Source organism: Vanellus vanellus (genome assembly GCF_965231255.1).
Source record: "Vanellus vanellus genome assembly, chromosome: 16".
Lineage (NCBI taxonomy): Eukaryota > Metazoa > Chordata > Aves > Charadriiformes > Charadriidae > Vanellus > Vanellus vanellus.
The window spans coordinates 7210791-7321940 of record NC_138921.1 but is presented as its reverse complement, the minus strand read 5'-3'; the positions used below and the strand labels follow the sequence as shown (position 1 = coordinate 7321940).

Below are 111150 nucleotides of genomic sequence, written 5' to 3'. Positions count from 1 at the left end.
TGTAAATAGAGCCCTACTGCTGTCCCACTACAGCTTAACCTTACAGCTATGGTGTTTCATGCGTGGGGGAGAACCCTCAGCTGAGACCACTGTCCAGTTATTTAAACAGGGGCAAAAAGACATCAAATGGAAGATTCCCAATGTTTAGATGAGGCACCTGCCTATCTCTGTCTCCTGGAAGTCAGAGATCCTCCAGGTATTTTCTAGCTGGTAAGACAGAACACCGGAGTCCACATTTCCGGAGTCCACATTTCCAAAATTATTCTGTTAATCCAAGTGCTGACAGTTGGTGTTTTTACAGTCCTTTCGCTACATCAAAATTTAATGGGATCTTACTATGAATATCTTGAATATGAAGATACTTCTGCATTATTTGAATCGTTATTCCTTCGATTATATCCTTGTCAAAAAATTGGTTTTTACTGAACGAATACTATACATCTCTCACAAAATGCCATTTTTATCCTTAATTATTTTTTTTTCAGGTCTGGAAAGATCCTTTTTTCATACCCTAAGAGAGTAAAGCCAAGAAAAGGTTAAAAAAAAAAAAAGAGTCTATCTGAGATGACAGCTTCTAAGCGCATGAATAAAAGAAAGGGTAGCAGGCTATCTTCCATTTTTCTCAAGATGGAAATACTATGTTTGATCTCATATGTAGAGCACCCCCATCCCTTTGTGAGATGAAATGATGGATTATTGAAGAGACACTGAATAAACCTACACTGAATGACTTCATTCTCAGCCTCAGGCAACCCAAAGGGGTGATACTTGATGCACTGTTGCCAATGTCCAGTAATTGAACATCCAACTACACCAAGTGAAAACCAACCCCTGCCCCAAAATCCTACGAGTCCTTGCTCCCCATTTCTTACTTCACTCAAAGTGTTCAAATGCAAACAACTGCTGTTTTGTATCTGAATTCTATGTACCCTACTGGTTTATCATGCTAAAAATAATCAAATCATCAATGACATAATTTAGCCTACCCTGAAGTTAGGAGAATTTCCAGAAAAATTTCATTAACACTTTAATATTACCTAGCAAGCACCTACATCTTGTAATAGCAAGCAAGTCTGATGTGAAGCATATCCTTGAAAATTATTTATTTCACATGGTTTAATGTGATTAAGGATAATCCTACACCTGTTATTATATAGAAGAGTAAACTAAATCACTGCAATAGTCACTTGCTACAACTTCAAGAGCTCTAAAAGGATATTTTTGCTACCAGTAAACAGCTTTTTTGGGGATTTGTTCAAACTGAGGTATCGGTTGAAGTCTTTCAAATTAACAATACGAAGCCTTTCCTAACAAAGTCCTAGTTTACCTTTGCTCTTGTAATCATAACCATTAAGATCAATAAGACCATCTTCAGATTAATCTTCAGGAGAAAACACCGCTTTGCTTGGCCTAACAATTTACTAAACCATCAACGAGTGCCATAGGCTGGATTTTCAAACCAGAATGGACCTGGGGGTTACGAGGATCCAGGCAGAACGTGAGCCAAGTGTCCTCTCACTGTAAATGAGCAAACCACATACTGGGGCTACAGAAGGGAAGTAGCCAGCTTAATCCTCTCCCTCCTAAACAATCATCCCTTCTTATCCAAACTTGCTGTTTTGCACAGAGATTTTCCACTGGAGAATCCGAGAGCCACTGTCACGCCTGCTGCTACAGACAGCTGGTGAGGTCCTGACATGATCTTTAGGGAAAAGTTCCTATTCGAATGTTGGTGGGAGCCCTTCCGTTACACACACAGCACACTGTGCCTCCTGCAAATAGACAGGTAGAATAAATCTGAGTCAATACGAAGCCCACTATGACCTGGGCTCTTGAATGGAGAAGACCAATCTTCACACCCTTGTTACTGACTCACAGTGGGGACTTTAACTCCACTAACACATGAGAAGACCATTAATCTGATTAGAGGAACTAGAGAAAAGTTTCTCCCGACCAAAGCAGAAGTAACAGTTCAAGTGCCGGTGCTCACAGTGCTCCTCTGGTCTAGGGATGACCAAGATAACGCAACAGAAAGCACACCCACACTTCCTACACTTTCTCTGGAAGTTAGTTTTGGGGTATGCACAGATTGACTCTCCTTTTGAAAGCATTTCGCTGGGTTTCTATGATTGGCTCAAATTGAGCAAAAGCTCTAAAAGCAGTAACACAACCTTCTGTATTTTGGAAAGATTAGTGAAAGGAAAAAAAAATGTTTAGTGACATTCTTAAAACCATGTAAAAATCAGATTCAACCCACATTTAAAAGTTTAAGAGCAACCAAGAGCACTGGCTTTTCTCTCTGGCCTTACCAGAGAATAAAGCATGAGAATCTAAATTAGCAAAAAAAGACAGCACAAAAATAACAAGTAACTCAACAAAACAATTGAAAGCTTTTATTGTGATACCTCAAGTAGATACAATATAGTGAAACAACAAATGATGTACAGTATTGCTAGGACAAAACAGCAACACAGCCATGTCACCTGTAAAAGAAAGCATTGTAAAGAGTTTAAGAAACAGTGAGGCACAACTCAACTGCCATTTAGGACTCATGCTTTAGGCCTTAAACCATTTGTAACAGTCCTTTTAAAAGAAACCTCTGAAGTGTCTGTTCCTTTTGCAGTGTTTATACTGCTGGTTGGCTTAACGTGACTCTCAATGAAGTACAATAATTTGACAGGTTCTTCCACTCATCGCCATTATCAAAGAATGGAGATGTTTGAAATTTGGTCTGTGAGACTGCAGGTCACCACTGTTGCAATCTGACTGATGAGATGAGCGTGCAGGAAAACCTCTACAAGCCTTACTCAGAGGGAAGCTTAAGTCTACCAAAAATGGCACACAGCATTTATGAACTCTTGCACTAACTTGATACACCAATACGAAATACGGACGACCATTTGGTTACGGGTGCAGTGATGACTACTTGTCCGAACCTCTGAGGCAAGATTTTAAGTCAAAGAAGTGTCATAAACTGTATTTCCCCTCCTCTCCCATGGACTGCGAAAGACTGCAAGCGTGCAAGGCATACCGCTCACATTGGCCATTATACTAGCCCTTGCTAGTGGGAAATTAAGATGGGAATTGTAACAAACTTCCTTAATGCAGTTTGTCATTGTACAGATTACAGAGAACGAGGGAAACTCATATGCTGGCCCTTTTTACTGGCAGATAAAATTGAGATTACCAGGCCACGAAAAGCATACAGCAAGAGTGGTAAGGCTGATGTGTCAGCAATCCCTCACCAAATTCTGCAGCTTATTTCACAGCAAGTTTGCAACTTAACAGAATTCTTATAGATGGCAGCATTGCCTTTTATTAATCAAAAACGTACTTGGAGTGACCAGCCAAAGAATAACTCTAGTGTTTGGAGGCAGACTCAGTCCTGCAACACCATTGTTACAGCCATTATTTTGGACCTAGACAGAGAACGTGTGGTCAGATACTAAAGTCACATCAAATTATGATCAATTACTTTAGGACAGGCGTGGCTTTAGAGGTTCAGAGGAAAAAAAATAACTTTCAATACATGTACATTTTTGCTAGCAAATTCCTATGCATCCCAATGAACATTTCTTCTAAGCCAGCTCATAGTCAGTTCATTTGGTCCAAGAAAGAGCCAGCAAGAAACAAAGGTTCACAAAAGCTTTTTGTTACAGTTTATAAAAAACAAAATACAAAATAAATGTTAAGACCAACAATAAAAATAACCAGTACAAGTAACAAAAGTGCTCAAGTTGGAGGGGAAGTAAACTTGCCCAGAGCAAACACATACAAACTTTAAATATAATCTTTAATATATTACAAAAATTGGTTAGAGGGAAAATGCTTTAGTAAAATTTTTTTTTCAAGTAAGTTTAATTTTCTTTCAAATGACTGCTGGACGGTTCAGTGACCAGACTGACCTCTTCACATCAGCCAGCAGCCATTGCTCTCTGGATTCTACTTTCACCAAAACCAATAACAAGAACTCTCTACATCTTTAAAAGGGGAGAAAATCATTGACGCTGCCAAGCAACACAGGAAAAAAATTCACATATTCCCTCAATAGAATGAGCCTCAAGAATTGTTACACGGCAGCATGAAATAGTAACTCTATACTAGTTCTACTCTTTACTCCTTCTAAGCATCCACTCTTAAAAGACCAAAAAGAATATTGCTTTGTTTGGTTCTCTTAAAAGCCATAAACATCACATATAAATCATTAACTCTCTATGCCAGTAGTCTGAAGCTCTATGTGCTAAGCACTTGATGAAGTCCCAACCTTTGGCATCAAAGTTAATTAAGGTTTTGGTGAAAATGTCCAGTTTGAAATATAAATAATGCACTGAAGAAAGAGGTTGAATTTCTAAGTAAGAATCAGACTGTTACAGACAGCATTGACTTACTAACAAGAGATAGCCAAACCCCCAATTTTAGAGAGAAAAAATCTTTAATACTTCACATATTTTCTTTAATTTCCACTCTCTACTGAAAAGCAGCCATTACTTTTGTCTTCAGTCCAGTGTACTGCTTCCAAAAGTCTGTAGCCAGGAAATACGAAAAGCCCAAAGATACACAAACTTCACATAAGCGTGTTCACAAGTATCAACATTGCAACTGGACTTTGAAGCCAACACAAACATTTTGCTGACAGAAGTTTTAGTGCCTTCCTTGTTGGCAACGTACATTACAATGGAGGAAAACAAAATCCCAAGAATTCCAGGTCAAAAAGATCAAGAGACAGGCAACATCAAAGCCCATCTTGCATCAATGACATTGTTAAAAAGGAGACTTTGAAGCCTGATGATGTGAATATGAATTAGTAACGTGTAAGCCACAAAATCCAGATTGAATGTGACTGTACCACCTCAGGTCTCTGGACTGAAACCCAACAGTTTTAACTACTTCTCTAATTCTTACATTTTAAATTCATAGGTATAGATCACTACAACATCTTGAATGCAGTTTAGCCAGCCTGCATCATAGAGAATGCATACACATAGGCGAACTCTCTTCTCTCTCTTCCTCTCCACAAAGACACCGGAAAGCTGGTTTTAAAGATCTGTATTGCCCCTACCCATTGGCATAATTTTTCATGTATGACAAAATTTCTAAAGTGCAGCAGAGTTGAGAAAGCCTATCAGAGATTCCCAAAAACGTAACAGCAGCAACAGCACTTATGACTAATTTTGCAGGTGCCATATTAGAATCGTTATTGAGAGAAAATGATTTTGTACTGCAAGGCTTCCATATTGTTCATAGTACTAATGTAGTGTTAAAGGGTTTTTTCCAAAAATTTTGTCCTCAAGCATTAAAAGAATTAAAAAGTCTTCAGAGACTGTTTAATTTGAAAATAAAGTTAGCAAATTTATGTAGAGTGTTTCTTTCATAGTTGCTCAGAATTTGCATGCACAGATACCAGCAGCTAATATTGTACATGCACTTTCCAGAAGTTTCTCTCATTAACTCATTCCATTTAATAAGCAGCGTGAGAACAAAAGAGAAGGTTGAGTTTCATATAAATTTTTATTATAAAAAGGTACTTGGGGATGATTTAGCCAGTAAACCAAGAAACCCTTTCCCCACCCCCAAGTTTTAAAAACTATCTTGTTATTTTATGAAAAACTGAGTCAAACTTCCCTTCCTTCTTATTACCCCTCCTTTTCCTACAGGTACTATATTAATTTTCATGTCATAGGCTCTGGCCATTTCTCACAAAAATAAATATTTTTGTTTAAATGTAGCAGAAGCAGAATACTTCAACAAGTTTCCTTGATATCAACCTCTTTGTCCAGTGCATTAGGACTATACAGTTACATGGAACCAGCCATAAAACTCTACTGATGCACAAGTCCCTGTTACTGGCAAAGGTACAGTACCAAAACTTTTTTTTTTTAATACACCGACTAATTTTTTTTTTTTCCCAAAATAGAAGATGCATATATTTTTCTGCCTTTTCAATCTTGCAAGCTATAGTTCTATAGATTTATTTTCCAGCAAACTCCTTCAGGAACACGTTGGTCTTAAATGAACATATCCTATAGCATTATTGATTTAAAATCCTTCTAAGGTATTTCATTGAGATACCAAACCCTTCCTAACAACTTGAGACCTGCTAACTTCAGTCAGTGCAATTGAAATATTTTTTAAAGTGAGCACTGTACCTTTAACCAATTCACCCACAAGATGTACATAGGTTGTGGTACACTCAAATTTAAAAAAGAAATTAATAACTACAATACTGCATCCTCTTCACTGCCAAACACATCAGAAATTGCTACATATAAAAAAGCACCCCATCCCATACATTCTTTCAGACTGCTCAGATACAGAACTTCTACAGGACTGGAGTGTAGGTGTTTAGGCAAGAAGCATGCACAGCAGAAGGTAGCATTAAAGGCATAGGTCAGAGATAGATACTAACCAGTAAAATCCGTTTTCAATTAGTGAACTGTTTCTCTAGTTTGAGAGAGTTTAGAAAAAGGTAATCCAAAATGTTCCAAAACAACGGTTCACACAATAATACACACATACAAAAAGGGAACTTACACAAGGAGAAAAGGCAAACATGGCCTGAAATAGCCACTTACACTACACTACTCATTTGTGAGGTTTCAGAGTTCAGTGATATTCTCAGGGCCACTCTAGCCAAGCTCTTCCTTTACTTTGCGTTAGTCTTTGTAAAGCATGTTCCACAGAATATTGTCCAAACAGAAGGAAAAAGGTTATGATTCACTCCCAGCCATTGTCTTTTATCATGTGGGCAAGTTCAATGATAAATTTTCCTTCTTTGTATTTCTGACTGCTCTCAAAAGCATGTTCCTGGAAAAAAGAAAAATCAAGGTGCTGCATTAAGCTTGGGAAATTTTAAGTATTTTAAGCATCAAACTTGCATTAAAAACAAAACCAGGAGACATTCCAGTTAACATCTCATATCAGTTACACCAGATCAAGGGCAGGAGGGAGGAAAGAGAGGACAAAGGGGGTTGAGAAGGAAATGGGAGTAAACTTCTTATAAGCAGAATCAGCAGAGGCACTACACAACAGATCTTGCTTTAGAACTTTCCATGTTCTCTCACTGCTTAGGGAACTTCAATGCTTTTAAGTGAAGGTTAGGAAATGGCATGTTATGCGTGTTCAGTTTCCTTATTCCCAGAAGCAATGAAAAGAGGGAACAGGAACCTTTTCAAAAGCTCTCCTATGTATTCATCATCAGAGGGAGTGCATTAGGACAACTTCTTTCTATAATATCTGAAGCTATACTGAATCAATTAAAATCCTACATGCAACAACCAGAATCTAACATTTTCAAACCATGAAACTTGCAAAGCAGCTGTGCAAGTGCAGAGGTAACTTTTCAAACAACAGAATCAAGTTCACATTCACACACAGTGTAAACATGCTCAGTACCATTTATCGTAATTCATATCTTTCCTATATGAACCAACTTTTGCAACCCAAGAAATTAAAGACCCACTTTGACAATTTCTTCCATCTGGTTTAGTGTATGAGGTTGGTACTCTTGCAAAAAGATATTACAGAAGTATTAGATAGCTGTAAAAGCTCCCTTGGCTCATGCTTGTTTTACAGTCCAGAATAAAGTTATTATCTACTACAGCATTCCAGCAGATGTCAGGAAGCAAAACTATATTACAGTCTGATAGATAGAAAAGCGCTAGAGCTAACTCACCTAAACTATCAGTTTAGGTGCTACTCAATGGTCTACTCAAATACCTGTGCTTCAACATATAAACATTTATTGAAGACTTAAGTATATTGCTTACGTATTTCCATCCAAGAGTGGTTTTACAGTTTTCACAATAGATGTCTGCTACAGCATGTAAACCTGTCAGAAGAACTCTCTCCTCTGCTGGACCACAGCCCACATTTACCCTGGGGAAAAAAAAAAAAAAAAAAAAGGAGAAATTAGAGAAATTACATTAATTGCACAAGCGTCTCTTCTCTTAACCTGTTAGCCACCTATTCTCCAGAGGACAAAAAAAAAAGTACCTAACTTATTCAGTGCTGTAAAAGTAACTTCCTCTGCTACACTGAGCTGAAGGACAGGATGAAAAAAAAGTTTTATGTTTTTTCAAGTGGCTAGTCTAAACAGCAAACTGTTGGCAATGCCCACTTACTTCCATCAACAAAGACAAGCGAAATAGTTAAGCTTTCAGAGAACAGAACACTAAGCAGTAACTAGACACCTCTACAGTTTCAGGCTTTTCCTCAAAAACAATTTGAGATCTCTATAATGGAAGTCTGTACCAGTAAAGCAGCACCAACAGCTGAATTTAGAACCAACTCCAAATTAGCAGCAAAGAAAAAGCCTCATAAATATTTCTTTGCTACAGATCAGCAGACTAAGCCATGATGAATAAACAGCACTATCAAAACAAAACATCCCATGAAGTACTGCATCAAGCTAGTTTTCTCATGAAAAAGAGTCTATGCAGAAAACACGAAGCAAGACTAAACCAAGTTTTTAGACAGTGTTCAGAATCACAGAATGGTCAGGGTTGGAAGGGACCTCAGGAGATCATCTAAGTCCAACCCCCTGCCCGAGCAGGTGTTATACAAGAGCAAACTTTTGCCATCTTTGCTGTTGTATTACCAGATTCTTACTACTACAATTATACTAGAAGTCCCAAGTCACCACTGAATGACTACATATAAGAAGAACTTTAAGGATCTGCAATCAAATCCTTTGCAGTTTTAGTTCCATTATCCTGGTCTAAAATAGACCAAGACACTTGACTCCATTTCTTTTCCCAAAATGCTGCAACACAACAAACTGCTGAAAAATGAAGACAGAAATGCAATCCTGCATATTAGAAACTTAAATACATCCATTAGCAAATTCTAGAACCCTAGTACCATGGTTAGGACGTGCCTAAAATTGCAAATATTAGGCTTGATAAGATCACAGAGACCTTTTGCCTCTAGCACATTTGCAATATTCAAGGTCATTTAAGATGTACCAAGTTTACTGAAGCATTAACCTGCAAATGTATCTAACTATTGCACTGGAAAATTCTTCTTTAGACTACATCAGAGTTGTCTAAACCAAATTTACAGTCACACAATATTTTTTGACTTCTGGAATATCTCAGAATGGCAACTCTTATCAAGACAGTAACCACTGCACACACAATAGGATTTTCACATTAACACCCTCCCCTAAACTTTCAGCTTTTAGATTATCTTATATTTTAGGTAATTCTGCTAATACCTGCAAAGGGATACTTATGAATCAGCTCAGTAGGCTCCTTTAGTAACTATTGCTGGTGAGTAAAGCAAACGTTAAAAATAACAGGGCAAAGTGCAACTACATTAATTCCTACTATTTTCCACTTACGAAGCATACCAAAAAAAGAATACACTCTAAGTAGTGTGCATAACCATAACAACATACTTACACAGAATTAAAGAGGTAGGCTCGTCCCTGGCTTCCCTGGAAGGACTGCATAAAAAAAAAAAATTGCACTTGTTAACACAAGTGAATGCTTGTTAACACAAAAACCCCCACCAAACAAAAAACAGTTCCAGAAGGGTGCATTAGTAAGCATATAAGCATAATATAGATTTCAGATTAATTACTTTATACCAATTTACAGGAAATCCTGGTCAGCGAAGTTTTCACCCACACTAGATTTTTAGCAACAATTTAAAGTTGTTAAGTATTATTGTTCAAAATAAGACATCCATAATGCAAAAAAACCCCATACTTTTTTCCTACCCCTCTGCAAGAGATCAATTCTCATTTTCCTAGACATTCTTCATGCTAATTAAAAAAATCTGCTTTTAACTCAAAGGGAATTATTTCCATCTCTTCTGTTCTCTCTCTCTACACCCAAAAGATGATTTCTTCTCATTTCATCGCATCATTTGATGCAAGACCAGTGAAATTCTGGACCAAGCATCAAACCAGCATACTGTATTCAGAAAATGCATCTGATCTGTTTATAAGCTCGGCTTCATTTTAATAAAACAACTGTTATCATCAAATGCCCAAGCACAGCCATATGCTTTCAAATCTATCAAACTCCTGATACATTATGGACAAAAGATGGCCCTTAGACTTTGTTGGATGGATCTAAATTAATGTTTCAGTTCAGAGCAGTAGTGCAGTTTTGAAGCAAAACCCCTAATCAACCACGCTTACTGAGGGTTGGCTTGGTTTGCAGAGCAGTTTCAGTGCCTGTGAACTACATCTCTGTTCCGTCTGTACCAAACTGAACCAGCAGCTCCTCTGCTGTGCGCTCTACAACTGCTAATGAAGACATAAAGGCCTGAACCTGCGATCAGACAGCCTTGAGCTACAACATCCTGGCAAAACTTGCAAGCAGACTAGATCCAGCCACAGCTAAAGCATTCAAAACGTATGTAAGACATCACTGCTTTCATCTGTTGATTTGTTCCTTCTGTATTGAATTACTTGATAATTTGAGTAGGAAAGAATGGCTATGTCTAAACAGGATCCTGCTGAAATGGAGTTTATCTTTTTTCCCCTCTTCCATACTGAATTCCATTTTAAAAAAATCCCCTGAACTGTCTTAGGTTTGTTTTTTTTTCCCAAGAATTTCCCTTCCCTAACTGTCCTGGTTTCACCTAGAAAAGAGTTAATTTTCTTTCTAGTGATTGCTGTGAAAGGAATGTCAATAATACCTGTTGTTTTGAATTGTTGCTAAGTGATGTTTACACTATGCAAGGACATATTTTTTCAGCTTCCCATAGAAGCACAGACAGGAGGACAGAATGGCCAATTAAATATTCCATACCATAGACTTTATGCTCAGTATATAAATGGGGGTTAGCTCTGGATGGTGCCAACTCACCAGGTGGTGTGACTGCAATCATTATTATTCCTTCTTCTGTTATTGTTTCTATTAAATTGTCTTTATCTCAACCCAGAAGGATTTTTTTTTCCTCCTTTTCACCTCCCTCTTCTCACCACCCTTCTTGGGAGGGGAAGGTGGGGGGTGTGTAAGTGAGCTTGGTTCTAGTTGCCAGTTCTAGTTGCCGGCTGGGGTTAAACCATGACACTAACCTACTTTCAAAGAAAATTAACAATTTTATCCATGCTGAAGAGAAAGTACAATAGTTTTTAAGAATCCTTGAAGTTCTAGTATTGAAGATCAAAGACCAGCTTTTCTGAAACCCGCATTAGATCCACATGGAAAGTTTTTGGAAGAAAAATCTCACTTTGAATATTTTTGAATGGTTTTAGTAACATTAGTCATGGAACCATAGGCAGAATGACCTTTCTGCAATGGATTCTTCTTCTGATGTGTATTTAGGTACATAACCAGAAGTCACTTGAGACCAAAATATGTATTTTACCAGTCTAATGATCAGCAACGCAACACCAATCACTGTTGTGTCAGAACAGCTTGCAAGAAAAGATGTAAAAGGGAAATGTATATAAATGAACACATTTTGATCAACATTAGCAAGATTATATACTGCAACAAAGAATGTTAAAAGAAATCCATGACTCTGGACTACTGTTAGTAGCAAAGCTGGCAGTGTAGCTACATACAGCCCTTAGCTACTCCATAAAGTCTCACTTCAAGATGAGAAGTTCTACTTAACAGTTTATAGTGTTAATATTTTAGTATTATTTTAGCAATCATTTAAAAGAATTACTAGATGGAGATTTTTATTGACAGAAGAACATATTTCTTCATCTACAGCAAAGACAAAAGAAAAGGTACTCTCTCCATTTGCCAGAACTGCAAGTCTTGTTTTTCACAAGGCAAGGAGAAAAAGATAGGCTATGCGGTACAGTGAAAGCTAAAACTTCAGGTAGGACTGACCCTGAAAGGAGAGACTCAGTTGAGTAGAGTCTGAAGAGCCCTGCCAGAAAGTAATCCTTACACTTACCTTTGAAACAAACAAATAAAAAAAAAAAAAAACCCAACACCATTAGTTCAGTTCTCCTGAGATACTTAAACACGCATCACAAAACTGGTAGAGTGGTACAGAACCTACAGTCTGCATTTTCTATAGAATAAGCAGTGCCCTCTAAATTAGAGCCAGTGTCTCATCATCAATAACAAAGCACAGAATGCTTACTGCAGATGAAAACAAAAATTCTTCATGTATATACTCTCAAAAACTGCCCATTAACAAATGGGTAACTAGCCTGAGTCAACTACACATGAATTTAGACAAGTGCAGTTGTGCAACCCCAAAATTTAAGAAAAAGCAAAGGCAACACTTTAAAGGTCCTCTTATTCATTAAGAATCAACTTAAACTAGAACTTCCCTGTTCCATGTACCTGAAATTAAGAAAAAAGAACTTTCAAAGCCACGATGACCATTATTTTTGCTTAAGCTCCTGTAAGAATTCTTGCACTAAAAAAGTTGCAGCCATTTCTCCTTGCTTTAAAAACTTTGCGAATTAGAAGTCACAAATCCTTTTTCAAGCTGCACCATGAAATACTCTCTCCTATTAAATTAATCACGTGCTAGTTTATTTACATGTAATTACACATGCCAATCACATACAAACGAATATGTTTTCTCTTCTGGTCCTACACAATCACTTTTTAAACTACTTATATGCCACACCTGAAGTTCCCCAGCTAGCTGGGAGAGAAAAAGACTCCAGAACAAATCAACAGCCAGGAGACCTTTTGAACTACTTATGCAATTATTTCTGCCAAGTTTATGTTTAGTCTTGACTTAATATCACCTAATAAAAGCTCTCCTCTGACCCTGCATTTCTCAAAATTAAGCAGAGGGCAGTAACAGGATGCCAGGAATAGCAGAAAAAGCAGCTCTTCCCCTTCTTGTTTCATAAGCTGAAAAAAAAACCGCTAGCCAAATGAAATACAAACCGCAGGTTTGAAAGTACTGCTTTAGTTGTTCTTTTTTTCTGATGTATTTTTGAAGATGGCTTTTCTTTTCTTGCATTCTTTGCCATATTTCCCTAAACACACTGTACTCTCCTAGGTTTTTTTCCCCTCAGAAATGGCCATCTTCGTTACTTGCTAATTTTCAGGATTATCAGGGTGGAGTGGAGAGAGAAGCAACACAAACCAGAATCTTTTCTTGGGACAGTGGTTTTAGAAAGAAAAATCTGTTCACAAACATCACACTGTGAAGAGCGCCTCCATTCCCACCTTCTCCAGCTGCCTGTTAGCACAGCTTGGCTGGTTCTTTCTTACCTACATACAAGTTTAGAAGCTAAATACTTTATTTACATGCCATAGAACAATTGTGGGAAGAGCAAGTTCCTCCATGTTTACATCCCTCACAGAGAACTTGACAGCAAGGAGTGGCAACTTGCGTTACCGCATTCTGGAATACAGAACTTGGGTCTGGGCAACTCAGATTTTCCTTTAAAACCAGTGTCCGACAACATCAATGTGTCACTGAGATCTGTAATCCATCCACATGGAACTCTTAATACAGACTGAAGTAAAAGCACTGTAAAGATATCAATTTTTAAATTCCCATGCCTTCTAATTTTTCATATTTATTTATTGACAGAGCTTGGCAGTCAGTTTCTTATTCACATGAATAGACAAGATTTTTTTCCCCCAAAAAAAACCTGTATTCGAACAACACAAAGACATATGCGTCTGTCACATGCATTCTCTTGACCACAGAATACTGATTAGGTGTAAGAAATATTTATTATCAGACCTCTAGTTCCTGATGCATCCTACTACTAGAAGTCAAAAGAGGACAGCTCATTTTGGCACTTGAACTGCTTGCTAAGCTTGTAACTTGGCTATAAGCAGAGTATTTAGCATAACCAGAAAAAAATGAATCCTGAACAAATATTTGTTTTTACCAGCACTAAGTTTCTCACACTCTGCACTGTAAGATTCAGTTATCCTGATAAGAATTTTAAGAGACTGACAGGTTAAACGCCTTGTGTGTCAGCTCCTCAAAGGAAATGAAAGAGAATATTTTAAATGGCAGCGTCAAGGACTAACAGGCATAACTGTTCAAACCAGTCTCCAGACAAACTGCTCTTCTACAGAATAAACATCATCTATGCAAACACAAACTTTTACTTTGCAAGATTTGTTCAACACTTCCAATACTGCTAGCACTACATATAAATCATAACTAAACCAGAACATTCTATTAAAACTGTCATAATTCTGAGTCTGAAATACGTCTCTTGCCCAGCAAAGAGGCATTAGAAGATAGTGGCAACTGTCATCAACGACTCACATCAACCAGGATTTTTACTTAGAAGCTGAGCAATTTATCAGTTCAACTAATATTTGCAGTTAAAACAAACTTGCTTAAAGTCTGCTTTTTCATGGTCCTCAATTAATAATATTACATTGATTTAGGAGTTAGCTTTGTCCCTAGAAAATGCACATCTTTCACTAGCTGTCCATTCCTACATGAAGATCTTTTTCTTGTTTCAGCACGGTGGAAAGTATCTAGAATGTCTGATAGTGTAAGCAAAATCATTTAACTGTGCTTAGGAACAACACTAAGGTCGACTGCAACAACAGTTTGGTATTATGATCTTTTCACGTCATCTGACAGACCACTGTCATCAATACATTTTGTAGTAAAGAAACTTTATAAATGTTTTGCTTACACACTAGTAGATGCCTACAGAATTAGATATGATCTATGCATCTAAGTCATACCTGTCATTACCTGTAATGCCAGGATTAGCTGTTTTGCCCAGAAGAAAAGGAAGCATCAGTTTAAGCAGAACGTATTTACCGCCCTGAGGCATACCGAAAGGCATAGGTGGGGGAAGGGAAGCTACTGAAAAGCTTATGTAATTAATTATTCCCCACAGATGGGATTAGATTGTGTGGCTAGAGATCATGCTCCACAGAAAACATCCAGAGAAACTGCCATCTTAGCATGTATTAAGGGTATAGCAGGTATTATTATAAGCAAGTCAGGATGGCATTAACAGTATCTTCCTTAAGCACCCTCATAGGGACAGTTCTCACAAGGCAAACCAGAAACACATACAAGTGCTCTGATGTCTGAAATTATCTTCAGTAAGATGTATCAGAGGCTGTAAGGACATCCTGTCACTTCAAGATTTGCAAAATAAACTTAGAAAACTGAATTCAACATCTATTCTTCAAATCTATTCTTGTTTTCCAAAGATTGCTACACTTCCAAAAACTAGATTCTTCCCCCAAGAGGAAAAAAAAAAACAAAAACCAAAAAACAGAACCCACAAAACTAGCAGCCTCTTAGAGGAAAAAATTATCACCAGAATATTTACAATATTAGTCCCATTCTCAATGTTTTCAGCAGGGAATAAAAATGGCCTTCAAGCACACAACAGGCCCAACTATCTTTCCAAGTACTCCTCATATCATAAGCAAAGGGGGATTACCAAATTGAATCAAACTAAAAACAGTGCATTTACTGAAAGACAATAAACCTTAAAAAAAATCATCTTGAACTCATCAGTTAAACAGAGGAGGGCAAAATCACAGATTGCTAAGCAAGACTAAAAATATTTTGGCATCTATTTAAGCTGAAGACTTTTCCTTCTCATCAATAATATAACAGCAGACATACTGAATGCCTTGGAGAACTAAATTTAACCAGCAAGATTGTTCTTTTACTCATAGAACGTGAGGATTTCCCAGTGAATTCTATGACAGTTATGTATATATACCTTTATGCAGAACTTGTTCTTGAAAAGTATTAACACATCTAGTCTCATCTGTGACTTGATATGACTTTTCCCCCCTCTGGTCAGATATGCTTCATAATGAATGAAACAGAAGAAAGTGGCAGTATTTATACAGGCATCTATACAAAGTAATCCAGATTTTCTTCCATCCCCAGCATTAAGGTACCTTGTAAGATGATTCAACAGTCTTTCAAGCAGGTCAGCCTTGAGTAACAAAGCATTACGCTTGGCAATATAGCCACTAGGTTCCAAAATTTCTGTTAGGTGTTTGTAAGTCTTTGCAATTTGCTGGACCTTGACTGAATTTCTAAACAATTACTGGAACTTAGTGAGTACAAGCCATTCTCTAGTGCTTTGGAACTTAAGCTCTTCAAGCAACATTTGCCTCCTACAAAATTAACTACAGCTAATAATCACTGCACATTCTCTACCATTTACAAAAAAATCAGAAGAAAGTTCTTTCAATTAAGCCTTTCACAAAACTTATTTTAGAATCCCTTCCAGAGCAGCATAGATATAACATTTTGTACAGGCCACATAAGCGGCAACCTCCCCTGGACTTTAGAGTCTCATAGAAGTTTTCCCTCAAAATTTAATTTTGTCAAGTTTTTTTAATTGTTAGGATTTTTAAAGTTATTAACATACACTGTTTGGCTAATTTTTGTGCTATTTGAACATTTTAAGTCCAAAGAGTGCCTCCTACAGCATTCATTTTTTGCCTTGCTCTTATATTAAGGCCTACGGTTGCTTGCTGCTCAAGGCTACTTCTCTTCTACGCCTGTAGTCATAGTAGGGTACGAGTTTAAAAATATCAGAATTGTTTTGGTTGGAAGAGATTATCAACTGTTAACCTGGCACTGCCAAGTTACCATTAAACCATGTCCCTCGGCACTACATCTATGCATCTTTTAACCATTTGCTCTTTAAAGAAATAAAAAAGCTGCACGTTCTTCCCCCGTTCTCTGAATGTCCCCCAGTGTAGTGAAGACTGGTATACTCCTTTCCATAGTATTTTTTTAAAAAATGTTCAACATTCACTTTGAAATCTTCACCAAAGAAACAGAAAATCCAGCACTTGCAGACTTGTTAACAATGCAAATCACTAGTGTCTAAGAGGTACCTAACACCACTTACCACTTTGTAATTACACTTATTTCAATTAAAACTCATCTACAGTTTGTTTATTCTTTTATTATCTATCCTTCAAATTAGTGTTTTCCCCCAAGGTGACTGGGGTTATAAATTATGGCAGCTGTTCATATATGTGTGCATGTGTTCAGCTGCACAGACTAACATTTGTCAAAATCTCCACTTCTGATGACCTCCTAGTTTGGGACATCTGTTCTCAACCAGTCTTCTTCCCATTCCTCCCCTTTCTCCAAGTTCCTCTCTAGACTCAGAAAACACAAGGTTATAGACTAAAAATATCTAGAAATGTATGTTCTAATCACGAACATCCAAGTGGATTTCAACATGAAGCAACATGTTGAGTCCTTTCACAGTTGCAAAGAAAACTAAAACTACAGATGACAATGAATTCACTTGTGCAGGTAGCACATTTTTATACTGTCTTATTAGACTGCATTCTTGTTTCTAAGGCATTGCAAAGACTCTTGGTTGCCATTTTATCACCAGCAAGGGCACAAGAGAAAAAAAAAAAAAAGCTTGATGATTAATTCTAAGGCAAGAAAGAGATCCTGCTGCTTGAACAGAAATAAAATGAAAAGGTGATTCGTGTATGCTGCCATCCTTGTCAGACAATTGGCATCAACAGTTCTCAAAAGCAGAACAACTTCGAATCTCTATTGATGTCTGGTATTCTGAGGACCAGAATCAAAAGGATGACTGACAAAAATATGCTGTGCACTGTGCTTTTCCATGACAGACCAACATTTAAGAGAAACACCACTCATTGCATAGCATAGCTTATCTTTTCATCTTGAAGTTAGAAACATTAGTGTCAAGTGTAACAAATGCTTATACCTCAAAGCACGTTAGAAAGCTAGTTGTAGCTGCTTTAAATTGAGTGCACCATGTATTTTTGGCTCTTTTTCCCTTTCCATACAGAAGAAAGCAATCACCATGCATGCAGGAAATACAGGGCAGGGGGAAAACACCCAAATGAAGCAGTTACAGCTAGGTACCAAGTACTGTTTGCCTTTATCTGCTGAAGAGCGTTTGTGGCACTAAGGTTCTGGAGTGGCACTGTATAGTAAGCATTTGGGAAAAAAAAAAAAAAAAACCACACCACAACCCAGTGAGACAACCTGTAACCAAAAATTGTATTTACCAGGTGTTACCCAGAGCTTAGCTTTTAACTGGGCCCTCAAAGTAAGGCCGGGGGCAGAAATCACATTGAGCAGTCCACTTATCTGCTCCATCAATAAATGCAAAACAGCACAGGAACTGTGCTGTTCTTAGTTAACTTTAGATTGTATACAATTAACTTGCTACACTTCAGGTTATTTTAAGTATTTTTGCTGCAGCTGGGTAGTTATAGTAATTAGGATTCTAGATAGTTTGTATAAATTAAAGTATCTCTAACAATTTCACTGCACATAACATGCATCAATGAAAGCACTTTAAAAGAACTTCAGAAAAATCACTCATATAAAGAAACTGTTCTGAGGTACACTCATCTGTTAGCCCTTTCCCAGGTCTAAGTTATGTTAGGATACTTGTTTAGTCTTTATTTTCCAGGTTAACCTGTGTTTTCATTTAAACAAAATTAAATATAATTTCTTCACACCACTCCCCCTACCACCACCCCCCAGGACAACACTACTAATTTTTAATGATTCCAAGTGTATTGAACTATTGCTTTGCAGTTGTTTCCATCAGAAGAACTTCTCCAGTGTTAGAACATACAAAAGTTAAGCTTAAAGGAGGACAGGTTTTTTAAAGCTGTGTTCCAAATATAAGTACCATAGATGAGAAATGTTCTTTATTTCACAAACAAACAAAACATACACTCACATTTAAATGTATTTCTTATTATCACACAGATTGAGACAATAAAATATGGTCAAGAAATCTTAAGCTGACAGAATATGGATCAGCTGTCAAATAAGCCAGAAATATAACAGAATCCATATCTAACACCCTTCCCAACACCATAGGAAACAACTTGGAAGTATTTTTATTTACTAGATAGATTTTTTTTTTTTAAAGAGTTCTCCATGTTCTCTGAATTGAAAATTATTTTTTTTAATGTTTGAAATTATTTATGAAGCTGTAATATGAACAGATGATTTGCTTAACAACATATTCAAAATATTCTGCTGACCAAAACTCCCAAGATCTTGGAGAACAACTGGCTCATGTGTTAAGTGTGGCAGTTGAGTCGACATGCAAAAGTGTAAGTCCACTAAAAGAAGAGCTTCCTATTAAGTATGTGTGCTTGGATTGCACTTTCAATGAATTTACACATCTCTAAAGACTTCGCTAGTTTCATTCTTCCTGTAGGCATCTACAACCTGAAGTTCAGGAAAGATGAACCCCTCCCACTATTTTTATTTCCCAGAACATATAATGAGTAATGAAGCTATTATTGCTTGTCATTTAGAATCCAGTGTTGCCAAAAAGACCACTTATACTCAAATTCTGAAATCAACATGGAAACAAATGAAATTCAAATGCATTCACATTACTAATTGAATATTTCTCTTGGTTTTTATGTACTAAGTTGAGGGAAAGCATTGTTTACGAGAAGAGACTAAAGGTAGAGAAGTAAGCAAGCGATAAGCAATGCTGCCAAGGACTGTCACCTATTTTACTACTTGAATCAAAAAGTTGTCTTGAGATCTAAACTAAGATCAAAAAGATTAGTAACACAAGAAAAGATGTATGGGGAAAACCTATTATTTCCTGATAACCCTCTAAGGGATAAACAAGCAGGTATACTTTCTCGTCACCGAAAGAAAACCTCAATTCAGAAGTAGCAGCATCCTCACCCCCTCATCTCAGCACTCAAGAGGAGCATCACCTTAGTGCTGCTGAACACACAAACAGGCAGGAGTAACAGATAAAGTTAGTTATAGAGGGTTTGCCTCTAAAAATTTTATTTCACAAAAAAAGTTATGTAGAAAGCAATTTGTATTAAGAGGCTTGAAAAACCAACTGAAGTGTTTTGTCCAGGATGCCATTAAGAGAAAAATACATCAGAAGCTTATTTAAAGCAAAGAATGAATCAGTCTGTCAAGTATTTATCCCAAACTTCAAGTTTTCTTATGTATTTCATACATCACAAGTCTTGGTTTCTTCCAGCAACAGGTAAGGACAGGACTAGCCTGTTTCAAGGATCCACACATCCTCTAAGCTTAAGTTTAGACAGACTATTTTGAACTATTTTGTCTTATCTATTTAGACAACTATTTTGAACATCCCTGGCTAATCATATTCCTCAGGAACTGGTATACAGTAAAAGTAAATGGGTTTACAGATTCCATAACAGCAATAGAACACTCTGGAAACAGCCAGGTTTGTGACCTTCAGTCAAATAGAGTCAATAATAATCTTTATCTGGAATAACCATGCCAGAATCATTTCCCTACCCAGAGAACCATGTTTTCCTCTGACAGTTTTCCTTACCAGACCTTTCAGATATGACAGCTCACAAATAGTACCTACCCAAGAGTACAGAGTGGTTGTTAATGCAGGGAATATGTTAGATCAGTCTTTATGTCACATTCAAAAGTTTCCAGAATATACCCAGTCCTCAGTACACAATATGTCTGACCCAAGAATGAACCCAGGGAAGATACTTTGAAGGATGCATCAATTTGCATCCTTTATCTACTGGGAGCAGTGATACAGTGATAAGCATTTTGGTTAAGAAATAATTCATAAGGTCTCTAAACAAGCCACTTGCCTTGGAGATCAATTCATCGTGATTGGCTAGATGGGCTCTGCAGTGGATACAGCTGTAGGTTCGATGACAGTTTGGCAGGTAAGCCTGGAACGTTTTTGATTTTGTCATTTTTACCATCTCTGCTGGTGGCTCCTCACTCAGCTCAGGGCTGGCACTTGAAGAATTACAACTTTGCTGAACTCGCTGACAAAAGAAACACTGGAATATGCAAGCAAAAGCCGTTGTTGTTCTGGAGTGTGTGTGGCACTTTCCACACCAATGACAGATGAGAAACAGTCACAACCTGTAGGTGAAAAGAGCAGAACAATTAGCAGCTTACAACAAGGCCAGAATAAACTCGTTATTCAACAAGTCTAGAGACAAAGCGAAGTGTTATTTAGAGCAAATGCCTGGCTACACTGCAGGCCCCTTTTTTCTATGAAGCTGCTCAATTCAACTTCCATTCAACATAGCAACGAGCAGTTCTGTTCCACTAGTGGCATCTGCTCCATCACATTTCTAATGAACGGGGAGATTCAAACAGTTCTCCATGAAACACAAGCACTTTCTACATGATACCAGGTATACTCTTTAAGACATCCATGCAAAAATATACAGCAATAAGGCAGGGGATTAGAAAAAATTAATTTTCTTTGAAGCTCCAGCGGTTAATTCCAATATAGCAAGTGACAAGGCATCTTGGAAAATACTTGCTATGTCCAACAATAAACATACAATAGACATTTGCACTTCAGCTTTCAGCAAAAAATCTTGCTGTATTGTACCTGGCTTTAAGTCAAATACCAAGTAAGATGCTGCCACCCTATTCAGGGATCAGTGTCTCCTCCTCTTTCAAGCTCAGCAGAATTATGCCTTTAGGCAAAGGCCTATTTGACTAGTGTCCTGATCACAGCTAATTAGATACTTCCTCACTCTACCAGAATAGATGCTTAATGGATGCTACCAAAATCAGTCAGATAATAAAAGCTATATTCTAGACAGAGAATACCCAACTGCATTCTTAATCCTCAGAATGCCTTTAAGAGAAATTACATGCATAAACAGAAAAGGACAGACCTTCCCGCTATGTTGGAAAGCAAGCCTGAAAATTACAGATTCTAAATATTCACAACAACATCTACTGATCCGTCAAAGGCCACCAGTTACCACACTATATGCGTCAGGCTAATGAGCAATCCAAACATGAACGCTGCAGTCACTTATGTCATCAGCTATCAGGTGACTGACAGAGTAGGTCAATAGCACAAACACAGAAGGAGAGCCAATATAAAGAATTTACAGTATCTTGATCCAGCTACTAAAACGAGCATGCCAAACACTTATCACAGTTGTAAACTGTGTGCAGGGCAGCAGTTAACCACTCTTTTAGCAGTAGGATACTAGTAATATAAATAGAGCAGATAATGAAAGCCACATAAATTAAAGATTGTTTATAGGAAGCAGTCACTGTGCTTCAAAAGAAGCCTTGCATAAGTGATCTGTACAGCAGGCGTAGCACAAGAGACAACCACAGCAAGATTTAAAGGGTTTTGGTTTGGATTTTGGTTTTGTTTTATCTTAAACTTATGATAGCAGCAGGACAAAATACTCAAAAATAATACTGAAGGACTTACTACAAAAAAGTCTCTTACACAAACAATTGCAAAGGCAGATATAAGCCACAAACAGACACATAACAGAACATACACAATCCAAAAAATAAAGAAAGCAACGATGGGAACAAGTTGCAATCCAAAGCACATATCTACACAACAGAATGATCAGACTTTTGGTAGTCACTGAAAACACAGATTTGATAATGAATAAATTAATATGTTTGAAATATTAACCCAGCAGTTTGCATGAAGAGCAAAACTTAATTATTAATACAGTTATTTAAACAGACACTATATACCTATTGTCCCAGGATAATTTCATTATAGCTGCAAAGGGAAGAGTGAGTAGTGTTTGGACAAAACAGCTTGTTTTTGTAGAACAGCTGTCACATTCATGCAAGGTAACAGATTACAGGAGAAAGACTGAAGACACAAGAAATACAGTCCTGAAAGTTAAACATGATGCTTCCTTTCAGCTCTCTGCTTCAGCTCAACGTTAGAAAGACACAGACACTGTTTAGTTTCACAGAAATAGAAAAAAAAAAAATACACATTGGTTTCAGAATGAAAGGCACCACAAGCAAATATGTTTTGACATTGGATTAGACCCTTTAGATCAGTAATTGAAACAGAGTTCAATGCCTGCAAAAGTTCAGGAAGTTGAACATACAAGAAAAATATTTTTCTTCAAGGTATTCCTAAAAGCTTTTTTAATTCACATTTTTAAAGGCAATCTGGACTCTTTCAGACTCAGTATATTGAGTCCTTCAACTACAGAAATTAAAAGCTTCCAAAGCTCTTTTGATAAAACTGTATTTGCTATTGCTCTCTTCAAAAAGAAGACAATCCTAAGTGTTTGATATGCATCATAAGATCACAGAATTTGTTGCTTTGTGATATTAAAAGCAAGACTCAAAACATCACAACCATTTCTTAGCTTGCTCTAGCAATGGTGAATAAATACCACCTCACTTCACTCTGATAGATATGAGCAGCCACAGGTTCTGTGAAAGCAGTGTAAAATCCCGAGGCAACTGTTTCTTTCTTAGACAACAGCACAGTCTGTGCTTTGGTCACGCACGCGACAGCCAGGTTTCCTGAAGATCCGAGGAATCTGAAAGAATTAGGTGCAAAAGCCAGGGCAGAGGGTGCTGTCTGTCCCTTTCTCAGTGGCTGTCCCGATCCCGTGTCTGTGACTTGCACCGTCCCCACTAGCCCACAGCAACCCCTGGAAGCACCGACCATCCGCCGCGGACCCGTACGGCGGCAGCACGAGCCTCAACAAGCCGCCCCGCCGCCCTCGCTAGTTCTGTCGCGACAGGGCCCGCCGCAGGCAGGCAAAGGACTGTCCCTGCCGCGCTTAAGCCCGCCCGCGGGGACCCCCGCGACCCCGTCCCGCCGGGGACGGCGCGGGCCCTCCGTCCCGCCCCGTGACGTCACCGGGGAGGGGCGGGGGCGGCCAATGGGGCAGGGGGGAGGCCCCGCCCCGCGCGGCTCCCGGATGTGTAAACAAACACCCCGATGAGCGTGGCGGGGGGGGCCAGGGCGGCGGGCTGGCTACCGGGCAGGGAAGGAGGCAGCCGGTCCCCCGTCCGCGGGGGAAGCTCGGATCGCTGCCTGAGCCACGGGCAGCGCACGGAGAAACGGAATGAGTGAGAAATGACTCCGTCATTCTTTCTGGGTTCAAAAAAAAAAAAAGTGACACAAAATAAGCTGTAGAGGCTGTGACCATCTGCACAAAGCCCCTGCACGCGCTCTTGCTAAGCTGCGATTTGATGACTCCAGCAGGGAGAAACCTCAAAAAGTTAAGGATTGAGACGCAGGAACCTCATTTTTCACTTTAGATACCGAGAAATATCAGGGAAAAGGCGCGAGGAGAAAGTTGCCGGCAGAGGCAGCGCTAGGTTTCCCCGCCGGGAGGGAGCAGCCGCTCCGTTCGCGGTCGAGCCTTACCCTCCTCACGCCCGAGCACGAAGCCGCCGCGGCGGGTGACGCCGTCGCCTTCTCTCTCCCCCCTCGCAGCGATCCCCGCAGGACAACGACTCGTTTCCCCCGGCACACAGCCGGCCGACAGCCCACCCGAACGCGGACCAGCGCTCTCTCAGCCTGGCGGGCCCCTGGCACGGCTCCCGGGGGCCCCAACCGAGCGGAGGGAACGAGGGGGAGCCCCCGGACCCCTGCGCGCCGCGCCCCCCCCCCAATTATGTAAACCATCGGTAAAGAGGAGGCTGCAGGCAGCGCTGCCGTCATTTCCAGGCGCTATAAATAGCGCCCGAGCCCTCCTCCCGCCAGCAAAGTTGCCTCGGCGCCCCCACCGCCCGCAGGAAGCCGTGACCCCCCCGCCCGGGGCTGCACTACGGGGCTCACTTCGCCCCTTCCTTCCCCCCTCCCCCCCCCCCAAAACACCAGCCCCGACAACAGGGAAAGGCGCCGGCGTCCCGCACTCACCGCTGCGCCGCGCCGGCTCCGCTCCCCAGCCCGGACTCCGAGCAGCGCCGGACCCCTTCCCTCAGGGGCCGAGGACAGGCGGGAGCCCCGCTCCTCTGGCGGCGGCCGACGAGGGCTCTGCACCGGGCCCTCACCGAAAAACAAAAAGGGGGGGATGGGGGGGGGGGGAGCGCGGTGAGGGGGGCGGGTTCCCTCGCCTGGAAGGGACCGTCTCGGCGGCGGCCTGGGGTCATAGGCGGGGGCCGGGCGCGCGTCTCCCGCCCTGAGGGCCGAGGGGCGGCCGAGGCATCCTGCCGCCGCGCTCGCTCCCGCCCGCCGCCGCCTTTGTTTTGCTTTCCACGGGCCCGGGGGCGCTGCAGCCGTTAAACCCGCTCCCACCGCCGCCGGCAGCCAATCACGGCGCGCGCGCGCGCGCCCTCGCGCCCGCCCCGCCCCCTGGGGGCGGGAGGAGGAGCGGCGGCGGGGGGCGCGCGCGAGCTGGGGGCGCGCGGCGCTGCTCCCCCCCCCGCTCTGGCTTTGTGAAGAAGAGGAAGAGGGGGCGGGGCGAGCGCGAGGGCTTGGCTCCACCCCCCTTTTCGCTCCGCCCCCGCGGGCCGTTGTGCGCGCCGCGAGGCGGTCCTGGGCCCCTCTCTTCCCCCCCCCCCTCCTTCTTGGGCGCGCGGCGTTGCGAGGCGGGAAGCGGCGGCCGCCGGCGCTGAGGGGCGCTGAGGCGGTGGGGCCGAGGGAGCTGCTTGGGCCGGGGGACTCACACGAACCCCGGGTACGTTCTCAGCCCAAGCGGCCCGCCCGGACCTGGTTCCAGCCCGGCGAATTTTCGGAGGGGTTTTCGCGTGAAGGCGCTGCAATAAGCCAGCGTAAGATTGCTCAGGCTTTCGTCCGCCGCGGTTCTTCTGAAAGTAGGTAAAACCCTGGAAGGTGACACGGGTCTGTTAAAAGATCAGTGCTGTCGAAAACCCCTGAAGAAAAAATGGGCAGTTGGAGAGTGAAAGATAATCAGAATGGGTCAGAGCACTTGTTTCCAGAAAGGGAGTTTTGTGAAGAGCTCGTTACTTGTAAAGAAAAGAATACACAGGTTTTAAGGCATAAAAGAACAATTCTGAAGATTAAGGAAACCAAAATACAACTCACATACAAGTAGTTTCAGAAGCATCCGAGTTCTGTTATCAATGATCTTGTTTTCCTTAAAAAAGTAAATAAAAGCTAGCTCCTAATTTATTTTGGCTGTGCTCGTCTATTTCCACTGGCGAAGAGCGCAGAGATACAAACTGACTAAGCCCGTGACGAAGCTGTCATTTATACTTTGTACCCCGAGGCAGGGCTCTTGTCATGCTACATAAACGCAGCATCAATAACATTTTCTTCACCTCCTTTCCTTCTTGTCAGTACTGATATCTTTTTTTTTTTTTCTTCAAATCTTTATCAAGTGTTTTTCTTACCCAAGGGGCCTCAGTACTTTGCAGAGTATTAGAGAAATAGAATCCCTTAGATAGTGACTATAATCAATAAACCATGCGTTAGTTGATTTTACTCTGCCTATCAATTTGTTAATAGAATTCACGTTTATACATTTTTGTCACATGCTTCTTCCTTCTTAATGGCAAATTAATAGCCATTCTTGAAGAACAGAACAAAAAAGTCATGCTTGCACAATAAAGAAGAAATATGTTTTGGCAAAACTGCAGGAAACAAACATCTGTGAGAGTATTTCCAGTAGGGTTTTTATTGCAATTTTCCCATCATCTCTGTAGCTCCAGTGCTGGTAGCTCTAGTCTTGTGGAAAGGAGAAAGGTGATAATCCTTTTGACTGACTTAGCCTCACTTCAGCGTGCACCAAATCAATCTTCCTCATCCAGTTGCCACAGATGAGTTAGATGAGGCGTATGATACAGACATACAACAAGATAATAATTGGAACAGAGAAAGAGGCAGGGATGTAGTATAATTTAGCACAGAAATTACATTAAATCTGATAGAGTGCAGAGAGTACATTAAATCTTGAGATGTTTCTAGAAAAACAGCTTCAGCCTGTTAAAAGTTAAACATATCCTATAAGGGGTTTTTACAAATTTTACAAAAGCTGCTGCTTTTACTTCATTTTGAGGGGCCTGTTGCTACTCTCCCTGTTAAGGGAGACAGACTTCTTAGTTTGTTCTTTATGTAGTCTAAGGATACCTGACTAGATGGAGGGCTGTTGTTATCTGGTATGGCTGAGCCTATATCCTGTTTAGGCAGCTGCCATGCAGTTGCCTATAAAAATACTCTTGTATGTATGCTTTAGAAGTAATTGCTTTGGCCTTTTAATAACAGTTAATACTTATATTGTATTTTACAGGTTCTAAGAACTATACCACAATATGTTTACCATAGTTCCAGCTTTTATCCTCTTTTTGAGGATTAGGAACAAGGAATATTAAGCACTAGGGAGAAAGTCACAATAAAAACAACACTGATCACTGCAGGTAGTCCTCCCAACCCACGTAGTGAGGTATCAGTCCACGGAAGCCTTAACTGACACCTCACTGGTTCACCTCACTGGTGGCAAAGCTCCCACCACAACACACAACCCCTGAACCTCAAAGGCAATGTTATCATATGTGCACAGTCCTCTTCAGGGATCATAGCTGCACAGGGTCCCCCGAAGCTGACACGTCGCAAATGCTGCAGTACCTCTCACACTCTCTAATGTCTTGCTGACACTTTGGTTCAGTACTGACTCAAAGAAGTGCAAACCTGGAATTACTGGTGATGCTGTACATGCTTTGTTAGAGATGTGAATGCAATATCTGGTTTCGCTCTTGTTTATCTTGAGAGATATGCTGTGATCTTGGTTTATGTGTTAGGAACTGACCAGGTTACACAGAAACAGGAATTAAACTCTACATGAGGAATAACAAAATACCAGCAGTCCAATCCTGAATATAGAAGTGACCCTTCTTTTCAGAGATGACAAGATGGACAAGGGGGAGAAAGAAGTGTCTGTCATTCAGTGAGGACAGTAAAGGATCCTGACAGCAAAACAATGTTTCCATTGTTTTAACACAAGCTCTATTTCTCCACTGAAAGATCCAAATGACAAGGACACTGAGGGTTTCTTTCTCTTTGCTGTTTGTTTCCCTAGTAACAAATACACAAGCTGCACTGTTAGAATACCATCCTTTTCTCTTTTTTTTTTTTTTTTCTTAAGATAAAGGCATGTCAAGGATGTATTCAGTGCTTTTAGTAGCAGGTTAAGGTTGCTTGTACGAATGAACCTCTGATATAGCATGATGTACTTGAAAGTACTGCCTGTTGTCCACTGAGGAAGTGCAATAACTTAAAACAAAAAGCATGGAAGAAATTAAATGCTTGCATCTCAATTTCTATACTGTTTAGATTGTAAACTCTTAGGGCAAAGTCTGCTTTTCACAGTGGGACTCTGATCTTGATTAGCAAAGCAGATGTCATGCTACTACTACTACTAAATCCTCCGTAGTGTCCTAATTAGTCATACTATCACCAATAATCTAATGTGCACCATTTTAATGGGACTGATTTTAAAATATTTTTAAAAATTGATTGGTCTTAGAATTGTCAAATTCCATGTTGTCTGTTTTAGCTGAAAGAAGACTACTGAAAGAAGGAATTATTTTTTTAAAACAAAAATAACTTCTTTCCTATATGTTTGCCATAAATGTGAGCTTAGTAATGAAAAAAAAAGTTTGCTCTTCTCTTCCCAGTTTCTCAGGTTTATAACATTGTGTTCTCCAAAATTCTCCAAGGAAAAGAAATATGCGTCTATTTCTTGGGACATGACAGCAGCTGGCATAAAGAGTATAATATAGAAATAATTGACAAGATTAATATCAAACTTCTGATTATATAATATGAAAATATAGAACTATGCATTAATTGCAAACTTGCTTGTTGATAGGTTGTAAATTATACTAGTATTTGTCACAGCAGATTTTAGTTATCTGGAACTTTCTGTGTAGGGAGGTATTTCAGGTGAACAAATAAATTAGTATCTTTTCATTTGGGATGATTTTTGAAGCCAGTAGGAGTAAGTATTAAACTGTACTACATGTGCCAGTGTAAAACCTGCGAACCCAGAGAAGATGCAGTGAAGCTATCGCTGCAGTGGATCAGGGAATATCAAGTGATATGATCAGCTGTCCTGAAATACTTTGACATGTCAAACTATCCTCAAGCATAGAATAGGCAAGAGGAAATTGTTTAGGGGCTATGAATCAAACAAATTTGTATCATGACTTTTATATGATGTAGACATCTGCTCATATACATATAAACGGATGTGAGGTGGGAAAAAATCTGTATCACCCAACTCTAGATACCTGTTTCAGGAGTATATATATTCTCTCTAATCAGAGGGCTGCAATATATACCACTGGAGGGTGATTTGTCATCTGCAAAATCTGAATTGCTCTTTTTATTCCCACCATCACTGTGGAAGTGCTACTTTTATCTTTTGTGTGACTTTTGAAATAGCAAAACCAGATGTTAACTAAGCTGTTCTAATATTCAGATTGACAGATATACAAGTGTCCTACCTAAAGCAGAGATGTTCACCAGGGAATTAGCCAGCATACAAAGCCCTTCAGGCTTCAGCATGCCTTAGTAGCTAGGTTAAATTTATACTTTTTTTTCCCCAGAATTTGGTTTTATAATACTTAAATATCTAGTGTCACTAGAAAAATCTAGACCTTTTGCTGCAGAGTAATAATAGTAGGAGCTTATAAGAGTTCAGGTTTTGTTGTATACTTCTTTTGGTCTTTAAACCAAAATTTAAGGCCCACAGCAAGAGTCATCTTGATATGAGCACAGTAATGAAAATGATGATTGCAAGAACAAGAGTCAGCCATACTTATTCGTGAAAACTGTTTCTTTTATTAGCCGTGCTGTGGAGTGAAAGAGATATAGGATCCATGAAGCTCTGACTGTCCTCAGAAGCAGCTGCAGGGACTGCGAGCAGCTACTTGCCTAGCTGGGTAAGTGGGGAAGCCCTCTAACTGGTTGTTTCTGCTTTTCCTGCTAGCTGTTTTTGGATCTGCAGAAAGTCTCTCAAGAGACTCAAGAGCAGAACAGACAATTGCAGTGTGTGAATACGTGTGCGTATCTCTCTATATAAAACTAACAATGGTATTTTTCTAATGGGAGAATTTATAACAATGTTGCATTTGTGTATGTATCTGGTACAGTCAATCAATAACAACCTCTGGAACTGTAGGATCCCCAAATCAGGACCTAAAGGTGAGATACAGTAGAAACGAAGTCCTAAAATTTGGGACACAAGTGTTTTGACTCATTGTGATATGCTTTAGACTGCTACAAAAGACAATTCAGGACCAAAAAGCAGTACCAAAAGTATACATTAGAAGGTCTTTCTATTTTAATTAAAACTGTAGATTTAGACAGTACCTTGTATCTCTCAGTCCTAACTCCTGACTTCCAAATCTTACCATCTATGGGCAATCTACCTCAGGTTTCTCTTTATGGGAAATAAGCATAAAGATTTTATCTATCAAATACATACTCTTTTTGATAGTTACTGTTGCGGACGCATACTAGAGATGGAAAATGGGATGAAAATGGTAGTCTTAATATTTGTCTGTGACCTGTTTCAGAATTCAGTATCTGGATTTAATTTCTGATTATGAAAGTGCATTGGTACACACGACTAGACTGTCTGTCCATGACTGACATGTCTGTCAGTGAACTAGAGCCTAACACAGTAGTTCTGTAGTAGGGAAGTAGTAACTTCCCCTTCGTCTCTGAAAGAGTAGTAGATATTTTAAACTATCCCAAGCTCATTTGCAGGGTGTGGGAGGTAAGAGAGGGTGGGAAGAGTGTCTAGATTGTATCCAAAGACAGAAAAGACAGAAGTATTCTGAACCCCTATAGTGGTTGGGCAATTCTGAATGCAGAGAGGGCTATGTTGTGCCTCCAGCAAGATACATTGAGACAGTAGACAAGAATCAGGCTGCACTTTACCATGAGACTGGAAATGGTATTATCAGTTTTGCAGCTATTCACTCCTGGTAAGTAAATTACACAGTACAGTGCGACATTTGAATTTCAATTTAGCATGCAAACAGGATTGCCAACACAATAAACCAGCACAACAACATATACAAACTAATTGCACTTTATGAGGACCATAGCATTTTAAAGCGCAAAAGCAGATGCTAGCATGTGTTGTCTATATTCAGCAGTAAAAAAAGCAGGACACATTTCTCTGAGGCAAACGAAAAAGGCAGTAGAATAAAAATAACTACATAACCTCTTCAATGTACACATACATACTATAAAATCTGCCTTTATATATGATTGTTACCTGTTTCATGCAGCTATAGACTCCTTGGTTAATTATTGGCGAGCTATTACTTATCTGAGAAGTTAAACCTGTGTTTTGTGAGCTGTACAAAAGCAGAGGTTAATTTTCTGTTGATACCTGTTTTGTATAAATACATTCTGCATATGCTTGCCTATATATGCAAACCATTTGGCTAAAGGCAGGGATTCGAACTTTCTGGTTTAGTTTTGCTTGGTTTCTTTTTTTTTTTAATTATTTTTCCTTCCTTCAAGAGGTGTGTTTCTCATCTTAAAACCTAGACTTATATCTCCATCCTTATTTTATGTCCTGTCCAGATTGGGGCATCCAGCACAAGCATATTCTACCATTTCACAGATAAATAGGGCCAAGGGGATTACTGTAATCACGTGGTACAACTCGCTGTAAGATAGAAGCCACGTGACTGGTGATATTACTTGTCATTTAAATCAGATCATCCCTTAGGAAAACATCCTAGAACATCCTGTCTCTACAAATTGTTAATTCCTTGTTTCAGTCATTAATCACTCTCATTGACAAATACATACATCTTATTTCTCCCTTGAATGTGTTTAGTTGTAACTTTCAGCTGTTTTTTCCTTCATCCGTAAGACTGAGGAGACAATAGGACTTACCGTAGATATAAGAGCACTTTACTATTTGCTAAGAGCACTTTACTAAATGCTATTACTTTTGAGTAATAGCATTTTCTAAAGCAAATGTTTCAAATTCTAAGTTGTTTCTGTATCTCTTCTCAGATTCTTCTCTGAGTTATCAAATGATTTCTTGAACTATGGATTCCAGGAGCGATTTTGGTTCCTGTCAAACACAGGTCTGGTTTTTGTCCTATTTAGACAGTCTGATGATCATAACTGGTTAATTGCCAGGCGTTCAACTGATTCTTCATTAGGATCCCCAAATACATTTCAAAATTACTGTTCCCACTTGAAGAACGTGAGCACTTGCCTATTCCCACCTTTCTTTCTAAGCAAGCAGGTTTGCAAAGTTTAAAGCCCAGAGATGCCTTACAGAGAGGGAAACAAAATCTTCATCAGTCTATTACCTTCCCTGAATTACAAATAGCATTTCGGCTACATTGGAGACACTGAGTTGAATTTATTTTTTTTTAAGTTGTAACACCACTTTCAATAACTTACTAGGAACATATAGTAAAGCTTCTCTAATAGCTTAAATGCAATTTAGATTTGAAAATCTCTGATGTTTAGGAGAATATAGGCAAAATGGACTTCTGAGAACAGATAACGGTAATTGGCCTAATAAAAATGTTATAGATGTTTTTAGGTAATGATAGCCTATACAATGCTAGGAAAATATATTTACCATTAATCCACTATTAATCCATCAGCCTCACAGCAACGATTTTAAGATAGTTAGCTGTTTGAATAAACAATATATGAAAGATAAAATGAGTGCTACAGATGTTTAACTTCTGGTTTTTTCTACAAGCAGTACCATTGTGCTGAACATGTGTTATACAAACATAACCATTCTTCATTTGAAAGAAGCGGGGATGTGACTGACCTGTTCATAAATGCCATGACACTTTAATGAATACTTCTGCTACTGAGAATCTTATAAGGGGAAAGCAAAAAAGAAGTTAGCTAATAGATTGTAAAAACATTTTCAGCTTGTTAGTGTTTTCTCCTGAATTGATCCAGACATACTGTATCAAGTTAAAAGCTTGGCTACATTCAGGTGGCATCTCTTGTTAAGAATGAGCAGCAGGTCACCTGTTTTTTTTCAGAGGTGAATCAGAACATAAATTGCCTTAGTAAAGCTGTACTCTAGGAAAATAAAAATAGATACCTATTTTCATTAGGAGGATTGACTCCCTGTGGTAGCCAGGCCATTGTTTACAGGGCAAAATGCAAAAGAGCAGGCTAAAACTTCAAGACATCACATTATTCTCTAGAATTATATGAAGACATATTATTAAAGAGCTTTTTCTTTTTTTCAATGTTGAAATGACTATACAAAGTGCTGACTATAGAAAGTATACATTCAACATACAATGTTGAAATGACTATACTAAGTGCTGACTATACAAAGTATACATGCTGGCCATGGACATTTTCTATTAGAGAAGAACAAAAATAAAAGTTTTTATTGTAATCAGAATGAGTCTAGTGTAACTTTGAAACTGAACAAGAAGGAGATGGAAGAGGAAATCAGTAAAAACAAGGAGAAAATGTAGATGTTCTGTACCTATCAGAACACAGGATTGTACACTGTAACTTGACACTGCAGGCAGGCCTAACTGATGAATGTCTTTTTAATAACTTATTGAATAATTGTTTAAACGCACACTGGAAGGAGAATGTACAGAGCAACTCCTGTCTTCCTGTCCCGCTTGCTGGGATTTTTACTGTATTAAATTCGCTGTGGTAGCTGCTGGACCTGCCTCTGCGGTTTTATTACTTATATTGATACACCTGATTCTGTAAGATTAATCCAAAGGCCTTATTTGCCACCCAATAATTTCCTCTCCTGTTAATCTTTCCTTCTTACTTTTCCTGAAGTTACTTAATTTCATAAAGCCTCAGAGAATGCAACTAAGTCTAAAGACTAGTTTTGTGTCAGGAAAGAAGCATCACTGATTTTTATTTTTCTTGATCAGATTAGCTGTAAGAGTTTCATTCGTGGGTTGGAATTTATATATGAACTTTATACCCTATCTGTACCAGACATTTCTGGATTTTGTTTTCTCCAATGCTATCTCAGTAACTAAGTGAGAAGCGAACAATCCTCTTAAAGCTGCTGAAGGATTTACAAACAAAATATCTAACATTTTCTTCATCTGGGAAGATGTGGCTGGTACTGTACTGGCTCCATCTTGTGGCTAAAACTGTACCGATTTTTTTATAACAGGTTGAATCTTCTTACCATCATCCTTATATAAATATTGATAAATAAATGTGTGAACTTCCTTTATAACTTTTAGAACAAATGGGTCGAATGTTTCTGGTAATAGAAAAATAGGGAGAAAGACAAGATTAGCTCAAGCAAAGATTGCCTGTTTCCCTGGGTAAGACAATTAATCATAGCATTTGATTACACCCTCCTTGTTACTGTTAGAGAAGCCTCAGCCAAGCACAGTGAGAAGAAGCATCTATCAGCACTTTTTAACTCCAACCTGCAGTAATGTTGCTGTTCAGTATTCCCTTGGTGTGGCCAGTGAAGTAACCTGCCACTTCAAGAATTGCCTAGAATTTCTACCAAAATATAAGCACAGATGAGTGTTGTTTATTTTGGCAGCATTTTTTTTTTCTTTCCTAAACCAAATATTTTTCAGGTGATTGTCATTAAATAACATGTTAGAATTTGAATGAAATAAAATGCAGATACCTCTCAATCAACCTTTTGCCTGTAGAGCTCTTCTGGCCACCCCTGAACTAGAAGTGTATTCGGTAACTGCCCTGGTTTGACTGCTTGACCACCCAAACAATGAACTCAGCATAGGAAAGGACAAAACACACAGCAGAAGTTACAGAAGGCCACCAACACCTGGACTCACTGGCCACGTAGCCCAGAAAGTCCCTTGTTCATATCCCAGTAAGTTCATATTTTAGTGTAGAGCACAACTATGTATTTTCTTCAGACTGCAAAAAAAGTTAAGTAGTTCACATTTAGCACCTTCAGTGTTGGCAGCAGGAAGGCCATGAACTGACAGGGTGTGCTGGATTTTCTGTTCTGCTTCAGCTTCAGCTGCTGTTCAGCTTGTATATTACTGGGTAGAGCTTCTAACGGTCATGTTAGAAATTGCATTCATCTCTCTAAAATATTGTCAGAGATGCAAGATTGCAGAGATCAAGAGAATACAAATTATGTTTCCAGAAACTGGTACAGGAGTTGGTTACTGGGTACATGACAGGATGAGGCTAGCTGCACATATATTTTGGCAGTCTTGATATGGAAGATATATCCCCTGATCCACATGACATGGAAACAAAGAAAGCGCCCGAGCTGGAGGCCCCTGCAAAATATGCAAGAGCAGTCTCATTTGCTCTGTCATATAGAGCATCTATGATATCCAAAGGTGAGTGACAAAGCAGCCTTACCTTGTAATCTAAATGCCAAGCTGGAGCACATATTCCATAGCTAGAATTCCATTTTATATCCCCTGCAGATGTGCTCAGAAATCTAAAAATAAGTGCAGGTTTGCAAGATTGACACATAGTGAATTAATAGTATCAAAGTCTCATTTTTTCTGGCATATGTCATATGCATTTCATGAATCAAATTTGCGCATAGCCGCACTACAATTTCATATGAAGAATTCCTTGATAGATTTTGTACCAAGCAAAAATATTTGCATTAAACAGTTGTGTTGCTTGGTCAGAAGGCACATACACACTATGCTATGTACTATGCCATACAGCTATGGAATATTTAGTCTGTTCTGCTCTGGTACCTACATGTTTGTCAAAATGTTTTTTGACCCTGGCACAGTCACCAGCATAGCTTGCAGCCCAGTGAGGCAGCACAGGGAAGACGACAGGAGAGGAATGGGATGGCCGGGCCATTGCAACAGGGACTGGGACCTTCTTTTCAACCACAGCATGGTTAGCATTTTAAATGACTGGAACAAGGGTGGGAGGAAGCTATAAAAGGCTATCTTACATCTGCTCGAGACAGCAGCATCCAGCCCTAAGCATGAAAGTTACCAGGCTTATGTCATAGTATGCGATAACAGTTACTTAAAATAAAGACAGAGGTAATGCTGCTGCTTCATGTTCTGCAGTGCACCGGGATAGAGCGTTGGCTGGAAATACAGGGATGAAATGCAACTATTGCAATGCGATCTCAATCGGTATCTAAGTTTTGGAGAGGCTGGCACTCAGGTATATCTTACCCACACTGCCTGTGGGTCAGATTCTTCAGCATCTTTTTCTGCATCAGTGTATTCAAAAAAAGTTGCATCAATGCTGGCAGACCATGCAAAATAACTGGCAAAGGTGCACTTGCCCTTTGCTTTTTTGAAACCCATTTTTCATCCTGGGTTTTGCTTTTATACTCCCTCATATCCCTGTCAAGATCCTGTTCAGCCATCCTTTCTTGCAAGAGCTTCAAAAATATCCACATTCCAGTGCCTTATTTCTGGGGTATCTCAAACCTTTAGGCTCTACAAAAAAGTCCCCCGAGACCTCTGCATGGCTCAGTGAGGCACAGGACAGGAGAGGACCAAACTAGCTGCTCTGGCAGGAGCACACAAGCACAAGTCAACTCACATTTAATCAGAAAAGTGATATCTGCTCTTTTGTCAGCTCAAAGAATTATAGAACAGATAGTAGTACCTATCTGAGCAGGGTGCAAAGCAGTGCATGGAAACAACTGCAAAGCCTTCAGAATAACTATCGAAGCCAGCAAGATGCCCTGAACGTTAGTATCCAGAAACTTCCTGCAAGACACTTTGCTGCTGCTACAAACAAGATTTTGCAATCCCTTGGGTATTATTACAAGAAAGAAATCAAGTCATATATAAGCAAGGATTTTAAAACACAGCAACAGCTTAGTAAATTAATTTTTTATGTTATCAAGCTACAATACTGTTTTCTCTCAGTCCTTTATCTTTAATTGCTCTTTTGATACTTATGTCAGTGTATATGAAGAGGGGTGGACAGGTACAGAGACATGAAGAACAGATTGTACAAAGTTTGACAATCATAACTAGCATAATAATCATCATTAATATTTATATTAAGAAAGTACCTGATGCTTCACTTTGATTCTGTGCTTCATTCCCTAACATGGTAGTGTGTTTTATTTGTAGGTGGTTGGAATTGCTTGGACCCACACCAGAAACTGGGGTAAAAAAGGGAATAATGATCAACTCAATCCCCACGCAACAAAATTTTCTTTTAATCCTCTTTTCTACTAGCTTGACCAGTCATACTGCACACCCACTGTAAGACTCAGACTGCTTTAAAAGAATAAAAAAACAAAAAAACACAAAAACCCCACCAAAGCCTACCACATAAAAACATAAATCATTCACGAACAGTTTCAGAGGTATGTTCCTGCTCTAAACTGTTGCTAGGTTAGCCTTTGATAAATATTGGAGCTATAATTCCAGAAGATTTATATGATATTTTTCAGAACACTGTAGGTATTATTATAGATTTTGCTCTTTAATCACAATGTTTAACTGTCATTCAGCAAGGTTTTTATTTATATAAATGATATTCGTGGCAACTTTCCACCAGCAGATGGCACGACTACAGACCATAATCATTCCAACAGTTCCACAATTACTGGAATAGGCAGGAGAGCTTTGAAGCACACAGGTCTAAGCTACAGTTATACTTTTCCTTTAACAGCTTTTATTTGGATTTTCATGGAGGAAAGATTTCTAGAGGGAGGCTGAATAAAAAGTATTATTACATCTTTTCTAGGGCTAAGTTTATCTTGGTTCTTTTTTCTCTCTGGAGACTATATAGCCCTGTTGCTGAAAAATTTGACCTGTAGACAAATTTAATAGCAAATGTTACACAAAATGGCTTTCTATTTCTAGAAGATAGATTGTCTGTATGTGTAAAATCCAGTGCTTGAAATGTGCAAATAGGTAGTGCAAGAAGAATGAGAGCTTAGCCCAGGAGCAGCAACAGCACAAACTGTGGTGGTGCCAGGAACGGCGGAAGGGTTCATTGTTTGCACCTCTGCGGTAGCTAAAGGCCCTGAACCAATGTGAATGACATTCTTTGCTCCCAATATTTTCCAATCAAAACAGAAAAAAGGATGTTGTGAGGGGTAGCGCCCTGTATAGCCTACAGGCAACGTGACTAAAGTACTGGTGAAAACAAAAGTGAAAGGGTATACTCCGTGGCTAAATTTCTGACTTTGTCAGTTACTGTATTTCTTAAGACCTGAAAATATTAGCAGTGTAAGGCATAAGCAAGTAAGAACTAAAGATCTACATTCTCCTTCTCTTCCTTGAGTATTTCTTCTTCAGCCCCATGCAGTCCAGAGGTAGTTCAGTCACCACATCTTCATTGCTGTCAGCAGGGGTTGGACCAGGTGACCTTCAGAGGTTCCTTCCAACCTGAATTTTTCTACGGTTACCTTTATTAGCTGGGAGTACATTTGACAAAAGCTAGCATAATATTGCAAAGAATTACAGAAAGTTTATGACGGACTGCCTGTTCTCCAGCTAAGGCCAGGCATTAATCTGACCCTAAGGACTACCTTTATGTCTGAAAGGACTAAAGAAAAAAATAAAACAACAAGAAAATAACCGATTACAGGAGAAAACAAATGGAAAAAAAGGAAAAACACTGCAAGAGCATACCAAGAAGAGCACCTCTGACTGTACCCTTTACTTCCTGAAGGAGACAGGGCACTGGGTTAATCCAACTTTTGGGCTGGTGTAATAAAACTAACATGGCACCAGAGAAAACACCCAGTAGCATTGTAACTTCTGCTAACTACCAAGCCCTGGAAGTTGACAACCCATGGTTTAGTCACCAGCAGGATATAGGAACTGTGTTTATAGGAGAGCGTGAGCTAGGTTTACATTACCTAGTTTCTTCAAGCTTTTTAGATATTAGCTAGCTCTTCACTTCCTAAGTAGGTGCAAAGGGCATACAGATATTTTTATTATCCCAGAACAGGCCATAGAGAGAGATTGTAATTTTTACTAGTTTACCTGAAGATTATTTTATTCTAAATACATTCCAGGGCATGGAAGGGTGTGCTCCAAAAGAAAAGCAAATAATGTTTCCCCCTCCTCCAAATTCAAGTACAGTTAGCAGGCAATAGCAAGGCAGGATCACTGAAATGCAGTCACACTTCTTTTCACAGTGAAAATTACTAGGTGATCAAGCGATTAATACATTCAAGTAAAATCAAAACATACACATGTCAAATTTCAATAATTTAACACAAAAAATGTCTTCATTAATTCATTCTCAGTGCAAGTGAATGCCAAGACAATAATTGAATATTCTGAATAAGCACCTTAGGAGCCGAAATGGACTCTCCTGGTTAATTAATTGCTATCCTTGTTTGAGGAGGTGTGTGGCAATTTGCGGATAGAAATGTTTATACAAGAAATGCCACAGGCTCCATTGTTGCTGCCCACCTCTCTACCCACAAAAACCGCCTGGGTTATAACCACCACCTTCAGACAATCTCTGTTGCACGCATGAATTTCATTCATTCAAGAACATTGCTTCTAGACATTTTTGTTTTCTAGTACCTGTTTGTTTGGGGGTTTTTTGTCAGAGGTTCCATTAAGTAGCTATCATGGACATGGCATTTTATTTTGAAAAGGGTTGTATTTATTTTCAGTACGTTTATTCTTTGAACTAAGTGTTTAGTTTAATATGCTTGCTGTAAATAAACTCAATTACCCCTTACGGTAAAAGGCCACAAGCTACTGTGTCACAGCTCCTGCTTTGAGAAACAGTTTGATCTGTGTTAAGTGGAACTGTTTCCAGATAAATGTTTCCATGTGGTATTTGCCTCTTAACACACTTAAATACCTTGAAAAGAATCAGGCTCCCAAAGACTGTATATAGCAGTTGCAGGGAAGGAGATTTAAAGGGAAGAATAAGGTGAAGAATTATGGGAGCATTTGAAAGCTGAGAAGAAGAAATATTACCATATCCAGGCACTGAAAGTCATGAGCAACAGGGGAAGGTCATTTCTTTCTCCCCCAAGTTTAAAGGATTGATTTGAAGAGAAAGCAATTTTCTTAATTACTTAACAGAAGTACAAAGGGAAGTTGTAGTAAAAAATACATGGCTTAATACAGGCGCTTTCAACAGACTGACTATGACTGGCAGTATCTGTAGTACAGTGATGAAGGTGTCTGGCCCAGCTGTTGGCTGTCTGCATCTTGAAAGCGGAGGGCAAATTATTCTTTGCTCCTTTATTTGGTGCTGTTTAAACTCTGAAAACAGCCAACATCATTAGACAGCATCACGTAGCATTTTTTTGGCTCACCAGTTAAAAGAGCTACAACTCTTCCTGTTGGCTTTTCTCCTCCTGGACAGTTTCAGAACTCGAAACTATATGTTGTGCAAGTGCTGCATGACTGCCACTGGGCCTCTTTAGCCTGTTCCCTTCAAATAACTGTACTCGCACTGCAGATCAATAGGACAATTCTTTTTAAAAAACAGTGCACAAAATGTTTGCTAAACCTGAGCAGTTTTGTAAAAACAGTTTCTTCCAGATTAGCATGCTCTTGATGATGGTCACCACAACACACAAGGAAAACAAAAAAATCTGTTCTGATTTCTCTGTCAATTCCATTGTACAAAACAAAGCAAGCATAGGCAAAGGTGTTTGCCAAGGTTTTTATTACTGTCTCACAAGGAAGCGTCATTTGCCTAGCAAAAAACTCAACTCTGTAATAACTACCAACGGTTCTCACAAAAAAAAAAAAAAAAAATAACAGAACTGATTTCAGAATTCAAGTTGGAGTGAACTCTGCTTCCTGATGAACTTGAAGAGTAGAAGAGGGAGGAAAATCTAACCAGTCACAGACAAGGCATCGACAATCAACATCATTTAGTTTGCAATGACAGGAAAAACCATGGGATGACGCCAGAGGAAGAGGGAAGAGAGAACTGCAGAGGATGATTCCATAGAGGTGCCCCTCTAGGGGAAGCAACATTAAGGACCGCGTATGTCGCGCATCCCATTCCACCCACCCTGGCTCAGGCCTGCTTTTCAAAAAGAGCCCAGTGCCACGGTACGGAGTTGAAGGTGGTGTTTACCTGCATTCACAGATGAATGGAGCCTCAGGGAGTTGGGAACAAGTTGCTTATCTCTCCAGCACTGCAGGAAATTTGGCCATTTGAATATTTTCTGAAAGTATTCCATAGGACTGATTTAAACATTCGTCCCCCAAAGAAAAGGCATGAAAACCCTGAAACATTGAATTTTATCTACTGCTACACTGACCAATGACAGGCCCTCCACAACACATGCATACAGGAAAGCAAATTGCTCTGAAGAACTTAATATCTGACCACTAATTAGCTCTCCTCAGGACTGTTTTCCAGAAGAGAAAGGGAGTGCTGTTCATGAACAGGTCCCCACCAGCTCCTGGCAGCGCCTGCTGCACCTTTTCTCCTGCCTGCACACCCCTGGAGCCAGCCACACGGCACTCGTCACTCCATCTCTGACAGCGTGCCAACCATGAAAGGAACGCACAGAGCAGCATATCTGTTTTTTTAACTAAAACATAGCACTTTGTGTTCTCTACACAGGTCAGACCTCTTCTACTTTTTTCCACCACCCTCTCAATTGGATAGGAAACAGACAGCTGAGAGGCTCCAAGGACAAAACCCTATCACAGCAACAGTTTCCTAATCAGCTTCCAGTCATAAATAATCTTGCATTCTCTACTTGCTATACAAATTGTTAAAAGAGGTTTACATAAAAATGTATTATTGCTCCGCTGACAATCAGTTTGACATGTGTTGATTTGCTGTCATCTAGCAAATTATGTTGCAAAGTTACTGACTAGAAATAATTGCTGTCAATGCTGTAGTTGCCTGGAACTTGTTACTAGGACCAGATTGCCATGGAGGCTACTCACCAAAAGGTTTCTTGTGAAAGGCACAGACGCCAGCTCTATAATCACTAAGTGCAACATATAGGTCCTTGAGGAAAGCACAGTTAAGATTTATGGCTAAGGTAATGTCACACATTTACAGAGCAGCACCACAAATAACTTGACCATGTGTTTACAGTAATTTTATTTACAAGTTACCACATGACACCTGTAGTACTACAGTTTTTATAACACCATTAGCAGTAAAATAAGTCACATCTAAGAAGAGTAGGAGGCAGCAGGGAAAAATGTGCACAGAGAATGCAGAAAACCTATTCAGTTATAATTGAAAGTAGGTATTTTTCTATGGACTTTGAAAGCAAGGAAGAATATACACATTGAGAAGAGCAAGTTCTTCAGCCCTGTTATTTCTACAGCATTAAAGTGTTTGTGCAGTGATGCTTTGGACTGATGAATACTACACACTAGCAGTCAAATGCAAGCAGTGGGGAGATAACTGTCTTACTATCTTGCCCTTTTGAGCACCCAGAAAGGAAAAACAAAGCTTCCTTCTTTTAAGGGAAAGTTATCCAGGGCTGGTTTATTTGCAGAGCCAATAGTGCAGAATTGCTACTGGGGGGCCAGGAGGGACAGGACACAAGAGTAGAGAGTTCCCATGCATTGCATATTGCCTGCGCGGTCTTTTCTGATCTCGAGTTAAGTAGTTAGTGAGCAAAACCAGTTGCAGCATTCCACAAGTCTTTTTACAGCGCCATGATCTAATAAGGCTGAGCATAGTTTAGCAGAATCCCAAAACCAAGCAGAGAAAAAAAGCCCTTCCGCTGTCTTATAATCCTTGGCTCTAACGATGCTGGTGTTGAGCCTGGGCCTTTCTCAAGAGGAAAAATGTGGAGGAGCAATTCCGGAGACACACTCTAGATCTAGATGTATTCTCATGATAAGACTCAGAAGAAAATAAGCTTAATGCAGCATCAAATGCAACCCTTCTCTGCTTCAAAGTACAGCAGCAGCTTCCAGAAAGCACACAATTTTTATACAACACCTTTTTTCCCCACCCCCAGACATCTTTAATAGCCTGGAGCAACTGTCAATGCACACGATCCATGCTAGTGGCAAGCGCTGCAAAGACAATGAAAATAAAAGCTGCACAGTAATAATTATTTCCACTACTAACTACACACAGGATATGTTGCTTTTGGTACAATGCCATTTATTGTCACAAGAAGAAAACCAGTGATTAAGTTGAGCACACATGAATTATGCAGACCTTTGCCATGCTGGAACAACAGCATATTTTACTTAGAGAAATGTCACCAAGTCAGCTGTAAAAACAGCTTAATACAGTTCTCCCAAAATACCAAACATACCCTCAAAAACAAGTTTATAAATTAAGTTTAGTTACAAAAGAATGCTTAAGAAGTGACCATTTTTTTTTCTTTAATCCCCACACTTTTGTCTGGAGTGCTGTGCTTATGCTGCATGTGAGAGCAAACAGAATTGGAACATGTAGCTATAGTGACATCAACAATATTCGTTTAAGTATATGCGAGTGTGTAAGCTGGCCTGCAAAAGTTTGTGTTCCCTCCATACCTGTGGCTCATCTATTCAAGGAGCCTGCATAAGTATATACACATACAAAAACTAACAAAAACCTTGTTAAAAACAGAATGCATTAAAAAGTCTAAACTTTAAACTCTTGAGTCTATGATGTCTCAACTACAAGTTAGAATATTTGTGAGTTTTAACACTTCCAGGAATATAGAAATGGGTTTTAGGCAAAATTTCCTCTTAGGTACTAACTATTGAAATTGAAGGTGAACTAGGAGAAAGGCTTGACTAAAAAAACCTTCCAATGCATTGTTCAGCTCACTTGTGATGTAATCAGTTCAGTGACTCTCAAGCCAAAATGCTCAATATTCAGCATTTTGCATTTGCATTTTTAAGGCAGAAAAACATCTTTAGAACAAGTGATTTAGTCTTGGGTCTAACAACAACAACAAAACCCTAAAAGTTGCATCTCAAGTCTTTTAGGAATAGCAAATTTAAAAAATTTCTATGGTATTCTCTTACAGCTTTATTAGTTTTTTGCGAGAAAAGCCTGATTTTTTAAAATGCTTTTCCGACATGCTGAAGCATGCATCATGGCTAAAGAGACTAAAATTTTCCATTGTTATTTCTGGGTTGTGTGTTCAAGGTCAGCATTAAAATCGTACAGTGGCATTAACAGACCACTATCCTGCACAATGCCTTAGTTGGGGCCATCCCGGTACTGCCGCAACTGAAGGCAGGAGAGGAGCTATGCTGCGCAGGTCTCACTCTCCCTAGGGCCACAGCCCTGACCCACAGCCCAGGCATCGGCTACCTGCGAGCAGCACCCAGCTCTGTGAAGCACAGCAGTGACTTGGGCTCAGCTTTACACAAGGAAAAAATAAAAAAAAGCAAGCAAAAGTTGAGCTGAGAGACTGCAGGTAATCTACTGCCACACAAGAGAAAGAAAAGTAAGAAGAAAGAAGTGTAGTCATCGAGTCGGACATAGTAGTCGAAGGACTTGGGAGAAAAATGCCAACACAGACAGCGTAAACCCTGAGGAAGAAGCGTTGCTGGAAGACATAACTCAGCAAGATCAAAGATCAGCCCAGCCCAAGCAGCAACAGGACACATGAACAAGTAGTTTTTCAGTCAACAGCTAATACAGTTGTGTCACACAAACTCATGGAAAGACTCACAGGATAAATGAAAACATTGTTTAACTTTCTAAACTGGATTTACATCAGTTTAACTAATGGGATTAATAATCTGTTGTTTATCATCAGAAAGCTCATGAATCCTATAGATTTTTGGAACAACTGGGACTTGTTTAGACTCACTTTGTGCAGGAAGACAAAGAGAAAAGTAAATTGTCAATAGAAGATACCCTGAAAAAACAGGCAGAGTTCTGGAAAACACCTGAAGGAAAGTTATCAGTGAGTAATTTAGAGGGGTTACAGAACAATTCCATATCTAACTTCCAAGATTAGCCTTCACACAACCACCGCATGAGTGGGGCCACATTTCTGATAGGGAATGTGAAACCTCTAGAACTCTTCTGAAGCTAGCTGAAGAGATTCACGTGTGGTGAAGAGAGACACAAAGCAAGATACCCATCAACAGACACGGCATGTATTGATGTGATGAAGTTTCTACACACCTCAAATGTTTTTCTTATTTTTTAAGCTTGTCAAGTGTTGCATATATACAATTTAATAGAAAGAATATCTGAAAATGAAACACACGCAACACAGAAGGTGTCATCTTTGGTCTGCAGAGAAAGTCCTGGGGTCAGAGCTCCACAAAGCTTGATGCCATCAAACCTACACTAGTATCTCTTCAAGTAAATATGGCTAGTACTCAAGAGCAGCAGTTCCTCACAAGCCTTCACAAGTATCTGAATACACGATCTCCCCCAGTGCAGGCAGCTCAGCTCCCAGAGCAGTCGGGGGCTCTCACCAAAACAGGCCAGCCCACGTGAACCACAAGCCCACACCCAGACCCAAGGGCCATTGCCACAGCCTTTGACTCCCAACAGTGTGAGAGTGCCCATTATACTTGAAGCTTACAGACTGAGGGGATCACTGTCCAATTCTGGTGAAACACAGGAAATATGCATGATATTTCAAACTGACACTACTTAAACGAAGATTACAAGAGCATTAAGTCAATCAGTAGCTTGTCAAAGCCTCCACTGAGACAAGCTGCAGCGTAGTTACACCTTGAAGTACCTCGCTGAAGTACATGCTATTTATTGTGAACACAGCCTTCTGCTAGAGGGAACAAAGAAAGCAAGAGGCAGCTACAGTCAACAAAAAAGTAAGAACACACATAAACCTATCTGTAGTATTCTGGGGAAAAAAAATTACATCATCTGCTGTGAAAGCCAAAGAGGGGATGGAGAGATGAGTTTTAACAAGCCAATTCTTGGAGTTGTTACAGACCTGTCATTTACAGCTAAGCTCTCTTTACTTTCAGGTCACATTTTCTGTGTTTTCATATTAATTAGAGAAGTTTCTAGCAGCCATTATCCAACTACACTTTTTAAGAGTTCAGTTCTTTGGCAAAGTCTGATTTTAGGCTGAAAAAAAAAAAAAAATTAAAAGCCTATTACAGTGATGTAAGTTTACATGCACTGCTCCCAAAAATCACACATTTCAAACCCCTGGCCTAAGAAGAACCTTTTTGTAGTAAAATGAAAAGGTTTGGCCTCTAAGGATTGCTCAAGTAATTATTTTCAAGATTTCATGGGAACAGGTCAATAGCTATATGAATATCAATATACAGAGTGTTAAAAAGGCCTGTGAATCATCAGATGCACTGCAATCTATTTGCATTACTCTGTGCTCAACAGTTCAAAACACTGACGGTTTCATAACTTTCTTGCACCAAAGATAAAACATTTCTGTCTGTCTAAAAAGAAACTTCCCCTGTGTTTTTTTGGATGGCTTCCCTAATTAAATTTCAAGCTGGTATAATCCTACAGTAGAAGAAGCACACTTGAGTATTTACAAATATTAAATGTAGGCTACTCACTACTGCAGTGTTCAAGTGACAATCATTTCGCAGATAAGCTAATGTAATACACATCCATGTACTTCTGGTTTATAAAACAGCAGTTCATTTTAAAGCAAAATTCCAGTCATTCTATATATGCACAGTACTATGCTGATTTGGTAATACAGGGACACAATTTAATGATTTTCTTTGCATTTGTTTTTACAAGATTCAGATGCCAAAAACAAAACAGAACATTAAGTTACCTGATTTAAAAAAGAAAATCACATACGTTTACAACATCAAAAGAATAAGACGAAATATAAACCTTTGCTACTTACAATTGATCTATACAGATTAACCAAATCACAAATCCGTCACAATATAAACGTTTAATTGTTACAATGAATAAGAACATACAGAAAATGATTTATTTTTTTTTATAAAATCTTCCTTTGCTTTTTTATTTTAAACTTACCATTAACTAAATTAGCTATGCAGGACTTGTGGGGTACATGACTAAGAAGGCACCAACAGTACAAAGCAAAGACAAAGCAGTTGAGTATTTTAAGAGTGCTCTACACTGATACAACACAAGAAAAGGCAACAATAGTAAGTAAACCAGCTGCAACCTTTAGAAATTTGTTCTAGATTTACAAAGGTAGTCCAACTTTTACATTTCCTCCAATGTTTCGCTTAGTTTGATCACAGCACATGCTACAAAAACCATTGTAAGCTTCACTTTACTAATGTGCACTTTTCACTAATTTAGTGTCTTGATTTCAATTGTTAACTAAACCATTTTGAACCACAAATGTATTTAAAACTTAGTAAAAGGATTGATTGGACTTTTTTGTTTAAACCACTGCATTTACAAAAATATTTCCCCTAAAATCTGGGATTGCTTGAAGACATCGCTGTACAAATATAAAAGTACTATGCAAGGGACCAAATTAATGAGTATATGGTGGGTATGTATAGACCTATATTTATACCATATCACTGTGCTGTAACAACACAATAAATTTATCGATAACCAAGGACTATATAAACTACACTAACATAAGCAAATATATATTAATAAAGTTTAAATCTATAGTACAGTTGCTCAGCAAACAACTTCGACATGGTATAAATATATCATAGCATATTACAGTGGGCAGCAACAACAGGTTTTTCTTTTTCTCATTCTGTAAGGAAAACCATGCTCAACTCCTCGGGTTTCATTTGGCCACTACAGAGTGATGTCATCATTGCTACTCCTGACAGCTCCCAGTGCACCACACCGCTCAGCCCACGTGCTGCGGTGAACACTTCAGATTTGATATAACGTGCGATATTGATGAGGAAGAGTCTGGCGACAGTCAGGACAGCAGAGTAAGACGCTTATTTGCCAAAGCATCCATGAGAATTTTATGTTTGCATATTTTTCTTCAGCTGTAAGGTTGGAATGTTTTTGACAGTGAACTGTTTACATTCCTCATTCCCCAAACATCTTTACCATGAAATATGCATGTTACTTTGATTAAGAGTTGCTGTTCTCCGCTCTAAAATATAAAAACTACATAAAGAAAAAAAAAATCAATGTAAAATGATGAAATAACTGACCTAACACAGTGTTGTTATAGGCACCTTCTTTTAAACTATTTTCAAAATCTGACAAAAAAAAAAAAAAAAAATCATACTTCTGCATTTGACGCATCAACTAATTCAACCCAAAAACGTTTACTGAATTCAGTAAAAGACTGATGTGGTTACTGACACTGATGGATGCCAATTGGATTCAGCAATAGCTAAGGAAGAAAGCCCAAAAGCACCAGATGTTAGGTAAAGCAAACCCTCGGCTTCTCACTCAGAGGGACAGAATGCAAGGGTAAGTCTACACCTCCCCAAAAATCCAAAATTAAAGAAAGTATTAAAAAAGGAACAGGGAAAGAGAAGGGTGAAGTAAGCTGCCAAACTTCTTCCTTAATAAATTAAAACTGAGGTGTTACAAACTAATTTCAGTAACAGTCGTCTTTCCAACCATGCCAAAAATGATTCCTGTAGTGATGATCATACAAGTAGCAGAGATCCTAGAAATATTTCAACTTCTCAAAACTGAGCGAGAAAAGCGTTTTGGTAAAGATGCGTAGAAACGTCAAGAGAAATTTCTACACTAGTATCAACAGTCAAGTGCATATTTCTATAGAAATGTTTTTAGCATAGGTTCCATACCACAATCCAATGATCATTTGTGCAGTGTCCTGACAATGCTCCTAATATGTTTCCCGCAACAGAGATTTATGTACCACAGGAAGTTCCTAATAGAAAATGCCCTTTAATGATGAACCCTTGCTTATTAAAAATTAGTTTTGGCAGACTAACACTTAAACTACAGGAAAAAGAAAATTTTGAAATGGAATCTTGTAAGCACCCTTATCTATAGAAGTCTAAGTTAATGGCTTTCTATATTTCTTTGAAGAGCAGAATAAATGGTATGAGGAAGCCTGGAGTTATTAACCAGCAAGCATCCGTATATACTACAGTAGCAACTGAACCTGATTTCCATTCAAACACATTACCCAAGAGGAAACCAAAAACTAATTCTTAATGTTAATGTGAAGATATAAGATTTAAATTTATTTCCAGGAATTACAAGTGCATTTTGTTCATATTAGCAAGCAGTCTTTATACATCCATTCTTCACTGCTGCCAAAATAAAATGAGAAAAAGACAGCAGAGATATGAAAAGCTAAAAATAGAACTATTTTTCCTAAGTTATTTGTTGAATAGCATTTCAGTTGAACACAACTCAGAGGTAACAATAGATTATTTTTTTTTCTCAATCATAGGCATGTGGCACTTAGACAATCATCTTTGCACAGAAAGCTTTAACAGTCATGCGAGGGCACAGTAATTATTTTAAACAAGGCAAATTTCTCACCACAGAGAGCAGTGGGGAAAGAAAAGGAGGCACTGCACTGGAACATAACACCTAGTAAACTCCACATTATACAATTTCAGTAACAAATACTTGAAAAGATCATTAAAAGGTATACAATTTTAAACATTATTTAGTGCTAGCTTTGTTTGGTTGTCCTAACTCAGCATTATCAGAAAAGTTTGATAGTACTTGACAACAGAACAGTACTTCATGTCACGAGCTCATGGAGGCTTGATTACAAATCACCATAGTGTAGGTTGCAAGAAATGAACTTGAGATGCTGACATGCTGTAGGAGCAAAAGTAAAATCAAACTTTCTCATTTAAAGATGCAGTGTTCCTCTCTGCAAGAATTCTGAATGTCAGTGATTAGATTCAAATGTAAAACTATCAATCCTCATTTGAAGCATTTCATTGGTACGCAGTATGTAGACTGAGTTTATTAACTTCATATTTTGGTTTCTCGCTTGCCACCACATATAGATGCCTTCCACAGAGAAAAGCATTCACTGTTAGGTCATCGTGCCATTATGTTCTTTGTTAATCTTCCACCACACGGTGAGCAAATATAAGTTGGCGAGCTGCCGCTCATTCTCTTTGCACAAGTCTTATAAACACTACTACATGGTATGAACTTTGGAAGTACTACGCCTCCAACATGGTTAAACTTTAAATGATCTCTTTTAGAAAAGGTGGGGAGAAAAAGGTACTAATTTTGTCAATCCATGGAAAAAATGTTTCTTAGATGAATTCAATTAAGTTGGGTTCCTATGTGGCTCTTACGCTGTATAGAATACCTGTATGTACAGCACAGGACACCCAAACGAGTGCATAAGCAAGATTAACATGAACACGACTTATGCGGTAATCCATAGCATAATGGTATAAAATCCGTTGGATGCTAACCATTTCTATTTAAAAAGGAAGTGCAAAAAAAATCTGGGGTGTCACTGACTTAAAGTGCCCTGAATAGTAGCTTTTCTAAAAAAAATGCCAGCGACTTCAGTAAAGTCAGAAAAACATAGTTCATGGTGTAAACTTCTTACAGGTTAATGAATTATCTTCTTGGATATTGATCCAGGAGTGAAAGGAACCACTGCATCTTTCAAACCAGAAAGCAAGCAGTTAAAATACGGCCAGCAGTAGGTGCACTTACAGTACAGTACTGCAACAGGTCAACAATGGGCATTACGCATAGGAGTGTCAATTACAATTCTTCAGGCTTAAAAGATTCATTGAAAGCATGAAAAGCCAAAACTACCAGGAACTGCCCTCCTGAATGGCTCAAAGGAGTTAGTGGATAAGCTGAGAGAGGCCACAAGACATGACCAACAATAAAGAACTGGGAAGAGGAACAGCAACGTTTGAGCATGCCCAGTCCTTTAAGTCCTTGTCCTACAAAAAAGAGCAGAGACATATTTCAGTGCAGAAAGTATTAACATCGCCTTTTAAAACAAGCATACTTTCCTATTTCTATGCTTTATGTACACCATGTTTAGCATAGACAGCAGTACCAATATTTGTTAAAAAAAAAAAAAAAAAAAAGGCCGGAGACAGTGAATATCAGTACATTATATTTTAAATTAAAATTTTAAATCTTCAAAAGATTAGGAAGATTATTCATAACTAATGAGTGAAGTACATTATTAGATTATCTAAACCTGTTATTTTCACACTGCTTTTCAATTCCAATAACTACAGCCAAGGAAGAAGTTTTGAATCTCAAGAAATAAACACACTGAGAAGAGTTAGCTGATAAAGTATGGGGGGTGGGGGGTGTCGGGGGAGCCGCAATGCACAGAAAGAGACCGTTACTGTCCATTTTAAGACAACTCCTGGGGGCTGGCCTTCACTAGGATGGCAACTACTTCTGTTTAAACCACTGTGATGTGGAATAGCTAATAATTCTAACCACAAATGACTAGGACAAATTACCAGCTATCATTACCATGCTGAGTACAACATTTAAATTTCAGTATCGTGTCAGCCAAATCAACTCTTCTGAGTAGCATTTAATGGTAAGATTTTTAGCAAACCAGAAATTTCCGTTACCACCGGATCACTGATATCTTTATCCCTAATCCCTTTATCCCTTAATCCCTACTACAACCTAGGTCTGAGCAAAGAGGCAAGCAGGAGAGATCATAAACTACAATTTACCACAGTGTTGGCTACTTGCTCTCCCTTCCTTGATACTACGGCTTATTAGTAATGGGTTTCATCTTACTCCTAAAATTTATGTCATTTTCTTCTAGAAAGTGTACATGAACTGCTAGTGCCTCTCGTAGAGAACTAGCTTTAGAAAATGCGGACAGGAAATAAGCATCACACATGTTACGGTGTCCCAGGTCTAATTCTATTGGCAATGCCCAACTAATAAGAGCCAGATGTGTGAACCTCAGATTTACCTAACTTTTAATTATTAAAATAGTTTCCAATGTTAGCTAGTAAGTTTAAAGAAACAAAATACAGTATTTCTGAAGATCAAAATGACTTCATTGGTGAACTTCTATACATTTTAATACTCAAGCCAGTGGCAACAGAAGTTACCCTACTTAAGTAAAAACCTGTATTTTCAAAAATTTTCTCCACTTCCCCCCCCCCCCCTTTTTTTTTTTTTTTCTTTCTTTCATGGATTTCTTGCAGTGAGGAAGTTCACTGGCTCAAAACTCAACCTTTCTGCTAGAACTGCCAACAAAAAACAGTGACTGTAGAATGCTGCTGTTGACGGAGAACAGCAAAGAAACTACTTTTCAGACCATAAAACAAGCAATCTAGATAAGGCTCTTTGGTTTCTTTTTCTTTTCCAGTCACAAAACTTTGATACTTTAAAGTACTAGCATCACCGAAGTTTCACAAGACTAGATCTAAGGAAGAAGTTTTTTATCCTGAGGGTGGTGAGACTCTGGCAAAGGTTGCCCAGAGAGGTGGTGGATGCCCCATCCCTGGAAACATTGCAGGTGAGGTTGGACGGGGGCTCTGAGCAACCTGGTCTGGTTGAGGATGTCCTGGCCCATGGCAGGGGGGCTGGACTAGATGGCCTTTAATGGTCCCTTCCAACCCAAACCATTCAGTGATTCTATCATTCGAAGTATTACAGAAATTATTCAATTCAGTATTTGACCAATTTTGTATGAAACTACTGAGACTTGCAAGCCTCGTGGTATATGAAGACAAGTTAAGTTCATTGATTAAAAAAACAAAAACAAAACAAACAAAAAAAACACCACCAAAAAGAGTCAGACAATCAATGTCAGTACATTACATTTTAAATTAGAATTTTAAATCTTCAAAAGATTAGCAATATTAGTCATAACTAATTTATGAATATTTAGATACCTATTCTTATTTACTTACACCATTTCAGAGGTACTTAAAACTGAAGTTAAATCACACTGAAGCTTCATGGTTCCCCCCCGCCCTTTAAAATAATTTAAGGGATCTCTCTTCTGTACATTACATTTAAGGAAGAATTTTTTTTAAAAGCATTTGAAGCCATCTGACAAAATAGTCTGTAACATACGAAGAAATTGCCCCCTTAAAATGTTTTTTTGAATAAAATTTGCATTTCAAAGTGTTACCATAGCTTTTATTCAGAGAAGCACTATTTAAATGTAATTCTTATTCCTTAAATGTAAATATTATTCCTTAAAATAATATTCCTAAAAACCAGGTAAACATCTCAGGCAATTGCTTGGATTCCCAAACTGTTTCTTCAACAACAGAATAGGACTGAGGTCAAATGAATAAGCATAAAGCTGTCCTTTAACAGCTAGTTATCATATCAATAGAAAAGGTAAGTTCTACATTTCACCAGTGGTAAAAAAAATTCCAAAATTCTTCCCCCCTGCCCAAGCAGTTTTCTATTGCTGTGGCTTTACCTATGCACAATTTAAGATCGATATCCTGGCTGGAATCTAGCAGTTTCCTCAAAAATCAATTCTTTCAGCTTTTCCTTCGGCAAGTCATCCAACTCCATATCAAACTTGAAGGGTGCTTCAGCTACAGGCTTAATAATATAAAGACACATTATTACATTTTTTAATATTACTGTAGTGTTGAACTTCATGTAGTCCCTGTATGGGGGAAAAAAAAACCCTGAAAATGCACTTCACAAAAATGTCTAATACTGTGCAGTCTTCAAGGAAGAACTCGTTTTATTAGTTCTTTGTGTGCTTTATATATTAGTTTACCAAATTTTAAATCAAACCATAGTAAGTAGCTACTCAAATCTAAATCACAAGTTAAAATATTTGTTCAAAGCTCATAACTTAGCATCTACCTGAAGAAAAATTATCCAAAACATTTGTATTTCTCCAAATAAACATATCTGTCCCTTAAGAAAAACTAGCTTATTTCCTCCTCCTCTACTTCTTCACCAGAAGTAACCTGACACCTCATCAAAATTGTACACTAAACTACAGCAATTTCAGATCAGGGGGTTGTAAATACATCATCTGACAGCAAACTCAGTTATTCTCTTCTTATCTCAGACATTATGAAACCAGACCATAGTGGGCTGAGAAGTTTCATTTTCAGGAGAGTACATCTTAGCACACACCTTTAATGTGTTCTGTCTCCAAAACATACTAGAACAAGAAATACAAAATTTTGGTAAATTGATGCAATTCATTCTTCAACTCCATTAGAGCAGTATAAACACTGTCCTTAAAAGTAACGATTAAATGATGCAACAGGTTATTTTCTTCAACATTTACATTTTAACAATATCTTTACCTCATCACTTGGATCATAATACTGCTCCAGATAGGGATGGGCTAAAGCTTGCTCCACTTCAATCCGCTTATGAGGATTAAAGGTCAACATTTTATCCAACAAATCAAGTGCTAAGAGGAGAAAAAAAAAGTGAGCAAGAGTTTAATACACACTCCAAGGTACAAAAGTGTTATAAACACTGACATTACACAGAAAATAGATGCTACCCTAAGCTTTGCGCTAATTTCAATTTCCAGCTGGAATTCCCCAGCTGTAGCAGCAGCAACAGCAGATTGCTTCCTGGGACTTGGACAAAGCAGCTTCGCCTGCCCATCTTAACGGCATTGATGGTTACAGGTTGCTTTGGCAGGGTCTGGGCTAAGGGAGGTATACCCTTTCAAAGGCTCCTCAGCATTGGAATGAATGTTGAGCGAAGAAATGCGTAGAACACAATCTGTTTTTAACTACACCAGAAATTGAACAGATCAGGTTTTTTCTTCACTCAAATAGATGCTTTGGATTTTTGTGCCAAAAATCCAAACCAAGATAGAGATCTTCTGAAATGAATAAGTAATCAAGAATATGTTCTTATTCTGAAAAGAAAACTCAGCTGTTTAATGACTTAAATATCATCCAGAAGTCATTAGGAGTTCTAGATCATCACAGTGAACTATTCTGGCATAACTAGCAGCCCAGAAGATACTCTCCCGCTAAAATGCAAATATATGCATATTCATGAGATTCAGGTAAAATCGACTGAAGACAACTCATAAAGAATCCATAGAGAACTTGAAGATCCAGTAAGACAAAGAGTGAGGTCTGATGATATTCTGGACAAACGTTACAAGTCAGAGTTACTGCAATTGTTCAGCTACTTTGATTATAATCCATTTTCCTTCTCCAAGAAAAGAAAACAGAATTATCATAGCAGCAAGAAGCCCAAAGATATCTGCAGCATCCTAAACTCCATTCCATTTCTTCTCCTCACCATGTCATTTATGACACAGAACTTAAATAGAGGCTTACTTGCTGCAGCAAAGTAGTTGTAGCTTTGCATCAGGATAAGATGCATACCAAGCATTGCAGAAGAGACAGAACTTTACCACCACATTCAATGACAACTTGAAAAAGCTGCAAACTTGCACAGCAACTAACATAAAATCTTTTTATGCGGTTTTCTCAATGCCGGAAACTCACATGCTTACTCCATGCTAAAGCATATCGTGTACAATGCTTTTTACTGAAATAACTGACAAACAGCTTTTTGAAAAACTGCTCTGTCAAAGCTACTCTGAAGATTTAGAAGAAAGGGAGTTGCAGAAGCCATGCAAATGGCATGTTCCCCTAGCAGCTAAGCATATCGGCATTGATACAATTTGAGCTGTCAGAAGCCCACGGTAAAAATCCTTGCATTGACAAGCACTATAATAAAAGCAGAATAAATCACTGCTGTTTCTCTGAATGATAAGGATAATCAGTTCTACACGGTTCCATCTGCAGAAATTAGCTTTTACGTGGTAGTTCAGTAGCTGACCATATTCACGAAGAGTAAATTATCATATCAGTTTTAAAAAGTGACTTATGAATTGTGTCAGAGCAGGTAGAAGAACACTCTACTGTGAATACAACCACCCTTAAACTGTATGAAGTAGAATTTAAAAGGCAAGTTAAAAGCTATCTAGCAAAACAAAATCACCTTTACCCTTTACTAAAGCCTTGTTAAGAAAGGCAACAATTATTACATTCCTTGCTTTTATAACTTTCGCTGCACTTATCATACCTGAATTTTTTAACCCATTAAATTTTAACCTTTCATACTGCCAAAGGATCCATACTTTGACATATTGACACGCTCCTGTTTGATCTAGAGTTGACGTGCAGTCTGCACAAACTATCCTGAGTTCGGCAATTAGCAGCTATCTCGTATCTGAGTTTAGAAACAAAGTTCAAGATTTATTTGATGCCTATGTCAAAATCCAATGCCTATGTTCAGTACTTGGGTAATGTATCATGCTTTCAAAGACAATAACAAGAGTTAGGATTTCTGTTTTACATGTAAGTTAAAGATCAAACACCACAACACGTAATCTTAGAGTTACTAAAATTGCTTTAAAAAGATAAGCTAGTATGAGGGTTTCATGCTGGTTTACAATTTTATATTAGGTTTATACTGCTGTTTTAAAGGACCCGCATGTTCTATTTCCAACATAGATAAAAAAATTCTTAGGGTGGTTTTAAAAATCCCACCCTACCATTACTTTTGGTGCTCATTTCCATTTCTGAAGATCTGATACAATGTAATAGAGCATGAAATACCTTTGGGGTCAGCATTCGGAAACAGCCTGTTCCATGGTACCTTATTTTTGTGTGGTAGGGAAAGCAAGTAGTTTCTGGCCTTTAAATTGATGATACAATTCAAATCCTCTTGGGAAGGGGATCCAAGTATACCTAAAAAAAATAAATACAAACAGTATTAACAAACATGTTTTAAGAGTATAGAATACCTTAGAATTTTTTTAAAAACCTTTACTAAAAAAGGTTTAAGTTACTTTTTTCTTGTAAATAAACAAATGCATGAGTTTTCTAATGATCAGTAATCTGTTTAAAGGATCCAGTTAAGTGGCGTATCTATAGACATTTAAAAAAAATTGACCAAGACCTAATAGTATATTTGACCTTTTTAATTTTTTTTTTATTTTAAAAACCTGTCTGCTGATGTAGTAAATAAATAGGTAAGTAACATCCCAAATCAACTATTTGTTGTAGAAATCTCTGCAGAAATAACTGCAGGGAACAGATGATACACTGACAGATCCATACGTTATACACTGACCAACAAGAGAAAGAAACGAGTGACCAAGAGCGGTTTAGCTGGTAGAAAAGGTGGAGAGAGACAGAGGGATGTGGAAATATTACTTTTATATAAAGGTTACCAAGGATATGGTTCAGTTGGTCAAGGTAGTGTTTTCCTGGAAAGATAGGTCTGTTGGAGAGCATCTCTGCCAGAATACAGCCTACTGACCAGATGTCAATAGACTTGGTGTAACCCTGCAAGTAAAGCGAAAACACATTTCGTCAAAGAAATTTTTGCATAATTGCAGCAACATGTTACTTTAGTAAATTTTGAAAGTGCACGCAAATCTTTTTTTTTTTTGGATGAGTCATGCTTGTTCATGCTGTTTGATTTTTCTGTACAGAATGAAATAATTAAGGATTGTATATCAAAACACTATTTTCAAGGGGCAGCAAGAACTGAAGTATGCAAGATATGCTTTTCCAAAGGGATTCACTAAGTTTACCTAAACATAGTACCAACTGCAAATCTCTGAGACTCCCTAGTTTTACAGCAAATTTACACTAACCAACTTTGGAAACAAGCTATTCTTAATTCGATGGCTCCTAACAGCATGCTAAACACATGTGAAAAACCCCCATCTTTCCTCCTAATAGGATCTCAATACCACACAAGTAAGAAGCCTTCAGCATCACAGGGGTGAAAGGGCAAAACAGACTGTTGGTTAGCTAATCTGTAAAACACAACAGGTAGGTAAGTAGTAAAGATGATGTGAGAAGGCCAACAGCAGTAAATGGGATATAAGAAGAATGGAACAAATGCCCATATTTTCACATGTCTGGATAACCTGTGTTATCCATAAAAGACTTTTATTCAGAACCAGACCAGTGACAAGAGTGCCTGGGTGACACAAGGGCAGGTTCACCTCAAGAATCCCTGGCCCCATAAGCTCCCTTGCCTTATTCTCCCACCGCCTGCTGCCCCCTGCTCCCCCTCCCATCAGCTGGGAGCTTCCAACAAAAGCTAGTAACTGGTGAATCCACAGCCAGCTCAGCACCAGCTTCTCAGGACATCATCACTTGACCATTTGTTTTCAAGGCACTATAATTCTAAAAGGAATAGGGCTATCGGCCAGGAAAATTGTAAGTTGACCACCTCTTAAGAAATACACAAAATATTTTCTTGTAAAAACTGATGACAATTGTATGTGGATATCCAGAAATAAGGTTAAGTTGCCATATGTTTATGGCCTCAACGAGAGTTTAAAATACAAGAAGCTGGGAGAAAAAAAAAAAAAAAAAACCAAAACAAAAAACCACCAAAACCCACAAACCACCTCAACTGGTCAAATGATTATTTTCTAGAAGTGCATTAGACACACAATTGCCACAACAAATCAAACCCAGCAACCTATGAAGCAGTAATCCTACAGAAACAACAAAGATGAGGAATATAAAATACAAACACAGATGTCACACAGGTATTTTGTGAACAAGCATAGGGCTGTAGGAACTAAAGCAAGGGTTATGAAGGACATCATCCAAAAGGATGATTTTATTAAGACTATGGGAATGCAATTAAGATTGACACACAACAAAGATCACATGCCTTCAGAGTGAGATTCACCCGCATTCATTATATATTCTACACCTAAATCAAGATGTCAAGATAATATTACAGCAACATTTGCAAGCCTTGATGAAGACAGTAGTAAAATGCTGCCATTACTAATACTTCTCTCCCACTCTGTGGAAAAGCATTTGATGGAAAGAAGTCTCACGATTGGCAAGGAACTGGACACATGGGAGCTCATGCACACGATTACTCCGTTGTAGTATCCAATAATTGTATCTGGAATCACAGATTTATTGCAAGCAAGTAGCCATACTGCAAATCCATTACCACATTTCCTCAAGACTACGCATGTGTTCTGATCCTAAAAACCACAGAAGGCCAGGGGAAGAAAAACTGGTACTCACAAGTGAATAACCAGTAACAGAAGCACCACACCAGTGCACTATGGTTCTTACCTTAGAATTCAGCATGATTTCAGGAGCCCTGTACCAACGTGTGGCCACATATTCTGTCAAGAATCCTGTGTGATCATGATCTGGATCTGCAACACGAGCCAGTCCAAAGTCACAAATCTGGTTTTAAAGAAATTTAAAAAAGGGAGGGAGGGAGGAAAGCATATTAGACATACAGCTTCCAATACTACAACGTTACTAATTCACCATTCCCCAATCCATGATGTAACATCTACAAATACAGTGATGGTAACCTATATTTTTAGAAACAAATTATTGCCAAAAGGTTAAGAAAAATGTTTTGGATTAAGTAGAAAGAGTATCCAATTAAACCATGCAGGGGACGGGAAGAATAAACAACTTGGGAAAAAAAGATGTTCCTGGTGCATAATTTACGTTCCACTATGGGCTTACTTAACACCTCCTCTGCCAGGCAGATGGCAAGGTACACTCCTCCAACCTGTTATTAGAAATTTACCAGAAAACAAAAAGAGAAATTAAGATTTCCAGAAAACAAAATTACAGACCAATGCATTTGTAGCAAAGTTCAATACCCTTTTTTACAAATGCTACCATCATGACTGCATCTTTGCACAAGAAACTTCCTACCTAGACTGGAGAGACTATAGGTTGCTGAAGGAAGCATGAGCTTAAAAAATAAACACAAGAAAATATTTCTCAGTACTGTATGAGGAAAATGGTTTTATCTCACCATGAAAACAAAACCAAACTCTGTTCTCGACTAGTGAGTTTAACACAAAGGGAAAAAGTGTTTTTATTGATACTTTGGTAAGGAGGCTCCATGGCTTTCAGAGCTATTTAGTGTTTCTCTCCAGAAAGAAATCAAGAAAATTGAAAATGTGAAGAAAGACAGTGTTCTACAGTACAGCAGCTGTTCCTTTCTTACCTTCCAAAAGGTAAATGGCAAGTTTGTTGAGTGGCACATTAGACACATTCATATGCTTTTGCTACCACCAAACAAATATCAGTTTGTGATAATGATCAATTTCCACACATCCAGCAGATGTAGAAGTAGCAGACAGTTAGGAGGTTCCTCTGGTGCACACATTTTATAATTGTTTACTCTTTAATAGTTAATGTGTACACTGATTATATTTTAAAAGTGTAGTAATAGTACATTGTAGTCAATAAAGACCGTAATGGATAATCCTACCAAAAACGCAGAAACCTCACTGTACCCTGGCAACCTACTCCTTTATTTTCCTGGCGGGCCAGCCTGTGAAACAATTGGTAGAACAGTTAAGGAAGAAGTGATTCAGCCGACTAAAAGCTTCATCTGAAAGACAAGATTCAGCAGCTGACTGTTAAACAGAGGGACTGAAGAAAAGGCAATGATGAAATTCAAAAGTCAGGCTGCATGGGACAACTCCTCTGAGTTTAGCTACATCTTAAAAAACAAACAAACAAACAAACAACACAACAACAACAAAAAAACCAACCACCCCCAAAAGAACCCTGAATCCTTAAAAAATAAAACCAAAAAGAATCCTTTTAAGCACGTCAAGGTTTTCTCAGGCTACAGAAACAGAGCAGCTGCCTTGTGTGCAATTAGCAGCTTACATAAAGAGAATCAGTACAAATGATCAGAAGAGTTTCCTGTAAAGAAGCAAAGAAACTGTAGAGGACAGCTTTATGGACTTCAGAAAATAATTATGCAGGTCAGCAAAATTGTTGTAATCTCTTCCTCCTAACCTCTAAAAAAAGCTAGATAAAGCAAAGAAACTTGTGCAGAATTATAGTATTACACACAAGCAAAGTGCTATGATTTGTTATTGTTAAGACAAAAGAAGAAAGACACTCTCTGGTCCACAGTGAGGAGAAAGAACTGAATTAAAGAAGGTGCCTGTGAATCTCTCAAGCAGAAAAATGCACATGGGATGGAAAGGAAGATTAATGATAAAGAGAGCTCATTAAAATGACAAAAAGCTCCTGCTGACTAGAGCAGAAACAGGTTAAGCAGAAAAGAAGAAACACCATTAGTGTGAAAGGCATCAAGGTTGAAGCTGCAAGAAAGGCTTTTGGCTGTCAGCAGTGTTTTCACCAGCTACAGAGCTGCCCAAGAGCATTAGCAGGGCAGAGTAAGAGAGAAGCTGGAGAGGCCGGTGCTCTGCCCCAAGTCCCAGGTGCAAGGGAGGAAGCACAGAGACTGACTACCATGGTGAGGGCAGACAGTTCCTGCCCTGTGGCAACAGAACACATTTAACAGAGGAGCTACCCTATTTAGGGGAAAAAAAAGTTAAAAATTATGAGTGCACCATGCCTGTTCAAATAACAATTGGTAAAAGTCAAAGCAGCTGCAGAAGGTAGGCTTCTCAATCAGAACTAAAACAAAAGAATCAAGAATCTGCAAGAGCAACATAATGACAGGCAAAATTTTCTTGGCATTTTGACTAAGTCATAGCAGAGAATAAAAAACTGCATAACGAGAGACCCAGGTATGTCAATCAGTGCTTCATGCCTAGGAAAGACAGAAAAGATGCTACTCAGAGAGAATGAATAACTTCCCCACTAAATAAATAAAATGCCAGCATCCTATTTATGTATTTAGCTTCCACTTGTTCAAAACAATGTTCTTGTAATCAGTATCAGGTATGCTTTTCTTTTTTTTTTTTTTTTTTTTAAACAGAAATGCCTTAAAATTGGATGAAGCTATCAAACAGATGGGAAGGTTTATGAGGATCCTGTACCTATAACCATTTACTAAGCAAATGAAATGACACCCAACAGGGTTACTAACACACTGAAACATCTGAAGTTGTATCCCTGAGCAGTCTGTGCATTTGTATGTACATATTTGTATAAAAGGAAAAGGAGAGGCTTTCATTAAGTTTAGTTATTAATGGTAAGTTGAAACAGTTGCATCTCTTCAGTAATTGGTAAAATCCCGAAACAAACAATAACTTGCAGTCTTCCTCAAAAAACCCCTCTCTCATCACCTTCTTTTGAAGCCTACTGAAGTATCTAACAATTCTTGGATGTTTAATACTTGGGAATATTCACTGTGTAGATGGAAAAGCACAATTTATAAATAACATTGATATAGCGTGTTAATGTTTTAGCCAAGTCAAAGAAGTAGGTTCTGCTAGAGTAAACTGGTACACTGAAGACACAACATACTAGTTGAGAATCTGTTTAAAATAACTTTGACCTCATTTTCTGAATTATCGATGACACTGGCATAGGAAAATTATATAGTCATGATAGTTTTTACATAACTTATTTGACTTAAAAAACTGCAAAATGGGTCAAATTGTTGGATGCAGATAATCATGAAAGCATGAGAAAATATTTCTAAAAATGTTAGCTAGTATTTTAGAGTATATTCCAGCCTGTAGCATGTCAGTATACATTAATCTCATTCATGGGAAAGATGCCAGGCTGCAAAAGAGATCAGTATCTTTATTACCCAGGACTCTCACTGGACAGAGATTCCAAGGTAGTAGTTTTCTTGGACTCTCAATTCTAATCTTTCACTGAAAATATGCATCAAGACACACTAGTTAAGTCAAATTATGTGCTTTCACAAACTTTCATTCACTATGCGGTAAGTCATATTTAAGGTCTCATTTAATTCTGTAGCACAGCCTAAGGAAATAGAAACAGCTTTAGGTTCTGCACTTCTGCCCTGAGCCTTTCAGCTGCTTAGGACAAGCAACAGGGGTTCACAGACAAATTTTGTTAACACAGACTCATACATTTCTTTCCTAGAAATGGAATCTAGGATCGAGAAGTCAAGAGCATGTTTAAGGGGGAAGAAAGAAGGAGCTCTTGTTAAAACCTGTGGGACTCTGAGCTCCAGAAGAGATCAACAGCTCTCTCGTAACACCATTAAAGAAAGAAGCTGAGCATTACCACTGAAGATGAACAAACTTTCTTCCAAAAGAATAATTTTAAGTTGTTCATTTTCACAGTATGTGGTGTTTCAAGTACAATAATCAACATTGTAAGCATGCACACGTACATAGCTCACATACAGTCTTGCAGAACAGCCTTAAAAGAAACAAGTTAGTACAAGTTCAGCATTCATCAGACAAGGCCTAACCATGTACTAGTTTTCTCTCCAGTTCTGTTATTTAAACTTTAGATGTGGTATTAATACAACACCAGAGCTCCCTTTAGGTTATGAAAAAGCATATGCTCTGCCACACAGACTACCATATTCTGCACTGGGAAGCACACATTGCAGTGGCACACTTTTTAAAATCTTATAGAGAAATTGGAACAGTACTCACTATAGTCATATTGTATTATTATGCCACACAGTGAGTTTACCTTCTTTTTCATGACCATCTTACTTGTGTTAAAATATTGCCTTTTATTATTTTATTGCCTTTAATTGCACATAGCGCTACACTCAAACTGTTCTTTCCTGCACAGTCATCGTAGATTTTACTCCATTTTTTTCATGAAGAGGTTAATGCCTTGAAGGGATCTGGTGTAATAACAGCTACTGAAATCCCATAGCAAGAGCCAGAGGTGACCAGTCCAGCAGTACTATGCATTAGGAAAAGCTGACAAGTAGCAGTGGGAATGTAAAGCAAACTGATCGCGTAGCCAGTATTTAGAGTGGACCAGCATATGAACAGCAAGGACATTTCTTGGAATTGTGACAAACTCATACGGCCAACAACTGGTTTACATTTTGAAGAGGGTTATTTTTGTTTGGTTGTTGTTTGGTTTGTTTTTGTTTTTTGTTTTTTGTTTTTTTTTTTTCAAATGAGAAAGCTAGAGCTGCTATAAAAAACAAAGTGTAGTTAGGTGCAACACAGTATGCAACAAATACAGTTGTACCACCTCAGATCAAAGTAATGTAAGCTCCGTCATCTCACTCCATCAGTGGCCAACAGCAAATACATAACAAAGTGTAAAAGGGAACATACTCCAATGTTCCTCTACTAGTCTCTCTCCTCTTCCATGGATTTGCCACCATGGGACTCTAAACCAGATGTAGCGTTCAATAGCTGCTTCTTCTACTAAATTGCTTGGTGGTTTTTTAAGTCACATTATCTGTAATATCTACAGTGCTGTGTAGTACCAAATTCCACAGCTTAACAATGTCCTTTCACCCTGAGCATGCCACCTGCTCCTTTCATTCCCCATCCCCCCTCCCCCCCCCCCCGCCTTTCTAATAGGTAAAGGCAGTGACCAACTGTTCAACTGTTCTCTATTCATGGTCCCTATAACAATTTAACCAAATTATGTTGTATTCTTGCTCTTCTTCAAGCAGCATCTTTCAGCAGAGGAGACCTAGGCTAAATAGTTCTTCCTGATATGGAGAGATGTACTTTGAAGTCCTGATCCCCTCATTTTAAAAGGATATCATACGGAGCAGTGTGATAACTATGATCACACAGAACTGACGACTCAAAAACAACTGAAAGTTATAGAATGACATGTTTTCTGTTTTATTCTCTATTTCTGTTCTAATTCTTCACACTTGGTTTGCTTTACTGAATGCCACTAAGCATTGAGCTGACATTTTCCAAGAATCATAACAGCTCTAAGATCATCCTTCTGTAATGTTAACTAGTACAGAGCCCAGCACTGGCAATGTAAATTAGGAATGTTCTCTTTCCAAGTCATTGCTGTGCATTTAATCAGCACTGAATTTCACATGCTATTTTAGTTGCCCACTAATACGAAGTCCTTTTCCAACACTGAACAATTAATAGTTTAAACACAGAGATACCAAGACTTGGAATATACAGAGTTTTGAACTTATTTTCTAGGTAAACACAATTCTGCTTCAGACAAGTATTTTCACCTAGCTTTCAAAGAGGATGTTTCAAAGTCAGCCTCCAGATGGAAACAGTGATGCACTCATTAAAACAGCATAACAGTGAGTTCTTAGTCACTCAAATCTTAATAATTATTTTATCAAAACCAATAATGTTTTGGCAATCTTTCCAGGATAAAAATCACATTAATCCCCAGTAACAAACCCACATTCACAGTTATAGCAGGTAATTTATGAAGATCACGGGAGCACAATTTGTAAGAAATTTCAACTAACCTTGAGATCACAAGTGGTGTTAAGCAGCAAATTTGAAGGTTTGAGGTCACGATGAAGCACATTAGCTGAATGGATGTATTTTAACCCTCTCAGAATCTGGTAAAGGAAATAACAAATGTGGTCGTTGCTGAGGTGTTGAGTCTTTAAGAGCTTGTAAAGATCTGTCTCCATAAGATCTTGCACAATGTATCTGTCAGGCATCAGATGTAAGGCAGCAAATCAAAGGTAGTGTCATGTTGGATATCAACATTTAGTACCAGATGAAACTTCTATAACATTTCTTCTATCTTATTTGTCTGTTTCATGACAATTATGAAACTATGTAGCTGCTTTTTACTTTACAATTTTTGAATTAAATCAATCCTGTTACATGATGCAGCCCTTTACAAAATTAAGAGGCACCAGTATGCAGTCCTCAAATTAATGATCATAAACCTCTATTTCTTTATCTTAGAGCCTGATTTTTATTGGAATCTTAATATGATCAGATTCCTATCCTGCTTGCCAAGAAATAAAGACTGTTTTTTTGTTTAATGAGTAATAATCTTCTGAGACACCTGCTCCCAGCTGCATAAGAGCACTAAGCTAGATGATCTGATCATTTCTGATCAGTCTTCTCTGCCATCTCTCCGCTTCAAAAATTCCACTGTTGTTCTCCTTTACTATATACATATCACGCTACGTTGAACAGAACAGTCCTTTGCTTCCCAAAATTAAATCCTAATATTTTCAGTCCGATGATTTTTTTTCTAAGATTGGAATGAACATAAAGAAAAGGGTTTTCTTTCCTGCTTTCGCAGGAATGAGTTAAGTAAAATTTTCTTCTCCCTTAATTCAATTTGGCTGCAAAACCCTTGGGGTGTAGCTCCATGATCACTTTTCACTGAAATAGGATTTTGTGAAAACAGACTACTATTGCCATTCCAGTTGGGCGTTCCCATCCTCTCCTCTGGGTATTCAGATTGGATCACACAACTAGGACATCTTTTTACAGGCAGCATGCACTTACATTAGCCAAAATGGCCACAGAAAGGCAACCTTAGAATCCCACATAAGACCAATTGAACTCAAATAATATAGTGATTATTTATGAAATGAAAACATTTGACCTAGACTCAATCCAATTTCTGCCTGTGTGCACTTACGCCTTTTATTGGGCAGACATCTGCAAAGACCCACAAAACCAACAGAAACCAATGCACACAGACTTGGGGAAATTAAGCTGGTTGACTCTAAACTAAACCTCATGTCTCAGGTAGAGTCTCCCAGCTAAGGCTACTTCATACGTTAGATATCCACATGAAGTCACATCCACGCAAAGCCAACTTTCCCGTGAAAGAACAATTAGTATAACAAAAAGGCCAGATTTCCAAATATTAATCAAGCATGTTTACGTGCACAAGTGCAGTTTCAGACTTTTCGCATATGTAGGAAGCATCGTAAAACTGGGGGTTGTGTTTTGCTTTATTTGAATTTCTTTTCCTCCCAAGATCTATCCATTCTATTCTTTAAGAATTTGTCAGACAATTATAGAAGAGTCTAGCTGTTTTATTTTACCCTCAAAGCAATCAGATAGTTCTAACAACGGCTCGAGTGAGAGCATATATAGTTTTAGGATTAAGTGACTAAACTAAATCATTGCTATAATGTTGAGTTCTTTGCCTTGGAAGACAGAAATTAACATTTTTTTTCTTCTCCTGAAAAAGAACAAACAAAACTAGTGTTCACCCACATATCAATTCTATGTATCTATAAACGTATCAAGCACTTGAACTTCCCTTTCAATTTACAGTAAGAGAAATCAACTTTTAGTAAAATCTATTAAGGAAGAGGATGAAAAGGGAGAAATAATCAAAACAGAGAAGATGGCAACTATCACTAACTATGCAGAATAACTTAAAACTTTGAAAGGATACACATCTTTCATCTGTTCAATAGTCGGAGCTCGGATAATATCATTTATTCCAATAATATTCTCATGCCTGAAGCGCAGTAGGATCTTAATCTCCCTCAGAGTTCTCTGGCAATACGTCTGATGCTCAAAAGGACTGATTTTCTTTATAGCAACTCGAACTTTGTTGACGTTATCATAGGCAGAACTAGAATAGAATCAATAACATTAGTTATAAAGAATATTAAATTAATTCAATTCAGAAAGCAAGAATGTGAATTCAATTGCACGTAGACGCGGTGCATTTGTTTTACATTTATTTTTATCAATTGAAGAGAGGCAAGAGCGGCACATATGTTTGATGGACAAAATACTGTTGTTCTATCACCAGCCTATTTGGGTATCTACAAGTCATCAGCTTTCCCAACTGCCTTAGAGTCGGCTGATTCCCAGGCACCTGAACAAAGGAAGAAGTATTATTCATCTTTATCAGCCTGTGGAACAAACAAGTTTAAGGGTTTTTTCTGTGTGCTGTAATCAAGAAGTTTGAGAGAAAAAGTTCATCTTGAGTTAATCCATTCACTTTGGGGTGCAGAAAAGCCTTCAGAAATCCTCGTTTGAGCAGCCGAATTCCACATCCTGTGTCTAACTCCTGCAAGTAATTCCAATTGCCACAACTTTTTACTCCTCCATCGAGCTACACTGTTAGCACCTCCATGAAGAACAGACACTTAAGAAAGAAAGGGATGGAGAATTTGTGAAAACACCTTTCCAAGTACAATTCCAAAGATAAGAGATCAAGAAGAGAAAGAATGTATCAGACTACAGGCATGAAGCAGAAGCAAGCAGCAGTACAATGAGGTAATTTGGTGATTGCGCCCCATATTAACAACCACACTGGCTGCTACTTGTACAGTACTGGGATTTCAGAAGCTCAAAACAGCATTCCTAGCTATACCAATAAAGCAGTGTTTCTGTTCAAAATCCCTACACATTTATGAAGAATATCACAGCCTGAATCTAGTAAAAAGGCTCAGTAAAACATACAGTTTTCTAGAATTTGGACTTAGATTATTATTTAGTAAAAATGTTATGAATCATGACAAATTTTAGGTTATTTTCTATGGTCTTGCTTATATGAATGACAAAGCATCTCATTATAATAACTTCTCTTTGTATTAAAAGTATATGGTAATTTAATAAATTAAAATTTAAATATGGGTATATGATTCTTGTTCCTTTCAAATTTCTCTTTGCTCACTACTACATTGGAAATTAAAAAATAATCAAGCCTACATTTAAACATTTCTGTTAGTCACAACTATTTCATATGAAAATATAAACATACTAGCCAAACAGGCTTTACATTCCACCAATTGTCTATAATTGAGTCCCAGAATGTTCTTTGATACCCTCTTAATTGGTCTTACTCTGCTGAGATATCCAGGGATCTGGTGAGCAGGTAAAGCAGAATTAAATATGAAAATCAAATTAGAAAAGGAGACCTTGAAGGAATTCAAATGCCTGGCCACATCGAGATTCTTTTACTACTACGCAGATTTATGGTACAACAAGGTGTTTTAGAGACAGTACTATCACCACCGTATGCAAAAGTGTTTAACACTTCTCAACTTTCATTATTAAAAATGTCATAGAATTTGTGCCACCAGTAAGATCTTCATACAGCTCATGCTTATGTAGTGACATCCTTCTTGCACAATTTTTCCGCAGAATCACTTTGACCTGTCTGCATCTGTAACTCTATAATCACAAGCAGATGCACAATTTATTTGCCTCTACAAACACCAAACTCAAATGCTCCACAGGGTGCTTTGAAACTCCACATGCTAAGCAAGTATTCATTACAACTGTTGCTATTACATATGTATAGATAACACATTAGCAGTTCCTAAGTCCCAAAATAGATAATAACAAAGTGCCATAAGTGGAACTTGGCATAGCCTTCAAGAGCGCTTCGTCTTCAGTAATTTGCTTAGTTAATCAGTTAATCACCTGTGGTGTTTACAATATACGAATAAGGTAAGTCACAAGCAGAAAACAAAATTAGAAATAATTCTGAAGCCTGAACAACCTGTACTTTGGAAAGAAATGAAAAAATCCTATCATTTTATCATTATCAACAAACCTCCTACCTCCTTCTTTTTATTGACTTTAGCATATTTTTTTCTCCCACAATGCAGAATCTTACTTCCTTTCGAAGTACTGGACAGCAGCAGCTACGCACGGCAGAAAAAGGCAAAATGCCAATATTTACCGATTGATGCTGCTTAAATAAAAGCTCCTAATCTCTTACAATATTTGATAAATCTCTAAGTTATTGCTTCTCAAGCAAAGGTTGGTTATTGACAAAAAATATGCTTATTTACTTGTATAGATTCAATGAACTTGAATCCATCAGTTAAATATACTAAGATTTGCTCTCTTGTAGCTGTTTCACTTACAGTTCTTGAAGGATTTTCTTAGCAAAAGGTTTATGCTCTTATTTAAAAAAAGGATGGGTAATTTTGCTTTCAGACGGTTTGACTATAAAACACATGATTCTGTGTGGGAAAAAAGCTGAATATTTGCAGTAAAGATGTGATCAATTTCCTCCCCAGTGTACATTCTGCATACAGTCATTTTTCTATTCCTATCAGAAGATCTCACCACACTAATGCAGTTAAGCATGCATTGCTGTTACCAGTGCAAAGCCTCAGCTAAGGAGAGCAAAACCAAAATACTACCTAGTCAAAACATTCAAAGGGACACTGGATTTTTTTCTGTTGCCACACTTGCTGAAATATGAGCTTTTCTGTAACTGGATTAAACGTATGAAAGATTACCTCAATTCCTATGAGCAAGAAGCTAATCATACAAGTAGTTAGGTACACTTGCTTACGTTCAATATTTTAAATATTATATAATACAGGTACACAGAGAATCTGTATTATAAAGCTAACAGCATTTCACATCCTCAGAGCCACAGCCCTCAAAGCAAACACAGCTCTGAGCAAACACTGTGATCCTTTAAAAAACAGTGCTTTTTCAATTTGAGGTGTTCTACAGAAAACTGGAAAAGCTACAGACTAGACTGAACTTCAGTAGAACTGACGAGTCATGTGTTCTCTCATGCACATATGCTACAATCAGACACCTATTTAGCCTATGAAACCATATAGCAATATCTGTTTCACTACCTAGGAAACACAGTGAACTAACAAAATTGGTCAGACTGAACCATTTCCCAAAGCTTTCCCTGTTCCTCACAATTTCCATCTGACCGCCATCTACCACATCAACAGAACACAAACACCAGATTTACCCACTACTCTCCAGAACTCTGCTGAAGAATGATGCTTATACCCCGTGTCCATTTGTAGTGTCTGAAAATGAAACAACTATAAAAAGTGCAAATCCAAACCCTCAATGCATTAACTCACTGCAGTTAATGTGACAGCTTATCACTTAATGCAGGATTCATCTTGCTTAGCCTTAGCTAGAATTAGAGATCTAATTTTATGACTAATAATCACCTGTGCTCCCCCTACAGTCCAAAAAGGAATAGCTCCACATATACATCCCATCCACCACCCAGCACGTCCTAAATTTAGATTATTTGCATTCTGGAAGTGCCGTCCCAGCATGCACAGTCTAACCTCGCTCTCTAGACTTTCAGCTTCTACTATATCTCACAACGACTGTTTATATTTTCACTGAAGCAGTTAACTGGGACTCCTTCTAAAGGCAGGAACCTTCTATTAGCTAGCCTTTTCTCCAGAGAAGATCTGTGAAGTGGGAATAACACTTCACATACTAACAACTTTTAGAGTGCCAATTTATACCTTTTAGTTTCTAATCATTAACCACACATACCAATCACTGCACATAGAACTTTCCCTTGAACAGCCTGTGTGTCATTCACATCATGATTAATCTGGTTACTGACACTTTAAATATTCAGAAGGATTTATTTCCACCCCAATGATGCGCAGCTTCACAAGCTGATGCAACCGTTCAGCTGTGAGTGCTATTTATCTGTAATGTGATAAATTTTGATATAGATTTTGCAATTGCCCAACTCTAGTATACACAACATTATTCCTATTTCAAGCTGCGGTTACTATTTGGTGACAACCTGCAACAGCACCATTATTTAGATACTTTTAAGACACCACGTGAAAATCAATACAAGCCCTAGCAATACAGTTTATCATTCCTAATATTAAGTATCTTGTAAATATATAACAAAGCTTTGACTAAGTAAAACATCTTGCACTGCTGTACAAAACAAACAAATGAGTATTTATAACCCCAGAGGTTGCGCCACACAACTTTTAAAGCCAGTGTTTCATCCTTCTACTGCTCCGGTACCAACTTCTTTTTTAAAAAGAAACCCGGGGTGAGGCTGCTTCCAAACACAATGACCAGAAAGTGCACCACAGTATCTGAGCAGCCTACAGAAAACAGCATGCTAATTGCTCAGATGAACCTCTGACACGTAGCCCTTCTCCCATCAACTCCTTCTCAAGGAAGGAAAGCTTTTCACCAGACAGATCGGGACAAGTGCCAAAGCTTCGCTCCTTCTACCCACAATGGCTGCTGCATGTTCTTCCATCCATTTCTATTCTTCACATGTTTCATTTTGGAGCAGAACTGGAACAAGTGAGAGCATGCTGCAGCTGCCGGGAGGAAAGGAGCCAGCTCCTGGCAATCATTAGATCCCACAGAGGGCTGTTTCTTCATATAACCATGGAAAAACAACTGCCTACTCTATCGGCACCCCATCCTCAGTGCGCTCCTCAGCCATGCTGCCTGAGGGCTTACCCCACCATGGGATATTCTCCCAGCACTTCTAGGATTATTGACCTTATGGCTGTTTTACCGGCTGCTCTCAGCACATGCATGCATACACATAAAAATACACAGTGCTACCGGCAAACATCCTAATTACAGCTCTAAATAAAAGACTGATTTGAAGTTTAAAAGGGATGTTTTATCAGCAGCTTTGTGTTGCTGTGGAAACAAGATTCCAAGGGCATATCCAGGGATAAGAATCTTTCTGAAATATTGAATAATTCTGCTTGCAACCAGGAGAGGAAAAGCAAAAATAATTCCCACCAAACAAGCTGATCTGTGAAGATCTTTAATCTTTTCCTTCAGTCTACATTTAGCTCAATATTTCTACAACATGCTGACATTTATCAAGTTACAATGCAAATAGCTTAAACTTATTTTTGAGACTGCTGTAAGAAAAACAACGCAGTATTATGACATAGTAACAATCTGCACTACCATAACAGTGTTTGCTACAATTTTTGGGGTGGGGGAGGTGGTGTTATGGGTGCAGATTTGCGAAGGGGACTGTTTGGCGTTTTGTTTGTTTGGGTTTGGTTTGTTGGGGCTTTTTTATAATCAGATATTAACCCTTTCAGATTCTTCAGAATAATTAAGTTTCTAGTTCTAGGTGATTGGAGCAGCTAGAGTGTATTATAAAGAGAAAACACTGGAAAAAGGATAAAAGTAGTCAAAGATGGCTTCAGGTTTGAGGACATCCAGTAATGTGTCATTTTTATACCACTGAATATGCTTTTCGTCCTCAACTGTAAACACCTACAGTTACTAGAAATGTGTTACTTTGTTCCATTTATTCATATTATTTTTGAAGATAAGCAAGTATATTATTCATTAGACCTTTTTTATTAGCACGAACTCACAGAATTACCACCTGGTTTTAAAAGGAACATGTGCCTATTCATATTAAGATAGATTTGCCTTAACAGACCTCAGTTTATGAAGAGACAACCCATGTCTCGCTCAGAGTATTTGTTTTGATTTATTAGCTTTGTCTAGAAGAGGTTCTCAAGAACAGAACATCTCCCAGGCTTCTCAGCTGTGAATTCAGAAACTAAACTACAGAAACAAGGGCATCTTAATACGTTTCTACTCTTCTCCATTAAAGATCTAGTTTTACAGACTATTTCCTACCATGTAGAAAAGTTAATATATCCATTAAAATTGAGAGCTACCGAAATATTAGATTCTTAAAAACAAACAAAAAACCCCAACTCAGCCTTCGGGCTCCAGTTGCTTTTCAAGCTATGAAAAGACTGTAACAAGTTTAAGAACATGAGCACCACGTACTTTTTCATCCTACTCCAAGGGACAAAAATCAAATAAGTTGTAATTCAGCACTCTTCAATTATTTATTGGTATGTTACTGACACTCTAGATTGATTATTAAAAGACAGCTGTATGCATTATCTTCTCAGTCTTTGGGAAACATGCATAAGCACTACTAGCTTATAATGAAAGAAAAGGCCAAAAAACTTGAATTCAAAATTGAGATACTTCAGAGTAAGCTTAAATACACAAACTATGTCCTGAATTGCCATAAGTTTGAGTGTTTAAGAAACAGACCTCTTCTCCTCATTACCTGATTGCTGAATTCTCCACCATTTGTCCAGTGTGTTGGAAAACTACCTCAAGTTATAAATTACAGGACAACCACAGATTTATCTTAAATCATGTTTTTCTTGAGGAAAGAAAAATAATATGCACTGCTGTGACATATGGCTGCCCACTGACACTCAATGACAACTCCTCCCTCTTTTCTCGTGCTCCAAAAATGGCAGCAGAGGAAGACTGAGCAAGAAGAGAACATTAAAATAACCATATCCTAGATGTGATCCAATTTGCAGTCATATTAATCTGGCTCTACCTGAAAATTCCTAACTGCACGCTATTTGAAAAATCTTGGGTTTGTTCTGGTGTTGTTTTGGGTTTTTTTAAGCAGTTTTTCCATTTCTCAGGATTCTAGTATCAGTGGATAGATTACTGCTCTGGGGCTAAGAAAATACGAATCCCTATTTCCAAACATTTCATTACGACCCCTCTGCAAAGCAACTGTCATACTTTACAAATTCCCTATGAGCTTATCCATATTCCTAAACCCTTTTAGTCTGTTGCTTGTCACCCAATGATCACTGTTATGGTCTTGTTTTGATTATAGAAGATACCTAAACAAACTAGTTTTGTTTGTATTTCTTATAAAGTTAGAGCAACTAAGATGATTAAGGGCTTGGAGCATCTCCCTTATGAGGAAAGGCTGAGAGAGCTGGGACTCTTTAGCCTGGAGAAGAGAAGGCTGAGGGGAGACCTTATTATGGCGTACGAGTATCTAAAGGGTGGGTTGAAGGAGGATGGAGCCAGGCTCTTTTCAATGCTTCCCAGTGACAGGACGAGGGGTAAAGGGCGGAAGTTCCTTTCAAATACACGGAAAAACTTTTTTACGGTGAGGGTGACAGAGCACTGGCACAGGCTGCCCAGGGAGGTTGTGGAGTCCCCTTCTCTGGAGATTTTCAAGACCCGCCTGGATGCAGTCCTGAGTAACGTGCTCCGGGCAATCCTGCTTTGGCAGGGGAGTTGGACTAGATGATCTCTAGAGGTCCCTTACAACTCTGAAAATTCCATGATTCCGTGATAAACTTGATTTTTCTTTCCCAACAAGGGGAAAAATAAATATAATATCTAAACCAGTGTCCTTTATTTTATCATAAGTCCATAGCAAGATGCCCGAGCAATCACTGCAGACTGCTCTATCGTGCTTTTAGTTGAACTCTGAAGCTTACTGGGTCAAAATGTAACTGCATTACCTCCACCCTTTACCGCATACTTTTTCAGTCATCTTTCTCATAACATTCAAAGTCAATCCTAATATTAAAGATTTCTGGCACAATTATGCCAACTCTTTCCTCCCATGATAAAAGTAAATAATTACTCATAACTTATTTTACTCTTTGGCAATTTCAGATCTACTACAGGTTATTGCCCGTCACGCCACAAATTCTTAGGGCACTTTTGTAACATCCTGTAAGAGATTTGTTTTCATATATCTACTCAAATAATTCAAACAGGTTACAAAGACACAGTTTTATTTTTCAGAATTCGAAAAGTAAAATCCAATGGAACCTTCCAAAACATCACAATTTTAAACTATTTACTATGCACATAATAATGACTTAACAGTTTAATTCCTCAGATCACTCCTAGTATTTTGAAAACAAATAGCTAGTCATGCAAAATGGAGTCTGTTAAATAAATTACTTTCGCCAGCTCATAATCCTGGGTGTGGCAGACCAGATGATTTGTGTTTTGTTAGCACCTACTAAGCAGAACTAGGAACAGCAGCAATTCTAGAACTACACCTTAACATTTGTATTAGAAAAATACCAGCTATTTCACCCAAGGTTCTGTATTTTTTGGCTAAAGCTGACATTTAACTTCATGGTGCTTTGATCAACCTTAGCTGTTTGGAAAAAAAAGATCACTTCTTTTAATCTCTTCTAATATGTATTTTTCTTTCTACACCTTTAGCTGTGAAGCACTGTGACTTAAAATCATCACATATGCCTACTTCATGCAACTTCAGTTCAAGTTGGTCTTCAGAAAATAGACAACTCTTACATCTTAGTGTTTTCTCTACTTCTTGCCTTCCCACTTACCCTCCCTATTTTAGTGGTTTACAGGTTCTCCGCTGCCGATGTCTCCTTTGATTGCCCAAATGTTCAGTTTGGCATAGATGCTAACTTCACTGTAATGTTTAAAGGTCCTTTGGCTATCTGAGAAATAAACCCCTCACTCCAAACGCACCCACTGCATTTGGTAAGATATTATGATACTAATTAACGCTATCTTTCTTCTGTCTATATAAACTTAAAGATAATTCCTGGGGGAATCAATTTAAGGGTAAAACTGTAACAGCTCGGCAACATCTCAGACAACCTAATTCACCAGCTCGGTGAATTAAAAGGAGTGGTTGTGGTTCACTCTCCTTTTTGTGCCTGTCAACCCTGCCCCTTTCTCACTTTTTTGGTCGGAGCGGTGGCTTTCTTTGTGAGAGTTCAGAGAACTGAAGCAGCTCCAAGTCAAAGCAGCTTATGAACAGGAACAGTAAAGAAGTCTTTACCTGTGTATTCCTATTCCCGTCCTGTGTCAGCACTATCACTGACAGCGTTTTGCGTCAGTCATACCAACTTACCACCTTTAAATTTTATTTTATTTTTTAATGAAGTAACTTCTCAGCTAAATCGGTTTTCCAACACAGCTAACACCACAGCGGTGTAAGCACCAGCACAAGAGCGGAGGAAGGAATGACACGACCCGAGGCGCAGGACAGGCTGCCCCTTTAGAAGCAGCACAGCCCGAGATCAGCACAAGTCAATTGTGGAAACCACAGCGTGTCTAGGCCCGACCGTCATGAAAGCCAAACCTCCACACACGAGCCGATGAAGTGCTGACTTCCTCCTCCTCTGCTTACAGCTTCTCGAGAGGCAACAAAACGCCACCGAAGACAGCGATGGCAGGTCAGTTACATGAGCAGCGTTACTCCATAGCCTGCAACACCACCGCCGCCGCCACCCGAGCAGCAAAGCCAGGCACTGTCAGCATGTGTAGGAAATACTTCCCTTTCCTAGAAAGGAGGGAGAGCACTACCAGAGAGCTGCGAGTTTTAACGGTATTAACAAATACCCAGTGTGGTTTACTCTTTGTCTACTAAGGTTCTAATTCACTTATATCCCAAATACCCCTTCTAAAAACAGCTTTAGAAAAGGGAAAAAACACAAGATCCAGAAAACTATTCTATTTTTCAGTAATTAGCTTATTTAATTGATTCCACATGATACAAATCTTTAGAAGGGATAGTTCACAGTATTTCACTCCAACAGAAAAGAAATAAAGAAATAAATCACTAAACAAAATCCTCCATGCATACTTAGAAGCAGAGGTTTTCCTAAACCTGTAGAAACATCAGAGCAAAAGGAAAATTATCACAAAGCACTAGAGAAAGCAAGCTCATTGCTGCTGTCCACTCTGCCACGGTTAGTTCAGTATTACACTTGCAAAACACCACAAGAAACCCCCAAACCACTTACACCGAGTGTGCATCTTACCACTATCAGAAGTTACTTCCCTTCAGTATCAGCTTACAAGGCATTTTTTGCATGTTTTTTTCCATCTTTTTAAAAAGACATGCCAACAGCAAACCCTAGCCCCTCAATACATTAAGAGTTTTGGTTTTTGTTCAGACAGTGTATCAACATTAAGACGTTGGCTACTGTAACTAAAATTAATATATTTCACAATTATGAAACACTCAGAAAAATCCAATACAAAAGTCAGCCTGAATATCATTTGGGGTTCTCTGCACCATCCACATCCCAATAAAATTGGGCAAATTCTAGACTAAAGCAGTTTGGGGAGTATTGATTTGCAGTGCTCAAGTTTTACTCAGGACACCTCAGCGATATTTGGTGGAGCAAACTGCCTTCCCGCCAACAAGCAAGAAGTAAGGTAATGCACAGACAGCTGCTAATTTTAAGGAAAACAGCAAAATGAAGTAATTGCATATTATAAACTATAAGCCTAATTGCAAGTTGCTGGCATTTAAAACCTACCCAAAACACAGACGAATTACTTTCTACGATGTAACAAAAACTCTCATTTGCATTCTAATCACCACAGAGTATTTCAGTATTTTATGAAAATTCTCTTGAAATACAAAAGAAGAACTTCCAAGAGAAGAGATTTTCCCTTAATAGAACGTAGGTTGTTTTGATTTTAGGTACCGCTAAACAAGATAGATAGTAAAAACACATGCATAACTCCACTAAAAACCAGACTGTCATGAAGATTCTGCCCAAAGTTAAGAGAACAGTATTTCCAGTAAAGCCTTTCTACAAGCCGTACACACACACACACACACACACAAATCATTATTTAATGCCCCGCTGAACAGAGCACTGGAACAGGCTGCCCAGGGAGGTTGTGGAGTCCCCTTCCCTGGAGATTTTCAAGACCCGCCTGGATGCAGTCCTGAGTAATGTGCTCTGGGCAATCCTGCTTCAGCAGGGGAGTTGGACTAGATGATCTCTAGAGGTCCCTTCCAACTCTGAAACTCTGTGATTCTGTGTGAAAGGCAGCCAGGGCCAGGGAGGCACGCGTCAGCCAGCATGCTGGCAGCCAGGGTGCAGCCCCTTCTGTGGGGGACAGGGGCCACCTCTGCGCCAGCTCCCCTCCGGGAAAGAGGTGGCAGCAGGGATGGATGCCCTGAAACAGAAACCAATCTCCCATGTGCTGATGGAGTATGAGAAACCTCGGCTTGCTGAGCTATCTACCAACATCTCATCAAATAACCCCATCGGAATTAATGACATTTATTACCACTTGGATCTTACTAATCTGCCTGGTCCAAGCTGATAATGAAGTAATGCGTATTTGGCTTTTAATGTACCTTACAAATAGATGACTTTGAGAATAGCTTCTTCATATGCCCAAAAGTTGTAATAAAGCAAAGGAAAATAAAGTCCCTTCTGAAAAGGGGGTTCATTCACAAACAACTGTCTTTAATAACTGACCTAACAACTAATAGGATCTAGGTTTGACAGAGATAAATCAACAGAAATAAACTACACTGCTGCATGTCACATATACTATTGATTTAATTTACCTTACAACACAGTAGAAGACAAGTTATATTCTGAAGTATGTTTATGGCTCCATATGCTTCATTTGAGCAATTTGAAAATCAAAATCAAATACAACTGAAATCACTTAATAAAATGTTGTAGGATTTGGAGGTTTTTTCAGGAATTATTTGAAAAGTTCCTAAAATGCCTCACTTTAAGAGCAAGTAAAAGTATTTTCTAGATTACCAGAACAACATCCAACTTCACCCACTGGCAGCACCTGCTCACAGCGATGAAGGCTAACCATGAACTGGGCTGCGTTATTAAGTGCATAGCCAGCAGGACAGGGAAAGTGGTTACTGTTGTGCGGCTACATCTGGAATACTTCATCCAGTTTTCCTCTCTCACAGTAGTGGAGCAAGTCCAGCAGAAAACCATTAGGATGCACAAGGGGCTGAAGGACATGACATACAAGAAAAAAGAAATTGAGGAAACTGGGTTTGTATAGGCTAGGAGGGAAAGCATCTAATTGCTGTTTACATCAAATAAAGGGGGATTACAGAGAAAATTGATCCAGACTCTTCTCAGAGGTAAGAAGTATAAGGGACAGGAGGCGACAGTCCCAAGTTGTGGCAAGGGAAACTCTCATGTTTGTAAGAGCAAAAGTTTCACGGGGCAGTTGGTTAAACACTAGAACCAGAAGCTGCCCAGAGACGTGGAATCTCCATCCCCGGAGATTTTGGAAATACTGAGTGGACAAGTTGAGCAACTTGATCTAATTTTGACATCAGCCCTGCTTTGAGTAGGAGGCTGGACTACATGACCTCAGGAAGGCTCGCTCTTGCAACAGATACTATTCTGTGAAATATTCCCCAGCAAGATGTCATAAAATATTTTTTGTTAAATATCAAATTGATCACTTAATTTCATTTCTAGATCACAGCTGAAAGCTATGACAAATCATCAACATAAAAAGCATTTAAAAAATTACTATGTTGGCGAAGTATTAGTCTTCAACTCAAGTCAAGCTGTACACCTACTCAGTTGGTAAGTATTAACTCTTCTATGGGCTGTAGATCCCCCCTCCTAAACAAGAAGCTCACTGAACTACCAGAGCCTGCTGTCCTACAAATACACATTTATGGTCCCGAGAGTACCAATAAATCCATCCGTGAAACTGGGGCACCTGTCATGTCTCTTGGGGGGAGTCTGACTTCTCATATGTGACATCCCGATGCAGTCTCCACCTCAGTGGAGAAGCACATAGGATCTCTTCACTCTAGCAAAATACCTATTTTTAAGAAACTCGCAGAAACTTTCCATCTTTAAGACTTCTACCATCTGTCAAATTTGATGGAAGGCAGGCAACAGGTTCAAGAGCTGTATGTAGGGGCACAGGAGATAGACTGATGCAACAACAGTCTGTGAACACAAAAGCCTTATTTCCGTAATAAATCATGTTTAAAAAAAATAACACAAGTTATATCCATCTGTTTCCATGGGCTGGACCATGCTATGTTAAGGAAATGTGTATTTATTTATAAAATGCAAGTGTCCCTGAGCCGCACTCTTCACCTCTTAAGCCAGCGTCCCATTCCTTTGGGCAGACAGGAGAAGTTGCTACTTCTCATCTTCCATAGATCTTAAAGACAGCTCCGATAGGAGCAGATAGAGCGAGTGCTGCTGTCCGGGCCCCAATGCCTGCGGCACAGCTTGCCCACCACCCGCACCACCGGGGAGAGCAGCAAAAGCAGCTCAAATTGCTCCTTTCGTGTTCCCGCATCAGGTTAAGCGAGTGCTAGAAATCTGAATGACTGAAGGGAAATGGTTACCTCTGCCTCTCCCCGAGGGAAGAAGCTGATAACTAGCCACCAATTACATTCCCTAATTCTCTGCTCTGATCCTTGCACTAAGGAGGACCTATTAGGGTTGGCTAACTTGTATCAGCTCCTTATTTTCCTTATCACACAGACCAGAACATGTTAATTACATGGTATCGACACCCATACCCAACCTGTGCTCCCTAAAAGCACATACAAACAGGGAGGTGAATCTCTGTACTTGCTCTATCATTACAGGGTACTCTCTCCAGATCAATGCAATAGTTAACAGAAAAAAAATTACAGGCTGTTTCTGATCTTTGCCACTAAGCAGTCCACCCCAGGTCACCAATCTGACCCTCACAGAGGGATGCAAACGCCACCTTTTTGTGTAACGTTGGACTGTCTCAAAAGAAAATATTACGCAACCATCAATCCTATCAAGTTTTCGATTTTCATCTTTTAATATAAATATCTATGCCATGCAGATCATTCTATTCCTTCTATTCCTGATTTTTTTTTTCCATTTCAAGCCTCTTCATGCATATACTTCTCAGATTTCATTTTAAATGATCCATCCTCTAAAAGTAGGGCTCTTCCTTGAGACAGTAGAAAGGAGCAGAACTTTGAAAAACACTTCTGCCAAATGCTTTAAATATTTTCATTACTACTTTAATGTTCATCTATTGACTACCTTAACTTCGAATATCACTCTTCTATAGCATATCAGTAACACAAAGATGTCTTTGTAACACCACAGTCAAATTCAGGCCAAGAAGTACAAGATTTGAGCTTCAAGATTTTCTTCCAACTATATTCATCTTTATTATTTCTACACAGTTATTTGCAGAAGTGATAATACTTCACGTAAGCCTGATGACAAAAAGGACTTCCAAAAACCAGAATATAAACTATAACATCCCTATCATATTCCCATTCACCATTTCTTTACAAAAAGATGACTTGTTTGAAGTGTCAAATGATCATCCTTGCCAAATTGCCACTGAGCAACATAATGAAGAACAACTCACACGGAAATTTAAAGCTCAACACAATCATACTTCTATTGTTGTTTCAGTGTGTTTAAAGTACAGCCTGTTAACAGGTTGATTTGGGTGTTTTTGTTTTGTTTTGTTTTTTCCAAAAAGAAGAAGAAGAAAAAAAAAAAAAAAAACAAACAGAAAACCCACACACATTTGGGAAAGAGGAGACAATCTCAAAATCCTTTCACACTTTACTGTGTCTGAAAGGTAGTTCTGAAACTTCAGACTTGGTCTGAAAGTCGGTCCCAGCGGACTCTGAGGTTGATAATCCCCTATCACTGAAAGAAAGAGAAATTCACATAAAGAACTTCACATCAAAACCCCTCAAAACAACTCTTAAGCAAAAGAGAAGGGAAGAAAAAAAATAAACACAACATTTTCATATATTTGGATAAATTAATTCAGAGTAATAAACATGACCTTATGACTAAATTGTTCAAAGACTGTCCTGCTGCCCTATAGATAGATGAGGATTTTAGCTAAAACTTGGTTTGCACTGTGGTCATCCCCTAGTTTTACATGCAGAAAGGCTGAAAACAAAAGAATAGGTTAGAAAAGGACACTGACACGGACATTCACTTATTAACAACCACAACCCCAGCAACAAAATTTCTGAGTAATATGCAAGCCTGTATCAAAGGATGAACATTTCTGGCAGAGTTTAACTGGAGGACATTAAGATGGGAGTTTGCCTGATAACATGCCTTTTCTGCTTACAAAGCCGAGAAAGTGCAAACACAACATAGCAGTAAATATACTGCTCTGTTAAGTTTATTTTTATTCAAAACCTGATTATGTTAAAAATGACTGCACTAGGGAAAAGTTAAATGCCTTGAAGTGTTTACAGATCCAGATGAGAGAACATTCGCATAGAGTCTATTCAGTCAACATCTTCCTCTAGTTCCTGTGCTGTTATTTTATGTTGTGATCAATATTTCTCAAACATTATTCTCTGCTGCAAACTCAAAATGGAAGTCTGACTGTAACAGCACTATCCTAAGAATACTTCATTTGCCCTTTTATTCAGTAACATAATTTAAAGAATTTTATTGTTTTCAACTCCCTAAGCCAGAAATATAAGAATTAGGAAAAACAAGGAAGAGAGTGAAGGATTTTAGGGTTAAGCCACTTGTTTTCCGTATAACAAGCCTTACGGCATAATGCACTTGTAAATAACTAGCATCTCCCAAGTTGTATGTATTAGCTGTAGGTCTAAACCAAAACCATCAGAGCCTTCTCTGCTTTCCTTCATCAAAGTGTACAAATTGAAATGGATTTTGCAGTTGCGGGAAACGTCTTCATCTGCACACTCATAGCTTGCCCTCTACCCCGCCCCCCAAGGGAGAAGCTTCTGCAGATCCTCACTGCATTAGCAATCAAAGCAGGGTAAGAAACACGTAGTACTAAACTGCATAACCTATACCTCCTTTGATTGATAAGTAATCTTATTTAATCATAGTAGCTTGTATGTTAGGCACTACAATACATTACAGTTGCCATGGCATTTAACTACAACAAGTGCATCCAACACTTTCCTTACCAAGTATACAATATAAACTGAGACTTTGTTCCCTGTCATTTCACTTCCAAGGCAGAAGAGCAATAATTAAGAGCACAACATATCAAATTTAGTACTTCACATTAATAATTTTAGAGTAGAAAACACAGGAGCCAAGCACATATTTCAACTGAACCGGAGATTTGGATTTTTTGTTAGCAATTTTGCATAGCATTCATAGCAGACACAGTGCGTTAGAGTAAGTTTTAAAATAAAAGATACCCTTATGTAGCTCTGGAGGGGAAACAGTTTCAGTATAGAACTTAATACCATACCATTTGGAGGGGCAGAAAGTGGCCCCGTTTCCCCTGTATCTGCTGCCTAGCATAGTGATGCCAAAAAAGGGCATCAACTGCCATCGTACTGCTTCTTGTATTCTCTGATCTGTGGCGAAATATTTTAGCTTTAACACGTCGTCTGTTAAACACACTTTTAACACCCTGTTGGTATGAAACGGACTACACACAGCATACATCTCGGAAGTACTATTCCCAAGAGCTTTCCTAAGTCAGACTGCACTGCAAGTGTAAACCAGTGCAGTCAGTGCCAAGGTTATCTGCACCAGTTTACTTGCCCTAGCTCAGATGATAAACTACACCATAATAAAATACAGCTCGTACCATAAGCTACATTAACAAGTTTTGGACTGGATATATTGCTGTGGTTTCTAGCACAAAAACAATAACAAGGATATTTTTACACCATAAACAGGATTTCTGATTTACATTTTGAAGGTTCTTCCCACAGCAAAAAAGTGAAGGCCACAACTCAAAACTTCATACGAGAGGCCCATCTCCCAGCTAAGTTCAGGCCTAGATGAAAGCTTCCACCCTGAAATACAGGATGACTTCATCTTAACAGGCCAGCACAATTCAATGACTATACGCAAAATCCTACAGCTATAAAAAACCGTAACATACAGCTGAATGCTGTGGAGAGCCTTCGCTGAGAAATGCACTAGTTTACAAAAGATTAAGCATCACAGAGAGAAATTAATGCTGATAAGCTTTCATGAAGTCACAGCCTGTAAACCTCATTTTAGTATCTCTGATCAAAAAACATGCTGAAGAAACAGAAGCAGTGTTGGAAGAAAGTTGACAAAACGGTAACAAAAAAAAGTTTTCCATCTGCATCCCTTAAATTGTTTCAGAAGTAAGGGGATTTTTAATCTGTTTTACTAATAGAAGACAGAATAAGAAATCCTAAGTAAGGTCACTGAGCATGTCAGATTTATAACCCAGACACCAAATCTACCATCACAGAGCATCATCCCAACTCTTTTAGATTGCTAAAAAAACCCACCTCACTCTCTCAATCCGGTTAGTTTACATTTTCGGTATTTTGTATAGTTCGTTCACCTTGCTTCTTAAGACTGGTATTAACCAAAGCAAACACACACACAACCAAGCGCTAGAACGACGGAGGAGAACTTTCACCAGTATACACGTTAATTTAAGACACTAATCGGGCAGGCTATGCAGCACAGACAGCACGTCCCAAGAAAAACCAGGTAGAGGCAGCAATTCGTATGCAGAGAATCACTTTTTTTAATCAACTGTGACCTCGGGGACATGCAGCCAAGTGAGCCTTCGCAGGGGCACAAAGAGAAACGCGAAGCTACTAGCAGGATTTTACGACCTTTTCCCCTTTCTGAACGCCTGCAATCACACCACGCAGACGGAGAAAATAAAGAGACCAACTCCAGAGGCAGGGGAAAAAAATAGCCAAGAAAATAAACGCACGACTGAAAGGAAACGAGACGTTCAGCTGCACCCACCGACGGAGGAAATTTGGGGGGGGGGGGGGGGGGGGGGGGGGGAGGGCTGCGGCAGCGAGGGAGGGGAAGGGTGATGCCGGAGGGACAACCTCGGGAGCACGAAGGGAAAAGCAGAGCTGAGGAGAGGGAGGCAGAGATGCTCGAGGCCCGGGTTCCCCTCCCCCGAGGGCGAAGCCCGAGCCTCTCCCCCCCTCGCAAGGGCGGGCCGGAGCCCGGGGCCGGGCCGCGGGGAGGCTGCGGCCGGGCAGGGCGGCGGGGAGGGAAGGAGGGAGTTGTTCAGGGCAAGGGCGCTGCCCCCGCCGCGCTCGGCAGCCGGCACTCACCACACCATGCCGTAGGCCCCCTCGCCGATGTAGGAGAGGTTGGTGTAGCGGGGCCCCACGTCGAACACTTGGCCCCGCACCATCTCCGGGCCCCCGGCGCTGGCAGAGCCGCCCGCAGCCCCGGCCCCCGACACCGCCGCCATGTTGTCCGTGCCGGGAACCGCGGTGACTGCGTGCGGGGAGGGGTGGGGGGTGGGGGGGCGGAGGCGGGGGGAGGAGGAAGGAGGTGGACGAGAAGAAGGATGCGAGAGGGAGGAAAAGAGGCGCCGCCCGCTCCGCCGCACTCCGGACCACCGGCCACCGCCGCCGCCGGCTCCTGGGGCCCCTCAGCGCCGTCACCGCCGCGGCCGCTGTGAGGAGACGCTGCTGGCCGCGCGCGCGCGCATCAGCCCGGACGGGGTTGGGGGGGGGGGGGAGGGGGGAGGGGAGGAGGTGGGCGGGGCTCGCGCGGAGGGAGCGGCGGGGAGGGCGGGGCCGGAGGGGCGGGGACAAGGGGGCGGGGCCGGGGACTGCGGTAACCGCAGCCGCTGGGGAGGGGGCGCGGCGGGCGAGTCACGTGGTGGGCGTGCCCGGCGCTGCGGGCGCGCGGCCGCCCGGCGCCATTAGAGGCGTCAGGTGCCGGCGGCAGGAAATGGCCGGGCCCGGGGTGCGGGGAGGCCGCGGGACGGGTCCTGCCCTCGCCGTGCCCAGCGAGGCTCGAGCTCCTGGCGGAGGGCCGCCTGCCGCAGGCCCGGTGCCCCGCAGGGCCCCCGGCCCGGGCTGTGCCGTGTGAGGGCCCGCGCGGGGCGAGCCGGCGGCGGGGCAGCGGCAGGAGCAGGAAGGGCCTCGGCGGAGCCTGAGGCGGCTGGGCCGTGCTGCGGCCCGCTGGTGTCATCCAGCGCCAGGTTACCGTACGCTGAGTTGCTGTAGCAGGGGCAAGTTTATCTCTGACGCGGCCTAAATTAAGAGTGTAGTTTTGCAGCCTGTAGTTAGCGTACTGCTTTTGTATAGAATTCTGTTTTCCTGTGAGTTGTTCCCCATATAACTGTAAATAAAGTCGAGGCTTTGAATGGGAGGTGAGTGGGGTTGGTGATGGTTTGTGCCGTGCTCGCTGCTCACAACAGCATCTGCCTTTCTGTTATCCTGCAAGCCTCAGTTTTCCCCAAACAGCTTTTGGTTCATCTGGAAGTTTGCAGAAGTTATGCACAAGCATCTTTGACACCACTTCTGAGTTACTTTCTGCAATTCTGCAATGATCTTGACAAAAACTATTAACCCCTAATCTGAAATCCTACTGCTGCTTGCTTTAACTGCTATTGCCACAGCTGCTCCAGATGTGCTTTATCTTCTGTTCCGTTCAAAATTATATATATCTCTATATCTTGGCATGCCCATGCCTCCACGTTTGTACCCATCCCAGTCTGCCAGAAGACCCCAGTGGGGTCATCCAATTACCCCTTAACTATCAAGGTTTGTTCCTTTTTTGCATTCCTGTTTAACAGTGCTCAGGTTCTCACCGGCTGTACTTTGCCCTCTTCTTTCTTTCAACATTTCTCTCTCAGCTCCACTCTCTCTCTATTGTCATTTTTACTGTTGACATCTCCGCTGACAATCCTGCAGTTTCACATCTGTCTTTGCCTTGAAGGCGTCCTAGCTGATGTACTCTCCCTTCTCCTCCCATCTGCAATTTCTGGCATCCCACCATCTTCTGGCACTACTTGCTGCAAACCACCTTCCTTGGGCAGCGACCGAACAAGGGCAGTTTTCCATAGCTGCTTCCAAACGCTGTACCATCTCCTGATGACAGCTCACGAACAGCCCCCAGAGCACGGGGATTGCTGTTTGACCAGAATTGAAGAGGGATGAGTCTCTGGTTTCGGTTGCGCGGCCGGTGAGCCAGACGCAGCCCCAGGACTCTCCTTTGGCGCAGACCTACCCAGCAGGGCCCGGGCCTCGCGTGCAGCCCCGGCCCGTTTGATGGAGTGAAACCTGTCGCAGGTGACCAATTTAATCTAATAAACTCTTCTCTGTATTTAACAGACAGTTGACTATACAGCTTGGTTTGGTTTTTTTTTTTTTTATGTATTTGAGTGGGATAATGCTTCTGATGTATTTATTTTTACTTGTATACAATGCTTTCCTTTCCGTGATGTGTTCTTCTGCACTTTAGAAACACAGCATTATTTTTCTCAGAAATTTTAGACAGCAATAAATGTGAATAAATGTTTAAATTTTCTGAAACCAAGTAAAATATTATTTAAAAGGTTTTCTTAACTCTAAAAATGAAATTATGCTTACAGCTCTGATTACATACATAAATAAATCTGTTATCCACAAATGCAAAACAAATTATTATAGAGAATCTAGCTTAAACACAACCTGTCATAGCAAATTTAATTAAAATTTGGCATGTATCTAGATTATTTTCTACCTTCACCAGGATCCGTCTGATCAAAAAGGAAACCAACCAGGCCAACCAGGAAATTGTGGAAAGACTGTCAGCTCCTTTCCGTGCTGTGTTCAAATATACATCTAATCCAATTAAACCCAAATAAACGGTCAAAAGGCTATGGCACGCTTTCCCAACAATTTCTCCTGTGGCAGAACTTAGTGCATATATTTCAATGAAGCACTACAGTTACTGAGACAGGCAGAGCAGACAGAAGTGTTACCAATTGCTTTTCAACCTATTTAAATACACTGCCATTACCTGCACTTAATGTTGGGTCTTTTACCTTAACAAGGTGACATTAAAGCCTCAATTCTGGAAGGAACGTAAATGTGTTTTAAGAAAATTATTAGTTCCATGATCAAAATAAAAGGTTATGTTGGGGGAGAAGAGGTGATACTTACTAAAAAATGATAGATAGTGAAGAACAGGAGCAAAAAAACCCCTTTTATTTCAAACAGAAATAAAAGCACTGCTAAGAAGAGTTTGTCCAAACAGAAACGCAGTATCTTCAGTTTGAATGCTAAATTAGGAAACAGCTAAGCCATACAATCGGGCAGCTTAAATATGTCATGGATTGGACAGTCTCTGTCTTCATGTCAAGTCCAGGAGTCACGAGGATGAGTTCATCCTATGATCAGGGTCTAGAAATTCTCTGTACTGTTAAACACATCCACTTCAACTGTTAACTCCGTGTCTTGCAAATAGGTCTCTTGAAAAGCGAACGTCGTACTGTGGACGGCCCTACAAGTCCTGGAAACAGCATTATCAGGGTCAGGCACAGGAGACGCGCCATGCAGCTGCCCAACACTGCCACTCTTTATTGGGGATGGGAGGGATTTCACATTTTTGTGCTAATTTAAAACCAAAGCTACCTCTCCCAAAATCATCATTATTGCATTAGTTGTGTTATTTGCCCGGGGACATTGCAGACGTAGGTTTCTAGGTAGCTGCTGTCAGAGCGTGGCATTTGATTTCAGTGTGCATCAGCACAGCCCCAAACCTCCCCATCATCCCAACAAAACACAGGCATTAAGTATATGAAACAATTTTCTCAGCATTATTTAAAAAGACCTCAAGCCTCTGTGCGGGGGTGACAAAAGAGTGAAGTAAGACATGTAAGATGTTTTATAAAGATATATTTTAACTTCTAAGGCACTCAGGAACCATGGTGATGAACGTGACACAAACTTAAATTGCTTAGATATGAGCTCTGATCCACAGGGAACTATCCCAAGATTCATAAAGAGCATCAGATGCTAATAACTTCTAGTCAGTATATACCTGGGCTTGATTTAACTGGTGACATACAGCTGAAGTCCCTTGAGACCAATTGTCATTTAAATGTTGGCCACTGATTTGACAGTGTAAGGTGACCTCAATGAAAAATGGGGATTTCTGTGTAATCTTACACCACTGGGAAGTTAAAAAGTCTCACCCAAATTGCCAGGCAACTGATGCCAAAACAAATTTACTTTTCCCCCACAGCGTTTCCCTTTTTCCCCCATTCAGCATTCTGACTTTGCAGGAAGCTCATGGCGGCTTATACACCACGGAGTTAAACCCGGTAAACAGATTGCTATGTTTGTTCTGTGCATGCCAAGGGGAGCAGAAAAGATTATTAACTGCAGAACTAGACTGGCAGTAACAACCTTGGTCTTGCACTAGGTATCATTCCGTCAGTGTCACAATCTGTCACTGTTGTAGGAGAGGTCTTGTATTATCTATCATGTTCTTGTTAGATTTGCTGTTGACAAATATAGTTTGAAAACACCGTAGCAATTTCAAGTCATTTTATGTTCCTTAGTTTTGTACAACTAGTTTACCATTATATTCTAAATATTTTAAAAGGGATCCATTTTGCAGCAACCTTAAAGGCTTATATAATTCTAACAATTTGAATTAATATACAGACATTTTGTTGCTGTCTATATAAAATTAAGTTGCTTTTATTTTTCAACTGCAGTAGCAAGCAGTATCCAGGCACTGTCCTGCACTTCAGTAATGGAAATTTCCCAGCCTCAAAGCACACTCTGTCTCAGTCAGCTGCAATAAAACTCTGAGCGATTTCAATATTGTTGTGTGCTTTACTTGTCCTCGGTTATCTGGAGCTTGTATCTTTTCAAAACCAGCTACTCCTCATGAGCTTGCTTCGTCTTGCCCAAGACTTAAAATTCAGTAAACAAGCTGTGGATGTTAAGAGAATTGAACCACCAGATAAAATGTTATTTTTTTTGCAGGACTGATAAAAAACTCCATATGAATAGTCAACATTTATAGAGAACGTTACAGTGACTTGTGAGGATGCCACTGAAGTCCCACTTTGTGACCACTGTTTTCTTGTGCCGAAGCTTTATACACTGCAAGGCTATTAAGTTTTTACAAAAAGATTTAGCTAGTGTATAATATCAGTCTCTTGATCACTGTATTTCTGATACCATTGATTGCTAGGAAAATACAAGAAAATACAAAAAAAAAAAAAAGGAGATAAGATTATTACAAAAGATAAGATTATTACAAAACCTCACAAGTCTAATGATTTACAAATACTAAAACATGCAGTCTGTTTCCCCCACTCGTTCTCAGTTCAGCTGTAGCCAGGACAAGCGATGCCTCCAACAGAGGCAGAAGTCAAAGAATGTAGAAACAGGGTTATTAGGGGTTTATGTTGTCCAGACATTGCAGTAACTCCATTTTTAATACTTCCCATAGCTAAAAATTTAGGGAACATTTGTGATGAAGAGGTTGGCTGACGTGAGGGCAGAGGAGAAAGGATGACGAAGCAAAGAATAAAAGAGAATACAGAAGGGGAGGGAAGAGTGTGAAATAGAAGATGAACAGGTAGTGGGGATAAGCTCTGGGAACAGAGGGGATGGAAGGGTGATACCCAGATCCCACCGCATCTGGCTTTGTGCAAGTGAAGCGCTTGGCAGACGCCTGTGGGGAGCCAGTTTGGGGAATAGTGCCAGACCTAAAAAGAGCTAACCAGGACTTGCTTTCATATGACATTGTTGTCAGCTGGGGTAATGTTCATTGCAAATAAACACGTAGCTAATGATTTTGTGATGGCACAGGTATACTTCCTAGTTGTCTCCTGTTATTATATTTTGCCTAAATGATGGGCAGTGGCTGAACAGAAACAACCAATAGAGAACAGTAGACCAGTGGGATTCTGAGATTTTCCCTGTAAAAGTTCAAAACCCAGCCAGCACCGATACCCCATCACAAGTGCCTGGCAGCCTTTATGAGCAAGCTGGAGGCCACAGAACACTTATTCTGATTCTGGGGTTCCACATAGGAACTGTCGCACTTAGCTTTCCTCTTGCTGGTTGTGGCCAATAACAAGACCTGGCTGGAAGCGGGACTGCCCTTTCTCCTTTACTGGCCAGATCCTGTCCTTGCTGAGGCTCAACGACAGAAGAGGCACAGCCAGACCTATGGCTGAGACGCTTCAAACACCTGCAGGGAAACCTCCGTCTTTGCTCTCCAAGCTGCACCCGTGCTGTGGAAGGGAAGGAAGGTTACCAGTCTCTTCTCCTTGCACCTTGTTCAATCCACTGACCTGGGAGCTCAAAGAGTCTATACTGCATTTTTTTAATAGATATTACAGACATCTGTTTCTACGGTCCAAAACTGATGAATCACCATGCATTTTTAAAACAACCATTTCTTTTGCAGTTTTGTATATCTATAGCAGATAAGGCCTGTGCAGACAAGAAAGGTTTCCTGAAGGAAGTGGTGTCACAGCATTTCGAAAAGACGAGCCAAGCTGTTGGAATCTGTGTTGCGTTACAGGGGCAATGCAATACCTCTGAGCGCTTCCTGTTTATCACGAGATACAGTTTTCACCGCATCATAAAACTTTCAAGCATTTATTAATAAACACTCCTAAAGAAAAAATAATATCCAAATATACAACCCTCTGTGGCATCTGTCATTGGAAGCAAAAAGACGGTTTTCATTATATATATCAGGGGACTATTTGTGTGAGAGACACAGATTTTGAGGGCCCCATTCACCTCCTGCTGAAGTCCACGTTGCAGCTCTCATTAGGTTATTGGACCCCTGGCATATGATTTTTCTTATATATAAATATCAAGATGTTTGAATGAGCAAATGTAATTTTCACTATCAGCATTTGTCATTTTTGTAAACAGTGTGGGTATACAGAGAACAAAACATCTGCAGAATTACAGCACAGAGCCTTATATGAAAACGGCAAAAGAAAGATTTGCTTCTAACAACAATAATCTACAAGTGCTGAGGTGCCTAATCAAATATACAGATTGTGCAGATGTTCAGAGCAGTGCTGGCGCGCTGTGTGGCCTCTCTCACTTGACAGCTCTGTTGTCTCAATTAATTCTTCCAGATAAATTAAACTAGCCTGGAAATGTAGCGCTGGGGAGCAGAAGGGTGCAGATTTTTCAACGCCAGCGACCTCGATGGTGCAATTTGCACCCTCAGCAGATAAGATCTTTAGCAAGGAAATGCAAATTATTGAGACTGATTCAGGATGTTCTTGTGATCATGAGTAGGACTTGGTCTGCAGCTGACAGGCACAAAGAGTGGGGGTCGGGGAGGGAATTCAAGGTTTCTGCCAATTCTGTAGGGAATAAGTATTTTGGTAGGTAACTACACAACTACAATGCAAAGACAGGCCTTGTGCCTTACAGCTCCATGGCTGAAGAAGGCTGGTTAAGTTCAGAACAAACTATAAGGCTTACCAGTTTGTTCAGGCTTTCTGGGACAAACGGGAAGATCTGAACTGCAGTTTGGTGTGGTAACCCTGCTGCGTGGAAATTCAAGAAGGGTAACGACTGTATACAATTCTTACTTCTTTAAATGGCTGTAACATTTTAAACTCTGCCACATAGACTGTTATCAGACCAGGGGAATGATTGAACTTCAGAATGATGTTCCCTCCAGCCACCAGCACTACATCTAGCTAAACTGAATTAATAATTACAACATTTGTAGCTTTTGGGATTTGCAAAGTTTTAACAATGGGAAAATTATCTGACTCATATTATCGTTGTCTTACCTTCCATATGGTGGTTATTACTCCAGATACACAGAGCCTAATGATAAGAGGTGCCTTTTATAACTTCAATACATCCATTGTAATCAAGCGCTCCATTTCTCTTTCTGCATTACGGAGTCTCTGGGTTTTGTACAAGCGACAGAAAATTGTTGTGAGGATCTATCAGCGTCCTGCATCTCAACTAACTTTTCAATATGATATCTCGTCTCCCACTGATGTTAGCAGAGCCAAACTGAATCCCTGGCCTGGAAATCCTGAGAGACAGACCAACAGCAATGAAAAATATTTTTGACTATTACAATAAAAGTTACTTTAAGAAAAAGAAAAAAAAAAAAGATCAAGAGCGAGAACATCGCTCTTTTTGAAGGATATGACAAAACATCTGTAGGATGATGCTCTGCATCCAATTTTACAGGTACCATTAATGGCAGCAGGGTAAGATTAAGTGATTATGCTCCGCCAAACAGTAAGTGTGAGAGAGCAGACAGCAGATGTCCAGCCACTTAAGCATATGCCTTGCGCACCAGACCATGGTATGGAAATGTGTGTGGATATTTAATTGTTATTCAACTACAAGTTGCCTGGATTTATGAGTCTGGGAAGCGCATATGCTGCAGTGAGAAATGAGTGTTTATTAGCACAATAGCTGTGCTGGCCTTTCCTGCAGAGAGGCAAAGTCCTCCTCTCTATAGAAAATGGATTAAAAGGGGGCAGCATACCACTGTCACATCCCATTTACCTTTGTGAAGTGCAGCTGGATAAATGCCAATATACAGATACATTTCCATCATGAACGCCGAAGAGCTTTTACTGCTGCTTCTCACAGATAATAAAAATGCAGCAGCTGTTCTCTTATCAAATCCCAATTTAGAGAAATGTATACCTAAATAAGGGACATAAACAGGACTCCCCCTTCAGGGACAGCCACATGGATACACAAGAATAAACCCTTTAAGAGGTAGATTAGGAAGACGGGACCATTGCCCTGCATTCAAGCATCTTGTGCTTGTTGCAACAACCTTCTGTGGTCGCTCTGAACATGTTCTCTTTCTTCCTTGGTTCCTCTTCCACTCCTCTTACCCATGGCAGCATCCTCTTGGGCTCCTGCACTCCCCCTCATTCCCTTCGCTGCTGAGTGGGTCACCTTCCTACACTGATCCAGTCAGCCTCCCTGATCAGGCTGTGTTCATCCTGTCCCCTCCTGAGGGAAGCACCACCTAGGAGGTGAAGTGGCAGGTTAGGCGCAGAATAGCAACAAAGCATCCCCCAGCACACCCCAAATCTGCAGCAAAAATCTGCCATGTGTACTTCTCCCACTCATTGCAGTTCCAGTCTCCATTCTCACAGTGTCCAACTCTCCTCCTTTCCTGGGCTGATATATTTTTTTTGCTGAATTCATTTTCTTACCATTTATTGAGCTCAAAGGGCCTGACACCCAGCAGAACTGTACAAAGAAAGCAGCAAGGCTAGGAGCAGAAGTGTCCTTTTTGATACCAGCAGTCCATTAGATTTGGCTCAGCTGCCATGCGATATCACTCCCTAAGTCTAGTTTCATCTGCGAAACAGGGAGGTTTGGCTACACTGCCGAGAAACCTTCAGACACTTCCTTTGCCATCCTTTGCTGCGCTTTTCTCTGATCTGGAAAAATGCAGGAAAAAATAATCACAAGGGCAGTTTCATAGCAACTTCCTTACCACCTCCTTTCTGCTTGTCCTCTTCCTCTCCTGTTTCTGCCATTTACCCCCCACAAATCTTCCTGCTGTAATTCTCCATGCTCCTGGTGACCTTGTTCTACCATCTCAGAAGCAGCTCTTGACCTCTAGAAACGCACTCCTGATCCAGGATCTTTCTCCTTTCTTTGCAAAGGACACACTACACAAGCAAGACAGACAAATGCAGGCCTCCTTTCTCTGGACCAGCGCTCCAAAAAAAGTATTACACAATCCACAAGACATGCGCATTACTCACCAAAACAGTCATGGGTATCCTATTTCTGCAGCCCTGCCTCTCAGTGCTTGTTTCTTTCCAGTACCGTACCGGTGTACTGAAGCCAGGGCCCAGTAACAACTGCGCGTGTATAAACCTAAAGCCTGCAATGGGGGGGAATTTTCTGTACAGCTGTAGTGATGATCAGAGGCAGTCCTACTGTGAAGGACAGAAGTATCTTGCCGCGTTTGTTTTGTGATGTGGTCTGATCATTTATACTGTTGAATTAACAAAAATAACAAGATAGAAGCTTTCCAAATGGAATCCATTGCTAACTGTCGTTCATTGCTCTATTCTTATTCCACGTACATTAGGAAGCGCGCATTATCTGATAAATCAAGACATAAGAAACAAATAAATGCCTTCATATTGTAAGGGAAAAAACCCACCCTTTCTAGAAATACTGTAGGAACATTCACATCCTCTATTTCTGTCTTTTCTGAAAGGCAGGCTGTGTCTTATTATCATCAAGGAAAAAGTAAACAAACGTAATTTAATCAGTTCTGTCTTTCGTTGATTTGCATCAGCAAGAATAAAAGACAAAGGCAGAATGGAAAACAGCAGCTTTGTGCTAGAAGTTTGAATGCACAAAATACTTCTTTCTCCAGCTGTCAAACATTAAAAAACGCTACGCATACCAGTAATAATAAAAGTGTCAAACAACTGACCGCAATGGGAATCACAATGCTTCATTAAAAGCTCTAAAGCAGAGCAGAAAAGCTTCCAGCCATTTGTTAAACAGAACTAAATGTTAAGATACTTTCAAAAAGTGTCTGAAGATGCTTTTATCTAGTCTAGTCAGTGAGATTAATATCTCCTTGCTTATTTCAGCCCGGTCTCGGAGCTCGCACCGATTCAGCAGTAACAGCTGTATGTGCCATTCGCTTTCCTGAGACTGGGGCATCCCTCAGTAAACCAGAGAAGGTTTATGTCCTTCCCAGTGATTGGGCCTTCATTCCATGCGGTGCAGGGATATAATCAGTGATTTTATATTTACATATGTAATTATGTATTATTTGGAGAACCTAACCTATTTGTTCAGCTGACGGGAGATGTTGTGATAAGGAATTTCAGCAGACAGGATATTTATAGGCCCTTTATCTCTACGTACAATCAGAACTAAAACATCAAACAATACCCTGAACGAGGGGTTGTTTCAGTTCAACTTTTCCCCATTGTTGCTTTTCCCTTTTTTTCCCTCCTTCTGTCTGGTTACTGCCTAAAACTTGGCAGTGAGGAAAAAAAAGGGAACGTGACTCACGCTGACAACTTCATTTGCTGTAAGAGACCTGGGTAATTGCTCTAACCCACGTACAGGAAAGCTACCCCTCCTCTCTCTCTCCCTCCGCCCTTAGACAGACAGAGCCCGCGTTTGTAACCGGAGCAGCCTGGCTAATCTCGGAGGTCACGCTATCACTTATGAAGCTACCAGGCCTCTTTCTTTTCACTACTCTTCTGCATTCAAGCTGACCCCTCACAAGAATTTACCACAGCTTCGGCTTAAAGGGCAGCTTCCTGCCAGGGATTTCTCATGAACCCACTAACCAGGGCTCCCGAAGGACCCGTGGGGTTGGAGTGGCTGCTCCCGTGACACACACCATCCTGGCAGCTCCGGGATAACGCTACCGAGTGGTCAAACAATTGCCACCTTTTCCTTTTCTGATGGAATGGGGGGCAGGGGACAGTAAATAGGAACTGGAGAAGAATCAGCACAGATGCCTATGCAGCACTCTACCAAAATATATTTTCATTTTTAATTACATAATCAACATAATGAGAGTGGCATTCGTAGTGAGGGGGCGGAACAGATGGCAAAGACTTAGTTTTCAGCAAGACATTAATTAACAACAACTCTGGTTTCTGCTAGAAAAGGGGGTTTGTTCTGTTCTAGCAGGGCTAAGATGGGTGCTTACTGCACAGGACAAAACTCAGTTTCTCAACACAGAATTGTGATCTTTGAGTTGTTTTTTTCCCCTACATCCCTAATTACTCTCTAAAACACAGCAACATCCTGCATGCGAAGCCTTATTAAAGACGAACACAAGTTTGGGTCCTAGCAGTAGCTTGGGATTCTCCTTGCAAACACTTTTGAATGCTCTGTGGACATATAGAGAGTAAAGGGAAGAAGAGCTAATATGATTAAGTGAGAGAGCTTGGTGCAACTTAAACTGCAGGTGAGGCTTGTGTAATATACAGTTGCTTCACAGAGATACAGTTAAAGCTTTCCTAGATGCTCTGCTTGAAGTTCTCTCTCTTTCCTCTGTTCCTTGCACTTGGGCTTAACATCTTCAGCACACTGGTGCAGCTGAGTTGGAAAGAGCTATCTATCCCAAGGGGGACTGAAGCAGAAAGTAGCTATGAAAGATATTTATTAAAACCACAGGCAGAGAATACATCACCCAGACACAATGAATAGGGAAACAGTACACGCAGTCGAAAAGTCTAGCCTCTATTTTTCGTCTGATAAGCTGGCTGGACAGCCAGACACACAGAACAGCCCACAAAACCCCAGCTTTTCCCTCCCTGTGCTGCCAGGTGATGCGAGATTGCTTTTCCCTGCTTTGCATTCACTATCAGAGGCTCTTCAGAGTCACACACCCAAGTCCCGCAGAGGCCTGTGGGCCACATTCCTCCGGGGATTACATCCATCCCCAGCAGGAGAGGGAGAGATGCAGGCCAAAAGGGATGGGCAAGCAGTGGGGAGGGAGGAGCTGGGGGGAGGGAGAGGGAGAGAAATTCAAGATGAACACATGCAGGAACTGGAGGGCAGTACTGCAGGAAAGGGAGAGGCAAAGCAGTCACATACTATAGCGATATATAAAATAGGGCAACAGGGCATCTAGATTCATCCGCTGTGGAGCTTGGAAATGAACCTGTTATTCCCACGTCTCACCACTCATCCCTGCGCTGCCAGCAAATATCTAACAGCTGACAAAAAACGTCTCTGCCCATTCTAGTGACACGCACATCTAGAAAGGATGCTTTTCCATTACTCCCACTTACTCTGTGCAGGCAGTAGCTGTTTGTGGGTCTGTACTGTAAGCTGAAAATCACGCCCCTACCCATTACCCAGGGGGAGTGAATGATATGATAGCAGATGATTTTTTTATTTTCTTTCCGTGTGTGTGTAAAAAACATAGTTGGGATAAGTTAAAAATTACATTACAAGAACATTACAGTTATGAAGTCCAACACTAAAAAATTAGTATATGCCTGAACTAAGAATGTTTTACTTTTCAGCAGCTACTTGAATTCAAAATATCAGGTCAGACTCCCATGCCATATTGCTCTCAGCCATAAGAAAGTGCATCCTGACATCATGATACTGAACATAACTAACCTGCAGAATTGCACACAACTTGGGCCTCCATCAGTTCATGTTGTGGTAATCCAGAAATGGGACACAGAGAGGAACTCTGTCACTTGCATACATCAGATGGCAGACATTCTTTGCAGGATAATTTTTAGGAAAAGTGCCAGATATACCAAAACTGTGCTTGGGAGATGCAAAACAGAGGAGAGAAAAGACCACAAAAAAATTATTTTCTGCTTAGCCCTTCCTCCTTTCACAGGGGTTAAGAGGGAGACGTGAGAATCAACAGAACTGCATTTGTACTAACGACTCCTTTATTGGGAGGAATGGTAACTGAAAACCCTTTGCAGGTATTACCTTTAAAAAAAATAAAATCAACACAACAAGAAGTTAACTCTTCAAGCAAAAACAAAAAGAAAAGCGACCAACAGATGCACAGACAAGCACTGACTTCGCAGGAGCTGCAAGACTGAATTTGGCTTGAATTCTGTGAAGTACTTTCAAAGTAGGAGCATACTGCATACAAATGAGCGTTAAATAATTCGCATCATTAAGAGAGCTCTGAGCAGCTCATCTGGACTTTGAAAAAAGCTAAAGCAAATGTACATTGTTTGAATACCATTAGGCACAGTCATTAACTAGCATTAAGACATCTACAGTATCAACACTTATTGCTGTAATAAGAGACCCATCCTCCTTTCCAGGTTATTTTCCTTTTATTGATTTGTAGAATTTCTTATACACAAGCTTTAGAGTGCCACAGAGCTCAGCAATTCATGTAGGAATACCCATTAAAGAACTATACAATTACTTCTTGGTTTATATCGCATCTTTTAGTTTTGGTTTTTAGAAACGTAGTCCTATTTGTTTGGAGTAGATACCATAGACAATTTGAACACCAATGTATATCAAGGAAACAAAGACACAAATAGATAAATGGATTTATCCAGGATGACACAGAAGGATGCAGTGTAAGAGAAATAGACTAAAGGGTCTGGATGCCCAGTTTTCTGGTTCAACCATTTTACTCGAGCAGCTGTAAGCTACAGGCCTAGGATAAACTATGGCCTCATACCGTATCTCAAATGCTTGAAAACATGTTTCAGAAGTAGCAGGGACAGTACAGAACAGGTCAGGTGAAGAAAGCAACTTGTGCAAAGAACCAAAGGTACAATATAGATTAATATGGTTGAAGGTATTCAACTGCCAGAGCTGCAGGAGGTGAGGAGTGATGGAATACCGAGAGCTAAATATGTGCAGCAGAGTGCATAGGGGGAGGCAGGGGCAGGCAACAGCCTACAGGCAGTTGAAGGGGAGCTGGAAGGAGTCTCTAATGAAGGCAGAAATCGTTCTGAGTGACTCAGAATATTGGTATTCACAAAGAGAATTGAGAACAGGCAAAAATAAATAAAGCTGAAAGCAAAACCCAAAGGCCAAATCCCTCTCAATAGCCAGAACGCTGATATAATCTGAGCAACCAAACAACAGGTCCTTGTGAAAACCTCTCTCCGGACGCTTCCTGCACACCAGCCTCTCCCAACGGCTGGAGGCAGCTCCCACTGCCCAAGCCAGAGAGCTTTGCAGGCTGCAGTTGTACCAACATCTTTTTTCTTACAAAACACACCCTGGTGGTCTCCCCTTTACACACCCAGCCCTCGGCTTCCCCTGACATCTCAGCTCGCACATTGTGTAACTTCACAAGCTTCCCTTGAGCCCTGAGCAGCTCAGCTGCGCTTTCACTAGCTGCCAGCTTTTGTACATGTCACAGGCACACACATCGGTCACCGACAGATTCAAAGTCGCAGTAGTTTTATTTATGAGTGGATTTATGCTAGCCAACTTCCAGACCCCGTTGCCATCAGCCCAAAATGTACACAGGCAGCATTTAACTACAAACCCAAGTTCTGTAAGTTTTACAGTGAAGACTGAAAAACAGACTAGTTTCAATTTTTTTATACAAGTGTGATGGCTTTTTGCCTTTCTTTTTTACTTTTCATTAAAGAGTAGTCAAAGAAGTTTCAGTTACATATATTGGAACTGAGACCAGTAAGACTGAAGGAGAGGAAAGCCTTCCTGACAGTGAGATCTATGTGCCAATGGAGCAGTCTCCCGGAGGGGGCAACGGGAGCACCAGAAGTGCTTTCGCAGGGCCGGCGCTAAGTGCTGCCAGTGATGGAGCCAACTCCCAGAGGACTGCCATGAGACACACGGCCCTCAGCCATTAGCCTGCTAATGCACATCCTGGCTGGGCCGATTGCTGTTTGGGAATAGCTCATTGACTTAACATTTCATTAACGAGAAAAAATTAGAAGACAATTTTCTAATGGTAGGGGCAGGCCTTTGCAACATATCTTCCCATTACAAAAGGTGATTATTAGTAGGGGGAAGAAATGAACAGTTTTCATGAGTATTTGTATTAGGATTTATTCATTAACCTTTCCTTAAACTACTTCAAAGTAAAAAATACTAAATTGCTTGGATCCCCTCTTTTACCCTGCAGAAAACAGCCATTTCCCAGTCTCTTGCTAGCATTACCAAATAAATAAAAAAGTAAAAGCCACCAGTTACAAAGGGGATTAAGACTGCAAATAGAGATCCATAATTTCTTTACCTTAGAAGGCAGACAAAACCAAGACACAAACTGAGATGCTAAAATCAAGGCAAAAACCAGCCTTATAAACATTTCCAGAGGGAAGAACATAATGGGTGGGAAAAAAACTAGATTAAACTATTTTTCCAAGGTTTTAACGTCAGTCCAAAACCAAGCACTTTAAATGCTTTCCTCATAATCTTCTGGTTAGTATACACCGCACTATGTAGAAGGAACACTGTTTCAACAGTTCAACTGGTAGCTTCCAAACACACTGTATTTAGATTTTAAATGTAACCGTAATACTGAATGTCTAGGGTTTGATGTTTACTTTTGTGTCCTCAGTACATGCAATCAGCTTTAGATCTGTAGTAAGAGGAAGGTCTGTCTCTGTATGATTTGATATTTCCAACATTCTGAAGAGATGAAAATCCATTGAAGGGTGGGACAGAGAGAGGGAGAGGATTAGTTCTTGTTTTTAAAAGCAGACTCACCGATGTGACAGCAAAGCCTGCCTACACTGTTGAATCTGACCTTTGCCTCAACTGCAATGTTTCATTTGTTCGGAAAGATAGTAGACTTCGGACCGATAGGACTCTACCAAATGGCAGAGTCATTTCAGCATTTAATTAATTCTCCCATCCCAGGTCCCTCCACAGCAGGCAATCAGCAGGAGCAGGGCTAAAGCAGCTGTGCTCCAGCAGTCCTCAGAGAGCCAATATGAAGGACACAGTACCTTCAGAGACCAAAGGCATTTGGCCAGCTAAGCCTGTCAGGGAAAACTCTCGACACTTGTCCACGCTTCACCCCATGCTGGCCGTTCCAGCTGCTGGGACAGCTGTGTGGAATTAGCTGTATCAACAGAAAGCAATTGGGTGAAATACCTGATGTCAGTGGCCCAGCTCATGTTACCTGCGCCCGTCTGTAACCCAACAATTAGATCCATCATTAGCAGCTCGGCTTAATTATAACTTAGAACTTCTCGAAGCATAGACTTTGCACAAGATTTTAAATGACTACAATTAATTATACAGAAAGCCTGAAGTGTCTTCTGGTCCATTGTTACATTTTTTTTCCTTTCCTCACACTGACACCAGAACTTGGTTTTGTAAAGGAACAGGGCTGTAGACTAAAAGAGAGGTATCTCTTGTAGCCTGATAAATACACAGATAAACACCTTTTACGTCTTATATAAAAGAGAAACAAGGCTTCAGATTTTTTTAATCTTGACTAAGAGATGCAAAAAGGAGTATTATTGTAGCCTATACTTGTTTAGTCCCACTCTTTACATGCATGACTTCTTTCCTGCCTCTCATTTAAAAGGCTTTTTGCACTCTCCCCAAATTACTGCTGTTGGCCATTATCAGAGATAATGCACCCTGGCCTGAACCAACTACTTAACTTTTAAGCAGTAAAAAGCAAAACCCAGGTTTAGTGCCAGAAACACTGCAATTTCTTCAAAGATACAGGGAAGGAAGGAAGGGAGGTATTACCATGCAAAAAAATTTTCCCACTCAGCTTTCCAGTGCCTACCTGCAAGATGAAAATATTATGGGACACAGCGTGCAGACTGCTCGTTTAAACAATTTGTGGCAACGGGCGACATCACGTATTTTTTCCTATTGCTGTTTGGTTTGCTTCGGCCAAAGGAAAGAGGGAGCCCTCTAGGGGTAGAAAGACAAAGCCCTGAGGAGCATTCAAACACCTGCACTACAATTTACCTTTTCCACACAGAGACTCTCCTGCCTTACCTGGTGAGAGGAGCAGTTTCCTGATGTGTGCAAGGGCGCGGAAGCTGAAGGTCGATGCAGAAATATCAGGCTGGGTAGAAGGAGGTCACAGGCTCCTTCCTGGAAGTGCTTACTCTACAGCCTAGAATACGATGTGGGAAGTAAGTCTCTTTTCTATTGTTTCTGCAATCTTTTTCAGGGAAAAGAGAACATCATGAAACTGCAGACTGAAGTACTGTTTGCTAGTCTGGCCCACCACAACATAGCTACATTTTTTTTCTTTTAGGCTATGCAAAAGAATTGGTTTTGCCTTACTATATGCCTCAAGCATACAATGAACTCTTGCATAAAATGAGCAGGTTTATGTTTGTCAAGGCATGTTCAAAATATTTCTTTCCAAGAGCTACTTCTATTTCAAGGCTAGATAACAGCTGCACCATTTAAACATTTAAATATTTTCTCATTCTAATGAGAACTTACAATTCCTTCCAAACAGCTCACCATAACAACATGAGAATGTGGCAAACCCGAACTTCAAAATATTTTAACTCCAGTAAAAAAAAAAAAAAAACCACTACCAAAATGCAAGTATCAAAAAGCACCTATCAAGATATTAATAATTATTTGTAGTGCAACAGGTAACAGATTTTGTTAGATATGCAAAAAAGTTCAAGAACAGCTTAACACTGTGAAAAAACAAGTTTTGTTTTATATAAGGGGTGTTGACTGTAAGACACCTGCACAGTTACATATGCAAAACTGTATTATCAGTTTGGTGAAATAGGTAAATACCCATTACAATCTCTACACATAATTTACAAGCAACTTTCTGCATGACATATTCAAGGTTATGCTTGATTTCTTAAAAAAAAAAAAAAAAAAAATATACACACAGTAACATGAAAGCCTGTAATCTACATTAGTGCTACCTGAATAGCAAACTTGATCTAGATGCAGAAGATGTTGTGTCTGGCCCTCGCCAAAGAGCAGAGACAGATGAAGTCCGCATTACTAGAGGAGAGCCCATAATTCTTACAGTTCTCCTAGTCTCTGAAGAAGCACTTCTGCTGACTCCATTTTCCAGGTGTAGATGACAGGCATTTCCAGGCTGATCTAGTAGAGCTGAAGAATTAATTTCTGCATAGCAACCCCCCATAGTTTCCTAGAGAACCTGGATGAAACCAACAAATACTAGTCAAGGTAAACTGAGCAGCTGTACAGGAATTAAATAGCCCTCATCTGTTGTAACAGTCACTAAGGCTGAAACAGAAACATCTGCCTCATCACCACTGTTATTTCATTACTTTCTACAGTCTAGGAAATGAGTGGCTATAGATTTTACAGCACGTTGTCCGCAAAGAAACATACATCAAATGGGGGTGGTTAAAAATATGAAGATTGGTTATTGCTAGTTCAAAGAATTGAGGTGGATAATGCTTCTGTGTCATGAACCCCATCATCAATGGCATCTAAATTTAGCTTCATGTAGCTTTAAACCAAAGTTTTACATTCATTTCCACGGGGTTATTGATTGCTTCTTGCTCAAACCCACCAGCAACACAGACAGAAGGCTGGCTATGAGCCCCATGTTGAACACATGGTCTACTGGAGATCTGCTAGATGAAAAAGAAAACATTCATGAGTAAGATAGCACAGCCAACAAGAATCAGCAACGTCTGGATTTCACCTCCTACTCATGAAAAGGAGACAGTAAAGCCAATGTTGGGCACCAGCAAGGAGAAACAATAGTGATGTCCAGTGCTGTTCTCAACTGCAGCTGGAACAGGCTCAGGTCTATAACAAGATGGCACCCTTTGTTAGGAAGTACCAAAGATGCCTACACAACACTGGAGTGATTTTGTTCAGCTCTGTGTTGTTATCAGCAAAGAGTAGCTGTAGTTGCCTTTGGACTGTGGAGTTACCTGGATGATGGATTCCCATAGTTGCTTTACATAATCACGAAAGAACAGCAGAACTTAGCTGTTGCTTATGCTGCCTGGTGAGCTAAGTGAATCACAGGCTGGGAAACTGCTGCTAAACCTAGTCAAGCAAATCCCCAACCTACACTTTTCTGAGAATTTGCTACTTTCCTAGAGATTATTACAAGCGAGTTTTCACTCCTGGAATTCAAACCGCTAAACCACTAAAACATTTAGAACCATGAAATGATGAAAGGATATTTTCAAGAAATTTGACATTTCATCTGAAGTAGGTTCAAGTATGCACACAGCATCTTGAGTAGACGCTACCTGATGATTGATTATGGTTTCCTTGTTTTTGTTTTTGAAGAAATATCTTACCTGCTTCCCTCTGATGCAGCATTCTGGGCTCTTACTAGATTTTTATTTTTCTTCTTTGCTAGGATAAATACAATAGAATTGAGACAAACTGCCTAAAATACTGCATCTCTCAGATCCCCAAGACTGTTAAAGCTTGCTTTTTGTTGAGTCTTATCTCTGTCCTGCCCACCTTACATCTTCTTTTCTTGAGGATATGAACACCAGCACTTCAGAAACAATCACAGACTAGCTTAGCTTCCAATCCATACTTATATTTTGAAAGACACCATCCTTCTCAAAACTTCCTCTATGTTCTGTAGTAAATTAATCCTAATGTACTCCAAGAATTCACTGTCCATTCTTCCACTTCAGCTGTTAAAGACCACTTCTTTAACAGGTATGCAAGTAAACAAAAAATTGTCACAATCTCTGCTACAACAGGGTCTTTCAGATCATTATTACATTACTGTAAGACATTAGGTAGTACGCTAAACTTAACCTGCACTATTACTGTTAGCTGGTAAAAAGAATGAAAGAAAAATAGATCAAAACAATGAATTAGAGGCACACAGTCCATTTCTAAGATGGTTTTAGTGACCTCATCTTTTAAAGTAAGCATGTTCTGTGATCACAAGGATTGTTTCCTTCAAGTGCTTCCACTGGCTTCTCTTCCTAGAAAGCCCTACTGAAGAAGGTAAGATTTGGTGACAGGGTAACCACTCAAAGATGTGCAATGTGACCACTGCACATCCAGCCACTGGAAGTATTAGAATGAAAAATACATTCAAGAAAAGAAACAAACAATGCTTCAAATCACTATACTTTATTAATACTTCAGAAACATCAGATCCTACAGCGGAGAGTTTGTATCCCCACCTGTTTCCAATCACTGCTTTGAAACAACTTCTTGCAATATGCAAATAGATACATGAGGCACTGTGTGAGTACAAAAGTGACAATACAAAAAACCCAACAATTAAACCTCATGCAATACATACACACACATATATATAGATATATAAAAAATGTGGTAATGTAGCATAATACACACAAGCACTATTAGAACAACCCATGTAAATGAATGTACAATATGCATAGCATTTAATGATCAATGACAACTGGTTTCTGACCTGTGCACAAAACCAGTCAGCTTAAATAAGATTTTTAAGATACTAGATAACTGTTTAAGCCACAGCTTATAAAACCTGCTGTACTGTAGCTTTCTGCTCAGGGTCACAAGTGCAGATTAGCATACAAAATAAATAAGGACTACAATTCTACAACACTTGGCTAACAGCTCTTATTTCAAAATCACTGGCCCTCTTACTTTCATTCAAGATTCATTAGCCAACACAGTGGCAAGAAATGTGCCTAAAGCAACAGTTCTGCTCTTGTACTGTTTTAATACTGATAAGAACACATATTTTTAAGTCAACAGGAGTAGTTACAGAGATCTAACTTACCACTAAATAAGCACAGGATTGACGTTATCGTACAGAGCAGACACTGAAGAATGACACTGACTGAGAGGTTGATTAGCCACGTGGTATGCTGCAGTTACCAACCTGTCTGTTGGGTCAACTAGGGCAAGAAAGAGAGAGAACTGAAGAGATGAAGAAAGTAAGCTTACCCCCCCACCCCTAAACAGTGCAAATGTTTGAAAACACAAACAATCTGCAGGAACAAGGAAATACAGAGAAAAGAATATTTCTGAAGTCCTATGTTCAGGATGAGAGCTACTGTTACCTGAAATAAGCTTAAGTATTCCTATGGAATAACACGCAAATAACAGGTTTTTCTTCTTACACATCCAATACTGGTCAATGCCAAAGACACAACAGTTGTTGTAGTCTCTTATCTTCCTAGCTGACATGGTACTTTCTACACTCTTGGTGTTGCAGGCCTCCAAAGTTTGGACCACATTCACTATGAACACAAATGAAACTAAAATTATAAAGTGGTAATTAAACTGACTTAACAGCCAATGGAGTTTACAGTCTAAGAAGCAGCATTTTGGGGAGGGGGCTGACAATGTAAAAGGACATAAAAGATAGAAGAAAAAGAAAATTGGGAAGAGAATAAGGAGGAGACAGAGCAGGACTGACTTTCAGAAAAGGAAGTTAAAAGTAGTTAAAGTGGTAAAGTAAAAGTACTTAAAGTTAAAACTTCATACTGGCCTTTTTTTTTGGCAGTATAAGGTTTTAACCCCCAAACAAATATCTTACTATTATTAAACACACTGAAAGAAAAAAAAAAGAAAGAAAAAAGAAAGCAGCATTAGTAATCCAGTATTAAGCAGAATGCCTTTTAACGAAGTTAGAAAGGGCAACGTGAAAAAGAGGAAGTCATAGTATTTAATCACCCTGAGAAGGTCCCCGTAGGATCTCTCTAGTTTCCTAGCTATTATCTCTTTATCCTTATACATCCAAAATGAACCATCGTTCCTTAGATAAAAGGATGAACACTTCCTGCAGGGAGTGATGGTCACACCTTCCAGCTCCATCTGCCAAAGCCATAAACCTTCCACATGCCTACTCTATTGCCACATGCGTGACAATAAACTTCAAGAAGTGATCCACTAGATCAGGAAAGACTGATGAAGTTCTTGTGCATGGAAATCCAGAACCATTTAATAATTAAGTTCAGTACTTGCTATATTAATATCTCCTGGAAATTAGTAATCAGGCTTAACAGTTGAGAGAAGATTCAATAATCATAATCTAATTAGTCACAAAACCCAGATACATTCAGCTCCTTAGAAAGTTAAATATATCTTCTCTCTTCAGACTAAAAAGCACATATCAACAAGACATGAAACCCTGACTGAGAGGAGTTTGTTAACAAAATAAAGAGACATTACAAAGCAGCCAAATTCTTTTGCTTAAAACAGTGGTTTTAAGCTGACAGTGCACTGCCAACTCTTCCAGGTTGTTTTCTTTTTTTATTCCATTGTTTGCTTTCCAAGAAGCTTGAAAACATTTCTTTTCCTATTGATTTGTCCTCTTCTGTTTGACAAAGCTGCATCTTGCTAAATTTTCTATGCTGCCAACACAGCTGTCTTTTGTTTATTTTTGTGTGCACCACCAGCAGCAGCATGTACAGCTTGGAAAACACATCAAACTAGCAACACTGAACAGCTTGTGGGGAAGTCTTGTGAGCATTCAAGCTCTGGTGGGTCACACCGAAATAAAGGTTTAAGTGATTCTCTGTAAGCTTTTGGTTTCCTGTTCTATTCAGAGATAAGGTTATTACAAAAGCCTACCAGTTCATTTTCAGGTAGTATTTTGAGTGGTGTTTATGCCAGATAGGTGTTCAGGTTCAGTCACTCCCTCGTGTTTCCATTTGATTACTTCCCAGCTGATGTGAGTGATATAAACAGAAACAACTTCAGATAAAGTAAAATCCAAAAAATATATTCAAAACAACCAAAACATATGCAGAAAGTGGCTGTCTTAGCTCTAAGAGCTGTCAATGCTGCTAAACAACTACTCAACAGGGCTGGCTGAGTGGCTCAATTTAGGGCAGCAGGGAGGACCAGCCTCTTGGGTTTGGTGCTGTCAGTTTTAACGGTAATGACTAGCCTGGCAGAAAACCCATTGCTTTCCAGCACAACTATGCAAATGTAATCAGACCTGCTATAAACACGTGCTTAGAGAGAATACATAACAGCATAGATTGGGAAGGTTTGCACTCATTTGAAAGCTCATTTTTCTCCTTCTCCAACCCTTCCTGAATGACGTTTTGTCCATCGGGAGTTGTTTGCCCCTCAAAAAGGGGAATGGACCATTACTTCCTAGGAGGATTTTGTCTGATGGCTCAGGCCCAATTGTAAAAGGGACAGTAATAGAACTAAGCAGGGAAATTTAATTCAGGCTTAACTAGAGCTAAATTCTATATGAATCATCTGCAACCTGCTCTGTTGTGGCTAACAATTCCCCCACCTTCTCCCTGAAGCATTTGCTTGCTACTTCAGTACTTTAAGACTAGACATAGACCTTGTCTGGTGCCGTGCATCAAGTACCTGCATCCACAAGAATACAAGTAATTTAACCAACTCTCACTTACACAGAGTGGAGCTGCAATCTTAATTTAGACTTTAAGCAGCTCAACTAACTGTTTACGCCCTTTACAGATTGAGGGTATTTGCCAGTTACCTTTTGTGCAGCGCCATTTAGAAACACCTACGGTCCTCAGCCACTTGTTGTGGAAGCTCCTTTCTGTTAGTTTTTAAAGGATTGCCTGGGAGAGAAGTTTCAACCCCAAACAGCTGCTTTAAGCTATCGACTGAAAATAGGTTTTCCAGTGCAGACAGCCAACTTCACTCCAGAATTCAGAAAGCGAGAGAAGCACTTTTCCCAACATCCAACAAAAAAATGGAAATTTTAGTGGCTTTTCATGACAGAAAGCTAATAGCACTGGAAATGCTTTTAAAAAGAGCAGTATCTCATCTGACTTTGAATGCAGATAAGTGTCTATTAAATGCTATTAAAGTCATCACTGTGATTAACACTATTCAACTGCCAACTCTGCTGTAACCACTCCGTGCCCAATTACTCACCAGCCGTATCGATTCATTAACACGCTTCATGGCACTCACTCATGGCAGCAGTTGCGCAGTGACCAGTTACTGCATATACCGAACGCTCCCTCTGAGCGCTACCTTACACACACGGACGTTTAGAAAAATCCATTTACTAGCATTAGCTTCCAAGACAGTGTTGAGGGGTCACAGTAAGTCACCTCGGATGCTTTTACTGTGATTCCTTCCTTGGCTGTTTGAAGAGAGTTACCACATCTGAGTTTTGCCTTTTTAATGGGCTTGTTTCTAATTCTTTCGAGCACTGGAATTTCACTCTAAAGAACTGACATTTGTAGCTCTATTTTCCAGCCCACTTCCTTTTTAAAATAGGCATTAATAATACTTAAATGCATTCCTGTCTCTCTCACTGCTCCATCATTCAGAGGGTGGATTTTACTTAATCAATCTCTCTTTTAAAAATTTTCCTGCATTTCTGTCCTCTGTATTCTAAAAAAAAAAAAAAAATCCCAAACCAATCCCCCAACAAATGTAACTTGTAAAATTGTAATCTTCTCTATGTCAAACCCAGAAAAATTCACAGTCTTTGATATGTTTCTTTGCAGGGGAGGGCAAGGTAGGGAAGAGAAGGGAAAGAAAGGTTGAAGTATGAATTATCCATAAGCAAAAGAAATGTTGGATACCCACTAAGCAGAATGACCAAAGTTAGTTTTAAATCAAGCACAATACGAGAATTTAAGCGTGCTCTGTTTTGAAAATGCAAGCTCCTTTAAGGAGCAATTTTTCTGGTGCTGGGTGCTAAAATGCAGCAGCAGATATTTGGAGTCTAGTGAAATATGAAAATACTTTCAGTTTTCATCGAACATTTGTCTCGAATCCTTTAGCTAGCTTCTCCAGCCTCAAAGATCTTGGCTAGACTCAAGGATTATTTTTGTTGCAGGTCCATCAGAAAGAGAACAAGTAAACTGGCAAATTAGTCCATTTGACATTGGTGGACAAGTGTTAATATATTGTAGATAACACTGGGAAGGCCCAGAGAGGCAAGATGACTCTCTCACCAAAATTATATATTCTTTTTAATCAAAGGAGGGAAGGAAAACAGAACAACCAACATCAGAAATCCAACAAGTTTTTAAGAGGAAAGATAAGAAAAGCTGATGTAGCACATTAGCACTGTAAATTCAAAACATAGCACCACTCCATATTTTGGACTATTTAGCTCAACTTCATAAACTTCTGCTGATGCTCCTTCCCTTTTCTCCTCACCACCCATACCAGTCACACTTCCTCTAACAGTATTATGCACTATAGCTCGTGGATTCTAAAAGTACTATCTAAGTCACAAGTGAAACAAAAATTGAAGGTTGCTTTGCCATGCCAAGGATAAGATCATCCTGATGACCATTTTCAACTGAATTTTAAAAGTGCACTTCCAAAATCCGTACTTGCACCCTGTGTTCATACTTTCCTTACTGATTTTACATGAAAGTTGAAATATTGGGGTTTCAGTTTAAAAAAAAGTTTCAAGAATAGATAAGACATCTCCAAAACCAAGTTTCCCCCAATAGTATGTGAAATTTTACTGTAGATGACACATTAAGACTTATTCCACAGATAGGATACAAATTGCTATTTTTGACCCAGTTACAACTCCTATAGACCTGAATAGACTTTTTAAAGCTAGTAAGAAGTCTCTGAGAATTAGCAAAATATTATGTATCCCCTCTGAAATCTGTATGAGTTCCCAAAGACTATTCCCATCCCCTTACATCTCAAAGAAACGAAGCATTAGGTCATTCAGAATGCAAACATCTATGTAAGGGAACAGCTTCTCAGAATGCAGAATTTCTTCCCTACAGCACAGCTTCAGAATCAATTTTTTTTATTACCACAGGCAGCTTTCTAAAGGCCCATTTCACTTGGCTCCCATTAAAAAAAAAACCAACAAAATATCGCATTTGAAACAAATAAAGATATTCTCACATAGCTGTAAGTATCCACTGAAAGACTTAGACTTTGTTTCCTCCGTAATGCAGATCTGCCCCAGAAAGACTGAAATAAAAGGAACATTACAAAGAATTTGGCTTGTTCAATTCCCTCCATGTTTCGGGAAATTTGGCAAATTTCAAGAACTAAACCATACTATGAATTTACCAACGTTTCACATCTTTCATGAATACAATAGCTTCCCCCTCTCCTGATAAACCTCAGATAGCAGTGAAATCAAACAACTCTGTGTGATTCTTACTATATTAATAATGAGAACTGTTTTCAAGACACGAAGAGGCATTAGTGGTCATCAGAATTTAGCATGACACTGAATATCTGGGTTAGAAATCAAAGAAATGGGACATGATAAATCCAAAGGGATTACCACACAAGTCTGAAGGTTTCCTTAACTGAAGTAGGTTCACTACAAAAATTAACAGCTACCCTGTCAGGCTGCCATCACAGCAAGCCCTCCCTACATATATCGAGGCCAGCAAAATGTAGGATGGAAAAGTGCTTGCAGCATTCTCCAGGGGAAAGCTCCTGTTGTTGCACAGCAAAACAAGGCAGTTACTGTCCAAGTCGCTATGTAATGAGATGGTAGCTCACTGAGGAGTTTCTATGTTAAACTATACGATCATCCGCAGTAATCCAACAAAAAAACATCCAGTTGCTCACGTAACTGCGTCGCCCCACACTAGCTGAGGATTCAGAGAACCTATGGCCATAAGCAGCGCTGCTCTGTTCCTGTTAGCCACCTCAACTCTTCAACGTTAATTTTCTCCCAAAGCAACATTAATGTTCAACACATTTCAATGAACAGGACTGACACATTGCAACACCACGTGCTTCTAAATTAGGCATACAATCTTGCTGCCAGATGTAAAGCACTTCTTGTTTAGATACAGAAATTACTAACACATTTACCATTGAGCCTTCAGA

General features: G+C 39.6%; 2 protein-coding genes and 1 long non-coding RNA gene across 6 annotated transcripts; all 3 read right to left on the bottom strand.

Annotated features, from left to right (window-relative positions):
• Nucleotides 1-2371: 2371 nt before the first annotated feature.
• Nucleotides 2372-24849, bottom strand: YPEL1 (yippee like 1). 3 transcript variants are annotated; one of them, XM_082491806.1, is made up of 5 exons: nt 24548-24849; nt 20505-20787; nt 9402-9445; nt 7767-7875; nt 2372-6804 (listed from the first exon to the last, which is right to left on the bottom strand). In XM_082491806.1, exons 2-5 carry the CDS (start codon nt 20619-20621, stop codon nt 6715-6717), a joined length of 360 nt encoding a protein of 119 aa, XP_082347932.1. In that variant the 5' UTR covers nt 20622-20787; nt 24548-24849; the 3' UTR covers nt 2372-6714. The 3 variants fall into 3 exon arrangements, with proteins under 3 accessions (XP_082347932.1, XP_082347933.1, XP_082347934.1); XM_082491807.1 differs by lacking the exon at nt 24548-24849 and adding an exon at nt 23072-23304; XM_082491808.1 differs by lacking the exon at nt 24548-24849 and adding an exon at nt 23067-23116.
• Nucleotides 24850-48543: 23694 nt separating this feature from the next.
• MAPK1 (mitogen-activated protein kinase 1) lies at nt 48544-84654 on the bottom strand. The gene is made up of 9 exons (XM_082491569.1): nt 84316-84654; nt 66355-66537; nt 64439-64628; nt 58408-58524; nt 56517-56631; nt 55900-56031; nt 53605-53714; nt 52749-52876; nt 48544-50262 (listed from the first exon to the last, which is right to left on the bottom strand). The coding sequence occupies exons 1-8, from the start codon at nt 84456-84458 to the stop codon at nt 52760-52762; spliced, it is 1107 nt and encodes a 368-aa protein (XP_082347695.1). The 5' UTR covers nt 84459-84654; the 3' UTR covers nt 48544-50262; nt 52749-52759.
• Nucleotides 84655-91790: 7136 nt separating this feature from the next.
• Nucleotides 91791-93702, bottom strand: LOC309678439. 2 transcript variants are annotated; one of them, XR_014269751.1, is made up of 3 exons: nt 93479-93702; nt 92865-93001; nt 91791-92038 (listed from the first exon to the last, which is right to left on the bottom strand). It is a non-coding gene; the product is annotated as an uncharacterized lncRNA (long non-coding RNA). The 2 variants fall into 2 exon arrangements; XR_014269752.1 differs by having other exon boundaries at nt 91836-91904.
• Nucleotides 93703-111150: the final 17448 nt, after the last annotated feature.

Bases quoted from the DNA above. Each gene is read 5' to 3' on its own strand.
- MAPK1 (XM_082491569.1), bottom strand. From the start codon at position 84,458: ATGGCGGCGGTGTCGGGGGCCGGGGCTGCGGGCGGCTCTGCCAGCGCC. The intron at 58,525-64,438 runs GTTAGTTGAAAT...CTTTAAAACCAG, and splicing joins ACACCACTTGTGATCTCAAG to ATTTGTGACTTTGGACTGGC. The intron at 56,032-56,516 runs GTAACCTTTATA...TATTTTTTTTAG, and splicing joins CCAACTGAACCATATCCTTG to GTATACTTGGATCCCCTTCC.
- YPEL1 (XM_082491806.1), bottom strand. From the start codon at position 20,621: ATGGTAAAAATGACAAAATCAAAAACGTTCCAGGCTTACCTGCCAAAC. The intron at 9,446-20,504 runs GCAAGTGGCTTG...TTTTTTATGCAG, and splicing joins ACGATGAATTGATCTCCAAG to TCCTTCCAGGGAAGCCAGGG. The intron at 7,876-9,401 runs GTAAGTATGTTG...TTTTTTCCCCAG, and splicing joins GCCTACCTCTTTAATTCTGT to GGTAAATGTGGGCTGTGGTC.